Raw genomic sequence first — 141,796 nt, 5'->3', positions numbered from 1 at the left:
AATTACAATAAGATTAGATGAGAACAAGGCTGTTTGGTTGAACATAAGATAAAACTAAGGGATATTCAGTGATGGTTTCTGTCCTCAGCCTCCAACCTGTTTCCACATTTTGTTTCTGCTGTACGTTATTACTTATTCATGCAGATAAGTAATTGCGAGTTAAAAGAAGGTTTGTTTATTATCTCTCCTTGCAACGCTCTTCAGTTAAATACAGACCCACTCACAGCAAGCTTTCTGGTGATTTCGCATGGGCTCAAAGTTGTGTAACATAATTGCCAGCCTATATTTGTTTGGAAATAATGTCTTATCATAAAGAATGGTATTGTAAATGAACCTGAGTCAAACATTTGTGGAATCTGCAGGGCATCCAGAGTGCCCCAGGGGTCTGCAGACGTGGTTTGTAAGCCACGGACTTTGCAGCCACGTCTCACTTAGCGATCCCTCCTCTTGGGGCCAGGGCCCTGCCCCCCAAATCTAGTTCATTCCTTGCTTCCCTCAAAGTTGGGAAGGACCCTAGGGCTATGTAGTCCAAAACCCACCTTGTGCAGGAATTCCTCCATAGCCCTTCAACAGCTAGTCCTCCAGCCTCTGCTTGAATGCCCGAAGTGTTGGAGAACTCACATTATGAGGCTGCCTGGTCCAGTCCGGTCCATCATGGAGCAGCTCTAATTGGTAAACATCTCTCTGAGCCTGTTTCCTTGTCTGTAGAACGGGCATAATATTTATCAAGCCTGACTGCTATGAAAACCAAATAAGATGATACTGAGTTGGCACGTACTCTTTCCTGTGTCTTTCTCTACTTTCAAAGCAGCTTCATTTTAGAGATGCAGACAGCCTCAGGCCCACAGGACAGGTACATGTTATGGACTATGCCGTGTAGGGTGGGCAGGGGTGGGGATGGGGAGTGAGAGCTCCTCTGGGACGTCCCTAAGGGAGGCGTGCCTGGGGAGGGGGTCCACGGGAGTGAAGGGGGTCCGAGCTCCCAAGGAGGTTCACCAAGTCCATGCGCCCCACCCTCTCCCACCCGGGGCTCCACCCCCCATGCTGGCCTCAGAGCCTCATCGGTCTTCCCTCCTGTCACCAGAGCTGGAGCCTTGTCAAGGAGGCTAGGGGATTAAAGCCCAGGGCCAGCCACGCCCCTGCCAAAGAGCTGGCCCTCCATTACCCACCTGCCCAGCTGTCTGTGGCCATCTATCAGCCCTGGCCCGAGTGACCTCTGATCGATGGGCAACATATTATGTACTGGATATTGTCCTGAGCCAGCTGGGAAGAGGGGAAAGGGGCCACGTTCCTGAGGCAGACAGGCCCAGCCACCAGCAAGCCCTGGGGTGGGAGGGAAAGGAGAGGATGGGGCTGGCAGCGCTCTGCAAAGGGTCAGGGGTCCTGGGCCCGGCCCCCATGGGCACGGCAGCTGACACTGGCAGAGGTCTCTGGGCCTCAGCATCCTCTGTAAGAGAATCAGGTGGAGCCAGCAGGGCTTGAGAACTTAGCTCCCGCAGGGCAGCCAGTCCTGAGGATGAATGAAGGGGTGGCAAAGGCAAGACCACCTTCCCTCAGATTACCTCACTAGTGGTGATCAGGAATTTCCAGACTAGTTGGCTTAAAATCCTACTTCTGGGAGAGGCTGAAACTGCAATCAGGTTAGTTATTAAGTCTTGACGGATCTTAGTGTAAGTGACTCCACTTGGGGCCTGTTGTTTCTTTTTAACGTTTGCAACCAAAATATCTGAACTAGGACTTGAGCAGGAAAGGCATCCTGGCAGTGGGCGCAACACGGGTAAAGATACAAAGGCAAGGAAGTTATAGGAAGTGTCCCCAGAATGGGGATGGTGAGTGGTCCACCCAGGCAAGAGCAGAGAAGGGTCTGTGGGGCGCGTGTGCGTACATGTGTGCACAGGTGTGTGCTCACATGTGAGCCTGTGTCCCTAGGGGGTTTGAAGATGTGGAGGGTCAGAATCTGGAGTGGGATAAGAGGCCAGAAGGGTGGACCGTGCCAGACCAGGTGGAACAGCAACATCAGGAAGCACCATGAACAGGTGTCTAGGGTGTCCTAGACAGATCTGGCCCGGTGTGGAGTGGAGAGAGGCTAGAGGCAGCGAGGTGGCATGGGGATCTGGGCTGGAGCAGTGGGAGAGTTGGAACCAGAGCTGACTGCCCTAGGAGGACATCGCCAGGGCAGAAGCATGGCATTGGATGCGGGGGACAGAGAGAAAGTGGGCTGATGTTTCCAATCTGGATGGCCAAGGAACTGAAGGGTTATTGAACTATGAAGAGAAGCTTGTCTTGGTTGGTGGGGTTTGGGGCCTGTGGTTTAAAGGTGAAACTGGACCAGGCAGTTGGAATTACTGATCAGGAGAGAAGCTGGTAGTTCAAACCAACTTAGGAGGCATTGGCTTGGAGGGGCCCACAGGAGAAGACAGGTTCTCCAAGAGAAGATGTCTGTACCCATCAGAGCTAGTTGGCCAACCACTATCCATTCTGTGTCCAGGTACAATTCTAACACCCATCCCAGTATGTGGGATTTTTCTCCATAAACTCAGTACATGCTAATAAAAGTAATATATTTTTGCAAAAGATAAGACAAAACAGAAGAGAGAAGAGTAGCCATGTTTTACATTTTTGCAGATCTCTTTAAATGTCTGGCTTAATAGATGGCAGCTGGGTCCTCGTATCTGCTTCTACGTTCAGTCTCCTGCATATGTTGTTTTGGTTGATGTAGATAAAGAAAATCTGGCCTCCCCCAGATATGGAGTGGAAAAGGAGGAGAATTCTGGTAGCCTTTTCCGTTGTTGTGGGCATTCTTCTCTGATACTACACCAAACCTTGACATGGAATCTGAAAATTTTCAGTTGCTTAATTCTGTTACATTCAAATCCACTGGTCTATCTTGCACTTTGAATGAATCTTTTACCCATGGATGATTTTGTGACATCACGCATTGGTCATTTAGAGACAAAAGTCTTGAAGTATTGGGAGGCTCATAGTAGTAGATAAAAGTTGTCCAAAATCCAAATTTCTGTTTGAAATCTCAAACTTTACCACTGGCAACAAATACTGTCAGTTGTTTCCCTTGAAGTGACAAGTTCCCTTCATTCATTTTCAAGAACACGTATGTCAAATGCCCGAGACTGAAAATCTATAGTTTGTCTACAGTTGTTTTTTTTTTTTAAGTAAAATTGGTGCCCCATGGGGAAAAAAATGGCTGTTTCAGCTTACAATTCAGTCACGTACGTGCTATTCTTTGAGACAATTACTGAACAATAATGCCCCCCTTATCTATGGTTTCACTTTTCTCAGTTTGTTACCCACAGTCAACTGCAGTCCAAAAACTATTAAATGGAAAATTCCAGAAATAAACAATTCGTAAGTTTTAACTTGCTCACCATTTTGAGTAGTGTGATGAAACCTCTCGTCATCACACTCCCTCCAGCCGGGTCCTAAATCATCCCTTTGTCCAGCCTTTCCCACCTGTTCGTCACTCAGTAACCGTCTCAGTTATCAGATCGACCGTCAAGTTATCCTTATCGCAGTCTACAGTCCTTGCATTCAAGTGACCTTTATTTTACTTAATAATGGCCCCAAAACACAGGAGCAGTGACGCTGGCAATTCAGATACACCAAAGAGAAGCCGTAAAGTGCTTCCTTAAAGTGAAAAGGTGAAAGTTCTCAACTGGATCAGAAAAGAAAAAAATCGTATGCTAAGGTTGCTAAGATCTACAGTAAGAACAAATCTTCTTTTTGTTTTAAGTTATTTATTTATTTATTTAGGCTGCTTTGGGTCTTCGTTGCTGCGTGCGGGCTTTCTCTAGTTGCAGCGAGCAGGGGCTACTCCTCGTTACGGTGCGTGGGCTTCTCACTGCGATGGCTTCTCTTGTTGCAGAGCATGGGCTCTGGACGTGTGGGCTTCGGTAGTTGTGGCGCTGGGGTTTAGTTGCTCTGGGGCATGTGGGATCTTCCCGGACCAGGAATTAAACCCGTGTCCCCTGCATTGGCAGGCAGATCCTTAACAACTGTGCCACCAGGGAAGTTCCAGAATGAATCTTCTATTGGTGAAATTGTGATGAAGGAAAAAGAACCTCGTGCTAGTTTTGCTGTCACACCGCAAACTGCAAACGTTATGGCCACAGTGTGTGCTGAGATGGAAAAGACATTACTTTTATATCATAAGATATTTTGAGAGAGACAGAGACCACATTCACGTAACTCTTATTACAGTATATTGTTCTAATTGCTCTATTTTATTATTGTTAATCTGTTACTGTGCCTAATTTATAAATTAAACTTTATCATAGGTATGTATGCACAGGAAAAAACATACTATACACAGGGTTCCGCACTATCCGTGGTTTCAGGCACCCACTGGGAGTCTTGGGACGTATCCCCCACATAGAAGGGGGGGCTACTGTACTTTAGGATGCGGCAGAAATGCTTTCTATGTGCTTCCCATTCTATCACACAGAATATTAAAAAGATGTGTACTCAGGGGCAAAGATTTAATGGCTCATCAAGGACATTCTTAATGAAACTGGCTTTTTCCTTTCCTGCCATGCTTGCTGGTAAAGGATGCCATGACTCCAGGTGCGGTCTGATGCCACCACCTAGATCTGTGCTAAGGCAACAACATTTTTAAGCACTATAGATTTGCACCATCAGTTCCAAATATCAACATGGTGAAAACGGCGAATAACATGTCTTCGTATCACTACGAAAATAGTTTTGACCTCTCAGCCCCCTAAAAGGGTCTTGGGACCACACCTTGAGGACTGAGCCCCGGAAAGTAGAAGCTATGTCACTTTGTCCCTGGGTCCTCGGCACAGCGATGGTGCAGAGTAACTGTCAGCGGTGCTGAGCACTCGCTGGGAACCTGATTCATCACCCTCACAACAGCTTTTGAGGCGGGTACTTTTAGTATCATGCCCATTTCACAGGTGAGGGGACCGAGGCACAGAGCGACCTCTCTGTTCAAAAGAGAATCGTGCCGACCTCCAAAACGAGGCTGGGAAATGATTACGCTCTGCGTTTCTAGTCAGCTCTTCAAATTCTACAAAACTCCATCAGTACCTGGGAACCTCCCAGGCACACCTCGACAGCTAGCGAACCTTCTTGAATCTTCTCATCCCCACACTGCAGTCAGAGAAACAGAGACGCTGAGAGGTCTGGGACTACAGCCCACGTTTGCCAGGGTCCCGGACACCAAAGCTAGCAAAGCGGGGCTCCGGCAGCAGTGCCCAGCCTGGCCCCAGGTGCCCAGTGGCTAAGCAGCCCCAGCCCCTCACCCAGAAATGCATCCCCTCCACAGTCCTCCTCCCCATCCTGGGACCCGGGCCCCGTGGACAGGTCCAGCTCTGGTGGGCTCAGAGGAGTGACCTCCCCTCTCTGGACCACAGTCTCCTCATCTAGACAGTGGGCTGGTGGATGGTGGCCCGGCCTCACTGATTCCACATTTCCCTCTGGCTCCCCACACCCGCTGTGCATGCCGATCGCCTCCGGGAGCCCGCTGACAGAATCAGTTAACACACAGACGCCTCTCCTCTGTTTGCTGAGGCCCCTCGAGGCCCCGTGCTCATTTTCTCCCCCTCCCAGAATCGCAGAAAAGTAAATAACCACCCTGAGATTCTCCACTGGGTAAACAGCCTAGAGTTTGCTCTCCAAATTGCCACCCGCCCCACCCCGGAGGCCGCACCAAGGGCTGACAGGTTTATCTGTAATTCATGGCCCTGGATTCCCCGTCACCACTGCTCCCCCCTCCCCCACCTCGTGTGCTGTCAGGGTGCAGGGGCGGGAGGAATCCAGGCTGGTGGGGAAGGCTTTCCTGAGGGGGTGGGTTTGCCAGCCAGGGCCAGGGGACCCCATGCTAAACCCCCATGGTGTGGTCCCCTGCATCTTGGCCTGTTCTGTGGCGGCGTGCTACCCAGAGTCACCTCCCCAAGGCTGCCCAGGGCCCTCTGGCCTGAGCTGAAACTCTCCTCTCTCTGCCCCAATTTCTTGCCATCCCAGCTTCTTCAGATCTCTGTCCCGTCCTTCCCCTCAAGACCACACCCTCCCCATGGGGTCCTCCTCCCCATCCCACCCTAAGGAGCCCCTATGACACCCGCTTTCCCCACCCTTGGGTCCCTCCAAGGTGTGTCTATCTATCAAGATGCAGCACCGACTGAGGTTATGGGGATCCAGGCCCTGAGGAAGCCCTGCTCTGAAGAGCCCGGCAGACAGACGGGAGGATCACACCGTGACGGAGGAAGGGCTCTATCACGTCGCTGCGTCCCAGGCATCCTCCTTCCCGCTTTTTCAGGTGAGGAAACCGAGGCTGGCAAGGCAAAGGGCTTGCCTGTGGTGGCACAGCTGGCAAGCAGCTGAGCTGGTCTGGACTCCAGGCCTGTTTCCTGACCTTGGGAAGAACACAGCCGCAGAGCAGCCAAACACTTTGGACCTGGATTTCAACCCTCGGGAGTGTCTGTTAACAGCTTTGAGCCTCAGTTGCTTCATCTGTAAAATAGGAGCAAACCATCCCTGCCTCAGAGAGGCGTCTGCCACCTTGCAGGTACTTTACAAAGCAGTAGCTCTAATAACAATAATGATAATATCCCACTGACACTGGTAATAATAATGTTATTATTATTATGATTGCTAAAATTATTGTTGCCAGTCTGATGACAGTCCCCAATTCCAAGAGTGATTTTTTTTTTTTTTTTTTGGCTGTGTTGGGTCTTCGTTTCTGTGCACAGGCTTTCTCTAGTTGCGGCGAGCAGGGGCTACTCTTCGTTGTGGTGCGCGGGCTTCTCATTGTGGTGGCTCCTCTTGTTGCAGAGCACGGGCTCTAGGCACACGGGCTTCAGTTGTTGTGGCACATGGGCTTCAGTAGTTGTGGCTCATGGGCTCTAGAGCGCAGGCTCAGTAGTTGTGGTGCATGGGCCTAGTTGCTCCGCGGCATGTGTGATCTTCCCAGTCCAGGGCACGAACCCGTGTCCCCTGCATCGGCAGGCGGACTCCCAACCACTGCGCCACCAGGGAAGCCCCTCCAAGAGCGATTTTTAAGGGGTAGTTTTGCCAGACAAACAGCCTCTCTGATGGCTCCAGAACGAGAGCCATTAGCCAAGGCTCAGACTCCCCCAACTTAGTTGGGGGAGTGAGGAGGGAGTGGAATCATCACAGCTGGGATCAGAGGGTAAGTCTGAGAGGGCAGAGGACACGGAATCCGACAGCTGCAAGTGAGGCTGGCCTAAGAATATTAAGATTTGGCGAGTGAACATCACCAAACTTTAACAAGAGGACGAGAGTCCAGTCGATAACCTGCTGAGGGACTGGATAAGGAAATCTCAACTCCAAATCCCCAAGGCCCCAGAAAGAGGGCCCTGGAAGCCCAAGAGGGTTGTCTGGGGACAGAGATGGCAGCCTGGAGCCAGCCCACAGGCATAAGCTAGGAGCTGGTCCAGACTGAGATGTCCGTGTTAGGAGCCACCCACATTCGCAAGATTCTGCCTCAGGCGGGAAAGTCCGCTGCCCAGGGTCCAGGCAGGTGTCAGAGGGTTTCCCACGGCGTGGACCAGAGGGGGACCTACGTGTCCTGGAAGGTAACAATGCCCTGTGGCCACCTCAGGTGTGAGGCCCAGTGTTCAGAAACTGTGGCCACTGCATGATGTGAAATATGGGTGAGTGGGAGCTGGTCACAAATCCATGGTATTGGCTGGCTCGGGTCTTCACATGCAGAGAAATACATTTCTATCTTGTTTAAGCCCCTCTTCATTTGGGCCTCTGCCACACGACACGCATTCTCAGTAGTAAATAACAGAACCAACTGCCCCTTTATCACTCCTCTGCCTGGGTGGGAGGGACCAGCCACAGTCTCTACAGCAGAATCTCTTTTTATTATTTTCTGTTCAATCTGGTATTATGATTTACTTTTTAAAATAGGTAATAAATGCACATAGTACAACATTTAAAAGACACAAAATTTGCCATTAAGACTAGGTTTGGGGACTTCCATGGCAGTCCAGTGGTTAAGACTCCACGCTCCCAATGCAGGGGGCCTGGGTTCGATCCCTGGTCAGGGAACAGAGATCTCGTACACTGCAAGGCACCGCCAAAAAAATAAGACTAGGTTTGACTGTAACAGAGACCGTCATTTGACAGTGGCTGAGACAAGGTAGATGTTTATTTCTCTCTCACATGAAAGTCTGGAGTAAGCAAGTGATCCAGGACGGTCCTGCACCCCGGAGAGTTCAGGGACCCAGGCTCCTTCTGGCTCGTTGCTCCACCACCGTGGGCGTGTCCCCTCCTCCATGGTCCACTATGGTGGCCATGATAGCTGTGTCCCAGGCAACAGCAAGGAGGCAGAGAAGACAAGGAAAGGGGCCAAGGACACACCAGCTGTCTTTAAGGAAGGTTTTTAGAACCTGCCTCACGATGCTTCTATTTACACTCCACAGACCAGAACTTAATCACAGAACCATGAAGCTACAAGGAAGACTGGGAAACGTGGTCTTCCCCTCCACAGCCATGTGCTCCCGGGGAGAACAGAGATGGTTGCACATCAGTCATACAGAAGATGTACAGTGAAGAGTCTCTGGTGGAGATTCTCTTGACAGGCATGAGGGAACTTTCTGCAGTGATGTAATGTTCTCTTTCTCGATAAAGGTTGGATTACACAGGTGCATACATTTTTCAAAGCTCAAGGAATGATCTACTTAAGATTTGTGCATTTCACTTTATGTAAGTATTATCTCTAAACATGGCTAACAAACACGAAAAAAGAACTGTAAACAAATACTGAGCTCTAGTTAATGGTGCACAAGCAGAAGTGTAGGGGGTGCAGTATACTGATGTCTGCAACTTACTCTGAAATGCATCAAAAATAAGATGGGTGGGTGAACTGAGAGATGTGGGATAAAGTCAACCTAGTGAGATGTCAACTGCAGAATTCAGGTGGTGGATAGATGGGTGTTCTCTGTCCAACTCTTTCAACCTTTCCGTATGCTTGAAAATTGTTATAATAAAATGTTTGTTAAAAGGTCACCTTGGCCTCCATCCCATCCTCTAGCCACCCAAATCCTCCTAGCAGCTTCTGTGTATCCCACTGACAGTGGTCCAGACAAGTGCAAACGTAACGCATACACAACAGTCTTCGTCTTATCCCAAGACCAGTCTGCTCCCTGTACTGCTTTGCTCCTCGATTGAGAGAAACCCCTTGATCAAAACCCCCCTGGGAGCCACTGCCCCCTGGAGCTGACCCAGGCAATCAAAGGAGGTCCCCTCTAGGGAGCTCCCCTCATCACCTCAACATCCCCATAGCTTCCCTGCTGCCCATCAGCCCCTGACCCACACCCCACCTTCTCAGCGAGTCCCATCAGATCTAATGCTCTCCCTCCGCAAACTGCCACCATCTTCTTAGAATCTTCCTCCACCTCAGGGCCTTATGGAGCCTGGCTGGTTCCTTCCCCGTAACTGCTAAGCCCCTCTCCTGCACCACCCCCCAGCTCCTGCATACTTGAGGATAGATGGGGCCAGGAAGTATCCTCCTGGGCTCTCCTTGGTCCTCTTGGTCCAGATCTTTCTTTAGGTTCTTAACCCATGGGCTTCCTTGCCACCCTTTCTAGTCGGCCCTCCTGGTGACTCCAATGTCCTCCTGGTGGCCCTTTCCAGAGGTGAGGCTCTGACTGGGGCTGCAGGAGGTAGCGTCTTGGTGAGGTATTGAAATGGGAGCAGGGTTCTGGCAGGTGGAGAACGGAACAGTTCCCGCAAGGCCGGGGGTGGGAGACAGCAGGCTCAGTCAGGAAACGGTGGTGTGCCTGGGATGGCCGCAGGGTCAGGAGGAAGCAGCAGAAGGACAGGAGGCCCCAGAGAGAGAGAGGACAGGGCCTTGACGCCGCGTGGGCAGGCAGGCGAGGGCGGTTTTGGGGGGAGGGCGTCCACCCCATCCGAGCCTGAAGAGGACAGAGCCTCCCCAGGCCCTCAGGGAGGTGTGGGATGTGAGGCTGGGAGGGAAAGCCATTTTTAATTTTGAAAGGCATTGCTAAATTCCCCTCCGTGGGGATTGTGGCAGCCTCTGCTCCCTCCCCAGCGAGGTTTGAGAAGCCTGCTTTGTTCCAGAGTTTCTGAACATGGTGCTCAGGCACAGTACCTGGGAACCGACCAGGTATTGGTTTTCCCCCAGCGGGTTTGCAGAGAAGCCTCGTTCAATCCTCTCAATCCTCGGGTCGCCAGGGGCACTGCTCCAAAGCCCCAGTCCCTCTACCTCTCCCTCCCTTCCATCCTCCTCCTGCAGCTTCCCTGCCCATCACCAGGCTCAAAGCTGCAACCTCCGAGCTTCAGCCCAGGCATCACCTCCTCCAGGAAGCCCTACCTGAACCGCCACCAAGGGGTGAGAAGCCCCTTCTCCGTGCACCCACTCTGCGTGGGCTTTGCCCCACCCTAGCCTATCTCTGTGTGTCGCAACTCCTGGCTTAAGGTGGGGCCCCCATTAGCTGTGTCCTCTGTGTGTGGGGGGTGGGGCAGGGGTTGGGAAAGTGGCCTTCCTGCTGCTTGTTGCCTGTCTCTCCTATTAGGCCCTAAGTTCACTGGTAACTATTCAGCCGTCAACATGGATTTGCCCCTGCTCGTGAAAGGGTCTGTCTCTGCGCTTCCTTTAAAAGAGGACACAGCTGTCAGAAGCCCTGGTGTAAAGACTCAAGTGGGACAAGTGGTTGGATTCAGTTTCTAGCTGTCAGATTTGGGAGGGTAGGGCAATCAGGGGCAATTCCAAGAACTCACAACCTACAGATGTGACTGATCTAGAAAGAACAATGGCATGTCACGGCCCCATTACCCTCTCTCAGCATTTTCTTATCATGAGGAGAGATGAAAGACATGAAACACCAAGAAAGATGAGATAGAGGAAAGACCCAGGGAAATCAGAGCTCAGCACCGAGGTACTGGGCTTGTTTGTTACCACAGCATAACTCAACCTATCTTGACAACTGCAGACACGCCCCGGTCAGATAGGAGAACAGCTACTGTCTCACCTTTGTGTAGTCCAGGAGATGCGGGCACAGAGACACAGGGCAGCACATCCAGCCTCTCAGCACTCACCAATCAATCATTCAACACGTATTCATTAAACACATACTATGTCAGACATGTTCCAGGCACTGAGGATACGGTAATGAAGAAGGGTTGAAAGTGCCTACCCTCATGGGGCTTATAGTCTAGTGGGAAAGAGACAGGCAATAAGTAAATAAGCAACAGATGCATATAATGTTTTCACAGCACTTATGAAGAAAAAGCAAAGCCAGAGGATAGAGGCCTGGGGAGTGTGTGCTATTTTAAATGGGGTGGTCGGGGGCTCCTCTCTGAGGAGATGACATTTAAGCAGAGACTAGAAAGAGGTGAAAGGTGAATGATGTGGGTATCTGGGGAAAGAGTGGTCCAGCCAGAAGTGACAGCAAGTGCAAAGGTCCTGAGGTAGGAGTCTGCTTGGCACCTGGTGTGCATCCTGAATCCTGAGTGTGTCCTCGGTCTCCCTCGCTCTCTCGAGCAGCTAGGGAGAAGGACAATGTTGGACGAGGTTCAAAGGGAGTGAATCAGGCAGGCTGCCCTGGGACTTCCTCCCTTTGAGTCCCCCCAACCCACAGCCCTGGACCCCCTCTGCCAGCCCTGCCTGCCATCCCTAATTAATAGGTATCCACATAAGCTGTTTTGTGCCAGGAATCCAGAGCATTGCCTTCTTTGCCTGCCAAGTCCCCTGATTTTTTACTCAACGCCAAACGCCATAATGCCTAACTGCCTCTTATGGGACTCCCCAGCCTGGATCTTGTGGGCCAGGAACCAGACTGCAGCAAGTCCTGTTCCTGAAGAGGGCCTGGAGCTTGGAGCTAAAGGCCCAGTAGAGGGTTACAGGAGGGGAAGCCCCCAAGTGCTCCACTCTGAGGCCAGCTGGCCAAGGGCGATGTTTCCAAGGAGGCCACCAGGGCTAGAGTTGAACCACAAGGCTGTGGAGCCAGGTGGCCTGGGCTTGAATCCCAGCTCTGTCCCCCGCTAGCTGCCCACCATGGGCAGGTTGATTACCCTGTGGGTGCCTCTCACCTAAAAGATGGGGGTGATAATAACAGGGTGAGTGTGAGGTCTAAATGAGATCATATCCGTAAGGTTCTTAGCCCATGACAAGTGCTATAAAAGTGTTTTTTAAGTAAAAAGGAAAGTGCTTAGTGAAGTGTATTTTAAAATCACTCTCTTCCATGTAATTGTATTGAAAATGTTAGGTAGGAAAAGGGTTCACCCCCTTTAAGAATAATCTGGAAGAAACTGCTTCTGTCAGCACAAAGTCAGTGACTAGGAAACAAAGCAAGAGTTGCCAACGGTTTAATTAGTTCCTTTTAGCACTTAAGGCCAAACCCAGAGGCCTGTAGAGGTGGGAGCAGTGACCAGCCTGGGAGGGGTCAGCACACCCTGGTTTAGGGGCACCAGCTGGCAGGGACCCCCCACCCCAGCCTCGGTGAACACGCTGAGTTGAATGGGCAGAGCCGGGGGGCTCAGCCTGTAGGCATCTGACCCTCAACAGCCAAGGAGGCCCAAGGCGAGGGGGACTGTGGGTGCCAGGGCCTGGACGGATGGATGGAACACAACGCAAGTGTATTGAGAGAATGAAAAGTCCAGTAGTAACAAGAGGAACAGAAAGTCAGCAAGCCACTTGCACCAGGCCTCCACTGTCGATTCAAACTTTCTGCCCAGATATCATCTTTCTTTCTCCAGCTCTTTGATGACTAAGGCACACTCTCAGTTTGTCCTTAAAAGGGGGAAAAAAGCACGACTGGAGGGTGCTAGTCACGAGCCTGGTGCTTTCCAGTTCTACATCCACGTTGGTGGCATCGGTCTTCCCTTGAGGGCGGAAACAAACACCAATATGATTTATCAAAAAGCACAGATAAGAAAACTGAGGTTAAGAGTTCTGCGAAATTGCTGATCTCAGAGACCTCCCACAGAGTAGACTTTCCACAAGAGGGTTGTTCAGTGGTCAGGACTGAGGCTGGGGTCCCTGGTGTCCCCTTCCCTCTTAGATCTCTCCACCTGCCCCTCTCCCTCTCCCAGGACCTCGTCCCTGGTGTCTCCCTGAAGAGCTGCAAACGGACAACAAACTCCCTTCAAGCAACAGTAGTCACAGGGATGCAAGTTAATTTCCACCAAGTGCCAGAATGCGGTGGGGTTTGAAAGAGAGAGCAGGATGCCGGGAGAAGTTAAGGAAGACGTTCATAAATAGAGAGCTACACCATGTTCCTGGACTGGATGACTCAATATCGATGGTGTCAATTCTCCCCAGAATGATCCGTAGATTCAGCAAAATTCCAGTCAAAGTTCCAGCAAGATTCTGGTGGAAATTGACAAGCCTATTCTAAAACATACATGAAAATGCAAAATACCTAAAATAGGCAAGAGGATCATGAAGAACAAAGATGAATGACTTAAACTACCTGATTTTAAAACTTTCTATAAAACTACAGCCATTAAGACACTGTGATATTGGTGTAAGGGTAAATAAATAGACCAGTATAAGAGAAAAGAGAGAACCCAAAAATAGACCCACCCATGTACCGTCAATTGATTTACGACAAAGACACCACTGCAATTCAGTGGAGAAAGGATTTTCTTTGTCCCTCCAACCAGCCTGGTCCCATCATGGGTACCAGAGGGAGGGAGGGGGCTGAGAAAGGAGATGATGGGGGAAGGGGACTCACCCAGCTTTTGGTGAGAGGGGCTGGTCCCGTGTGTGTGTGTGTGTGTGTGTGTGTGTGTGTGTGTGTGTGTGTGTGTGTGTGTGTGTACAGCTTCCTGAGGCATCAAAAGCAGTTTTTTTTTTTCCCCAGAGGGACACTGGGCTGTTGCATTGCTGGGCTGAGCCACACAGAATCAAAGGTGCTTGCTAATGAGGAGCCGCTGCCAGTGGGGGTGTGACCTGGGCAGCCCAGGTCCCTCCAGCTGCAGAATCTGCTTCATCCAAAACCCAGGCCAGGCCAATCATTCCCCCCCCCCCCCAGCCCCACCTGTCCACTAAGGATCTCTCTCTGGAGACCAGAGCAAAGGCAAGGGGCTTCAGAGGCAGCCAGAGGGCTTGAGGGCAAAACTAAGGGAGCACAGGGGCGAGAGGATGACAGTCAGAGAGGCCAGAGACCAGAGAGGGCTGGTGAAATAGTGACGAGAGGTGACCTCTCTGCCCACACAGGTGTCCTATTTCACAAAGATTGGAACACAGATGGAAAGCACTAGAGATTTTTGCCCTCCGTGTGCTTCTGGCCAAGGACATCTGGAGAGAGAAGTTGCAGGAGGCCCACGAGCTCCTGGGCTGGGGCTGCTCTGAGAGAACAGAAGGAAAAGGAGAGACAGACCTGCACACAGGGACTTCCCCCTCCATAAAAACTGCGGCATGAGCTTTGAGTAATAAGAGCTTACACTTCTTGGAGACTCACTGTGTACCACCCCTGTTCTAAGTACTGTATACTTGAATCATTTAATCCCCATGACAGCGCTATGAGGTCAGTACAATTACTATCTCCACTTTGCAGATGAGATAACTGAGGCACAGAGATGTTAACTAACATGCCCAAGACCACACAGTAGTTAAGTGGCAGAGACAGGTTTCTGACCCAAGTAGCTAAGCTGACCACGACTGCGGGGATGGGGAGTGGAGGAAGGCGCTGGAAGGATGTTGGGGAGCAGAGGGGGCCCCGGCAGATCCGGGGAGTCGAGTAGGGCGCGGCGGGCTTCCGCGGTCTCCATGGCAACGCGAGGGGTTGCGGGGAAGAGGGGAGACGCAGGGGGAGGAGAGAGGCCTGTGCGCATTGATCTCGCTCCAGACAGATTCAATCCCGAGTGAAAATGGATTTTTTAATGCGTCTATAAGCTGCTTTGAAAACACAAATTGAGTTCAGGAGAGACGAAGGCCGCCATCAGAAAACAATTTGGCGTCTAAGACCCTGGGGGGCAGGGGGCACCCTAGAACGAGGTGCCCATCCCCCAAGCCTGAGCTTAGCCTTGGTGAGGGGGGAGGGAGGAGGTACCCTGGAGCCTTTCCCCCTCCCCAGTCCCCAGGGCAAGGGGATCTAGCCGTGGGGCAGCTCTTTCACAGAAAAGAGCACATTACTGCCCCAGAGGGAAGCCAGTTCTCCTGAAGGGTACAATACTGGAAGTCTTCCTGGACGAGGCCGAATTCTTAGGGGCCTTTGAAAACTCACATTCAGCAAATACTGGGTTCAGGCAAAAATAATGCTCAGTAAGCTTTGGCCCAGCGCTTTACAATTTATAAAAGGCTCCCTCGCTAGCTCTCACTTGAGTCCTCCCGAGGGCTACAGAGAGCGGGTGTGTGAGTTCGTTTTACAGTTAAGGAACTCAGTGCGGAGGAGGTGTGTTGCCAAGATCACTCAGGCAGGGCCCAGGCTAGAATTCCCAATCTCTGTTTTGTGAGACCCACGTCTCTGGGAGGGAAAGGAGCTGCAGGAGCCGGCCTGGGCCAGAGGGCTTGGTAAGCAGGGAGTCAGATTGGCCTGGCTGAGGGCAGGGAGCAGGGCTGGCCTCTCCACCAGCTTTCAAGAGAGGCTGAGGGGGGCTGGAGGAGGCAGGAAGTAGAAGGGAGGGATGGAGGGGTTCGGGTCAGATACACAATTAACTTCTCTTCATTGTCATTCGCTGTGTGTGGAGCCTTCTTTGCATATGCAGATGAATTCATCCTTCCGCAATTATGCAGTAATCAGGAGGAAATTACCTTCTTGCTGTTTACTTTCAGCGTCCTTAATTAATCTGGTTATTAGATGATTAATGAAGCTTATTTGATGAGAAATTCATGCAAAACTGGAGAAAGGGATGTGTGTGTATGAGGTGTGTGTGTGTGTGAAGGGGGTGGGAGATGATGCACTTATCCAGAAATAGAGGCAGTCCCTGGGCTTCCCCTCAGCCTTCTCAGCCTCTTTCCTGCCCTCCACAGTTTCCAGCACACACCCAGACGCACCTCTCCTTTCCCCCAACCCACTGTTCCCAGCTTCCTCTTGCAGCCCATCACCTCCTCCAGGAAGCCTTTGGGGATTGGAAAAGTGGCCCCTAGTGTCCTCCAGAGTCCCTTGAAGGCAGTGGCCACAAACAGGGCTGGAGGTCGAGAGTTAGTTCCCTGGCCGTCTCTGTTGACCCCAGGGCCCACTCCAGGCACCCTAATTCTCACACTGCCTCATGTTCACTGCCCACTCTCCAGCTGTGTCCAGGCAGTGTTCCAAAAGTGGCCCTCTACCCTCTACAGGCAAAAGTAACCTCCCACAGCTTGTGGACCAGGCCTCTGTCCAGAGGTTATCGAGTGTGCCCACCCTGCACACTCACACACACTGACTGGGCTGTGAAACCACCAGACTCAGCTTGAGAGAACACTAAGATCATATTTCTTTTAATAATTTACCAGTAATAGTCTGAGGCCCAAGCTGCTCAGGCTGGCAGTAGTCAGGATTTCTCCTGAGGTACACTTCCCTAGACAATTTCTGGGCCTCCCAAGGACAAGTGTTCATGTCTCCAGTTTTGTCCTGGAGTCATTTGTAATCTGACTTTTTTCTATCCAGCTGCTCTTAGGATCTCTTTGGATTTCTGCAGTTTCACTACAGTGTTTCTAGGTCTGGGTTTCTCTTTATTTACTCTGCTTCAATTCTTCATGCTTCCTTCCCAGGATTTGTCTTTTTTATCATTTTTTATCAAATTTTTATCAAAATTACTAATCAATATCATTAAGTGTTACCTCCCCAAATTCCCTCAATTATCTCCTATGGAATTCCTAGATGACATTTGTTAAATTCCTTATTCTATATCCCATGTCTTTTTTTCCTGTTGTTCGTATTTTTCTCTCTGTGCTGTGTTATGGCTAATGATTTCTTCAAATCTGTTTTCCAGTTAAGTAACTATCTCTTCAACTGTATTTAAGCTCGTGTTTAACCTGTGCATTGGGTTTTACATTTCAACATTATCATTTTCATTTCTGAGTCTATGTGTTCACTTTCATATTTGCCTGGTTTTCCTGGTAGCATCTTTATTTCTCTAAACACTTTATCAAGTTTTTGTTCGTTTGTTTTTATTTTTATAATATTCTGGATCTGATCATTCCAGTATCTTAAGTCTTGAAGGTCTATAATTTGGCCACTTATTGTTTTTACTGACTCACTCATGAGCAGTTGTTTCCTCCTGTGCTTCGTAATTTTGTATTGCAAACTCAAGCTTACACATGGGACTCCTGCACAGCAGGAGTTGAGGGTGTGTCCCTCCCAAGAGAATTTGCTTTTGCTTCAACCAGGTGCCCCAGGGGCTACCAATACACTTGGAGTTAATTTCACTACTTGAAGTTTCCTTGAACACAGGTAATGCATATTTTTACCCTAAACCCCTGTGTGGGCAGGCCTGTGGTTACAAACAAAAAGGCTTTTGTTTCTATCTAGAACACAAGCTGAAATAGACAAAAATTCTAACCATTTCTCTTTGCCACTGGAGACTTTTTTTCTCTATCCTTTCACAAAAGGTGTAGCTTTGAGAGTCCTGGTTTTGTTTTTTGTTTTTTTTGTGTGTGTGTAGAGGTCTCAATTTCAGCTCCCCACCATGAGTGCCCACAACCTGTCTCCTTCTTCTTTGTGGAGCCTTTAACAAGCCTCTAGGCCTTTGTTTCTGGGCCTGGACAATCATGTCCCCCAGAAGACATTGCTGGTTGTCACACTGGAGGAGGGAGTTGCTTTGGTATCTAGTGGGTAGAGGCCAAAGTTGCTGCCAAACAACCTACGATGCACAGGACAGCCCCCCTCAACCAAAAATAATCCGGCCCAAAATGCCAAGAGTGCTACTGTTGAGAAACTCTGATCTAGGTCACGGAAATATACGTGCAAAGGACCTGAGGTCTCCCTGCAGCTTCAGGGCTCCCTAACACTCAGGCTTCCAGCACCCTCTTTATGTTTGACATCCTAAAGATATTCCTTGCATTCATTCATTCTACAAACACAAACAGGCATTTTGAAAAATACTTGTCTATTTTATGGAGCACCTTTGGCTGTTCTGTGGTGGGAGATGGCTCAGGATGTCCACTTGTCACTCCTGCCTGCATCCACCTCTCTAATGTTTGCTGCTCAGGCTCACCTCTCACTGTCTGGTGACCATCTTGTCTATTTCACGCCCTCTGCCTGCATCAGTGCACAGCAGTGCACAGGAAGCCCTGAGAATGTTACTGAAGGTTTGGGAGACAATCAAAAGGGTCCTGAGAGAGTGTGATGTGCCCACCAGCAGCAGTTACTCTTCCACAACCTCCCTCCTCCCCTGAACTCCAGGTCTCTTCAACCCCCTCGCTCACAACCTCAGAGAGAATGTCCTTACCTCCCCCCAGCCCAAGGCCCCAGTAATTCCTGCAGCAAGAATATGCATCCCATCCCACAGAGTCTGTGTCAGGCTTGTCCACTCTGGAATCCAGAGCCTGGCCCGCAAGAGTTGCTCAGTATTGACTTGTAGAATGAATGAATGAGGTGCTGCTTCCGGGCCCAGCAAGGCCATTATAATAAGCAAACGTACATTTCCTGGCTTCTGGGTTATTCAACTTCAAAGTGACACCGTGTTGGGACAGCCACAGTGTACATTTAGGGAAAACATTTCTCTAATGCCTCAAGGGCACAGCCAGCCGGGCTGGAGGAGCTCCTGATTTCCATAACTAAACAGCGCACATAACCTCGAAAACTGCCGCATCTGTGCTCCAATTTGTGGTGACTTTACAGTTTCCTCCAAGAACAAATAGGGCGGACTCTTGCTTGTTTGTAACTACAGGGCCCAGCCTGGGATGAAGACAAAGCAAAGGGAGCCCATTCCAAAGACTTAATTCCCCACCTCCAAAAACTCAAACTGCCGCAACCCCCAACACTCTCCCTGGAAAGAGAAAACAAGGTCTTTGTGGTCAGAACAGTCCCTGGAATTCCAAGGTCATTCACTCCATTCATTCATTCATTCAATAAATATTTGTAGGGTATCTCCGTGTGCACCGGTTCAAGCATTTGAAGGTTAGTAGAAAATAAAGTCCCTGCCCACTCAGCGCTTTTGTTCTCCTGGGAGAGACACAATCAATATACTGTGGGATGCCAGGTGGGTGATAAGATCTATGGCTGGAGTAATGCGGGGGTGGGAATGCCATTGGAGGGGCATCAGAAAATGCGTCTCTGTGAAGACAGCTTCGTTCAGTGAAATTAAGTGTGCCAGAATTGGTGGAGGGGAGGGAAGTTCAGGAAGAGAAAGGGGAAGAAAGGAAGGAAAGGAGGCTGGGAAAACACTAGGGCCCCACCCCATTGAGCCTCATGGGCCTTGGCTAGAGATCTGAGGTTTATTTTCACCGTGGTGGGAAACCTGGAGGGTTTAAAGCAGGGGCATGAAAGAATCCGATTTACATTTTCACAAGGTCCCTCTGGCTGCTGCATAGGACCTGTGTGAGGAAGAAAGAGCTGAAGCAGGGGGCCTAAATAACCCAGGCTAAGTGAAAGACGAGGGGAGGGGGCAGGGCACAACCCTTTAAGAATGACGTAGCCACAGAGCTGCTGTGGATGTGACATAAACTGGTTAGGACTGACTAGGTCCAAGATGCTGGAAGATTCGACTTCCAGTAGACCTTGAGCCTCATTATACGCTCACTGTAGTACATTAGCTAAATGACACACCCACAGGTACCAGGACAGTTCCAAGGCCAACCATAAAAGGCCAAAAAGTGGGCAGTGGCCCAATTCCTGGAAATCCCTGCCCCTTCACCAAAATAGTTAGAATAATCCTCCCACTCAATAGCCTATGCAATTACCCAGCCCATAAAAACTAACCACCCCATATTTGGGGGCCCCTCACCTTCCGAGATGGTCCACACTCTGTCTGCGGAGTGTGTTTCTCCCAGAGCTGCTCTTGGCCTTTTGAGACAGACCACATGCTGTCTATGGAACGTGTATCTCTCTAAATACATCCACTTACCTTTCAGTTTGCCTCTCGCTGAATTTCTTCTGCACTGAGACCTAAAGAACCTGAGCTTCATTAAGTCCTGAGACCAGGTGCGCAATCTTAATGAAAAGACGGGGGGTTCCAGTCCCAGCCAGTGAGTTCAAGTCCCAATCTGAGTATTGGCTGAGTCCCATCTGAACTGTGCAATTTCATAAGGATAGTGGCGGTTTCACCAGATGGGAAGGAGCGGTTGGATTTGGAGTCTCCTCCTAAAGGCAAGCCACCAGGACTCGCTGACACACTGGATGAGGGGTGGGGATTAGGGGTCAAGGTTGATCCTATAGTTTCTGACTATGAGGCTGGTGGGGCCTTTTACTGAGAGGAGAGAAGAGGGAGGAGCAGGTTGAGGGGTAGTGGAAAGTCTGGATCTGCACATGCTAAGGCGGAGGGAGGTGCCTGGTGATGGGGTTCAGAACAGGCCACCCCAAAACATGGCACCTTGAATATTTTAAGCTGAGTGTGTTTAAAAACGGCAGAAGCAGGAAGGTCACCCTGACCTACCTCCCACCTGAAACAGGTCATAAAACCTTCATGTGACAGGTGCTCTCCCCCATGAAAGGAGCTTCCTCATCTCTGAAGACAAAGGGGTGACAAGAAGGAACCCAACAAAGAGGCCCTGCTGAGTTCCCCTAAGTTTATTACACTTACCTCTTACTCTCTAACCTGTCATATTTCTTTTTGTTTTTTTTAAAGCTGAGGCTAAAGTGATTTTTTTTAATTAATTAATTTCTATTTTTGGCTGCGTTGGGTCTTCATCGCTGGGCGTGGGCTTTCTTTAGTTGCGGCGAGCGGGGGGCTACTCTTTGTTTCGGTGCGCGGGCTTCTCTTGTTCCAGAGCACGGGCTCTAGGCGCGCCGGCTTCAGTAGTTGTGGCTCGCGGGCTCTCGAGTGCAGGCTCAGTAGTTGTGGCGGACGGGCTTAGTTGCTCCGTGGCGTGTGGGATCTTCCTGGACCAGGGCTCGAACCGGTGTCCCCTGCATTGGCAGGTGGATTCTTAACCACTGTGCCATGAGGGAAGTCCCTCTAACCTGTCATATTTCTATGCAGCTGGCTTCTCTTCATCAAATATAGCATAAAAACACTCGGTTCTGTTTCTTCAGCTCTTCTTTCCTTATGAAGGCTCCCATGTCATGTAAAGCTTACATTAAATAAATGTGTATGCTTTTCTCCTGGGAATCTGTCTTTGTCCGTTTAATTTTCAGACCCAGCCAGGGGTCCTAAGAGGCTCAAGGAAAACTTTCCCTCCCCTATGCTGGCAGAACTGGGGAATGGGGAAGGAGCCACACAAGTCAAGTTCAGGTGCAAGAACAGAGAGCTGGAGATGCAAGTCTGGGAGTCAAAGCCACAGGACTAGCCCCTAGGGAGAGGGTACAGCTGGAGAAGGAAAGGAGTCTGTGGCCTGAGCCCTGGACACACAAGCATCCAGAGGTCATTAAAAGTGCATGTCACACCCCATCCTGCTTAAAGCTTTCCAGTGGCTTTCTGGCTGCATGGTGCCGGGTCCTGGGTGATCTCCCCTTGGGGTCTTTGACTAAATGCTGCTCTGGTCCCATCTAATAAGACTTTAAAGCAAGACTTGAAAGGATTGAACCATTTCCAAGTAACCACATTCTGGACAAACCTCAAGAATATTTGTATGTACACAAAAATAACCAGCCCCCTAGGAGGTAACATTTACAGTATCTGGAATCCAGTAAGAAATTACCAGGTATACAAAGACAGAGGAAAATGCAGGCCGTAATGAGAAAAGAAATCAATTGAAACCAACGCAGAAATGACACGATGACAGAATTAGTAGACAAGGATATTCAAAAAGTTATTATAACTGTATTCCATGTGTTCTGGAAGTAGAGGAAAAATTGAACATTTAACTAGAGATATGAAAAATATAAAAAAAAAGACCCAATCAAGGGGACTTCCCTGGTGGTCCAGTGGTTAAGAATCCACCTTCCAATGCAGGGGACACAGGTTCGATCCCTGGTCAGGGAACTAAGATCCCACATGCTGCAGGGCAACTAAGCCTGCATGCTGCAACTAGTGAGCTGGCGCACTGCAACTAGAGAGAAGCCAGTGCACTGCAACAAAGAGTCCGTGCGCTGCAGGGAGAGATCCTGCATGCTACAACGAAGATCCCGTGTGCTGCAACTAAGACCCGAGGCAGTCACATTAATTAATTAATTAATTAATTAAAAGACCCAATCAAGTTTCTAGAGTAAAAGAAAGCTACAACGCTGAGATTAAAAATGTACTGGACACAAACAACAGCAGATTGGATACTGCAGAGGAAAACGTCAGTGGACTTGAAGACACAGCAATAGAAACTATACAATGGAGAGTGTGGTCAAGACGGCAGAGTAGGAAGACCCTGACCTCACCTCCTCCCACAGGCACATCAAAATTACAACTATTTACAGAGCGACTGTCTATGAGAACAACCTGAAGACCAGCAGAAAGGATTTTCCACAATTAACGATGGAAAGAGAGAACCACAATGAGACGGTAGGAGGGTTGGAGACATGGTATAGTCAAGACGCCCACACTCGGGTAGGTGACACATAAACAGGAGTGTAATTACAACTGCACAGGTTGTCCGCAAGGAGTGAGGGGGCGGAGCCCCACACTGGGCTCCTCAGTCTGGCGGTTCTGCATCCGGAAGACGAGCCTCCAGAATGTCTGGCTTTGAAGGCCAGCGGGGCTTGCCTACAGGAGAGGTGGAGGGCTGTAAGAAATAGAGACTCTGCTCTTGAAGGTCACACGCAAAATCTCACCTGCTCCGAGTCCCAGCACAGAGGGACTGTCAGACCCACTTGCTGATCTTGGAGAGCCTCCTGGAGAGGCAGGAGGCAACTGGGACTCTCCCTGGGGACACGGAGGCTGACGGCAGGCATTTGGGAGGGTTGTTCTACCACAAGGACACTAGTGGGGGCACGTACCATTTTGGGGTCCTCCATCTCTCCTGTTAGTGCCTGGGGCTTGCCCGCCAACCAGCAGGCCAAGGACCCCCTGGGCCAAGCAGGCAGCCACACCAGACCCGGCCCCACACACCAATGGGCTGGCCCCAGCCCTAGGACCTGGCCCCACCCCCCAGCAGGGGACAGCCAACCAGGCCAGGGATCGGCCCTGCCACCAGTGCACCCACAGTAGCCAGCCCTGCAACAGAGGGGCCCGTGCAGCCCACATGGGGGGCACCCTAGACTATATAGCTCTGGTGACCGGATGGGAGCATGCTGGTGGGCTCCATTGGACATCTCCTGCCTAAGGCCACTTTCCCAAGATTAGGAGATGTAACCAACCTACCTAATACCTAATACATAAAATAAACACAGAGAATTAGGCAAAATGAGGAGACAGAGGAATATGTTACAAATGAAGAAACAAGACAAAATCTTAGAGGAATTAAGCTAAGTGGAGATAAGCAATCTACTCAATAAAGAGTTCAAGGTGCTCTCACCTTCTGAGATGGCCACGTCTGTGGAGTGTGTTTCTCCCAGGGCTATTCGCACATTTTGAGATGAACCACATTCTGTCTATGGAATGTGTATCTCTAACTAAATCCACTTTTTACCTACCAAAAAAAAAAAACAGAGTTCAAGGTAATGATCATGAAGATGTTTAAAGAACTCAGGAGAAGAATGGATGAATCCGGGGGAAACTTAACAAAGAGTTGAAAAATATAAAGAAGAACCAAACAGAGGTGAAGAATACAATAACGGAAATAAAAAATATATTAGAAGGAATCAACAGTAGATTAGATGATACAGAGGAATGGGTCCGTGAACTGAAAGACGGAGAGGCGGAAATCACCCAAGCTGAACAAGAAAAAAATTATTTTTAATGAGGATAGTTTACGAGACCTCTGGGACAATATCAAGCATACTAACATTTGAATTATAGGGGTCCCAGAAGGAGAAGAGAGAGAGAAAGGGGCAGAGAATGTATTTGAAGAAATAAGAGCTGAAAACATCCAGGTCCAGGGATCACAGAGAGTCACAAACTAGATTAGCCTTCAGAAGTCCACACCAAGACACATGGTCATTAAAATGGCAAAAATTAAAGAATAAGAGAGAAAAGCAGCGAGAGAAAAGGGAACCTTCGTGCGCTATTGGCGAGTATGTAAATCGGTGCAGCACTGGGAAAACGGTATGGAGGTTCCTCAAAAAATTAAAAATAGAACTACCATTCAATCTAGTAATTCCACTTCTGGGCATTTTTCCAAAGAAAACAAAAACTTTAATTCAAAAATAGAGGGGCTTCCCTGGTGGTGCAGTGGTTAAGAATCCGCCTGCCAATGCAGGGGACACCGGTTCGAGCCCTGGTCCGGGAAGATTCCACATGCGGCCAATCAACTAACCCCATACGCCACAGCTGCTGAGCCTGCGCTCTGGAGCCCGCGAGCCACAAGTACTGAAGCCCGCACATGTAGAGCCCGTGCTCCGCAACAGGAGAAGCCACTGCAATGAGAAACCTGCACACCAGAACGCAGAGTAGCCCCCACTCGCTGCAACTAGAGAAAGGCCATGCACAGCAATGAAGACCCAATGCAGCCAAAAATAATAAAATAAATAAATTTTTAAAAACCCAAAAATATATATGCACCTCTATATCACTGCAGCATTATTTACTAAAGTCAAGACATGGAAGCAACCTAAGTGCCTATCCATAGATGAATGGATAAAGAAGACGTGGTACATATACAGTGGAATATTACTTAGTCATATAAAGGAATGAAATCTTGCCATTTGAGACAACGTGGATGGACCTAGAGCACATTAAACTGAAATAGATAAGTCAGACAGAGAAAGACAAATACTGTATGATTTCACTTGTATGTGGAATCTAAAAAACAAAACAAACAAATGCACAGAACAAAACAGAAACACACTCATAGATACAAAGAACAAACTGGTGGTTGCCAGAGGGGAGAGGAGTTGGGGGATGAGTGAAATAGGTGAGGAAGGTTAAGAGGAACAAACGTCCAGTTATAAAATAACTAAGCCACAGGGATATAATGTGCCGCATGTGGAGTATAGTCAATAATATTGTAATAACTTTGTATGGTAACAGATGGTAGCTAGACATATCATGGTGGTCATTCTGTAATGTATAAAAATATCGAATCACTATGTTGTATGCCTGAAACTAATATAATATTGTAAATAAATTTTACTTAAATAATTTTTAAGTTAAAAAATAGAAACTATACAAAATGAAACACAACGAGAAAAAAGATTGAAGAAAAAAAAAGAACAGAGCATCCCTGAGTTATTGGAACAAGGTCTAATATACATGTGATAGAAGTCCCCCAAGGAGAGAAGATAGAGGGAGGACAGAAACAGTTCTGAAGTAACAATGACCAAATTTTTTCCAAATATAACAAAGACTATTAACCTACAGATCCAAGAAGCTCAGCAAAATGCAAGTACAAGAAACGTGAAGAAAACTACACCAAGGCACGTCACAATCAAACTGCTTAAAACCAGTGATAAAGAGAAAAACGTAAAAACAGCCAGAGGAAAGTGACATTATACACAAAGGGACAAAGATAAGGATGATGGCACATTTCTCCTTGGAAACAAACTGGAAGACAGGGAGCAACATCTTTAAAGAACCGAGATAAAGGCTAGAAGCTGGGAGAGGCACTGTGAGACTGTGCCCACCACCCAGGGGCAAGAGGTGGTGGGAGCGTGAGGTGCAGAGGTGGCAGTGGGCATGGAGGAGAGGACAGAGAAGATGGTGGGGACTTAGCCATGGGAAGGGGAGGTCTAGGGGAAGGTTCAGGTTTCTGGTTTTCATGGCTGTTGATCACCAAAATGGGAAGCAAGGAAGCGGGCCACATTTAGGGGAAGACAGTTCCACCGTCGGCCATTCACAGAGAAAGAGCCCTGGAGAATTGTAGCTAGCGGGGTGCTCAGAAGGAGGTTTGGAAGCTGGAAGAGAGATAAATTTGGCATTTATTTGATGATCTATTAGCCAGGATAGGAAAAACTGTAACTTAGAAACCAATCCTGAAATCTCAGCATCCTAGCAAAAAAAGAGATTTATTTCCTGTGCGTACAAAGTTCATCATGGGTTGGCAGAAGCTCTCCTCCAATCGGTGATTCAGGGAGCCAGGTGACCTCCATCTTACGTGCCACCATCTCAACACGTGACTTCCAAGGTTGCCGCAGCAAGAGAAGAAAAGCCTGGAGGAAGTACACCTGTGCACTTCTGGAAGTGATGGACATTGTCGCTGCCCACAGCTCATTGGCCAGAACTGGTCACATGGCCTCAACCCAGCTGCAAGGGAGGCTGGGACATGTAGGGGGAGGACATGGAATATTGGGAAAGTACTGAGGTGGAAGAAGAAAAGAGCAAATGGACACTGGCATGGAGCCCCAGAGGGAGCCCTAGCATTTGAGGAGTGGTTGGAAGAAAAGAAGCCCCAAACCACAGAGGAGGGTGGGTGGGTGGGCAGAGAAGGAGAGGAGGGCACATTGTCCTGGAGGGTAAGGCAGCCAGGGCTCCAGGGTGGGCTCGTGTCCCCTCCCGACCTCCTGTGTTTTCACGATGCTTTTGTAATCATCTTCAGTAGCTATTTATCTCCATTTCGCAGATGCAGAAACTAAAGTTGGGAGAGCTGTGTGACTTTGGCGCCCAAGTAACAGAGACCAAAGCCTGGGTTCTAGCCCCAGACCCGCCAGTGGCTCTGTGTCCCCTCCCCCACCTATGCACAGCCAGGACCAGGCACAGCTGTCCACCTCCCTGGTCAGCGTGCACAGGTGGCTCCTGCCCTCCAAGCTTGGCCCCCTGCTTTCCCAAGTACAAGCTCAGAAAGGACAGTGTTTACCGGGAAGATGGTTTGCGGGGCTCCCTGAAAAGCACTGCTCCCCTAACTTCCTAGGTTGACCAGGATGGTGGTGGGGAGGGTCATTCTGGGGCCTCTCACATCTTGACAAACCCCTGGACTCTCTGGGCTCAATTTCCTCCTCGGCTACTGTACATGTGAGGGGGTAGAGTGCACGGTCATTGGGGTCCTGCCCAGCTTAGACATCTAGTTCTATACCTACTTCGCGAGCGAGTCCATCTCCCACACTGTGGTGGAGGGCAGGGCTGGCAGGCCCACCCTAGACTGGTCCCCAGCTCCCCAACAACCCCCATCATTTCTCCATCCTCTTCCACTGCCCACAACGTTAATAAAGGCTCTTCCTCCAATCACAGACAGACCACCAGGGCTGGGGAAGCCAAACGAAGGGCCTGATTTGCAGGCCTTAGTGTGTGCACAGTTGCCGTAGCAACTGACCCCAAAAGACTCTTCTTTGCAGTTGCCTCACCTTTCTGTACCGCTGGAACACTGGCTGCTTACCCAGCCTCTGACGGCTCAGAGCACAATACCTCATTTAATGGATGAAGAAACTGGGGCCCAGAAAGGGAAAGCAAGTTGCCCAATGGCACACGTTGAGTTAGCCGCCGAGCCTTACTTAGAATCCAGGTCTCCTGATTCCAACTCCAGGCTGCCTGTCATCCTGGGGTGGGGGTGAGGGGGCAGATGGGGGCCAGTTCCCTATCCAGCGACCAGAGTGGTACAACCATGCTCCCCTCAGGCCTCTGGGGAAAACCTTGGGAAGCTACAAGGAAGAAATGAACCATTGGACTTTGGGCAGGAACTCAGTGATAGAGCTGAGTGCTGGGGGATGGGGGTGGGGCGGTGGAGGTGGGGATACAGCTGAATAGGTTCCTCTGGGTCTCCAGTCCCACCCCGTCCCCCCAATCCATTCATTCAACTAATATTCATTATATGCCTGCTGTGTGCCAGGGACTGGTCTAGATTCAGCTGTGATCAAATTGACATTTGTGATTTATGATCAAACCGACAAAAAATCCCTGCCCTGGTGGGGCTGACCTTCTGGTGGGAGGATGAAGATAAGAAACAAACCACATGAACGTAAGATGATGTCTGGGGTGAAGCGGTCTCCAGAAAATGGTGGAGGGAAAGCTTGCTACTTGAGTTAAGGTGATCTGGGAAGTTCTTTCAAAATCAAGTCTTTCCTAGTGGGAAGCAGCTGCATAGCACAGGGAGATCAGCTCGGGGCTTTGTGACCACCTGGAGGGGTGGGATAGGGAAGGTGGGAGGGAGGGAGACGCAACAGGGAAGAGATATGGGAACATATGTATATGTATAACTGATTCACTTTGTTATAGAGCAGAAACTAACACACCATTGTAGGGCAATTGTACTCCAATAAAGATGTAAAAATATATATATATGCTAAAATAGTAGCAAATGAAAAAAAAAAAAAAACAACTTACCTGTCGTCCCCACCACCACCACCCCGTTCCACGCCTTCAGAGCAGCTGGTGTCTTGAAACCTGATGCCTATATGTTTGCCAACCACTGCCGTGTTTTAGGAGAACATGCCTCGACCCAGAAGCCTGAGGCTTTAGCGGTAGAATTTGAGGTAGCATAGATGGCAGGTGGGAAGATGTTTGGGGGCAGTGTCCTCCCTGAAACGACATGGGCAGCTGCCCTGTTTGTTCCCAGCACGGCCTACAGGCTCCAAGAGGATCGCCCACCACCAGTCACCGGCACCAAAATAATGACTGAAATGCAGTTCCTGGTGCATAAAGAGCTCAGAGTTAGAGAGAACACCAAGTCACAAGTGCTCCTGAGAGCAGATACCAGGTGCCAGCTCCGGTTAGCAGACACCTGGTGAAGGGATTTTATTTATTTATTAAGGAAATTTTCAAACATCTGTAGCAGGAGAGTAGTGTCAAGAATTCTCAGATGCCCAAGCGCAGCTCAAGAATCATCAACTCAGGGCTACTCTGGTTTCAACTCCACACCCTTTCTGCCCACTGGAATCCTCTGGTTTTCTGGAATACTGGGGCTGGTTTTATAAGGAAAGAACTGGAAGAACAGGAAGCTCGTCTCCCCCAAACCTAACCTGGAAGAGGAAGACTCCAGAAGTACAAGCAAGGGCAGCCAACAAGGGGGGAGTTTTGGGCAGGAAGTACCTGGGGCAGCCCCTGAGGTTAGGGAGGTCCCAGGGGTACATGCTCCCAGAATGGGGCTCCTGGTCCTGCTGATGGAGCAGAGGATCCTGGCTGGGGTAGCCAAGCCCCGTTTCCTGCCCCAACTCAATCTCTCTTTGTTTTCTTTCCCTCCTCTTTTTGGCATTTTCCCCTCTAATTATGGGCTTTATAAAAAAAAAAAAAGGCAAATTACGGTGACATGCTTTAATTATCTGCCGAGCAATGGCGGGCTGAATTACACAGGCAGGGCCTTGGAGGTTAACCTAAAAATAAAGCAAGACGCCTCATTAGATGCTAACTGCTGCTTTTGCCAACTGAAGTGAGATTTTGGCACCGTGTACCACTTGGTGCTGGGGTGTCTGCAGGGAAGTCGAAGCCCTGGGAAGCTCAGAGTGCCAGGGCCAAGGCCCGTGGGGCAGTGGGGCAGGGCAGGGCAGGCACAGGGGTAGAGAGGGGCTCTCGTGCCAGGGAGAGCCCCTCAGTCTCCCCTCAGTGTTCAGGGGCTGGATGGAAACCCCAGGCTTGGGGGGAGGGAGCAGCATCAAAAAAAGTGAGAGCATCAAAAAATGGGGTCCATGGTCTGACCTCCGGCCAGGGAGGGGCACAGCCTCCTAAAAGCGCTGCCTCCTCCTGCGGACTCCCAAGGACCCCTCCCTGGGCCTGGAGGCTGAAGCGGTGCAGGGGACCTGGCGTGGTGCTAACAGGCCACTCCCTGGCCACCTTGCCTCTGCCTCTAGGGCCCAAGAAGACAGGATGGGAGAAACTGACCATAGGACACTGGAACTCAGAACCAGCCCACCTGAGCTGGAAGGTATCCAAGCTTGGATACTGCTTCCGAAGCTGAGTCCCCAGGACCCTGGGAGTTCCACAGAGGTGTCCCGTGTGCCCAGCAGCCTGGGAGCTCAGTGAGCTCCTGCTCGGGGCAGCTAGCAGCCTGGTCTTGGTTTTGAGCCTCAAAAGGCCTTGAGTGGCCTTCTTCTCTACTGGCTGCAGAAACCCCCAGCTCTGGTACCACACCTGGCTCATCCACCACTGCATACCCGGGGCCTGGCTCACAGTACGTACTTGATATCTGTTGAATGAATAAGGAAAGGGGTCTTATCAGATTTGTCTAGATTTTTCCAGGACTCTCTTGGTTTTAGCACTGAAAGTCCTGCATCCCAGGAACTCCCCAGACCCCAGGAACCCTAGGCCTGAACTCCACCCTCCCCCTGCCCTCCCACAAACATATTGCAATCTCACACATTGGCCTTTTAACACGCAGTTAGCCTTAGGCAGTGGTTCTCAAGCTTGGTTTTGCACAGAAGTGATCTGCAGGGCCTATAAAATGGACTTAAGGACCCACCCCCAGAGCTTCCAGTTCAGCCCACCTGGGGTGGGGGCGGGGAGGAAGCCCATAATTTAATTTTCTAACAAGTTCCCGGGGATGCTGATGCTGATTTAAGGTTCTGTTGTGGGAATGTTCATTCACCTGGCCCACTAGACTGCCCCCGTTCTCCCGGGGAGCTGGTAAAGCACACTTGTGCCCACCCACCCACAGGGCCTCAGATCCAGTCCTTCTGGGGAGGGCCCAGCATCTGCATAGTCTAAAAGTTCTGGTGGGGGTAAAAATCTCACTAGCCTAATCCTTTCATCCTGCCCCGAGGAGAGCAGCCATGGGGTCTGGGCCTCTCACTTGGAGAATGAGGCCCCAGGGGAGGGGTAAGAGCAGAGCCTGTGGAGACCGCATCACCTCTCTTGCAGAGCAAAGGTTTCTGGGGGCCGCCGGCTTGGTCCAGGGAGCCAGGGACACTGCAAAGCCCCCATCTCATTGAAATAGAAAATCCTGAAGATACAAATATCTGTCCACCTTTCCCAGGTGTCCCATGAGCCTGGTGAATTAAGAATATGGGATGGGGCTTCCCTGGTGGCGCAGTGGTTGAGAGTCCACCTGCCGATGCAGGGGACACGGGTTCGTGCCCCAGTCCGGGAGGATCCCACAGGCCGCGGAGCGGCTGGGCCTGTGAGCCATGGCCGCTAAGCCTGCGCGTCCGGAGCCTGTGCTCCGCAACGGGAGAGGCCACAAGAGCGAGAGGTCTGCGTACCACAAAAAAAAAAAAAAAAAAAAAAAGAATATGGGATGGAGAGCAAAGAGGGGCAGCCAACTAGCCCGGGAAGGTCTTCCCCACCGTGTGCATCCGGGCAGGCCCCACCTGGGCCCACCTGTGGAATCCCAGCCCTGGCCTCACGGGCCTGGATGTCTTCCGTCCCACACTGCTGCTGCAGGCCTGACTTCCACAAGTCCTGCTGGGGACTTGTCCCTCCTCTCCAGCTCTGGACCACGGAGCCTGCACGCCTCTCCTCTGTACCAGACCCAGTGGCTCAGCATTCACACCCCACCCGAGCCCTCCCCACTTAACCCACTCATTCCCATAATTATGTTTCTTTGGGACCATCAGCATTTCTGGGCTGTTTGGCTCCCTGAGGGCTGTCTCCCCCATCCAACTGGTGGCCTCCTGAGGGCAGGGCCCGGATGCGCCCCCTCCCACCTGCCCCTTCTCAGAGCCCCAGGCAGGCTGGACTAGGCCAAGTCTCAGGGACGCCCGAGGGGCCTAAGCCCCACCGAGAGCCCACCCTGGCCTGACCCTCAGCCTCCTCCTCCCCCTAGGAGGCCTTGAAGGGAGGGGAGCAGAGGGGGCAGCACCGCCTTGGAAGGAAGGTGATTCTCCCTGGAACCTAGAAGGGGGCTCCACAGATGTGGAGGACATGGGAAAGTCCTGGGCTGAGCGTCAAACCCTTGAGTTCCAGGCCAGACCCTCAGTCTAGACTTGGGCCCCAGTATGGCGATCACTGTAGAGGGACATGGACCAGAGAGGGAACAAGGTGCCCAGGCCGGGGGTGCTGTCAGAGGCCCCACTCCACTTCTACATCCAGCTTCTCCCCACCCCACCCCCACATATACTGCCCTGGAAGCTTCTGGAGGACGCTCTTGGACTGACACCCTAGTTTTGCCTGATTACCCTGGGGCACTGGGTAGAGTCTATGCCAGGTGGCAGTCTCAGGGACCATTCTTCGAAAGCAAGATGATCAGCGTGACACCGCCTTCCCTGCCCCTTCCCTTACACACATATTTACTGAGCATACAGTAGGCGCTGCACAAAAACGCAGTGTGTGTCACATAGACCCTCGGGAAGAACGGACTCCCAAGTGCAGCCCCCCCCCCAGGAGTAGATGGGCTGACAGAGGGGCACTAACACGTGGCGTGACTGAATGCCCCAACCTCACCTCTCACACACGCCCACACCTAGTCCCCTCCTGCCCCACCGGGTCCCTCCAAGCCCCGCCCCCCTGTCAGTTAGCGGAGGAGGTGGAAGGGGGTACAGGCCTGGGGGTGCAGCAGGAAGGGGCGGCACAGGCAGCCCGGGCTCTAGCTGCTGCCTGTGGTCTCATTGTGTTACTGGCTCTATAATTTACCCCTGGCAGGGCCCAGCCCCTGAGCGGCTCTCGCTCCCTATCTCCCAATCTGCCACGGAAGCCAGCTGCTGTGAACGCGCTCTCACACTTGCCCAGGACAGGCATCCTCACGACATGGGTGTGATGTGGACTCACATCCACGTGCGCCTGAACAGACAGACGGTCCCACAAGACAAACAAGCTTGAATATGGAGGTGCAGGAGCACACACACACACAGATAAAACAGACACGCGAAGGGCTGGGGGAAGACACACACACACACACACCTGTGCCGTGCACCTGGCCCACCTGGCCACGTACCACACACTCATCACCAAGACAGTCACACATCATCCCAGCACCTGTGACCTGAAGACAGGACAGGCAGGAGGGGAGGGCTGTGGATGCTGGCAGCCCTGGAAGGCGATTTCTCAAGAGGTGAGTTTCCTGGCTGGAAGGGGAGGAGCGGCTCAGGTTATGGGATGGGGGGGTGGGGCTCAGGCATGAGGGATGTGAGCCAGAGGAGAGGCAGGGCAGAAATGGTACCCTCCTTAGGGGCTGCAGGACAGAGGACAGGGACAGAACATCCCCCTTACTTAGGGGAGTACCAGGGGCTGATTTCTGGAACCCCCCACAGTGTCCTGGCCCCTCCCTGCCCAAGGACTCTCCAAGACCCCACCCGATGCCAGCCCAGGGAGCAGCCTCCACTGCCCCCAAGCCCTACGTCCCTATCAGCCATTTCCTCCTTCCCGCTAACTCCAGGCTCTCCAGCTTTAGGCTGAGCCGGGGGTCGCACCGCAGGACCCTCAGTGGATGTGGAGCCAGGGTGCAAAACCATGTGTTTACTTTTATTAGAAATGTTCTTGGTATAAAAACAATCATGCGCTACACATTGTCATCAATAACCATCACCAAACACCCAGGCACTGAACTCCGTGTCATCGGCAGGAGGGGCAGGCGGGCAGGACACGTGGCAGACGGGCGGGGGTAGGTGGGCAAGCTGCGGGCCATAGGGACACACACAGAGGCCACCAGGAGGACGCAGCACTTTGCAAGACACTCGAGATTTGTTTTAGTTTTGGCTTTTTTGTGTTTTGATTTTTTTTTTTCCTTTTTTCTCTTTTGTGACATGTGAGATTTGGTGAATTAGGAAAAGATGGCAGGGAGAGAGAACAAAGGTTGGATGTAAATGAAGGTGAGGAGGGGGCTGAGGACAGGAAACAAAAATGCACAAGAGGAGAGACCCGGGTGGAGCACAAGAGAAAAGACAGGAGAAAGCTGGAGACGGCAGAGAAAAGGCAGAGACAGAAAGAAAGAAGATACAGAAAAAGCAGACAGACACAGAGAGAACAGGTGATACAAAGAGAGAAGAGAAAATAAAGACAGGGATGGAGACAGACTGAGAAGGTCACCAATAGGATGGAGAGAGACGAGGGAGAGAGAAAACCAGCGCGGCAGGGGGCCTCCTGTGGTTTGGGGCTGGGAGGGGCTTTGGTCCAGGACACAGGGTCTTGGGGTGGCCTGAAGCTTCCCCGGCCCCTCATCCTCCTCCTGTCACCAGCCCGGCTTGCCCAGGCAGCCCAACAGTGACCGCTGGGGGCTGTGCTATCTTCAGCACCAAGCCACGTCCATGGGTGCCCACGGGCAGTTAGGACATCAGCTGGGCCCCCCTGCAGCGGTGGGGGGCCCTGGCCCGATGCACCATCCACAAGGGTCTGTTCTGCTCCTCCTGTGCAGCTCCGGTGGCCTAGCTAGATTGCATGGTTGGTGTAGGCGACGTAGGTCTGTTTGGTGGCCAGCGCTGGAAGGAGAGAGACGGGGGGAGAAGGAGTCAGGAACTGTCTTCTTCCAACGCCCCTTCCACAGGGGTGTGGCCCTGCCCACGCATCAAGTTCGGACCCCTGAACTGTGTGCATCCCCATGGCCCGCAGCTTGCCCACCTACCCATCGCCAGACCGGAGCAGGGTCCCACCCCGCCCCTCCCATCGCTTCCCCCAGACTCATCCCACCCACACCCACACCTGGGCTGCTGGCCGGGAGGGCCCTTCCCTCTAGGAGCACTGCCTCCCGACCCCAACCCTCTGTGAGTGTCACACCCCACAGAGTCCCTGACTCCACCACACTTTAAAAGAATCGTTTTTATTTGTGATATACGGTCTTCAAGTATAATCAAGGGGGAGTTTTTCAGAAGTTCAACACACACTCTGGAAGAGCACGTGTGAAGAATATACGTAGATGGCAGCCTAGCGGAAGTGAGTGGAAAATAGGGACAGAGGAGATAAATAATGGAAGCAGAGAGGGGTCTTGCGAGGCTAGAAACTGAGGCGTATGACTGATTCGGCCCTCTCCCCATGCCCAAGGGAAACGGAAGTCCTCCAGGGCCCCTCAGGCCTCCGTGCAGCCACGTTTCCCATTTCTGGGTGTCCTGACTCGCCTCAGTCTTGAGCCTCTCTTATCTGCACCCAACACCCTGGCCCCTGCTCATCCCCACTGGGACCAGGGTTGCCTCTCTGGGTGTCTCCCTTCCCCACCACAGCCAGGTGACAACGTCAGCTCCCCTGGGCAGCACGAGTGCCCCCACCTCCACCCCGCCGGGGTTCACGCCTCACGGCAGCCTTGCAAGGAGGCCAGATAAGCAGCACCCCCATTTAACAATTGAGGAGCTGAGGCCAGAGGGGTGAGGAGTCCAGCCAGGTCCTGGTTTTTGTCCTGTCCTGCCAGGGTTCAGGGTCTCCCTCTGTGGCCTGGGGGCAGCTCAGTGAGAGTAACTGAGGCTAGTCTGCTGGTGCTGAGAGAGAAGACTAGACGGGGGAAAGCCCTGGTGCCCTTGGCCATAAAACTGCCTTGACTCCATCAGGATCCTGACAGCTCAGAAAAGAGGGTACATCTGCCAGGTGCAGCCAGGGGTGTCTGCCTGGAGAAGGTGACACGGAGGGGAGCAGTGTGGTGGGCTGCACGCTGAACACCCCCAACCCCCTTTCCCCATTTTTCACTGCCAAGTTAAGGACCGCATTTCCCAGACTCCCTTGCAGCCCCACGTGCCCCTGTGTGACTACATTCCTGTTAGTGACAAGTGTCAAGGGCTGTGTGCAGCTCCCATGTCATCTGATTAAAATAGACTGTTTCCCCTGTACTTCCTCTCTTTTCCCTTCCAGGGCCAGAACAGACATATGAGGTCAACCAGCCTCGGCCACGATGATGAGGACAACCCTCTCGGAGCTGATGAAATGACAAAATGGAAGGAACCCGGGTCCCTGCACCTGCCCATCCCCCATGCACTACGCTATCAGAAAGAAACAAACATCTGTCTGATTTGAGCCACTCTGTCCTGGGGCCTCTTTGTCACACCAGTGTAACTAGAAGCCCACTCATACAGGTAGGACTGCTGTGTCACCCTCTCAGAGGGTCCCCCGATTGTGGGAAGAAGCAAAGTTGCCGGGGTGGGGTGAGCAGAGGGGACACCATGGGACCAGTGCGGAGGCATGAGGGTCAGAGTGCAGCTCAGCTAAAGGAAGAACTCTCTCCTGGCCTGAGCTGAGAGTGGAGTGGGTCGCTCTGTGCGGTAGGTGAGCTGAAATGTTCCCTGTCAGCAGAAATATTCAAGCGGAAGATGAACAGTCACTGGGCAGGGAAGTTTCACATTTTAGGTGCCATCTGGACAGGTGCTACTGGAAGGAAATGGTGCCCACGACACACAAGACAACATTAAGGACACAGCACAGTGCCTTACAGTTTGTGAAGAATGCCCACCTTCATTTCTAAAATGGCCCAGGTGCCTCCAGGATGCTGGAGGACCAAGAGGGGAGAAGGAGCACAGACCGGGCACCATTAAGGAGGGGCCTGGGCTGGGGGGCACCAGGGGAAGAGAGCTGAGCGACAGGAGGCTGGGACCTGGGGGTGGCAGAAGGTGCTGAAAAGGAGGCGGAAGGTGGGAGACCAGGGCCTCAGCCTCCCTCTGTGACTTCAAGCAGCTCCTCCCCTGCCCTGCGAGGCTGTGGTCTCCCTGCCAGTAGCAGGAGGGGAGTAGTCCTTTGTGCCTAGACTTCTTTTCCTGTGGGGCTTTGGCCACCCCCACCTCTCCACCCCACTCTCTCCTGCACCACCAGCAAAAGAGCCGGCAGCTGGCTCTGAATCACGGGCCCGCAGGCCAGGCTGGTGAGAATCAATTCCCCAGGGCTCCATCACCCCTTGGGTGAACTGATAATTATTGAGTTTCTAAACCTGTAAACCTGTCAGCAGCTCCTGGCTCAGAGGTGAAGGAAAACCTCAGCAGCAGCAGCGGCAAAATCTCCACTGACTGCAGGGAAACGGGAGCCTGAGGGTGGCCGTAGCGGCACAGAGCGGTAGGGACGAGAGAAAGTGGCGGGGAGGTGAGGGACAGCTGGGCCCCTCTTCTCCCTGAAACGCCAGAGCTGCCTCCTCTAAAAAACCCAAGCTGTAGGTTTCAGAACCTAGAAGCACACTGGGCCCTCAGCTATAAGCGAGGAGCCCCAGAGTCCTTCAGCAGAGCCTCAGTCTGACCGTCTGGAAAATGGGAGCAATGATTCTGCCCGGGGCCCCCAGGAGCTGTGAGGCTCAGAAGGAAGAGTTCTGGCCAAGAGTCAGGGCACTTGAGGTCCAGCCCTGCCCTCACTGGCGTAGGGGATCTCAGCACCTGCCACGCGGCCTTTCTAACAAATTGAACCTCTCGGAGCCTCAGCTCGCTCATGTAAGATGGGGTGATCGTAAACCCTTAGCTGCTCTCAGCCGCGGCATGGCTAGAAATACTCTCTAAGCCCTGCAGAATGGTAGGCGAAGGGGCAGGGCTGAATAACCAGTGATGAGGACAGGATGGGGAGAGCGACACCCCAGGGGCAGCCTCAGCATGCGGGGAGGGGGGAGGGTGTCGGCAGAGGGCCCCAATCCATCCCTCACCGACGACAGGCCCTGGCTGCTGGCTTTCAGTCCCCACCGCCTCAGATAACAATTAGCTGGGCAGCGGCAGGCACGAGCTGTCAGCCCCCATTTGTCGGCCCCATGTTTCCTTGCCTAATCTGCCTGCAATCGCGTCCCTGAATTATTTATTCTGTTGTTTGTTTAAAGATACGTGGCCTGCCAGGGACAGAGTGAAAAATGTTCCTGCTCCACGGGAGTGACACCTCCCTGCACCTCCCGCTCACACCCCCTCCATCTGGCTGTTCCCAGAATTAATCACCCAGCTCCTGCCCAGCGCATCCACGGCCCCTGTTGTCACCGAGCTGAGACGGTGGGGGCAAGGGGCACTGGCCTCTGGTCCTCAGTGCAGGGGGCCATGGGGAGGGGCAGCTCTCACCCTTGCCTCACAGGAAGCAGGTGCTGGGAAGGCTGGGTCTCCCCTCGCCTGCACACCCCTCCTTGTCCCCTGTCCCCAGGTGACCAGTGTGAGCAGAGGCAGAGGCAACAGTGTCAGTGAGGCGACAACAGCACTCTCTGTGACAGCCCTGTCCCTGTGGTACCCTCTGGCCTGTCACAGCACCATGAGGGCCACCCTCTGGGGTCAGGGTGGTATCTCCTGTTAGATACCCATGGTCTCCAGAGGGCTGATGTCCCACTCAGTCTCATGAGCCCTGGAGCAGAGTAGGGCCTGGAGGGATGGGACCCAGCAAGGGCCAGTCTCCGTGGGAAGGAGGAAATCTAAGTCAGGAGCTTGGGGCAGGGAGTGGCGAGGGGTCCGTGCCTAGGACAGAAGGGCCTGGTCAGGGGCGGCAGTGGGGGTTTCTGCACATCTGCGTGGACGAGAAAGGCCAGAGATGGGGAGGCCCACAAAGACACTGTCCCTTCCCGTCGCAAGTAGAGGGCCCACCTGGCATCTGAAGGGAGCCCCAGGCTGTAGGTACAGGGAAGCTGGTGCTCTGGGAGGAAGAGCAGGACTGGAGAGAACCAGATGTCATCTGGTGGAGGGTGTGGCCAACAGAGTCATCAGGGGTGTCCATCAAAGGGGGGGTGGTGGTGCTGGAAGCCAGGTACACTGCTCAGCACAGAGAGAGAGGGAGGCCATATGAAGTCAGGGTCAAGGGAAAGACACTGGGTGGGGCCAGCCAGTCACCACCTTGCTATGTGACTTCAGGAGAGTCACTCACCCTCTCTGGGCCTCAGCTGGGGATCCAGCCCAATCTGGGCCTCACAGGACTGCTGTGAAGATCACTCACAGGGGAGGGAGCTCTGGGAAGTGAAAAATCCTGCTTGGATGTGGGAAGCTACTTTCCTCCTTTGCACGGCTGATATTCCTTCTACATGTGGGAATGATGTTGAGAATGGAAGATGCTTCACCCAGAGCCCCAGCGCGGGGAGCCTGTAAGAGGGGCTGTCCCAGTCCAAACACACCTGCGAGGGGAGGTCTCCTGTTTCTCCTGATCTCTTGGTGGGTGACAAAGGGGCTCCTCTCTGGAGCCTATGTTCACCAATGTCCCTCCTGCTGCCACCAACAATGTCCACTTCTGGCCTTTCCCCCAGTACTAGAGGGAGAAAGCAGAGTGCTAACCCCAGGTGCCACCAGGATCTGAAACTCTCCTGGGGAGAGGGGCTCTTCTCCTCCTCCCCCACCAACGGAAACCCCCCAAGACTATCAGAGAGCGGGGAGGCAGCAGGAGCTGCCATGTTAACCATTTGGACACTTACAGGGTGTCCAGGGAGGGAGTCAGGTGTGCAGTGGGGCAGGGTGACCATAGCAACCCCTCAACCCTGTCCACCTGGGAGCAACCAGAGGCCCATGGAGGCTGGAGGCCTCGGTCTCTGCTCAGAGGCAGCGGGGATACCACCTGCTGCTGTGTGGCCTGGGTGAGTCCCTCATCTTTCTGAGCCTCCCTTTCCTCACCTGTAGCAGCAAAAAATTAAAAATCACTGCTTTCAAGGTTGCTGTGAAAATGAAAACTGGTTCCTGGCAGGTGTGGCCCACAGTTGGGGTTCAAGAAATGGTCACCACCGTTACTGGTCTCCCAAGGCCTAACCTGCCCCTCACATGCCCTGCCCCTCTCTCCTCTCTGTCCCTTCTCGTCACACTGTGGGCTGGCTCCAGGGGGCACAGGCAGGTAAGCAAAGATGGTGGCCCTGCTCCCTCCTGTACACATCCCTCCACCACTGAGGGACCAAGTCCTGCACAGGCTTTGGGTCTGCCCCTCAGATGCTAAGGGTCCCACATCCTCCCCCAACCCTCTCAAAGCACAACCCTCTACAGCTGAGGTCTCCTTGGACACCCCCCTGAGAACCACAGCTCTGCGGGCCCTCCTCCCGGCCCCAGCCCTTACTTACCCATCCCAGGGCCCGTATCCTGAGTCCCCATCTCTCAGGGCCCTGCCAGGGGGCGGCTGGGCAAAGCCAGCCGAGGGGTTTCAACTGCTCTGGCACCAGGGCCACAGCTCCCAGGTTACCAAAGGGCCCCAGAGCAGTGGCCCTCCAGACGATCCCTTCCCCAGGGAGATTGAAAGGGCACAGGCCCAGATGCGGACTCCAGGGCAGAGAAATCCCGAAGTCTCAGGTCACTGTGCCTGAACCGAGGGCCCCCCCACCCCCCCCCCCGCCACCCCTCGCCTCTCCCTAGGTAGGCAGGGATCCCTGGAGAGGCTAGAGCCAGCAGGGGGTGTGTGGAGCGGGACCTGGAGAGACCCCACTACCCAGACAGAGTGGGGCAGAGGGGGCCAAGCTAGAGCCTCAAGCCTCGCCTCTGGGTGGGGACGGCTCACCCGCGGCCTCAGGGCTCTCCCAGTGCCCTCATTGGTCCAGACTTGGGGGGGGGCTGACCTTCTCCAGGAAGGGGACGGGGCCTGGGCGGGCTCAGGGGGAGAGGAGCGGGGCCAGGCACTCACCTGGAGCTTCCAGGTTCTCGCAGAGCTCGGACTTGGCCTCGCCGTTGGGCCGGAAGCTGCCCTTCTGCGTGAACTTGTTGGACATGGTGGCGGCGGTGACGACGGCTTTGAGGCTGCGCTTGCGCTTGGGCACGTTCTGCTCCGGGTGGAAGAGGATGATGTAGACCTTGGGCATGTAGAGCATCCCCAGGGACACCGAGGCGCTCAGACTCACCGAGACCGTCAGCGTCGTCGTCTGGATGTACAGCTGGGGGCGGGCCGGGGGCGGTGTCAGGGCGGGCTCCGCCCCGGCCTCTCGGGGGGGCCCTGTCTGAAGCCCACGCCCTAGACAGACACAGTTGGGTACAAACCCGGGGACCGCCCTGTGTCCCGCTGGCAGAAGGGAGTTGTGGTATAGAGCTGGGACTTTAGACCAGAACCCCTGGATTCAGCCGGGCTCACCACTGTCACTGTGTGGTCTGGGACAAGTCACATCCTTGGGCCTCAGTTTCCTCGGGTATAATATGGGCATGATAATTCTAGCCCTTTCCTCATAGGGCTGTTGTGAGTTTGAAATGACTTAATAAATGGCAAAAACATGTAAAATAATATTTGGCACATGGCCAGTGCACAGAAGTGTTCACCACTGTTATGTGCTATTGGGTAGAGGCCCCTGGGGAGGGGCCCTCAGGGGACAGCTGACCCTCCTTGGGGGAAGCGCCCCCTGCACAGGGCGAGGAGTGAGATAAACATGGGCCGGTGCCTTGTAGTAACTCCCAGTGGCCGTGGCACAGCCCCTTGGCCAGGCCCCCCATTCAGTGACTGCCCCCCCACATGCCACCCTGTGCAGAGCAGGCCGCTGGCACAGGAGCTGTGGCCTGACCGTGATCCACTGACGGCAGCCCAGTCAAAGCTCATTTCACGCTCACTCACCAGCACTAACGTTGACAGATGTTTAGCAAAATGAAAGTCCATTAATCTGGGTGTCGGGTAATCCATTCTTCAATAGTGGGGCCTTCCAGGCAGGGCCCGACAATTCCCACCACCCTCGCCTGGGATGCCCTCCCCACCTCCTCCCTCCCTCTGGGTCCTCCAGGCCTCAGCTGCCCCTCTGGCCCCCTCAGCCAGGGTGGGGCCAGGGGAAGCCCAGGCTGTGGCCCCCAGGTCTGGGTATGGGAAAGCAGGAAATGCTCTGCCCCCAGATCTGCCGTTTCCGGGCCTGGGCCCCTCCCCTGGGGCCTGGCTAATGTACCACTCCTCCAGGAAGCTCTCCCTGACTCTCAGCTCTAGCCAATCCCCCATGATAGCCTTCACTCCCTGCACCCAGCCCAGAAGTGGGGGACCGAGGTCTGGACTTGCCTCCTGAGGTCACAGGAGCCCTGAGCTCATCTGGAAGTCTCCCGAAAGGAGGGGCCAGGTCCTCCCATTCTCACATTCCTCCCCATCTCTCGCCCCTCTCATAAATACCTCATGACCTGGATCTGAAGGCCTTCATCCCAGCCACCCTTCCCCGGGTCTCCTTTGGGAGAGGGGCTGGAGAAGCTCTAGGGTCTGAGAGGAGAGAGGTGTGTGACACTGAGGAAGTCTCATCCCCTCTCCGGCCCTCAGTTTTCTCAACAGCGCAATGGGATAATAGCACCTACCTCACCCAAACCATGAGGCTACCCAAGTGCAGACTGTGAGGCCACATGAAACTTACAGGGCACCAGAGCAGGGTGTGGGGGAAGGAGGCTGGGCGTGTAGAGAGGCTGTTTCACTTGCCACCATTCAGAAAATGTCACAGGCCTGGGGAAATGAGAGCTTGTTTCCTAGTGAGCACACACCCCTCTGTCCTCACACGCAACCCACACTCTCACCAACAGGCACAGTGCTGCCGCCCGGCATGTGGACCGCGAGGGGTCATGACAAGCCAGTAGGAGGGTGCTGGCCACCTCTCCCACCCCCTGGATGGCACAGCGGGCCAGGGAGGAAGGAGTGAAGGGGGACAGTCTCCAGGATATCATAACAGGCCCTTGGAGAAGACAGTGGAAATCTGGGCTAAGCAAGGACGGGCTTGTTATCTGGGTCTTCACTATGGACTGGGGGTCCCGTGGGGACAAATGTGTCTCCCTCATTAGACTGGGGGTTTCCTGAGGGCAGGGGTGTCTCTCCTTTTGCACTGGGGGTTCTTGAGTATAAGGGTGTATTTCCAGGGCAGATATCCATCTTAGGTCTTTTGCCCCCAACTTGTTGATGGGAAGGAGGTATGGTTGGGCCAATATGGGGATGGTGGGACAGGGGTCAAGTACCCTCTCTGGGCAGAGCGAGGCCTGCAGTGGACACAGCCCTATATGGGGGTCAGGGGGCTGGGTTCCAGATTTCACTCTGCCCTGACTCACTGAGGGATGCTGAACCCCCTCCACCAATATAGGCAGAGTCCGCTCCGTGGGCACGCACGCTCGGTTTAACACCTTGCGGCCGCCAGCTTGAATCCTGAATAATTTTTGAACAAGGGGCCTTCGTTTTCATTTGGCTCCTGACCCTGAAAACCATGGAGCCAGCCCCGAGCACAGGCCTCGGGGCTCTGTTCTAATCTGTTTTTCAGCCTAGGAGCCTTTCTGCACACAAAATACAAGGAGGGGTGTAAAGAGATCAAACTTGGACAAAGCTGCCCCCCCCAGCGGGGGCCCCTCCCCGCCAGCATGGGCCCTGGGGGCTCCTCTAGCCATGCCCAGGCTGGGGGCGGCTGGCCCTGTGCACAGAAGTGGGGCTGCGCACCCCCAGCTCCTCTCCTTGCCCCAGGGTCTGGAGTTCTCACCCCACCACTGGCTCCAGCATTGTTCTGGGCCCCCTGGGGTGAAGGTGCATGTCATCACCAGGAGGTGGTAGTGTGTTAACCCTGTCAGAGAAGCAGCGGTCCTCTGAAACCTCTAGCCTACGGGGATGGGGCCCAGGCGCAGATGCAGGTCTCGCACGGATGCAGAGTAAGAGGCGGCTTCCAGGATGTGATTTCACCTTCTCTCCCAACCACCCATCCTCCAGCCTGAACTGCCACCCTGCCTGCTCCCCTCTTGGACTTTGGTCAGGCCCTTGCTACACTCCGTCCTCTGCAAGGAATCCTGCCTTAGCCTCACGAGTCACTGCTCCCCAGAGTGAAGCAGGTTGTCAGAGCTGGGCTTGATGGAAGAGGACAGAGGTCACCTGGGGTGGGGCAAAAGGCAAAGAAAGGAGCTGCTGTGGAGGTGGACAATGAAGTTCCTGTTTTGTGCTCGGTCTGGTGGGGGGCACGGAGGAGTCCGCCTGCTTCGTGTTTCTGCCCAGGCTGACCCTGGTGGGTCCTGAGATCCTCAGTCTAACAAACCAGACAAATGACCTTCCCCACAACCCGGCCGGCCTCTGAGGCCACGGCCCGCCCCAGCCTGGCTGAGCAGTTACCCCAACCGGCGGAGAGACGATGCCCCAGTCAGCGCAGGGTAACGGCACGCGGCTACGCAGGTGAGCCCTGGAAATCCGGGCCAACGTGGGAGATCCGGTCACCTGCTCGCCAGAGCAACACGGACAGCTTCGCTCGGCGCCACCTGCAGCCTGAGGGACAGGCGGGGTTGCAAGTACGCGTGCGCACACACCAGGGCACGCATAGATCCTCACAAATCCACACTTATGTACCCATGCGCCTCTGCATTCACACACACACACCTGAACTCACAGCCGCACACTCCCACCTGACTCAGATACACCTGGGCTCTCACACACACACACCCCTTCATGCACCTGGGTACACACACGTGTGCACACACACAGAGGCACTCAACACACCCGCACACATACTTGAACACACACATACACCTGTGCGCACACACACCTACACTCAAACATCTGCACATACACTGCTGAGCACGCACACTTAATCTGCACACCCAAACACATCCTAGCAGCCATGACCCCTCAGGGCACACCTGTCCATCCCCACTCAATCTGCACACACACACACACACACACACACTGTCCATCCACTGCTCAATGTGCACAGAAAGGCACACACACATCCTCTACACACACACTTCTGTACCCATAACACAACCCCCCATAGTAGCCCCACTCCACCTACACACACACACACACACACACACACACACACACACACTAGCACCCAGGACCCGGCAGTCACTGGGGCTGTTTGTAGCTCAGACATGACACAGCACAGATAGAGCCCCAGGGTTGCCTGAGCCTCTAAGAAGCCTGGTGGTCTGAACTGGAGGGACTTCAGAGCTCCCCTCCCCACCCTCGCCTCATTCAGAAGCCCAGAGAAGGAGGGGGCGTATCCCATGTTGATGCCACCAGGGGCAGAGCTGGGTCTCAGGACCATACGCTGGTGTGGGCCAGCCTGCTTTGCGACCCTGGGCAGGTCCCTCGCCCTCTCTGGGCCTCAGAGGAGATCATCTCAGAGGCTCCTTTTCATAATCTGTACTGAGAGGAGCCTCCTAAAAAGGGAGAAATCAGAGGCAGGTGGGGTGGCCTGGAGAGATGGGGGGAGGGTGCCGAGAGGGGGGCTGGGCCCCAGCGCCTGGCGGTGGGAGGGTCTGGTACCAGGATGACAGGGACCGTACTGGGAGCAGCGTGCTGGCAGGCAGCCAGGGGAAGTTATGGGAAGGCAGAGCAAGGGCCTGAACCACCATGCTGTCGGCCACCTGGCTGTGCACCTTTACACCCTGAGGAGGCGAGGGAAGGGGCCTCCTGGGATTGTTGAGGGTAATGTCTCAAGCTGCCAGCTTCCTGGGGCGTGGGCGGCCTCCCCTGATGGCTCCATGGGCCCCCTGGGCACTGCGGGGCGTGCGGGCCTCTGCCTGCACCTGCCCTCAACGGGGAAGCCCTCTCGCTGGCCTGCTGGGGGTGGAGACCCAGCCCACTGTCCGAGCTGTTCCTCAGTGGCAGTGGCTTTGGCTCAAGTGTGCAGGGTGGCCTGGAGCCAGGTCTGGTCTCAGACCTCGGGGCGCTCACTGCCAGCCTCAAGGACTGCTTCTCAGAACCCCCAGCCTGCTGGGTCACCACTGGAAGACAGGCCACAGGCCTCTCTGCACCAGACCCAAGGGATTTGGGGTGGAGGGCGCAGCTCCTGCACTTGAGGAGCTGCTGGAGAAGGGGTGGGCACCTACCAAGGAAGGCCCAGGGGGAGAGGCGCCCCAGAGCTGCAGGGAGTGGTGTGGGCTTGGGAGGGGGTCCTGAGTTAGACAGAGTAGGTTCAAGTAGTCCAGCCGTGCGACCTACTGGCTGTGTGACCTTAGACAAGTCACTTCACCTCTCTGTGCCTCCCCGTGCTCATCTGTAAGCAGGGATGGTGAATCCACCCGAGCCCACTGTTGTGGTGTCTGCTGACCACAGGTGAAGTGCCTAACCCAAGACAAGCAGCCCTCGTGGGTGCTTTGACGGCCGCCTCACTGAGGCCAGGCATCTCTATTGGAGCTCACACCCAGGCTCACTCTAAGTGCTGCCCACAGGATGGCGACTCCCCCAGGTACAGATCTAAGCCAGCCCTCGTCCCTGAACCCCAGACCCACATAGTCAACCGCTGACTCAACAGCTGCCCTTGGACGTCTCACGGGCATCCCAAACTCAGCACCTCCAGAGGACTTCCGGATCTCCGCCCCCTATAGGCTCCGCTGCCGTCTCTACCCCGCCCCGCACCCCCCCACCCCAGTGCAGACACTCTTTCCTTCCCATCGCTCACACCAACGACTGTGGAGTCATCCTGACTCCCCCCTGCGCCTCTCATCCCACATGCACTCCATCGGAAACCCAGCCAGCGCCACCCCCTGACACAGCAGGAATCCCCCGCACCTCACTACTCCTGCTGCCAGCAGCTCCCTTCGGGATCATTACAACCACCTCCAGCAGGGCTCCACCCAGCAGCCAGAGGGATCCTTTTAAACCTATGTCCCAACGCATCCCTCCCTGCTCAGAACCCCGCAGCGGCTCGCTTCTCACTCCCGGTAAAAGCCACCAACCTTCTCACAGCCTCTGGGTCCTACACCATGTGCTCTGTCTGCCCCTTGACCTCGTCCCCTCCACCCTCCTCCCCAGCCCCAGCCTCCTTACGGTGGGTAAACGGCTTTTACACCCCTCATGTTGTGTGATTGTTACAACACCTGTAAGGCCTGCAGAGGAAGGGTCATAGCCCCAATCTGTTGATGAAGAAACTGAAGCAGAGAGGCCAGCTGGCTTGCCCAGGATCCCACAGTCAGACACAGAGCTGGGGTCCTCGGTCCCTCTGATTCTCCCTATCTCTGGCCTCTGACTTCAGTGACTCCCAATCCTTCAAGATAAAACCCCCCAGCACCCAGGCAGCACTGGGGCAGTGATGTGGGCAGAGTCCACAGGGCCCTTGGGGTGTATCTAGACCCTCAGGCCAGGCTGGCAGGATGGCCTGACAGAGCCAGCAAGAGGCAGCTCATCGGCAGCTCCAGCCAGTGGAGGGTGGACCCTCAGCTGATGCTGCCAGGTATCCCCACCTGGCCTTTGGGGTGGCTTGGGGCCAGGGAGAGAGGGAGCGAGTGCCCAATGCATCACCCACCTCGGGGACCCATGGGGATCCTGCAAGGGCAGAGAAGAGGGTGGAGAGAGGAGGAAGAAAGGAGGAGTGGACAGAAAGGAAGATGGGCTGAGTAGGGAGAGAGGTAAGGGAGCGTATAGAAAAGAATGGGGAATTCCCTGGCGGTCCAGTGGTTAGGACTCCATGCTCTCACTGCCGAGGGCCCGGGGTTTGATCCCTGGTTAGGGAACTAAGATCCCACAAGACACGTGGCACAGCCAAAAACAAGAATGAAAGCGGGGGCAACATCCCAGGCTGGCAGAGAGGAGAGAGGAAGGTGGGAAGGAGATGGGGAGGGGGAAAAGGTGGGGCGGGAGAGGCAGGGATGGAGAGATAGGGAAAGAGAGAGGAGAGGGAGAGAGGAGAGGCGGAGGGTAGAGAGAGGGTGGGAAGCAGCGGGAAGGAGAGAGATGAGGCAGCGGAAGGTGGTGGGGGGCGGAGAGAAACGGGAGAGGAGGCAGGAGAAGAGAAAGGGAGAGAGAGAGGAGAGAAACCCAGAACCTGGAGAGAAACCTGAGACGGAGAGAAGACAGAATGAGGCAGGAATGAAGGCACTTCCAGAGCAAGGTGAGAGGCCAACTAGCCCCAGGAGGCTGCCCCCTGCTTGCCGCCCTCACCCACCCCCAGCCCCTGCCACTCACCTTGTCAGCCGACTGCGAGGTACCAAAGAAGATGGGGATAAAGGCGAGCCAGACGATGCAGGTGGTGTACATGGTGAAGCCGATGGGCTTGGCCTCATTGAAGGTCTCGGGCACTCCGCGCGTCTTGATGGCGTACACGGTGCACGTGACCATGAGCAGCATGCTGTAGCCCAGCAGGCAGATGAGCGACAGGTCCGAGATGTCACACTTGAGCACGCCCCTGGCGAAGCGGGGGTCGAGCGTCCGCTGGTCCTGGAAGTCCACCACCGAATGGGAGGGGTCCACTACAAACCACACGCAGATGCCCAGCAGCTGCAGGGAGATGAGGCTGAAGGTTATGGCCAGCTGCGAGGCGGGGCTGATGAAGCGCGGGGCGCTGACCGACCGCTTGCCCTGCTCGAAGATGCGGTAGATGCGGTTGGTCTTGGTGAGCAGGGCCGCATAGCTGATGCTCATGCCGAGCCCCAGGAAGATCCGGCGCAGAGAGCAGGTACCCAGGTCGGGCTCGGCGATCATGAGGAAGGTGGTGGCGTAGCACAGGAAGATGCCCGCCAGCAGCACGTAACTCAGCTCGCGGCCCGAGGCCTTGACGATGGGCGTGTCGTTGTAGCGCACGAAGGTGACCACCACGAAGAGCGTGGCCGCGATGCCCACCACAGCCAGGAAGAGGGGCAGCACGGCCCAGGGTGAGCCCCACTCAAGCTTGATGATGGGGATGGGCTGGCAGCCCGTGCGGTTCTCTGTGGGCCGCATGTCGTAGGGACATGTCTTGCAGGTGTAGCGGTCCACCTGGTACTGGTACCCCGTGCAGGGCTCGCAGTGCCAGCAGCAGGGCATGCCCTTCACCGTCTTCTTCCGCTCACCCGGCTGACAGGGCAGGCTGCAGATGGAGCGGGGCAGCTGCTGCCCGCTCCCTGGCCAGTGCATCCGCTCTATCTGGCAACAACAGTGCAGAGGAGAGGGCCTCAGGACATGCTGCCAAGTGCCCTGGACCGCCCCACTGGTGGCACCAATCTGAATCACTTAGTTAGTGATTTTAGTTAGATGGGTAAAATCCAGCTGCCCAGGCCCTGCCAGGATCAGCTGAATCCAACAGCTGCACTTAAATGAGCTCCCCGGGGCAGGATCCAGACCCAGCTGACCACGGGGGATCCTGCTCGAATACAAAGCTCCCAAGGGTCGTATGGAGAAACGCCCAGAGACCGGCAGTGACAACCTAGGGTCACACGGCAGAGTGGAGAGGACCCAGCAGTCCCGACTCCCAGCCCCATGAGGCCTTGCTATGCAAAGTGGTCCCCAGACCGGCCACATCAGCATCACCCAGGAGCTTGTTAGAAATGGAAATTTTTGGTCCACCCCAGACCCCCTGACACAGAATCTGAGTTTCAACAAGACCCCGCAGGTGACTCCTGTGCACCCTCAAGAAGAAACGTGCTATGGCTCAGCCCACCGGGCCTCCTCCAGGCGGCACAGGGACTTGGGTTCAGAAGAGAACAACGAATAAAGATTCAATCACAGGACCACTAATGTGTGCCCACAGGTTAGCGTTTCTTTGCATCTTGCTCTAAATGAGTGCTAGTCACTGTTACATGTCTCTGAAGACACAACTGCTGCAAGCTAAGAGGCGATAGAAGCTGGAACGCCCTACTGAATGCGTCACAAAGTTCTGGAAAGTAAGCGAGAGCCCCATAGAGCTCCAGGCACTGGGCAAAGGGAACCTGACTACACTTGGAAGCCGTATTCAAAGCATCAGTTCTAAATAAGTGGTTCTGGGCTCCCCTGGTGGTGCAGTGGTTGGGAGTCCACCCACCGACGCAGGGGACACGGGTTCGTGCCCCGGTCTGGGAGGATCCCACATGCCGCGGAGCGGCTGGGCCCGTGAGCCATGGCCGCTGAGCCTGCGCATCCGGAGCCTGTGCTCCGCAATGGGAGAGGCCACAACAGTGAGAGGCCCGCGTACCGCAAAAAAAAAAAAAAAAGTGGCTCTTAGGAGAGTTCATGCTTAGAGAACAGCAGGCTGTGCTCTTTGCCTTAAGACGTCGTCCTCCTCTGTCCAGACACAGCCCTCCCCTTCCTCACCTCTCTCCCCCCCGAACCCCCCCAAAACTTTGAGCCCCTGAACTCCAGCGTGACTTCATCTATCCAGAGTTCTTGCCCTGCGAAGGGGCAGCAGGCAAGAAGACCCCAGGCCAAGGGAAAGGGCAGGGGCAGGAAGGGCAGCAGAAGCCCAGCCACACTGTTCTTCTGTTTCAGGGTTGGGGGGCTCAGGGCCCTCTGAGGTCTAGGGTGGGGCATGGAAGGAAGCCCCAAGTTGGCAGCAGCAAACCCCGGGGGGCAGGGCTAGTCGGCGGCTGCCTCCCCTTGGCCTCCCCTCCCTGGGTTGGGGTGGCCTCTCCCTGCCGCTTAGCCCCCCGGGACCCCTCGCTGCCCTCCCGCCAGGTGCTTACTCTGAGGTGCAGGTGGTCAGTCCAGGAGCCGATGACCTTGTACTCGGCAGAGCCGTTGCGTAGCTGGTACTGGTAGATGTCATAGCGCCCAGGTGCGTCTCCGTTCTCATTGAAGGTCACAGGGTTCCCCGCGATGCCTGCGGGGGCCCGTGGGGGTCACACGCTCAGCTTCTTTGCTGAGCCTTCACCCAGAGTCAGGAAGGATCGTGAGCCCAGGGCAGAGACACCTCTGTATGGAACCCCTTGGAAGCATCTGAAGAGACCCCCGCATACTCCCACCCCATGGAGCCCCAGGACCCCTTCCCCAGGGTTGGGTGGTGCCCCCACCTGAGAAATTGACGCTGCGAATGTACTTGAGCAACTGGGTGCCGTCCACAGGGTCCATGCGCGGGCAGAGCCCCACGCGGCCCGGACACAGGTCACGGTGCATGGCGTGCAGCGCGTGGCCCATGGCGTACACGGCGTCGATCACAAACTGCACCTTCCCCTCCTGCTCGTACGCCGAGTCCTGCCCAATGCGCTCACGGCCTGCAACGAAATATTCAGAGTGGGGGCGCCCATGAGGCCCACCATCCTCACAGGTGGATGGTGGGAACCACAGCAGACCTAGGTGTGCCCTGGGGCCCAGAGAGCCCACCTGGGCACACCTAGGTCTCCGGGCCCCTGGCCCAGTGCTCACTCCATCACCCCAGGAGATGGTCTTGTGGAGGGCCCGGGGAATGGTCCTGAGGTCTGCTGCCCTCACTACTGTACCGCTGGACCCTGTGCCCTGAGGCCCCAGAACAGCCAAGGCAGGCTCCCTTGTCCCCATCACCCTTGGAGGGCAGTGAGCCTGCGGGTCTCCCTGCGGCCGTGGTGCTTGCCTGCCCTCCCCCAGCCTGGCCTGGACCAAACACGGGAGCAGGTGGCCCTCACACAGGCAGGAGCTGTGACTGTCCATGAGGGCAGTGGTGCCCTACAGCAGCTCACCCATGGGTAGCCCCAGCACAGGGTATGGGTGGGGAAACTGAGGCCCAGAGAGGGTGAGAGACCTGCCACAGGTCCCTCAAGATTCAGGACACCAGATGCCCTCAGTGACTTCCAGATGCCCCAGACACCAGAAGGCACCATCATCCCCATCCACTCCTCCCCCATGTCAGTGACATCCCCCCATTAGCCACAGTGAGTGAGCTTTGCAAAATGGGGAACCCACCCCACTCACCCCCTTCTCACTGCAAACAGCAGTGGCTCCCTAGGGCACTGTGACCTCCCATCCTCACCCCCTGGGCTCTGGCCACACCCAACCCCTCTGCTCTGGGCCCTGTGCAAACTCTTTGGCTGCCGGAGGTCTCGATGTCCTCTTGGTAAAAAGATCATCATCCTGCCTCACAGAAGTGCTGTGAGGCTTGAATGAGATGAGATAACAGAAAACACGTGGCACAGAGTAGCTGACTAAGCCACATTGTTATTATGTTTAAGTGGTCAGAATAGAGGGTTTCTAAGGTGGGCTACAGAGGTCCCGGGGCCAGAGCAGGCCAGGAAGGCTTTCTGGAGGAGGAGGAGCTCCTGGCCTGGGCCCTGGGTAATAATGATGATGAAGAATAAGGACTGCTAACTTCTTTTTTTTTTTTTTAACTTGCTCTTGTTTACTTTTTTTTTAACTTTAAATTTATTTTTGGCTGCATTGGGTCTTCGTGGCTACACATGGGCTTTCTCTAGTTGTGGCAAGCAGAGGCTACTCTTCATTGCGGTGCACAGGCTTCTCACTGTGGTGGCTTCGCTTGCTGCAGAGCACGGGCTCTAGGCACGTGGGCTTTGGTAGTTGCAGCACGTGGGCTCAGTAGTTGCAGCATGCGGGCTAGAGCGCGTGGGCTTCAATAGTTGCAGCGTGTGGGCTCAGCAGTTGTGGCGCATGGGCTCTAGGGTACATGGGCTTCAGTAGTTGTGGTACGTGGGCTCAGTAGTTGTGGCTCACAGGCTCAGTAGTTGTGGCACACGGGCTTAGTTGCTCCGCAGCATGTGGGATCTTCCCAGACCAGGGATCGAACACATGTCCCCTGCATTGGCAGGTGGATTCTTTTTTTTTTTTTTTTGCGGTACGCGGGCCTCTCACTATTGTGGCCTCTCCCGTTGCAGAGCACAGGCTCCGGATGCGCAGGCTTAGCAGCCATGGCTCACGGGCCTAGCCGCTCCGCGGCATGTGGGATCTTCCCGGACCGGGGCACGAACCCGTGTCCCCTGCATCGGCAGGCGGACTCTCAACCACTGCGCCACCAGGGAAGCCCCAAGGACTGCTAACTTCTATGGAGCATCCACTCTGTGTCGGGCACTCTTCTAAGCTCTTTATGTATATATTAAGTCATTGAATACTCAGAACAGTGCTATGAGGTGAGTAATTATCCCCATTATAGAGATGGAAAAACTGAGGCACAGAAAAGCTCACTGGCATTCCAGGACCACAAAGAGCTGGATTTGACCAGGTGCTCCAGCTCCCAGCCTGTGTACCACACTACACCTGAGAGACTGTAAGAGCCTGACTGCAGGGGGACGGCAGGAAAGTGGGGGGCGGGATGGGGCAGGGGCTCTGAGGTGAGGACACAGGGGCCGGAGGATGGCAGAGGAGATGAAGGGAGAGTGCTAGGGAACCCCAGCTTCCCCTCCCACAGCCCCTGCATACAGCATGGCCTGCAGCCTCCTCCCTCAAGGCCAGGACAATGAAATTTACCCTCATACACACACACACACACACACACACACACACACACACACACACACACACACACACACACACACACACACACCCATGCCTCCCTGCTAGAGGGCCAGTGCTGCACCTTACAGAAGTAATTCCCCAGCGGCCAGCGGGGTGAATGGCTGCACCTGTGTCCCACCCCATGGGCCATGGGCCTGGGTGTCCCATGTCTGTCATGTGGGGGGTCAGGTTGAGGCCCCAGGGATCCACAGATCACCCCCTAGATTCCTCTATTTTCAGCCAATGTATGGTCACTGTGCCCTGCCGCCCAGGGCTCCCACGGAGCTGATGGCTCATCTCATATCCTTGTCTTGGCCACCAAGACTCTGTGACCAAGGTCAGAAACTGACTCCAGTACCCCAACCTCAGGGTCAGAGATCAAAGGTCCCCAGTACACAGACTGGACAGTTTAGGGGCAGATGCCCAGTTGGCTCTGGGGGCACTGCTGGGTCCAGAGAGAGCCCACAGCTTTTACGGCGTGGCCTTGGGGCTGGAGACAGGGTAGTCTTCAAGGGGGCTCACCTAGCTCTCCCAGGGGTCAGCTAAGCCCCTGGCTACCCACTACACTTCATTCACACAAGACTGTCTGGGCTGAAACCCCAGCTCTACCCTGTACTCTAGCTGTGACCTTGGACCTGCCACCTCATCTATCGGGCTTCAGTTTCCTCATCTGCAAAATGAGGATAATGATGGTACTTACCTCATAGGTCGGGATAGGGTCCCTATGAGGATAAATGGGTTTATATTCACAACGGGTCATAAAGAGGGGCCTGGTACTTGCCAGGTGCTGCAGAAGTTTGTTAAACACAAGGGTACAAAGAGTTCTAAGCCCTGCCTGCCTCGGAGCTCCTGGGACAGCAGAGCTTTGCTAACAGGCAAAGCTCTCTCTAGGCCACGGCACAAACAGAGATGGATGGACAGGAGAGGCAAGTTCTCCAGCCTCAGCAGCCTGCTCTCTTACTCAAGGCTACTGATCCCAGCTTCTGAGAGCCAGGAGAGAAGCACAAGGGACAATCCTGTCCCCGAAGGGTGACAGAGGGGCCTGGGGCAGGGTTGCATGGAAGGCCCCAGCCCCAGACCCCACCATCACCCCCAGCCCCCAGGTCCTGCCCTCTGTATCCCGCTGCTCCATGCTCCCAAAGCTCCCATCATGCCCTCATTTCATCAGGATGAGAGACTGAATTATTAACCAGGATGGAGGGGGAGGCTGCAGCCACTGCAGAGAAGCAGCAGCTCTATCCCAAGGCCAAGGACACACAAGGCTAAGGGACACTGGCTGAGCTGCCCTCAGCCCCCTCCTCTCCCTATCTTCCCAGGGGTCCCTCCTCAGTGGTCCAGCTGAAGCATCCATCCCTGGGCCACTCAGGTCCAGGACCACGTGCTCTTACTGGGGTCACGAAGCCACCTGCACCGGCACTGGAATACAGATGACCCCACAGGAGGTCCTCACCAGGGGAGCCCACCTCTGCCTGGGGAGGCTCCCGTGGGAAGGGCTTTGGGGTCCTGTGGGCTGTGGGCTGTCAGCGGCCCTTGAACACTGCGCCTTTGGGATCTCCACCCCAGAGTTGTCATGGTGCCAGCCATGGACTTCTAGAGACTTCCCAACACACTTTCACGTCCTTGACTTTTGTCTCAAGTCTGCCCCCAATTACAAATGAGATAACAGGGCAGTGAGGTGCCCTGCAAAAGGCCTTAATTTGAAAGGGAGCGGCGGGCCTTGAGTGTGACCCCCTACACACACACACACACACACACACACACACACACACCTCAAACTCCAAGGGCCCTTCCCCTGAGCCCCACAGGAAGCAACAATGACAGAGCCTAAGTGCGCTCCCTTTGGGGGAGGGGGAAGGGATCACAAACACAAGTCAAACAAGGTCCAGACATGCTGTGCTGAACGTCGGAAGCTGTGTCCACAACCAGTGCAGCTCTCTGCACACCCTCGACTCTTCAGCAAATAACCCTGCAGCATGGCTGGTGCTTCCTCTTCCCCGAGCCTCTGGGACGTAGGCCAGACTGGCCCCCGTCACAGAGGAGGTAACAGATTTGCAGGTGGTCGAGTAAGGTACCCAGAGTCTTGAGGGAATCCTGGCTCCCAGCTGGTGTTCCTGCCCACCTGGGGATTGGCCTGGCTGGTGAGTGGCTGGGATTTGAACCTGGATCTCTCTGGCTCCCAAAGAATTTCCACCACCCTGAACTGTCTGCCTCCTTCTCCCTCCATCCAGCCCCGACCTGCCTTCCCCCTTCTCTGGGGCTCAGGCCTCGCCCCAGTTGTCTGGCCAGGCCTAACCAGGAGCTAAGGATCCCTGTCTCCAGGGCTGGAGGAGGCAGATGGCCATGGAGGGAAGCGAGGGGTCAGAGGATCCCCTTTCATGGGTGGTTGGGACCCCCAGGCCCAGACAGGGGAACCACAGTTCTGGCAGGAAACAAAACACACATTTCTGAGAGCTCCTAGAGGAGATAAATTCCAGACACATGGCAACAATGACAGCAGCAACAGTTTGAAGATGTCCTAATTGTGTCCCAAGGCACAGTGAGCCGGAGATGTGTTTGGCTTAGCCACGGATGACAGCCAGCCCCGGAACCATCCGGGAGAGGACTTTCTCCATCAACCACCACCCCCCCCCCCCCCCCCGCAGCTGTGGTTACTACGGTGACTGCAGCCTTTGTCTGCAGGTTGTAAATTGTAATTGAAATGAGTTTTCAAGGTTGAAATAATCAGAGTTCCTCCCTGTCTCCCTGCTCACCTCTCCACAACTACTCACCCCACCCAGCCACAATCTTCCTGAGTTCCAGGCTCATGTGTACACACACACACACTCCCTCACATAAAGGTATACAAAATCAGCCACATATACACCCCCGTATTTTCACATCTACACATATAAAGTAGCAACACACAAACCTGCATGCATTTATATACATCCCTATACACGCATCTACGTTCAAACATGTAGAAACATAAGTGTCCATATAAACACATACTCTATATATTGGGTTGACCAAAAGTTCGTTTGGGCTTTTTTTAAGATTTTTTTTTTTTTTTTTTTTTTTGCTGTGGACCATTTTTAAAGTCTTTATTGAATTTGTTACAATACTGCTTCTGTTTTTATGTTTTGGTTTTTTGGTGCGAGGCATGTGGGGTCTTAGCTCCCCGACCAGGGATCGAACCTACACCTCCTGCACTGGAAGGCGAAGTCTTAACCACTGGCCCCTCAGGGAAGTCCCTCGTTTGGGTTTTTGTAACAGCTTACGAAAACCCGAACAAACTTTTTGGCCAACCCAATACACAGCTACACAAGGAGCACGACACTCCTACAAGCACGTGGTCATTCAGATTCACTGTCGCGGAGAAGCCCCACGAGCAGGTCCTGACAAGGATATGAGTGCAAGTGTTTCATCTGGGAGGTGATGGCTGGAAGCACAGATTGGGGGTGAGGAAGCGAGGCAGAGACGGGAAGGGATGGGAAGACACTAACGCCAGGTGTGAGGCTCAACCCCGTGGGGGGCTCTAGAAAACTGTGTGGCCTATGCCTCAGGGCTGCCCCATCTGAGGGGATAAGTAGCCCCACTCCCACCAGTCTCAGGCCGCAGACTCCCCCCGGGGACATTAACTCCATTGGCAAAGCAGGGCTGGGGAGCGCCGAGGGGACCTGGGGCAACACACGCACAGGTTCAAGTCCACACGTGTAATCGGCGTAGGTGTGTGGACATACCACACACATCTACACACATATAAACTTGCACCTACATACAAATGCACAAACATACACACCGGTTTTCATCCCTTGTGCAAACTTCCAGGGAGCAGGATAAGAGGGTCCTAGGATGCCCCACCCCCAGGGAGAGCTGTAGTGTGTGGTTCTGCGCTGGACCAGCCATATGACCCTGGTCAAGTAAAATTTACGTCCCCCAGATGTAAATCCAGGGTAATAACACTTACCTTGAGGGGCCACTGAGAGGATTCAAGGAGGTGCAGACGTAAAACACGCAGCATCATGCCTTATACGTAGTGCTCTCTAAGCCTCCGTTTTCCTCTCCTCCCTAACACTTCCCCGCGGAAAACTCCCCACCCCTGGAGGCCTCCACCCCAGCCCTGGGCCGCCCCTCCAACCTGTCTGCAGCCCGGCACGTGCTGGGTCTTCCCAGACCCCCAAAAGATGAGCGTGGGGTGCCCACCCCATGCACAGGGGCCCAGGTCAGCACCCACTGACACTCAGATGGGGGAGGAAGCTGCCACCTGGGTTCCTGGCCAGTCCCCCTCTTTCCTGACTCTGCCTGTGGTTGAGCCATTCTCCTCGTCACCTCCCTGGAACACGCAGGTCTTTCTGAGGGTCCCCGAGTCCTACTCCGGAGGCCAGGCTCCACCACCCCGGCATCCCCAGAAGTCACAGAGCAGGCTCTCCCTCCTTTCCGGGTAGGGCACCTCTAAACAACTCAGCCTGGTGCCCCCACCCCTAGATCTGTTCCACCAAACTCCGTCACAGCTCTCCGCCAACTCCCGTCCTGGGGAACCCTGAGCCAGCCCCAGTGTCTTGGGGGGTTAGGGGTGGGGGCCCGTAATGGTCACCCCCTCGGGGGCGGGGAGGGGAAGAGTCTTGCCCAGCAGCGGGGGCAGGGGGTGGTGGCTCCTGACTCCTCCAGGTGCTCTCTTTCTGGCTCTCAGTGGTGGTACAGCCCAGGGCTCCCCGAACTTGAGCCAGCCTCAGGCCCCTTTTGAAGGAAAACAATTCTGTCCCAGGATAATCCTAGGATGAATGTGGGCCCAGGATGAAAATACTGACATCAGAGGCTGAAGCCCCGGCAGTGACAGCTACTTCCAACTGCAAATTATCACAGGAGCAGAGAAGTTGTCTTTGCAATCTGTAAAGACCGCTTTCAGAAGGCCGTCAAATGAAAATGCCAAGTTCAAGAATCGTCATGGAGCTCCTAGGTCGCTGAGAGTCTGACCTCAAGAACGTATCCCCAGATGTCCACAGACCCTAGTTCAAGAAACAGGACGTGGACGTCCGGCCAGATGGGAGCAGCTCGACACCCCACCCCCCATTCAGCCTCTCACTGGCCTGCCGAGTTGCTTAGCATCTCTGAGCTTCGATCCCCTTTTCTGTAATGAGGTCGGCTCCCGGGACCATTAGAGAAGAGTGATACTTGCAGCAGAAGCCACACTTGGCACCTGCACAGGCCAGCTCCCAGGGAAGGCCATTCTCTACTCCTCACTGGTTCTGCCCAGCCCAGGGGCCTGGGCTTAGCTCTCCCAGACAGGGTCAGACTGGGGCCAGGGGTGAAGGGGAGGCAGCTCGCGGGGCCGAAGTCACAGCCAACCCCCCACGTGGATGCCCCTTCTCCCCCATCACCCAGCCATGCTCCTTTTCCTTCCAGGAGCATCTAGTTTTTCCTCTACTGGATCTTTGCTGTCAACATAGAAATACGTTTTAATTTCTTCCATTTAAACAGAAACCCTTTCTTGACCCCACTTTTCCCCCAGCTAGCATCCCTCTCTCCCTGTTTACAACAAAACTTCTCAGAAGGGTTGTCCTTACTCATTGTCATCAATTTCTCTCCTCCATTTTTCTCCTGACCAACCCCAGTCTGGGTTTTGCACCCACCTCTCCCAGGAATCTCCGCGTGGCTAAGCCTGACACTCCACCCCCGCCCCATCTCAGTGGACCACCAAGAACCTCAGAGTCATCCTTGATTTTCTGCCATCTTTCTCTCACCTCAAATCCTTTAGCAAACTCTTGAGGCCACACTGCAAAACTGATAAAGAATCAGACTCCTTCTTACCATCTCCATGGCCACCACCTGCTCCAAGTTCCCATCACCTCCCACTTGGACTACAGCCCCGGCCCCTAACTGACCTCCAGCTCTGCCCTCACCCCCATCTCTGCTCCAGGAGGCAGCCAGAGTGAGCCCATTATAACATAAATCTGATCACGTCAATCCTTTCTCAAACCCTGCCATGGCCTTGTCTCATTTGGCATTAAAAGACTAAATCCTTACAAATTGCCGACAAGGCCCACAGACCCGTGCCACCCCGCCCCACCTCTCGGACCCCATCTCCTACCTGTTGATCTCTCTGCTCCAACCACATGGGTCTCCTCACTGCTCCCCAGACCTGCCAGGCCTGAGCCTACCTCAGGGCCTTTGCACATGCTGTGCCCTCTGCCCGGCATGCTCTTTCCCAGTCACCTTCCCAGTGAGGACTTCTGACCTCCTGATTTAAAGGTGCAACATCCCTAGTCTCCCAGAACTCTCCAGGAGGCCTCCTGGATCTGTCCTCTCTGGTCTCATGATTAAGCTCTCTGGAGGCCCTCAGCTCTGACTACTGGGACCACACCATCGTGTACCACCTTGTCTCCAAGGCCATATCATCTCCCACCTGCAGGGGGAGCCCCTCAGGGCAGGTCTGTCCCCTTCACAGAGCCCAGCACAGGGCTGGGGACACAGTCAGCCTCTGAGTAAATGCCAGCTGAACAAGTAAGAAACAGCACTGCGGGGAAGGGCTCAGGACCCCTGTGGCCACCAGGTGGCTGACGGCTTGGGCAAATGTGAGTTCCTCTAATGAGCGGCACAACCTGGCGCGTACTAGGTAATCCCAAATGTGGGTCTTCCTTCCTTTCCCCAGGTTCCTTTAGGAATGTGGAGGTGAAAAGAGCCACGAAGCCAGGCTGGAATAGCCAGAGGGCCCTGGGGCTGGGACATCAGCTGGCCTGAGGCAGGACATCCCTGGAGCCAGATGGCCAGAGTTCAAATCCCAGCTCTGCCATTTTCTACCTGTATGACCTTGGGAAAGTCTTTAACTTCTCTGTGCCTCGGTTTTTTCATCTGTAAAATGGGTTGCTGTGAAAAGCAAATGCAAAACACTAAAACAGAGCTTGACATGTAATAAATGCTATATAAATATCAGCTGTTGTTATTGTTATTGCTGCTGGCACAGGCTGGGTGACCAGCATCTCCCCACACATCCCCAGCTGCCATGCGGCCACCCTCCCTCTCAGTACTCCCGGCCCCTGGGAGCAGCAGGCAGTAAATCTCTCCTATCTCCTCGTAAACCAGGCCTTCCTCCACTCAGCCATCACCTGGCTGGCAGTCCTGTCAAAAAGACGGATGCCACATCTACCTTGTTTTCAGCTTTAATTCCCAAGCCCTGCTCTGCGGGCTCCTGGGGAGGGGGCCAGGAGAGGAGGTGGGAGGCGGGCGCTGCCCTCCCGCAGGCCTTGACAGCTGCAGAGACGCCCTGCTCCGTGACCCCTATCTCGCTCAGGTGTGGAGCAGCCCGCAGGCCACCTTCTAGTGCTTCCGGCAGATCCCCTCCACGCCTTCTCTGGGAAACCATGAGAAAGGCAGCTCTGCTAGTGACAGGGCTCTGGGGAATGGAAGTGGGTAGTATGATCCCCATTTTACAGTGAGAAAACTGAGGCCTCAAGAAGTGACCTGCCCCAGGTTGCACGGCTAGGAAGTGGCAGCACTAGGACTCACACCCAGTTCAGGGGGACTCGCACAGTTGTGTATTTGAGAAAGAATGGGTGCCCACGAGCACTTGCCGCTTTGAGACACACCAGCCCAGTCTCCAACTGCCAGTATCTGCCACTCTTCTGAGACTCTCTGGCCACAGAAGCCCTCTTTGCCAGCCATTTGGCATGTGGAGGCACTGAGGAATTAACACCCTCTGGGAACAGCCAGCAATGATTGACGGGAGTTGGTGTACACACACCCCAGCTCCCTCACACCTCCAGCGGGATGACTGCCAGGCGTGCTCCTTTCTGTCTCCAGAGCCCCCGGGGGAGTAAAGTTCCAGCTGCTCACAGTGGTAACCTGCTTGGTAACACACGCTTTATGTCTGCCTTCCCTCCCCTGCCAATGTTTCCTGGGATTCTCTCCCAAAGAAACGACTGGCTCTCAATTCCTTGTCTTGAGGAGAATTCAACTTTTTTTTCATGCAGGCCGCGCTGCACGGCTTGTGGGATCCTAGCTCCCCAACCAGGGATCGAACCCGAGCTCTTGGCAGTGAAAGTGTGGAGTCCTAACCACCAGACCACCAGGGAATTCCTGAGGGGAATTCAACTTAACACAGCCTTGAAGGATGGATGGGATCTTCCCAAGTGTAAGACCCCCGCATGAGAAGGTCCTTCCCACCCTCTGAGAAGGTCATCAGGCCCGTCTGTTGCCCTGAGGAGGGAAGGCATGGACTTTGGCAGAGCAAAGGGCAGGGGAACACAGGAGTGGCACTCGCTCATGCTGAGATCGTGGGCAGGGCCTGAGGGACTGAGACAGGCAGAGGCTGGCTATTGAAACTGTTAGCAATGAGGGGACCAGAGTGTGGGCCCACCCGGTGTGGATACCAGGCAGCCTGGAAGAAGTGAGCGTGGAGCTTGGCTCGGGAGACAGAGTGAGGCAGGTGGAGAATACAGGGCTAGCTGAGGGCAAGCGAGACGGTGGCTGGGGGCGCGGGAGGAAAGGAAGTGGGAGAGGCAGGTGGGGCACCAGCTGGAGAGCCAGGCTGCCTGGGTACGAAGCCAGCCCTGCCAGTTCTCTAGCACTGCGATGTTCACCAACCACCTCAGCGTCCCCTTCTGTAAAATGGAGGCAACGCTTATGACAGCCTACACCACCCACCCTCAGGATGCTGTCCTCCCCGTCGGGGATCCTACAACGGACAGAATCCTTAGAGCAGACTTGAGCTGTTAAATTACCCAGTCGCAGGTAAATCCCACCTCTCCCCCTCCCTCTCTATCAACGACAACCACCATTCTGTCACCGCTGATCGTACACATCCTTTTTCAGCTTCTTCATACTCTTCAAACACATCACCAATCCTTCCAACAGCCCACTGAGATGGGTGGTGACTTCCCTGCCCTCTCTGAGACTCAGAGAGGTTAAATAACATGTCCACGGTCACACAGCAGGGAGGAGGCAGAGTCGGACCCAGACCCTGACCCGTTGACAGGTGCCCGGTCCAGAGCCCGTACTCCATGGGTGTCACCCCAGCCCTCCTGGCCTAAGGGACAAGCTCAGCTCAAACCTGGATGGGGCCATGAGAAGCCAGAGCTGCCTCCCCCTCACCCAGGGTGGGTCTGAGGTCCCACAAACATTCCCAGCAGCTCCCCTACCCCTCACCTCACCCAGAGATGGACGGGCTCACTGTGCCTGATGTGAGGCCGCCCAAGGACCCTTACCAGCCTCTGCTGGGGCTTCAGATGCAGCAAGAAACATCCAGGTCAGCTGGAATATGCTGTCCTTCCACCCCTCCCTGTGGTGCTTTGCTCACGCCTTCCCCACTGCCTGGGGAGCACGCCGTCGCCCCTTCCATCACCCACCTCTCCTTCTGAGGCAGTGCTTTCCATACCTGGCTGCACATTAAACCACAGGGGCACCTTTTAAAACTCCTGATGGGGCTTCCCCGGTGGCGCAGTGGTTGAGAGTCCGCCTGCCGATGCAGGGGACACGGGTTCGTGCCCTGGTCTGGGAGGATCCCACATGCCGCGGAGCGGCTGGGCCCGCCCGTCCGGAGCCTGTGCTCCACAACGGGAGAGGCCACAACAGTGAGAGGCCCGCGTGCCACCAAAAAAAAAAAAAAAAAAATCCTGATGCCCAGGTGGTACCCAGGGCCAATTACATCAGAATGTCTGGGGCTGGGAGCCAGGGATTGGTCGGCATTTGAAAAGATCCCCAGGTGATTCGATGTGAGGTTCCCAGCCCTAGATACACAAAAAACCCACTGGGAGAGCTTGAAAAACAACCCACCCCTGAGGTTCTGCTTAGTGGGTCTGGGGGGGGGGGCCCTAGTAGAGCTCTAAAAGTTCCAGGTGATTCTGATGCACAGCCAGGCTTGAGCCCCACCCTCTTACAGTTCACCAAGTGCCTCCAATCAGCTTTCTCACCTGCATCCCCAGACACCCTCTGGGCTGGCCCACCACCAATCCCATTTCTCAGATGAGAAAGCTAAGGTCCTGACAGGGTACAGCTGGCCTCAGGTTCCCAGTGAGAGTCTACACTCTCCTGAATCCTGATCAAGCCCTCCTTCCCCACCTGCTCTGACAGCCCACACACCTCCCTGAGGGCACCTAGAGAGGGCCCGTCCCCCCTCCCCCCACCAGTTCACCAGCAGCCGGGGAGTCCTGAAGAGGACTGGGAGTCTGGAAAGAGCTTACAAGGACTGACCAAGGCCTTCTCCCTGCCTGCGCCTCCCAGACCAAGAGGAGACTCCAGAAAGCCCCTCTCCCTTGATGAGCCAGACACAGGGGCCGAGACGCCCCCTTATCCATGTTGCCCCCACTTTCAGTCCCACCCATCCCCATCTCCAAGCCAGGTCTCGTGACCTATAATCAGGGTGAAGATACAATCTTCTATCCCCACTTGGGGACTTTTGAGAATAAAAGGGGATGCTCTCAATAATTATGCCAGGAAGAGAGAAGTAAACAGGATGCTCCTACCCATGAGGGCCCAGCCTCCCATGCCCAGGCATGTTGGTACTTCTTACACCTTTGTTGTGATTACTGCCTCATAAGGACCTTTGTTGTGCAGCCTTGGGCAAGTTGCTTGACCTCTCTGACTCTCCATAGCCTCCATAATAAGGGGGTCATAAGAGCCCCTAGAGTTGCTTTGAGGGTGAAATGAGATGACGTTGTTAAAATATCTGGAACATAGTAAATGCATAGTAAAGAGTGGTGTTTATGGTTATTAGCTCACGCAAGAACGTCGCCCCTATGTAAGACAGACATGCACATATATACCTTCTCTTTTAGACACTCACGTACATACACAGTCACATACAGTCACACACACAAGGGTGTACACACACTGCTGCCTACACCCACAGGAGTTTGCCTTCGTCCCCAGGGGACACCCACAGTCTTAAGTAGCCACGATTGCCCTGGCCACCAGAGGTCAGCATGCTCCTCACCGGCCCACCCACCTCACCATGCTCCCTCCTCCCCTGGCCCTAGTGGACCCATTCCCCCACCCCCAACTGCCAGTGATTCCATGCAGCATGTCCCTGCGGCTGATCCAGCGGCCCTTGCTCATCTGGCCCTCTGCCCAAGCTGCACCCATCAGTCCAGAAGACGATAAGAGGGAGTTCATCATCCTTGCATGGCCACCACTCACGGTTGAGGGGTACGCAGAGCCCTCCCAATGTCCCTGACGCCAGGTCCTGCTGCAGAGCTACCCAGACAAAGAGAGCACAAGGACCCACGTCCACCTGTATCAAAGGTGAACGCGCCAAGACGGCTACCACAGGGGTCTGAGGGCCTAGAACTCAGACCTGGGCCCATATCCTGCGCCACCACCTTTCATCTGCGGGAACTCAGGTCCCTTTACTTACCTGCTCTGAGCCTCTGTTTTCCATTCTGTAAAACAGACCCATCGTCCCATCCTCCCGTGGCTCATTCCCTGTCCTTTTCAGGACTCTGCTGAAGCGTTACCTTGCAGGGAGGCCATCCTCTTTCTTATCTATTTTGTTTCTACTGCACTTTTTCCTTCTGACATAGTCTATAGTTTACTTACATATCTCGTTTATTGTCTGTCTCCCCATTAAAATAAAAACTCCAAGAGCTTTTCGGCTCTTTCATTCACTGCTATAACCATGGTGCTTAGAAAAGGGCCAGGGAGTGGGAGTCAAACTGGTGTCTGTTGAGTGACTGTGGGAACCTGGAGGGGTTAGAGATGGTTTCTGTAAAGTGCTCAGACCGGTGAGCGTTAGGATTCACAGGGCAGCTGGGGTCAGTCAGGTCTGTGGGCTTGCCATAGGGGCGTCCAGATGAAGCCCAAGGTGAGCAGCCAGACGGCACCTCTGCCCAGACCCAGGAGCCCCTTCCCCTACTCAGCAGCGTCCTACGGCTGATGGTCTGAGAGATCACCGAGGTTTCAGCTACCCTAAGCCCACCCACCGACAAGGCCCTGGTGTCAGACCTTGAGTCAGTCCTGGCCCCGCCCCTTCTGCCCCCCCACCTTAGGGCCCCGCCCCTTCTGGCCCCCAACTCCACCCCCAGGCAGCACCGCCTGGGCCCCTGGACACTGCTACCCCTGCAGCAGTGTCCCGCAGCCACCGCTCACCCCACTTGACACTCTCAGCCTTCTCCCCCATAGCCCCACCCACTCAGGGCCCACCCTGGCCCCGCCCCCTGAGGCTCAGTCCCACGCCCCCCCCCCATGCGCGTGCTCACTGGTGCACTTCTTGACATGGCTGCCTTTCTTGAGCGCGTGGCGGCTCAACTTGCAATGGAAGTTGTCCTCCCAGAACTCAGCAAACCAGATGTTGCGCCGGTTGTTGTCCAGCGTGCGGCTGGAGAAGTAGCGGTCGAAGCCTGACAGGGAACCAGGATGTCAGGACCTCACGCCTCCCTTCCCCACCCGCCCCCTCCCCTTCCCTCTTCCCACAGCTTTCATGTGGCCCAGGCAGAGGGAGGCGGAAGGGAAGAAGAGCACATCCTCTGATCCAGGGCCCAGCCGGAAAAAACAAAATGTGGACCATTTCATTTTCTTCACAATGAAAAGAGCTGTATTAAATTCCAGGGAGAGCCTGTGTAATCTTACAACTGCTTCCTTTATGGACGAAGTACAGGATGAGGGTGTTTCTGCTGCTTCTTAACCACCAAAGTGGTAATATGGGGCCTCTTTGAGAAGGAGTCACTTGGGGGCCCAGAGATTAGAGCAGAGAGGCTGGTGGGGGGCAGGCACTCAATCCTGGGAGTACCTGAGCATTCTAGTTCTGAAGAGGAGACCGGACCAGAGAGTGTAGGGAATGACCCAGGTCACACAGATAAGATGGGGGGCTGGATCTTCCTCCTTCAAGTCCAGAACTTCCCCATCACTGACAGAGGCAGCCTCCTTCTCCAAATGCTCCTAAGGGCTTACCCACTCTGCTCTAAGCCTAGAAAACCCCATCCCAGGGTAGGCAGGCTGGTGAGTGAATATCGCCTTCTCTCTCCTACCAGTGCCCCCTCTCTATATATCGTGATCATTCCGTGTCATGGGCACAGCTGTCTGACTGTCGGAGCTGTCAGGGAGGTGCTGGCACTGGTGGGGGACTGGCCTTAGAGCAGAGTTTCTCAACCTTGACCCACTGACACTAGGCCCGATCATTCTTTGCTGGGGTGGGGGGCTGGAGCGGCAGGGGGCTGTCCTGTACATTTCAGGATATTGAGCAACATCCCCGGCCTCTACCCACTAGATGCTGGAAGCATCACTCCCTAATCGTGACAACCGAAAATGTCTCCAAACATTGCCAAACGGCCCTTGGGGGTCAAAATCACCCCCAGGTGAGAACCACTGCTCTAAAGGCTCCTCTAATGTCCCAGAGAAAAAAGGGGGACTTCCCTGGTGGCGCAGTGGTTGAGAGTCCGCCTGCCGATGCAGGGGACATGGGTTCGTGCCCCGGTCCGGGAAGATCCCACGTGCCGCAGAGCGGCTGGGCCCGTGAGCCATGGCCGCTGAGCCTGCGCGTGTGGAGCCTGTGCTCCGCAAGGGGAGAGGCCACAACAGTGAGAGGCCCGCGTACCACAAAAAAAAAAAAAAAGAAAGAAAAAAGGGATTTCTCTGGCAAGTCCAGGGTTCAGATCCCAGTTCTGCCACTTAGTAGCAAGTATGTGTCACTTACTGCCACTACATGTCACTAAATCTCTCTGGTCCTTAAATGTATTCACCCACTAAATGTGGATAAAAGTTTCTTTTGAGGTTGCAGGGAAGACTGAATGAGATGTCCGTAAGGGGCCTGGTGTCTGCAGGTATCAAGAGCCGCAGTTATTGTTATTTCGTGTTTATCATGGCTTGAGGCTGAGAGGGGAGGTGTGGAAACTTCTGCGGCCTATGCTCCCTCTGCCTCAGGGTGAGTAGAGGACACGGCGGTGTGACCCACATCCCTCCCCTGCTCAGGCCTTGGTCTCTTGGAAAGTTTGGTGGAAGCAGATGTCTGCAGGCCTTTCCACCTCCATCAGTGCTGGATTCTATTGACCAGAGCAAGAGCAGGGGAGAAGGCCCTGGGAGCCTGCCTCCCCCATGGGGAGGACAGTGAGGTCCCTGCCAAACTGAGCCATGAATAGGAACTTCACGCCTCACGCACAGCAAGGTTCTGGCCAGAGCAATCTGTTCCTGCCCAGGGTGACTGGGTTCTGCCCCAAGAGGAAGGGATGCCGGGCAGGGCAGGCGCAACGCCTGCCCCCACACCCAGGGCCCGCCAGACCCAGGCGGGCTCTGCAGGGAGGCCCTGCCCCCTGGCATGGCACGCTCTTCTTGTAGCTTGCTGGCAGTGCCCGGCCCGTTCTGGCAGAGGATGCACTCCAGGCAGGGCAGGGATCTCACCTCTTCTATCCCAGATGGGAGAAGGGATTAGAGTATATAGGGATGAAGGAGAGTCCTTGATAAATGAGCCTCCTATACTTGCCACCATCTCCCACACCCACAAATATCTGAGACGGGAGGAAGAAAGGTCCTGAATCTGGATTTGAATCCTGCTGGGTTAAGTGTGGCCAGAAAGGCTTCCTATCCCAGAACCCGAGCACAAAGAAGCTGTGAGCCAAGGAAGAGGAAAGACAGGATGGAGGGAGACAAGGAGCGGGAGAGGAAGGGCATGGGGCGCCGATCGGGGTGACACTGACAGCGGTGGTGGATGGTGCCGGCTGAGGGCGGCGGGCGTGCCGTCCGGGCTGCCGGGCCTACCTCGCACGGACATCCTCTTGGGGAGGATAGTGACGGCACCCTCGGCCACCTCCTCCAGGTGCAGCACAGGGGCGATCTTGGAGCCCCAGCTGTCCGAGCCCATCCAGAAGAAGTGGCCGGTCTGGTTGGCCTTCCGGGCCGCCTCCAGCACACGCCTGTGGGAACACGCACCAGCCCAGCCCAACCCAGCCGTGTCTGCCCGCGCGGCTGCCGCCACCCTGGCCACACCTGCCCTTGGCTGACCCCCTTCCCCGAGGCCCACACCTGTCCCCCTCCCAGCCTGTGCCTGGATCCCCCATCCTGAGCCACATGAGCCCAGGGCCCATAGCCGCCCCAGCAACCGTGTCATACCCGCAGGCTCACAGTTCCCTGCTGCCCTGGCCCACGCCTGCCTGTAGGCCCACGCCTGCCTGTAGGCCCACGGCTTCCCCTCTCACCGATACGGCAGCCCTAGCCCCTGTCTGTTTCCCAGACCCACTCCTGTCCCCGGGGGTTACCTCAGTCCCTGCAAAGACCACAGCTGTTTCCCTCAGTTTGGACCTGTCTGACTCAGGTCCCCAGAACCACATCTGCCCAGGCTCTGTCCTCTCAGGTACATGCCACGCTGGTCCTAAGCCCAGACCCACATCCCTTGGCCCTTTCTCACATTTATATCCACTGTCTCTCTCACACACACCCCCCACTACACCCTTCCCCCTCTGCATGCCACTTCCTTCTGTGCCAAAAGTTCAGGTGCTCCAAAGAGCTGCTCCCCACACCCTCCTGGGTGGATGAAAGGGTGAGGGCAGCCAGGGCCTCACCCCTCCGCAGGCCCACAGTGACAGTGGTCCTAGTCAAGTCAGGGGCCCTGGAGCCCAGCACAGGGCCCAGCCCACAGGAGGCTTTCAGTCAGTGCTTAACAGATGCTTGAACTAAGTGGCCCCTCAGAGACATCTAGGAGGAGGAAAATAGGAGGGACTGGGCAGAATTCTCGCAACGCACCTCCTTCCACGGGGAGAGACTGGAGCAAGCAACTTGCTCAAGATCACACAGCGAGAGGCCAGGATACTAGAAACTGTCCAGGCCCTTCCCATGGACAAGCCAGGACAGACTCCAGGGCTTGGGGTGGCCGCTGCGCCTGTGCAGGAGGTGGCCAGCTGGGGCAGGACCGCCTGGGGCTGCCAGGGAGAGACATGTTTCCCAGCCCCGGGGCCCACACCTGCCCTCCTCCATCGTCTCCTGATGGACATTTCCAGACCCCAAAGTTACCGCAGCCCAGGCAGGTGAGGGTGAGGCTATTAATACCTATTAATACCCGCCTGCATCCGGCCGGCCAGACACGACCAGAGCTGCCAAGACTCCATCTCTGTAAGGTCACCTGGGTTTATTTTTACTTCTGTTTGCTTCTGAAATGCCTGTGGATTTCCAGAAATGCGCCCCCCTCCATCACACCCCCCACCCCCCGCAGCTGCTCAGGGAGTCAGTCTCAGGCCCTTCCCTCTCTCTCCCAGGGGCCTCTTCTCTGGGACACGTGGCACCTTCATCCTCCCCTCCCCGCGTGTGGGTCCATCAGAGCCGCAAGGGAGGCCTGGAGTGGGGTGCGTCCCGGGGCGTAGTGGGACCCAAGTTAGTGCTGGGCTCTGGGGTGGGAGTGGGGGCACGGGGGCAGTGACTGGTGATTGCAGGGAGGGAAAGAGCTCAGAAGGAGCCCCTCCTGCCCCCGTTGCCAGCGGACCTGTGGCAATAGGAATTTAGGGGACCTGAAAGCTTTGAGGGGGTCAGGAGCAGCCTCTGTTTTCAGCTTGGAGGTGCCAGATGGATCCTGAGGACTCCCACGCCCTGGTCCTTCGAGGCCTGAGAAACACCTATTAGAGCTGGTCCTTGTGGCTTTCGAGGCTTTAATGACCTTCCCGAACTCCCCCCTCCACCCCTCCAGGGACCCGACAATGTCTCCTGGGGGGATATCTGTTTTGCTGAAACTCAGGAGTCCAGGATGGGGTCTTCACAAGTGGGAAAGAGTGCTGGAAAGAATGCGACCCAGAGAAGATGCTGGTTAGCAACGGGGAGGGGGATGCACGGGGGGCGGACCGGGCAGGCTGGGCTAGGCAGGTGGGCAGGTCGACCGGAGGGCACAGCGGGCTCTGACAGCTCAGGCCAACTATCTGAGGGAGGAGGCCTGGGGAGAACCACATCTCCTCTGCCAGTCAGACTCTGAGCAGGGGCTGTGTCTCCCACTGAGACTAGGGAATCAAGGAGGCCGGCCCCTCTTGGCCCTAACATACAGTCTCGGAGGGGTAGTAGTGAGAGAAAAGGCAGGAAGAAGGGAAGTGGGTTAGGAGGGGTGCTCAGGGGTCATCTTCTAAGGGCACCTGAGTTTCTGACCTGCGACTCAGGACCCAGGGACAGATGTGCAGAGAGGTGGGGTGGTCCAGGGTTTCTGCACTGCATGGTTCTGGCACCCGGAGTCCACCCGCCCCCAATCTGCAGATGTGGAGACTGAGGACCAGGGAGGGGACAATACTGCCCACAGTGAGTGTGTACCCAAATCAGGACTAAAACCTCAGCCCAGGCCTCCTCCCGCTACTCTGAGCTCACCGAAGGAAGGAGGGAGGGGCTGAGAGGTGGCCAACCTTACCAGCCTCTGCTCTAAGCCCCTTATGCACGTTCCTGCGTTCAATACTCAAGCAACACCATCAAGCAAGCATAATTAGCTTCTCTCTTTTTTTTTTTTTAAAGCAGAATAGAAGCCCTGAGAGGTTGAGAAACTTGCCTGAGGTCACACAGCTAGTAGGAAGGAGAGCAGGCGAGGAACCTAGGTGCGCTCACCCCAAGCCCATGGCCTTAGCCCCTCTGTAAAAGTACCTGCTTACCACCCCCAGCTGGTAGAATGGGTGCAGGAAACAGCGAGGGGAAGGGGAGCCCATTAGCAGTAGCCTGTGCCCCAGCCAGAAGGGTCTCCCCACCACCACTCACTGGCCCACCCCATCTCTCTGGACCCCAGGGTGGGTCAGGCTTGCCTAGGAAGGTCTCCAGCAGGGATCCCCAGCTCCCAAGCCCCGCCCCAAGCCCCACCTGCCCTCACCTGATATCATCCTCATTGGCAAAGATGATGACTGCCCTGGCGTTCGAGGTCTCCAGGAGGCGCCGGATGATCTTGTCGAACTCCCCAGGCTTGGGTTCCCGTGGTATCTTGACCGACTGGGCAATGCACACACCCCCTGCAAGAAGGGCACCAGTCAGCCTGGGGCGGACAGAGTCTCTCCCCCAACCCACACTCCTGGGGGCTGCTCACGGCCCTGTAGCCTGACTCTTAGCTCCCAGGTCCCCATCTCTGGGCACGGGCTGTGCAGTCAGAATAGCCACAGTGGGAATTTCGGCTCCACAACTCACAAGCTTGGTGACCCTGGACATGTCACTTAGGTTCTCTGTGCCTCAGTTTTCATAAATAAAATAGGTTGTTAGCAAGAGGCAATGCAGCATTGTGCTTAAAGCTAGACTGCCTGGGTTCAAATCTCAGCTCTGCTACTTACCGCTGTGTGATCTCGGGCTGGTTACTGAACCTCTCTGTGCCTCAAATACATCATCTATAAAGTGAAGATAATGATACTACCTATTTCATAGAGTTGTTATAAAGCTAAGTGTGTTCACGCATATAAATACAATAATATCTGGCACATAGTAAGTGCTCAGTAAACATTGGTTCTTTTCAATGTAACCACCTCATAAGGTTTTTTGGCGGAGTAAATCTGAGAACGAGAGCAAATTGCCCACCCTGGGCCATTAGTGCCTCTGGCACCCACATCCACACACACCAACCAGGGCTCTTGTCCCCGGGCCCCATGCTCATCAACAGGCCCCTTGGTAAGAGCAGTGCGCATGGCTGCTGACTCGTGCCCACACATCCTGGGCAGCAATGCTGCAAAACCAGCTACAGTCCTCATCCAGGTCTTCCCAGGTTCCCTTCCACGAACCCACAGGCCACTCAGTGTGTAAGTCTCTCCAGCTCCCACCCTGGCCTGGCAGGGTGCCTTGATACTCGAGGCCCCGCCCATCTTATTTGTGATCAGATTCCTAGCAGGGAGCTCAGGAGAGCCCCGGAAGGTCATTCTAACCGGAGTGCTTGGGGTGGAAGGACTGGAAGAGCTCTGATTGGGGTCAGAAGGTCTTTAGGGGCCCTCCTGTCACTCCTTCTTCTCTGGGCCACCACCTACCTGGCTGGGTCCTGGGGGAGGGGACCCAGGACCTACCTGCCTCTCAAGCTCATGCCTCTGCGAGAAGTCCAGCCCCCAAGTCTGCAGGAGCCAGGATGCAGTCAACACACACCCCGGAATTCACAGCCAGGCCCTGTGGCTTACAGAACCCCTGGGAGCACTTTCCACTTCACCCAGCCAGTCCCCAGCCTCAGACGTGTCTCTCCAGTGCTGGCGGGGGGACAGGTATCATGTGTTTATTTCAATCTCCCCTCATCTCCTACTACAAAAGCACTGTGGACCACTGTTTCTATCAACTGCATTTGACAGGTGAGGAAACCGAGGCTCAGAAAAGAGAAGTGGTTTACCCAAAGCCAGACAATTCCCTGCCCTACTGAGGTACAGAATGGGGGGCCTCCAGGGAGTAAGACCCCCCCAGGACCCCAGGTGGCAGAGGCAGGGCTCAGCTGATGGAAAAACATGAGGGATTTCTCTTGATGAAAGCAGATTCTTTATCTGAGACCATTACCTTCCTCTGGGTCCCACTCAGGGGTCTCAGCCCAGCTCCACCTCACACAGGAGCCCTTTAGGGCCCAGCCAAACTATCCACCTTGGCTGGGCACCTGGCTGTCACCCCTGGGCACCCCCGAGCCTTTGAATGGCTTCTCAGTCCAGGCCTTCTGCGCACACTCCACGCACCTCTGCATGGAGGACTGGCTGCAAGGGGCTCCCAGCACAGGGAGAGGTAACACACCCACCTGCCCCCCGGGGAAAGGTGCCAGCACCCAGCTCCACCCAAGGAGGGCCCTCTACTCCTGAGCGTAGGTGGCAACCAGGGAAGGCTGCCCAAGGGCGGTGACCCTGAGCTGAGTCTTAGCAGGAGGAGGCGCAAGCAGCCGGGGCGTGGGGCATTCTGGGAGAACAACGTACTCACACTAGAATGGGGGCTGCTCTGTGCCAGGCACCTGCAAGGCCTGGAGCCACACGACACAGACACATTCTCACATTGCCAGGAAAGTAGACCCCCTGGTTCTCTGCACCAGGCAAGGCAACCATGGCCCCTGCCCCCTGCCCTGACCAGCACCCACTTCTCTTACTTTCTGCCACTTCCGTGCAGACCAAGCTCCTCAAGACCTCCTAAGACACCCAAGGAAGCCCCAAGCACAGGAGAAAAGCAGGTCTACCAGGGGCTCGTGGGGGAGGGAGAGAAGGAGAGAAGGAGGGAGGGTCTGGGGGCAGGACGGGGCCCCTCCGGTCCCGGCTCACAGAGAGAGCCCGGGGAGCCAGTCTGCTGCCCACAGCACTGGCTCTGCCCTAACAGCGGCCGGGCAGACACTCAGCTCCCAGGTAAACCCTCCATATGGTTCCTTTCCAGTTAGAAGTTGGGCCAATTGCTACATTCCGCCCCCCCATCTGGGGAGACAGATGGACAAGAGGAGGAGGCTGGTTGAGGGGTTAGGATGTGCCACCTGGCTCCAGGAGGGAGGAGGGGGCCAAGTGGCAGAGGGGAGGCAGGCATAGAATAGGAGTTAATTGCTCTCAAGGAGGGAGAAACTTTTAGATTAAGTCATATTTCTGGGCAATGCTCCCCTAAGAAGTTCCATAGGATGACCCCACCTGACACGCCAGGGTATAGCTTGCAGGCTTCGTTTTGCTGGTGAAAGAAGAATGAGGTGACCACAGCTCGTCAGCTCAAATGTGAGCGAGTCGCAAGGTACTCGAGATGAGAGCTGGTCTGAGCGGGATGCGCTATTCTTACAACCACAAGGGTGGGGGGACTGGAGGGGAGTTTGGGGGTTTATGCAGAGCTCAGTACCAGTGAACGTTTATAAAGTGCCTGATGCCTTTGAATATTATTCGGCATATTTTGCATGGATTCACTCATCTGAGGTCCGTATCATCAGCACAGCTCCAATTTAGAGATGAGGACGCAGAAGTGCAGAGAGGTTAAGTGGCTTCCCCAAGGTCACACAGTCAGGCACAGAGTGGGGTTTGAATGCAGGCTCCCGAGACCACCCCTTCGCCCAGTCCAATGTGTCACGACCGGTCACGTGGAGTCAGAGACCAACCGGCACCCGTAAATATGGCTGGGCACAGGGCTTACCCTGGGCTAAGTACCACTGGTGTCACTGGCCCCACAGTGAGAAACCAAGTGTCTCCACGGCCCTCCTGACCCCATGCCACAGCCAGAGAGGACTGGAGTGGCCCAAGAGAGACCGCATTTACCAAGCACCCACGGCATGTCTGGCACTCAGTGAATCCTCACACAACCTGGGGCAGGGGCTAACAGCCTCATCTTACAGATGTGGAAACTGAGGCTCGGACGTGCTAAGTAGCCTGACGGAGGTCACATGGCCGGTCAGTGGGCCTGTAATCCAGGTCTGTGTCCAGAGCCTCCCTCCGGCAGGGAAAGGGAAGGCCCCAGTCGCTGGGTCTCTGTTAACCCCCATCTCCTGCAGCCCCTCCCCCCCCCCGGGAAGATCTCAAGTCTCATGCTAAGCCCGCCAGCCCTCCCGTGTCCAGCCCCCGCCTCTGCAGCACCATGACTAGCACTCCCCTGGGACGCCCTCTTCAAACCTCTCCACCAGGGCGGGGGCACTTCTCTGCACCCCTCCTCCTTTACCACACGGACTCTCTCTTTGGATAAAAAAAAAAATCCATGAGTCCATACTGAAAGCAAATAGAATCCAATTAAACCCAAGCAGCGAGGAACGAGCCCATGCCCTATCTCTGCACAGAAGCTGGAACACTCCACCTGTCCCAGGCTCCAGGAACAGGATGATAAGAAGAGGGGCATGAAGGAGTCTGGCGTTCTCCGTGGCTCCCCTAGGCCTTCCTGGGTCACTCGTGGCAAGCCCCTCACCCCACACACAGCCCCAGCCCCCTGTCCAGCACCAGTTGCCGCCACATGCCAGCTGCGAGCTCCGCCACCCGCCCAGCCGGTGCCTCCGTGCAGGGCCGGGGGCAGGAAGCCGCAAGCACTTGCCAGGAGCCTCTGAGTGCCTGGGGGCAGTGGGGACCTGGGAGAGCTCCTGGCCCAAGTGCTCTGGGAACAAGGAGACTGAGGGCAGACTGCACCAGGGGGTCTAGAATCCTACAGGCCAGTGTGTCCCCCTCCACATCCTTCCCAGAGAAAGTCACACACGGGTGCAAGGGAACGTGCCCAAAGACGGTCACTGTGGCGCTGTTCGAAACAGCAAAAAAATGGAAACCACTTAAATATTTTACAGCAGAAGAATGGCTAATCCGTGGTGTGTTTGCACAATGGAATATTACGTAGCTAAGATTCATAAAACAGCTCTCATGTATCAGCACGACAAAACCCTGAAAACATAAAGTTGGCTGATAAAGCCAAGTGCAGCACAATCTGTCCCATTTATGTAGAAATTAAAAGCCACATATAAGATTTATTCTATAGGGACACACACATATATACGAGCAAAAGCTGCATGAAGGCAGATTTGTTCTATTGTATGCACCGCGATCTCCCAGTGCCTGGCACACATTAGGTGCTCCATAAATGCTTGTTGAATGACTAAACGGGGACAAGAAGGGAACTCATCCCCTTCAGAGTCGTGGGTAGAGGGTACCTCAAGGGAGGCAGGGATAGAACAAGACTGAGGGCTCCGTGAAAGGGCTTCCAGGCAATCCCCATTTTATTTCTTGAAAAAAAAATCAGAAGCAAATACAAGATGTAAAGATGTAAATGCTTGGTAAATGTGAACCCCAGAACCCAGGCCAGACCAAATTTTCAGACACGAGTGACAGTGAAGGCATTCAGTCCCTGTGTGCGCTGCCCTGAGCCTCTTTGTGCATCTGTGACACGGGGTCACTCGGCCACTCCCGGCTCGGTGGAATCCACAGGACACTGGAGGGGAAGCACATGGGGAGCCCACCTGGGGCTGCCCTCCTCCTCCGGCCATCTGGCTCTCGAAATCCTACCTTCCCCCCCGAGGACAGGCTCTTTCCTGGCCAGCCCTCCCTGGCACTGGAACCCTGCGCCTCCCCCAGGCTCCAGGCACCTGCCCTGACTTGAACGTGACATGGAGACTCCACTAGTGAAACTTGATATGGGTTTCCTCTTGCATTTTGTGGTCTCTGCGCCCTTTCCATTTGTAGTCTGGTGACCTTTCCCGGTGTTCTCTGGGTCCAGCCAATATATCTGGGTCAGTGTCTGCCTCCAGCTGCACTCCCCAAGGGCAGGGCCGGCTCTGCGTGTTTGTTTGTTCATTCGTTCATTCATTCATTCAAGAAGTGTCCTGCTCAGTTCCTGGCACATTTGGTCCTTAAGAAACAATAGCAAGTAGGGACTGCCCCAGTGGCACCGTGGTTAAGAATCCGCCTGCCAATGCAGGGGACACGGGTTTGAGCCCTGGTCCAGGAAGATCCCACGTGCCGCGGAGCAACTAAGCCTGTGCGCCACAACTACTGAGCCTGCGCTCTAGAGCCCACGAGCCACAACTACTGAGCCTGCGTGCCACGTGCCACAGCTACTGAAGCCCGCGCACCTAGAGCTCGTGCTCCGCAACAAGAGAAGCCACTGCAATGAGAAGCCCGCGCACTGCAATGAAGAGGAGCCTCCGCTCACCACAACTAGAGAAAGCCTGCGCGCAGCAACAAAGACCCAACGCAGCCAAAAAATAAGTTAATTAAAAAAAATAATAAAGAGGGCTTCCCTGGTGGCGCAGTGGTTAAGAATCCGCCTGCCAATGCAGGGGACACGGGTTCGAGCCCTGCTCCGGGAAGATCCCACATGCCGCGGAGCAACTAAGCCTGTGGGCCACATCTACTGAGCCTGCGCTCTAGAGCCCGTAAGCCACAACGACTGAGCCCACGAGCCACAACTACTGAAGCCCACACGCCTAGAGCCCGTGTTGCGCAACAAGAGAAGCCACCACAATGAGAAGCCCGCGCACCTCAACGAAGAGAAGCCCCCACTCGCCGCAACTAGAGAAAGCCCGCGCGCAGCAACAAAGACCCAACAGAGCCGAAAATAAATAAATAAATAGATAGATAGATAAATAAAATTTAAAAGAAAAGAAAAACAATAGCAAGTAAAACCCCTTCCTTGGGAGCTCAGTCTAGTTGGGAAGCAAGACAGGAAGAGAGAGCGACCAGTCCCAGGAGGGGCTCAGGAGACAGCATTGCTGGCCACACTGGTGGTGGGGAAGGCCCCCTGGGTGCCAGGCCCACCGCATGCTTCCCCAGACACCAGCCATCCAACAACGCACCCTGTCCTGTGTGCTACCGCTGCTTTTCCTTCACTGAGTCAACAAGTGTTCACTGAGCACCGTTTAGATGCTGGGATGCAGCCATGAGGAGGACAGAGCCCCTCCTCCCATACAGCTCTCATTGCAGGGCAGAGGAGGAAACAAGTGAGTGAAGTGATGGAGGGAGGCTGGGGGCTGCATCCTAGGGGGCAGGGAGGCCGGGCCACGCAGTGGCAGCAGCACATGTGGACTCTACTCAGACTTTTTTCTAGGAGCTACTGCCTGGCCTGAGAGCCAGGAATTGAAGACACTTTGGACTTGTAACTTCCACCTGCAGGTGAGAGATCGCTGCTGAAATGCCCTCATTTTTCTACCTTTCGCTGTGTGGGACTGTCCACACTTGGCTCCCTCCATCAGCACAGATGACCCAGGGAGCTTATTTGAGGGCAGGGCTATGGAGACCTGCAGGCACTAAGGACTCAGCGGGGGGGGGGTGTCGGGGGGGGGGCAGGGGAGCAGCGGGGGGGTGGTCATCAGCCCAGTTTCCCGCCTGAGGTGTCTCCCTAATGTCCTGGTGGACTCGGGTTACACCAAGTAGGATCACTGCACCTGTGCTCAGCTTCCTTCTTCTCTTGGCACCTCCCTATCCCCCACGGGACGGCTCTCTCCACTCCACCCATCTAAATAAGTCCTCCCCACTCGCTCCAAGCAGCCCCCAGACCCCCTGCCTTCACGACACGCCAACCTGTGGGCTGAACCTAACCCGGTGGCCCAGAGCAGGCAAAAAGGAAAAGCCTCCTCCTGGAGCAGCCCGCTTCCACCCAAGCTCACCCCAGGTAGGGGGCAATCGGGGACCTGGGCTCCCCTGTGCCTTCCCAGAGCCCTCAGCCACATCCTCCAGGCTTGGGAATCCTCTTGTTCCCCCATCCTTCATTCTCTCACTCACCAAGAGACCTACCCTCGCCAGGAAGCAGCTAAGCAGCCAGCCCGCAGGCAGTGGGCAGCAAGGTGACCCAGACAGGGCACTGTGTCCACAGCTCCAAAGCCCTCTTGCTCTAACACCCAGAGCCCTGGGACCACATTCTGCAACCCAGGCTGTTCCCTCGCCCCAAGCAGCAGCCCGGGCTCTGGGCTCCAGACCAGGGGGGAGAAAATCCTCCCCCAGAGCGTCGAGCAATTTCCCTGCAGACAAACAGTGCAGGAGACCAGCAAGACTGGGCTCTTCTCCCCTTTCTCTCTCTCCCTTTTCTTTTTCTTTCTTTCTTTCTCTTTTTTTTTTTTTTTTTTTTGTCTTTTTAAATTTAAAATGGGAGAAAAGCAATGAAAGACAAATCCTAGGAAATCAAGTGGAAAAATCTACATTATGGCAAAATGTGAAGGCAGCAAACTGCTACATGGAGAGAAAGTGGGGACTGTTAACAGCCCAAGGGAGTCCCCCAGCTCCGCTACGTTCCTGCCAGAGAGGGAGCTGGGGGGAAGGCATGAAGGAGGCTGGGAGTTACCCTGGACTGTATGGCCTCACACACACACACACACACACACACACACACACACACACACACACTCACACACAGAGGTCTTTCTCCCTGGTCCTCCCTTCTTTCCCTCCCACTCCAAACCATCTCTCAGGAAAGGGAGTTACTCAGAGGGCTCAGTGACTAACATGGTGTTACTTTTGTTTTCAACCAGGAAGGAAGTCCTTGTCTAAGTAAATGGAGCCACATGGCAGATTCCAGGCAGTAGAGCTGTGGCTAAAAGGGTGCCTGAGGTCAGGAAGGCACCCAGGCCCTGAGCGAATGCCCCCTAACCTGTGGCTGTCCGGGGTGAGCGGGGCTGGGGGGCACAGCGAGGGGTGGACCCGCACTCTGGCTGGCTCTGGCTCCATAGAGGGCTTGAGGGCTCTCCGGGAGGCAGCTCAAGCCTGGTTCACGGCCACCATCCCCCTGTCTGCTCCACTCCCGGCCCGACTCTCCACCCTCCACTGTCCACTCCATCCTCTTTCTAAAGCACAAATCCCTCTGACACATGGCTCCCTGCCTGCAGCCCTTGGTGGTTCCCCACCCGTGTGTGTGTGTGTGTGTGTGTGTGTGTGTGTGTGTGTGTGACATTCAAGGCCACATCTCCTCCTCAGGTCTGGTCCCTACAAAAATCCACCATCCGACCACATCTGCCGCCCCAACAGGCCTTAGCAGAGGCTGTTCCCTCGGCCAGCCTTTCCCTTGCTGGGCCCCAGTTTCTCCTCCGCGTCTGTCTCTCCACCCCAGCCCTCATTGGGCCCAGCACACGTGCTGTGCCTGCTCGGGTCGGGCAGTGACCCACGCTTGCCGGTTGAATGAGTCACTGAGTGCCCGACTGACAGGGATGGGAGGGCTGGCGGGGCAGAAGCCGCTGGCACGGGCAGAGGGGCAGAGGCTCTGTAGGAATCTGAGGTAGCCACCTGCTCAAACCTTCCCACTTCCTTTGGGAGCCTCCCTGACCCCCAAAGCCCACTATGACCTCCCCTCTGAGCCACCACCTGGTCACACGGAGTGCCCGAATGTCTGCATGCACAGGCTCTGGGCACCCACTTTGTGCCGGGCTCTGGGCTGCAAAGGTTATCCATGCACAGCGCATGCAGGACACACTGGTGAGCTCCAAGTACACATGGTGCTGGGCGTCATGCACACCAGGACCTCTCTCTCAGTCCTGCCTTCTGTTGGGAACTTACTTCTCCGCCTAGAGGCAAATTCCTTGCTACCAGCGCTCAAGAAATGCACATGCAAAAGAACAAGTGGAGAAGTATAAGATAGCCATGCAAACTGGCCGGGCCCCAAGGGCCCAGAGCCGAAGACAGCTGGGCCAGTAGAGAAGGGCATGAGCGCAAGGCGACTCCAGCCCTGTGGGCACGGTGGGCCCACTGTGAGAGATCTGGCTGGAGCCAGGAAGACCCAGGTACCAAGGGACAATGAGGGGGAAACAGTCACTCCGGTTTCCCACCTGCAGGTGTCTCCCTGATATACCCCATCAAAGGTTTGTGCAAAGCGTGGATACTGCACCTGCTGGCTTTCCCCTCCCCTCCAGTCTGAGACAGAGGGGAAGATGCCTGCTCCACTGCTTCCTGGCTGTGTGACTTTGGACAAGTTACTTAGCCTCTCTGAGCATCAGGCTTCCCATCAGTAAAATGGGAAAAAAGCCCGGTGGGGCTGGAGTGAGGGTCAAATGCGATGGTGTTTGTGAAGGCCTGGGTTGGCCTCCTGGAGCCAAAGCCACTGGGGAGCAAGTCCTAGTGGGGGTGGGGGCTGCTGAGGTAGGGGGGCAGGGACCTCATCACCCAGCTTGGGTCAGGACCCAGGGCTGGTGAGAGATGCTCTGGGGACCAGAGACACCAGCTAAAACTGAGAGATGTCCACAGGGACAGAGTGCTGGGAAGAACCTGGGGCCTTAGCCTAGAGGCCCAGGGTCTATCCAAGGCAGGACACACATCCTTTCTTTCCTGAACACACTCAGCTCATCTCCCCACCCCTGCATCACTCCCAGCCCCGCCCCACCACACACACATGGTGACACACACCCTCACACAATCACATACCACACATCACTACAACCTCACACAATCTCACAGCCACACAGGCTCACACACTAACCACACCGCCCCACACAGCCACACTCACCACGCCCAACCTCCCAAAGTCACACCCTCCACACAGCCACACAGCCGCAGACCCAGGCACACAAGTCAGCTGTCCACATCTCCACCAGCCAGCCCGGCCACACGTTAGTACCATCAACACCTCTCCTTTGCTGCTGGTGCAGGGGAGCCCGGCTGGGGGGTGCTAACGGGCATGGGGTCGTGACTGGGTGGAGGGGTACAACTATTTACCGAGGAGCCTCAGTGCCCCCATCAGGGCAAAGTCCTCAACTTTCCTCTGAAACCAGGCCGTCCACTCACACCCTCCTGCCCCCATAGAGAATCGGGCTGGACCTCCAGGTACGGGGGGCACAGGCATCAGAGAGCTGGCCTGCTGTGACACAGGAGGCCGAGGCTGGGCACAGATGGGGCCCTCATCCCACCTCAATCCCTTACTTGATAAGAGCCAAGTCACCCAACCTCTCTGCACCTCCACATCTGCATCTGTAAAATGGGAGGGCATTCTCGCCACTCCCCAGACGTGGCAGGGGTGTTGTGAGGATTAAAGGGATCACCTGGCCCCTGGGGGGATATTTTGGGGAGGGGGGGAGGCAGGCTGTGGGGGACCAGCCAGGGCAGCTGTGGGGCTCAGAGCCCCTGAGCTGAGTGCTGCTGTCCCCTCGCTGGGAGGCCGTTAAGCAGCACAAGCTGCTAAGAGCTGCATTATTCATGGTGCTCAGCTCTGAGCAGAGGGAAATTTGCTGAGTGATCGACCTAATATCTTAACACAAACCCATTTAGGTAAAACACCTTTGAAGCAAGAAAAGCAGAAAAAAGGAGAGAGAGAGAGAGAGAAGGAAGCAGAGGTGGTGGAGGCCAGGTGGTGGCAGGAGGGGACTGAGCGGGGAGGGGCCCTGAGACTGATTTCTGGCCGGCCTCCACCCCAAGGGCCCCCGGGAGACCCCTTCCCCCCAGGCCCACCTCCCCCCACTCTCAGTGGCCATGCCCGGCATTCTTCTACTGAGGGAATCCCGCCCATTCCTCAGATTTTGTTCAGAGAGCGAAAGGAGTCTGCCCAAGGCTCACACAGCAAGTCAGGCCAGCCAGCAGCCAGAAACAGGACTGCTGAGTGTTAGCTGAGTCCTCTGCTGAAAAACCCCTTTCAGAACAAGACAGCCCAGCTCCAGTGACACACCTAGGGGCTGAGATCACATAGCGGCTTTTCAGCCCCTTCCTCAGCCTCACTCCACACTCTACAGCAAGACCACTTTCTCCAACGCGACTCAAATTTTCCCACCCTGGAGCTTTTGCTGGTCCCTCTGCCAGAAATACCCCTCCTGCTTCCCCACCTGCCCAACCCCACCTCGGGGCTCAGTTTCTGCACCTCGTCCCCCACAAAACATCCCAGAGTGGGGACTCATCACTGCCCAGCCCGGCTCTCACCTCACCCCTCCCCACTGGCACCCGCCATCCTCTGCCTAGGCTGTCGGTTTGTGACTCTCATGCTTCAGGGCATGAAGGCTGGAGCCAGGTTGCCTGAGTTCAGATCCTGGCTCTGCCACTTCTTAGCTGTGTGACTCTGGACAAGTTACTCACCTCTCTGGGCCTTGTCTCCTCATAAGAAAGCATGAAGAATAAGTGAGTTAATCCATGTAACAGTGCCTGGCATATAAGTACTCAATAAGTGTTTGCTGTTATAACACTGTTGTCCTTTTCCTCCATTAGCCCATAAGCCCCTTCAAGGGGCTTTCCTTCTTGACTGTATCTTTCTCTTTCCTAACTCCCTGGTTTCCATCAGAGTCTCAGGCATACAGGAGGTGCTCAATCAATGTTGGTTGAACTGAGCCTAATTTCTGGCAATGTTGTCTGTCTGGCCTCTTCACCCCAGATCCCTTGGGAAGAGAAGACAGCGCTGCGCTGGTGGTAGAGACCTCCGTGTGGGGTAGGGGCATGGAGAAGATGACCTCTGGCCAGCTCCAGCCCAGAACAGGAAGCGAGGCTCAGTTGGGCAGGGAGGGGCCAGGGCTCGGGGTCGGCAGCCGGGCCTGCGGTTTGGCCAGAAAGAAACAGGCAGCTGCGGCTGGGATGAAATATTTAGGAGCCCACATCCCCAGGAAGTGGAAACTGACAAGCAAAATGAAATGTTGAGATGTAATTACCCAGGCAGGCCAAGCATGTCTCCCTACTGGCGGCGGGCTCAGGCCCCCCCAACGTGCCACAAGCAGGCACTGGGTAATGAAGTCCTCCTGGACCCTCTCCCACACCAGCCGTCCTCTTCAGGCCAGGGCGGGGGGAGGGACGGTGAGCAGCCGGGCTCTGGCTCCTCCAGGCCGACCCTTTTGATGGCAGAACAGCAGGAAATGCAAGAAATGGGGGTCTGGGCCCAGCCCTGGCTCTGGATGTACCTGGGGTGAGGCCTCAGTTTCCTCAGCCAGAAAATGGGGCCGCTGATGCCCCCGGCCAGGAACGAGGATGAGACGGTGGGCATGAGTGTGCTCCACAAACTGGCTGTGGTGGAGGAGGGCAGTGAGGACAGCGCAGACACCAGCCCAACCCTGTGGACCGTCGGGGGCTTTCTTGAGGTGCTGGGCTGCCTGGGACTCGGGTTAGTTAAGAGTTGGTAGACAAAGGTCAGGGGCAGAGGCCCAGATGTGGCCCTGAGCTGGAGAAGCACTCACCCCACCCCCCAAAACCTGCCCCAGGCTTTCCCGACGCTGTTGGGGAAAAGCTTGCGGCCCCACAGCCTGGGGCCTACTTGGCCAGATCTGGGAGTGGAGAGACAGGGACCAGGGAGGGCTGGAAAGGGGACTCCGGGCCTGGATCCTGGGAGCAACCCTGAGTGGGCCTCGGGAGGGCAGCCGGGGAGGGCAGGTGGGAGAAGGGTGCTCAGCTGACCTTGCCCTTCCTGTGGAGGCCAGAGCTGGGGCAGGGGATGCTACCATCTGCTAGCTTTTCTCAACAGGCATTTGGGGTCGGACATGTTTCATAGTGAGAGACTGTCCCATGTTGTAATACAAGGGACATCTTGGGAATCTAGACACTAAGTAACAGGAGGGACTCGGGTCATTGTGATATTTATGTTGACATTTAAATGCTCTCCAGGCACTCCGGCCCCGGTGGGACTGCCCAGAGTTAAGAGGTCTTTTTTTTTTTTTTGCGTTACGCAGGCCTCTCACTGTTGTGGCCTCTCCCATTGCGGAGCACAGGCTCCGGACGCGCAGGCTCAGCGGCCATGGCTCACAGGCCTAGCCGCTCCGTGGCATCTTCCCGGACCGGGGCACGAACCCATGTCCCCTGCATTGGCAGGCGGACTCTCAACCACTGCGCCACCAGGGAAGCCCAAGAGGTCTTTTAATTAATCTAAAGCAGAGCTCTGGCCCCTCTCCAGGCTGGCTCCATGCCCCGGGGGCGGGTCCAGCCTCACCTGGCAGCAGCCAGCTGACCCCTCAGGCCCGAATCCCCTGTGCCCCCCGACTCCTGTCGGCACTGCCTGACCAGACCAGAGCCCCACACCTGCATGCACACCTCAGCCTGCCCAGCCTGGCCACCCCACCTCTCCACCAAAACTGATCCCACCCCAGCACACCCCTCCCTCCCACCTTCGCTGGCTCTCACCTCCCTCAGGGCTCAGGGCAAAATCCAAATCCCTCAGCCCAGTCCTCAGGCCCTGCGGCCTCAGCTCCCATCACTCCCCACCTCCAAGAGCACCTGCAGTTCCGAACACTAGACTGTTCCCTCTGCCTTTATGACCAGTTCCCCTTCCCAGATTCCTTCAAGTCAGCTTCTGTCAGTTCTCGAAGATTCATCTCAGGCCCCCTCCTCCAGGAAGCCTTCGTAGTTGTCCCCAGGCTCCCTCTCCCCTGGGTGCCAGTAACGATCGCAATGTCTCAACCACTGCACTTAGCCCAGGGAAGGGAAATTACTGGACTAGATGCCGCTGAGCTCCAGGGAGATGGCCACTGCTGGGCCCACTGCCGGGCACAGAACATCCATTGATTCAGCAACAATTTAAGCTCTTCCTGGTGCCAGATGCTGCCCTCAACAATACGGGGATAGCCACGGATCGGACAGACAAGAATCCTGCCCTCTGGGAGCCGACTTCCCTCTATGAAGTAGACTATAGATGCTGAGGAATGAATGAATGAATGAATGAACAAATGAATGAATGGACTAATTAATTAAGAGCTGGCCTATTGTCCAGAAGGCCTCTTACCCCCGTCTCCAGCTCCCGTCCCTCCACCCTCGTCTTCCTGTCTCCCCGACTCGGTCCCCTGCCCCATCCTCTCCCTCTCCCCCACACACACGTTACTCCACGGCCCCTCATATTCAGGCAGCACTCTTCAGTCGAATAATGTTTGCACATGTTCTCTCATTAGTTCCTCCCAATCAGCCCACGTCTTAGGTGCTATGACCATCATACAGATAAGGAAACCGAGTCCCAGAGCCTAGTCCCAGCTGCCTCCACCTTCCCTTTCTCCAGCCCATCTGCTCCCACTCCTCTGCCTTTCTCTCTCTCTCTCCCAGCTCTGGGGTATCTGGCACGCTTCCACCTCTCTCCGAGCCTGTTTCCCCATCTTAAAATGGGGCAGGCAGAGAGGTTCTGAGAGATGGTAAACAGAGCCCGTGCTTCCCCTCCACTGCTCTGCAGCCCCTACTGTGTCCACCCCAACCCCGCTTCATTTCCTCTCCCCTTCCTCCCTCCTCTCTCCTCTTGCTTGTCACTTTGTCCCCTGCTTCCTCCCCCATCCCAAGGCCTCCCTCGGGCCCCAATACATCTGCAAGATGGTCGTTAGCTTTCCTTCTGGCTCGTTAAAAATAAGAATTTGCATAGAATATCCATATGATCATTCTGTCTACAGCAAAATGGGGCACAGATATAACCCGCCACATGAGTCAGGGAGAACAAGGAGGACGGTCACAAAGGGACTGGGAACAACCAACCAGGAAGAGGCCAAGTGCTCACCCTTGGGGTCTGAGGCCTCAGAGGCAGCCCCTCACCCCTCCAGCCCTTTCTTGGCCTTTCTGATGGTTAATTCACCCATTTTTGTCATTCTTACAATACCCAGCACAGTAGGGACTACAATTACCCCATTTTACAGTTGGAGAAACTGAGAGCCAAAGGACAGACACACAGCAAGTCCGTGGAAGCCCTGAGGGTCAGCACTGTCTTCCATGGGCCGACCTACCCTGCTCAGTGTCAGGAATGCTGCCCCCTCCTCACTCTCAGAAGGAGGGCATCATGAATAACCACATTCAGTCACTCAGCTCCCCTACCCAGAGCACCCTGCTGCTCCTCTGAGACAGGCCCACAGTTCTTCAAGGCTCTCTTCCCATCACCCCCTCCTCAAGGAAGCTCCCCTTCCCCCAGTTCCCATCCTAGCACCCCACTCCATACAACACAATTTAGCCAGATGCAGAGATTTTTGGATACAACTGCTTCCAAACCTCTCATCCCAGCTATATAATTGCATTCAAACCTGCCTCATCCCAAAATGGATTCGCAGCAGTGCCCAGAAATAAACATATTTGGCTAAAAGAGAAATGGATAACAAAATCGAGGGGAAGGGACCAGCACTTTACAGATGAGGCTCCGGTCAGCACCGAGGGACTGGCCATTTGTTTGTTGGGGACCTGAGCCAACCAGGGCTTCCCCCGTGTCTGGTGTTGGCGCTGTCCGTGGTGCTGAAGCCAGGACCGCCTGGGCGACGCCCCTGCCCTCTGCCCACACGCAACCCGGGAGCAAGTCCTGTGGGCTCGAGCTTCAAAATATACCCCAGATCTGTCTCTTCTCACCACTCCCAGCCCCTTGGTCCCAGTCATCATCCCTTCTACCCTGGAGGACAGAAGTAGCCTCCTCACTGGCCTTCCTGCCTCAGGCCCACAGTCTCTGCCCCACACAGTGGCCAGAGGGATCCTAGTAAACCCAAGTCCATTCACGTCCCTCTTCTGCTCACAACACTCCCATGGCTCCCATCTCACTCAAAGCAAAAGCCAAAGTCCTCACAGTGGCTCAGAAGGTTCCCTGTGATAGGCTCCTCCCCTTCTACGTCTCTCCCCGTCATTCACTCTGCTCCTTCTTCTTGGCTATAGTCCCCAAATGCCAGGCAGGCTGCTACCTCAGGGCCTTTGCACTTGCCGATTCTCCTGCCTGGGGCACTCTCTCCACAGATCTCTGCATGGCTCACTCCCTCACTGTATTTAGGGCTCTGCCCGAATGTCACCTCTGCAGAAAAGCCTTCCTTGACCACCTGTGTTATAGTCTCCCCTACCTGCACCTTCTGTACACTTATGCTGCTTTGTTCTTCTTCATAGAAATGCCCATCAGTTCCTATCGGAAATTCTGTTATACGGTGATGTATTTACTTGTTTACTATAAGCTGCCTCTATCTCTCTCCCCAAACATGAGCTCACAAGGTCAGGAATCTTCATCTGTTTAGTTCGCTGCTGTATCCCCCATGTCCTGGTTCAATGTCTGGTACATAACAGGTGCTCAGTAAATATCTATAGAGCAAATAAATTAATTACTGTATAGAAGTGAGGGGTGAAAGGGCTGGAGAAATGCCCCCACTGCCCTCCTTACCAGCCACATCCCCGCAGAGCACGCTCTGTGATGTGGAGGCCTGGACTCTCTCCTTCTGAGTCCCTAAAAACCCCAGGAGCACGAGGGAAGCCATCACTGAAAAGGTGACCATCAGGGGATGCATTCCTCCTGATCTCCAGGCCCCGTGACACCCACTTTTAGACAGAGCCCCTCACAGGCTCATCCAAGGCCACACGTGACTTGGTGACTCCTGTCACACAAACGTTGTCCATCACAGGAGCCACTCCCCTTCCTCCTTCCCTGGCCCTGAGAGAACCTCTGGCCTCTGTGTGCAGCGGTGTGGGGGGGGGGAGGGGGAAGGGGAGGTCCTCCAAGGTCCAGCCATCTGACTGACCCACCAACGTTTCCCTGGAGAAGCCAGGTGAAAGGCATCAGACAGCTCATTGAAAGGAGGGCTCCGCCCACCTTCCTTCCCTCCAGCTGAGCTCCGGGAGTCACACAGACCAGAATGCAAATCCCAGCTCTGCATCCGACAAGCTGTGAGGGACTGCACCAGCCCTTGGGCAGCCGGAGCCACGGTCACCTCCTCTGTAAAACAGGGACAATTCTCAGGGCGGCTGTGTAGCAGCTGGGGCCAGGGTCTGGTAGCTTCGATGAGGATGGGTAATGAAATGTTCCCTAGAAAATTGTATATTAAAACAAAAGGAGGTCCAGGGGTCTTCACACAGACCAGGCCGGGCTGCCTGAGGGGCTGGTGCAGGAGGCAGAGCCTGGGGCTCAAAGGCTCTGGGAAGAGGGCTGGGTGGGTGACACAGGATAATAAGGCAAAAATGGCTGCAGGCATCCCTCCGTGTGTCCACGACATGCATGAGCCCATTGAAAAAGGCGCACAGCCCCTTCCTGGTCTTACGATGAAGAACTGGAGGCTTGGGGAGGGGCAGTGACTTGCCTAAGGTCACAGAGGAGTAGGGGATGAGTCTGAAACCAGAACCCACCCAGGACACTCAGCAGCCCCATACTGGCCTGAAGTAGGAGCCTCAGGGTAGGGCGGGAAGGAAGCCACAGTGCAGGGAAAGGGGAGATGGGGCTTGCTTCGGTGACACCTCCAAGAAGCTCAGAGTTGGGGGCTGGGGGTGCTGGAACCCTGCCTCAGATAGGAAAACAGGCTCAAAGCCAGTAGTCAACAAACAGGTGAAGAGGGCTTCCTGGGGGTCAAGGCCCAGACCGGAGCTGGGGGTGGTGGGGGGCAGGGAAAGGTCAATGGCCTTTGCCACCTGCTCTTTAACAAAGGGGAAGAAATCGGAAGGGATTCCTAAATGTGGGAGCCTCGGAGGATAGATCCCAACATGCTCCAGTGCAGAGGCTCAAGGAAGGGGAGGAAAAATAAACAAGGGCAGGAAAATGAACTTGAAGACAATGGGGTTCAGACCAGGTTTAGAGATGTGTTTGTCAAAAGGCTCAAAGGTAAAAAATAAATAAATAGACCAAAGAGGCCAAAGGAGCTGAGGAAACAGATGCTGCAGATGTGGCTACTCTGTGGGCTCAGGTCTGGGCTCAAGAACATAGACACAGCAGAAGCCAGAGGCCCACCCCATGGTACCCGGACCTCCATGTGGTGAGGACAGAAAAGCCAAGAGAGATGGGTGAGAGATGCAAAGACCCACATCACGGGGGACCTCAGAGGTCCCCTGACCCATCACCTTCACATTGGTGATGAAGCTGAGGCTCAGAGAGGGAAAGTGACCAGCCCAGTGTTACACAGCCACCCAGAGACAGAGCCAGGACTAGAACTGGGTCCCGATCCTCACTTCCCACTCTGATGAATAATGATGAAACTTACACCTCCAGAAGCTTAGTGCTTAGTGCAGGGCCCAGACTGTGCTAGTTAGTGCTTTACATGTATTAACTCATTTAATGCTCATGGCAACCTAGAAGGGAAGTGCTTCTTTTTTTTTTTTTTTTTCCTGCAGCACTGCACAGCTTGCGGGATCTTAGTTCCCTGACCAGGGATCGAACCCGGGCCGCCTGCAATGGAAGCACGGAGTCCTAACCCCTGGACTGCCAGGGAAGTCCAGGGAAGTGCTATAAATATTCCCATTTCATGAGGTGGAAACTGAAGCCCAGCGCCCCCAAGTGACTGCTCAAGATTGCACAGTTCATGGTGGCCAAGCCAGCATCTGGGCTCTTAAGCCCTCCACTCTACTGCATCATCCAGGGAGGACAGGATTCACAAAGGGGCTGCAACCAGCAAAGGAAAACTTTTTTAGACCTGGAAGAAATCTTCAAACATGTTCCACAAAAAAGCCTGGTGAAAGAAAATGTTGCTTCCTGTCCAAGAGGGAAGGGATGCAAACTCAGAGCAAAAAGGGCTCAGCGTCCATTCTGTCTCCTTCCTCCTGTCAATCCCGTCAAGCTTAGAGGCGAACTCGGATGGGAGCATGTCCCCATTGTGATAGGCCAGGGCGAACACATCAGAGATGAGTCAGAGAGAGAGGAAAAGTGGCCTGATGACACCCAACCCACGGGACTCACGAAATCAAGAGGTGCCAGCACCGCACTGAAGGCCGGGGGGGCGGAGCAATTAGAGCGGCACCGCACTGAAGGCCGGGGGGGCGGAGCAATTAGAGCGGACAGGCAAAGTCCCCACGGCAGGCCAGACAGCGCAGGGTTCACCTTCAAAGTGGGACAGAGACTGGGTAATCACTGAGCAGCCACGCTGATGCCAGCACCTTGCCAATCTCGCAGAGCATCCCGGAGACCCAGCTGGCACGTGGTGGGCCTCACAGCTTGGCAGGGGATGCCCATACCAAGTCCACTGAATTTCCACCCACAGAGCAGTGACGGGCAGCAGAGCAAGGGAGAGGAAGATGCAATTTGTCTCAAGTTGAGGGCAGCCTGGGTGATAAGCTAGAATGGTGGGGACTGGCTCCGGGGTGGGGTCCACTGCCCTCCCACATTCTTGGAAAATGCATTGGTCAGTGGGCAGGGCTGAAGGTCCCTGGGCTGTGAGGCCCAGAGGTCTCCCCTCAAGAAGATGCTACAAGCCACCCTGCTCTCTTATACACCAACCCAAAGCCAGTGGCAGGATGCCTCCCTGTTTCCAGCGCCCTGCCCCATCGGCTAATCTCAACCACATTTCACCTGACTGAGGGTGAGAAGGTCGCATGCTCCAGGCTCTGTCCCCATACAGTTGGACCCACTCATCCCTGAACCAAAAGACCAAGCCTGAAGTGACCCCATGATGAGGCTTTGCTTACGAGAAGGATGCCTGGAGTCAGGGGCCTCGGGCTAGGAGGACCCAGCCTGCCAGATGTCAGAGCTGGACCCTGCAGATGAGCTGATGTGCCCACTCCTGTCACAGATGAGAGACGGGGGCCCCAGAAGGGCAATGACGTGCCCAAGGGCACAGGGCTGGTCATCTGTTCATCCTACAGACATCTATTGAGGCCCCACTGTGGGCGAGGGACGGCGAAGGACACAGAGCCAAGGGGGTCCTTCCTTCCACGGCCTCAAGGGGCCCAGTCAAGTGGAAGAGGAAGAGGGGGAATTCAACAAGCACTGGGACAGGTATGATTGGGGTTCCCAGGAGGCCAGCCTAGGGGAAAATCATATGCCTCCCTGGGTAAGCAAGTCTGCAGGGAGGAGGGGCCTTGGCACTGAGCCGTGATGGGCAGAGAAGACTCCCCAGGGCCCTATGTAACTTGGACATGGCAGGTGGACACAACAACCCCAAGTGCCAAAAAACTGTTAAACGCAGGGTTGACCTGAAAGAAACAGCTCCGCTCCATCTCACATGGGTCCCCATCCCACGGCTACTAGGACCAGGCCAGGCCCCTCACTGGGGTCCCATCTGCCTGCTCACTCCTTCCTCCAGGCTGTGCTCACGCTGTTTCCCCACCTGGCACACCCCTTCCTTCCTCTCCACTTGTCCAAGTGTCCCTCCTCCAAGCCCTGCTGGACTGCCCATCTTGATGCACTGGGCCTCTTGCAACCCTGGAGTTTATCTCTTCACCTCAACACATGCGTCATCACATCCCTTCATTCAATTATTAAGGCAAATTCTCCTGGGCACCTCCTGCAGGAGGGCAGGGTGCCAGGTCTGGGTGGGCACTGCTCTTCCCACGCCCGCTGAGAGCTGGCAGAGCCCACTGCCTCTCTCCTCTCCTCGCGCAGGGGCTGGGTACCCAGTGGATGTGAAATAAATCCATGAAGTCCAGGCCAGTGGGAGACTCGAGCGGGGTCTGGAAGGCTGAGCCTCTTCCTGTTCCTGCCCTCTGGGGCAGGCAGCACCTAGAACAAAGCATCCCGAGGCAGGCGCTGCGGTGGAAAGGATATCTGTCCTCGATGAGTCAGGATGGGGTTGGGGGCAGCCAGGAGCTCAGAGGGGAGGGCAGGGTCCCAGGGCAGCCTAACCCCAGAAGCCCGTGCTCTGTCAGCCTCAGTCTGCCCTTCTATAGACTGGGAGAGCAACCTTTCAGGCCTAGGATGGGAAGAAGGCCTAAAGAAGTGAGTAGGCGGCTGGATTTCATGATCACCCATCCCACAAACATTTACTGAGCAACTACTGTGTGCCAGGGACTGTGCTAGAGGCTGGAGAGGTACCAGAGAACAAAACAGGCAAAAAATCTCTGCTGTCATGAACCATAAACAAATAAAAATGTACTTGTCAATGCTATAAAGAAAAACAGAGCAGGGAGCATGGAATGGAGTGTAGTGGACTGGGGACTCAGTGGTCAGAGAGGCCCCTCTGAAGAGGGGACCCCTGGGAAGGCAGCTGAATGCACTGAGAATGCAGCCACATGGACAACCAGGGACAGAGCTTTCTGGGCAGAGGGAGAAGCCAGTGCAAAGGCCCTGAGGTGGGCTTGTGCCTGGAGTGTTAGAGGAGCCGTGAGGAGGCTGGTGTGACTGGAGAAGAGCCTGAGAGGGGAGTGGAAGGAGACAAGGTCCGGGAGGGCAGGCAGCAGAAAGGGGAGCTGCTGGATCCTGGGGGTGCCCTGGGGCAAACCTCTCTCCTCTCTAGTCTCCCAGAAGGATGAGCAGTGCCATCCCCTCCGGGTGGCACGGCTCTTTCCAGCTGGCCAGCTCCTCCCCACTCCCCTTGGAGCCTCTGTTTACAGCTGGAGAAGTTGAGTCTAGAGATGTCACAGAGCCAGAGGGATGAGATGCCCCAGCCTTGGGCCTCCAGCTGCCAGCCCTGCCATTCCGCCGCGCGGACGGGCCCATCTAAATGCAAGTCTGACGCTCAGCCCTGGGAGTTGGACCTGGAGGTCAGACCAGCAACAGCTTGACTCACCAGCATCTCCGGAATACCAATGGGGGATGCGGGGACACAGCAGGGAGATGAGACTTTAAATTTTCCACCGTGCGAGGGACAGGACATCCTTCAAGGAGCAGGCCTGAGGCTCCCACGTCCCTTCCCGCCACACCCAGAAAGGCCCTCCCATTCTCACCCTAGGAGTACAGGCCTAGATGTGCCCAGGGTGCTGGAATCACTCATTAGAGAACCAAACTCCCAAGGTGGCCCCGTGGAGATGCCCCTGCCCAGAGCTGACCTGTGTGTCCTTCCTATGACGTGCACCAGAGATCAGGAGGCCACGCTGGATGCAAATCCCACTCCTGCTACCTTCCAGCTGTGTGGCCTCAGGGGAGTTACTTAACCTCTCTGAGCCTCAGTATTGCCATCTGTATAATGGAGTTGTCTTGAAAGACAAATGAGTTAACATGTATGAAGCACATAAAATGGGGTCTGGTCCACAGGAGGGCTCCATAAATGTTACCTACTAATATTATCCATTGTCCTGTCACCCACACAGGAGCCCTGGGCTCTGACACTCAACATTTCCTTGTGATCTTAGGCCCCTTGACTTCCCTGAGCCTTGGTTGTCCTCATCTGTGAAATGGAGCACTAGTGCAGGTAAACTGAGGCTCACACAAGGCCCCACTGATACGGAAAGGCTGTGGGGGTATACAAGTTCATACTCCAGACCCCAACCCCCAAGAGCGCCCAGGACAGTGGTGGGAGGCACCGAGGGCGGGGCCCCACCTGTGCCACCCCCTCTAGCCTTCATCTCCCTCCAAGGGTGACTCACTCACATTAGCTCCAGAGCCCAGGCAGGGCCTGCTCTACGTACCTCATCCCAGGCCTGGTTGTGTCCCTAGCCTTTCCCCTGGGCAGCCTCTGCCTGGCAGGGAGAGGGGGAGCCCTGCAGCCAGAAGGAGCGCACACCACACAGATGGGGGATGCGCCCGACACCTCACAAAAACACACACACGCCCACGACTTGCTGCAGACACCAGGGCAAGCAGGCTGGCCAGGGCTCCTGCGATTTTGTCCCTCATCCTGTCCTTGGACACTGCCTGTGGCCCCACGCAGGGCCCAGCACCACCCCCTCGGGCCTTCCATCACTCCCCGGGCCTCCCCAAGAGCGGCTGGCACCAGGGAGGGCTGGGGCCCAGGCAGCCACACCCCTAATCATAACCCTCCCATGTGCGTTCCTGAGCGCCGACCTCCATGGGCCGGGAGCACGTTTCATTCTGATAACAACCAGTTTCTTCCCCACTTCGCAGATGAGGAAACCAAAACCGAGAGAGGCTGAGTGACTTTCCCAGAATCACGTGGCCAGCAAGTGGCTGAGTCGGAGCCCAGGTCTGTCTGTCGAGGCCTGTTCCTTAACATGCACTGCCGTCTCTGTGATATAAGCTGGGGGAGACGGATAGCGTGGGGGAAAGGGCCTAGGGCTGACAGCCTGGCTCCAAGTCCTGCTCCAACACCTCAGTGTGTGAGCCTGGGCCAGCCACTTCACCCCTCTGAGCCTCAGTTTCCTCATCTGTAACAGGGGGACCAAACACTGTCATCAGGATTCAAGAAAGTGCAGCGAGGCTGCCTGGCACAGTGCAGGGTTCAGTCAAGGGCCACAGGCTGGCTCAGGGCGCAATCCACATGACCAAGGGACTGGGGTGGGAGGGCACTGCTGATGGGGACTGGAAAGTGCAGCGCCAGAGCTTTCTCTAAGCCCTGTGCCAACGGCCCAATAGTGCAATAGTGCTGGGTGCTACCCAGGAGCTCCCCACCCAGAGGATGGAGCTGGGCTCCAATCCCAGCTCCTCTACGTTCTGGCTGTGTAGCCTTGGGAAAGTGACCTACCCTCTCTGGCCTCAGTTTCCTCATCTGTAAAAAGGCCATCGGCTTCCCTGGTGGCGCAGTGGTTGAGAGTCCACCTGCCGATGCAGGGGACACGGGTTCGTGCCCCGGTTCGGGAGGATCCCACATGCCGCAGAGCGACTGGGCCCGTGAGCCATGGCCGCTGAGCCTGCGCGTCCGGAGCCTGTGCTCCGCAACGGGAGAGGCCCGTTGCTCCGCAACAGTGAGAGCCCCGCGTACAGCAAAAAAAAAAAAAAAAAGGCCATAATTATGCTCCCTGAAGGACCCACCAGAGCCCAGCACACACAGGCACCCAGGACTTGCTGGCTGAGCTCTCACCAGGGCTCTGATGTACACCCTCAGCCTGGCGAGCGCACCCTCCCGTCCTCCCCGCTCCCCGGCACTCCTCTGAGCAACGCGAAGATGATTTATACTTCAGAGGACGAATCAATACGATATATAGCCAAAGACATCTTTAATCTTTCACAGGAATTAGGCAAAAGGTACAGCGGCCCCTTTCTACTGGCCGCTCAATTCTGATTTCAATTTGGGCAGCTGGAGCGTGGCTTTCTCTCTCCTTTTCTTTTCATTTGCCTAAAGATGGTTCTCCAAATCAAATTTCATTTAGCAGGCGGGGCAGGGAGACCCAGCTGCCCAGCCAGGGCCCCAGGGCTGCACACCCTGCCAGGGGGTCTGCGGATGAGGGAGGTCCGGCCAGGTGGGAGGCCAGACCCTCAGCAATGGGAAGGAATGCAGGCGGCAGGGGCACAGCTGTGCCCCTGTGCTGGGCCCGGGCAGAGCACCTAGTTCTCTTATTTTTCTAGGGGTCCTTTTAAAAATCTTGAGTAGACTTTCTATTCTCTAACTACTCAATGCCTGATTAGATGCTTGCAGAAAATTCAAACAGTAGCCTTAGCTTCAGCCAAAATGCAATGCCCTGACCTCACCCCAATCCCATGCCTCTCCCACGCTTAACACATCAGCATGTGTCCCTCCAGGCCAAGTGTGTGTGTGTGTGTGCGCGCGCGCGCGTGCGTGCGCACACGTGACTGTCATACCCCCATCCCTTGCACAGGACTGGTCCACATGGGTCTCAGTTACTGCAGTGGGAAATGGGCAGAAGACAGAGTGACAAAGCAGTTAAGACCTCTAATCCTGGAGCCAGCGCGCCTGGATTCAAATCCCTTCTCCGCCTCTAACTTGCTCTGTGACCTGGTGCCAATTATTTGGTGTCTCTGAGCCTCAGCTTCCTTCCCTGGACAATGGGGGTACCTGCTTCATCTGGTGGGGCAGATTACCCAGAACACCCGGTATAAACAGGGGCTCGGCATGTGCCAGCGGCAGAGGGAAGGCTATGTTGAGTACAGGGGGCGGCTTCCAGGTCCCTACGGCAGGGACCAAACACAATTGAACGCTAAGATTCTGGACCTCTGTCCCTACCCCCATCCAGCACTTTTGTCCCCAAATCCAACAGAGGTTGCACCTGAATCAGAAAGGCAGTGGGCTTGTTTGGGGAAGGACTCAAGCCGTCAGGGAGGAGAGGAGCCTGGAGAGCAGGATGGGTGGAGCCAGTGCAGAGAGGTACCCAAGTCTGAGCAAAGAAAGAAAGGATTTGTGGGCAGTCGGCGGCGGGGGGGGGGGGGGCTGGAGTCTGACACTGCCCAGCCTGCCTGCAGGTGGGAATGGGGTCTGTCCACCCCCTGCTTCCTTCCGTGGGGGCCTAGCTGCTGGAGCCGCAGCCATCAGTCAGCACTACCCCATTTCCACCACCCCGCCGCCCTCGCCGCCAGGTTACAAGCACCCGAGCTGCTTCGGCTGTACAATTAAAGGGGCTTGTCTGAGATTTATAGCAGGATTATGCCTGCAGGGTGTTACCAACGCCAGCCTCTGGACACTCTGCGGTCCTTAGGAAAAGCAATTAGAGTTCCGGGGTTCTCCGGGTATAAATATAGAGACGCCATCCCCCAAGGTCGAGGGCGCCACAGTGAGCTATTTAGAGACGGGGCCTTGGGAGAGGCCAGGAGAGGAGGCAGAGGGGCCCTGTCTGCGGGGAGGAGGGTCCGCCAGGAGCGGAAGGGCCTCCCTGCTTCCCTCCATGCCCCACGCAGCACGGGAGCCGTCCCTTGGCCCCCACAGCTCTGAATCAGCTTGGCAGGGCTCACCAGCCCAGGTGGGGCCCCCGACCCAGGGGCCTGTCTGCTGCCCTGCACGCCCACACACACAGTCCCACACAGGCTGTCCTGCCTCAGTGTGACCATCGGAAAGGACCGGCCAGAGGCCCAGGTCTGGGCCTGCCGTGGAGGCAACCCCTGCCTGCTTAGCCTCTCCTTGCTTGCTGGTAACTAGAAGTTTATCACTCTGGGGACGGCAATTCAGGAACGCAGTGAGCTCGGCGGGGCAAGGGGGCCTGTGGTAAGCGCGGAGGATCCGAGGAGAGCACGTCACTTTCCCACCCTTCCCCCAATCCCACCCACAGGGCACCCACCTCCCTGAGGCCGGCACAGCCCCACCGCAGCCCCTGCCCCTAACCACACGGCCCAAGTTTAAGGATTCTGAATTCCCAGTCCCTCAGACAAATCCTTGCTCCAAGAAGCTGCTGGTCGGCCTCTGGCTCCTGGGTCCCTGAGACCCCACTGAACAAGCCCACCTCCATCCCCACCTCCTTCTCCTCCTCTCTGCCTGAGAACAGGGTCTGTTCCATCAGCTCCCATGCTGGGGATACTGACAGTCCCTCCGTCTGCCCAGCCATGTCCGCAAAAGTCACTCACATCCACCCCCAGCCCCCAGCAGTCCCCCAGCCACCCGCCCACAAGGCCACAGGCTCAGAGGAGAGACTCAGGCCCATGAGGGGGTGGCCCGGGGCAGGAGAGCCCAAGGCAGAACCCAGGGAGCGGCTCCCGAGCAGCGCTCGGCCACCACGCTGTGACGTCCCCCCGTCCCCAAGCACGACCCTGAGGGCGGGCGCCGGACTCACCGTCCTCACGGGACTTCTGGACGAAGGCCTCCACGCCACTCTCGCCATAGCTGCCCTCCGAGGCTAGCGTGGACACGTAGTTCCACTTGAGGGCACGGACGATGTCCACCATGGCCTGGGCCTGGTACGTGTCCGAGGGCACCACGCGGGAGAAGAAGTCGTAGCGGCTGTTGTCACTCAGGTCGGGGGCTGTGGAGGCGTAGCTGATCTGGGGGATCTGGGGGCGAGAGGGGCCACTGATGGGGGCGGCTGGCATCTCACCCTGCCCGGCCAGCACCAGCCCCTACACCCCAACCTGCCTCCCATCCCATGGCCTTGGGACGACCACCCCCAGCCCTTCCCATGGGCACTGCCCCCTCTCGTCCTGGGGGAGACCCCTTGACATGGGCTGAATAGGTCCCAGCCGCACTTGACAGAGGAGGAAACTGAGGCCCAGAGAGGGTGGGCAAATGGTTGGTCAGCCCCGCCCCGGGCTCTACCCAGGGTCCCAATCCTTCCCACCCCCTCTCAGCTCCCTGCTCCCGTCTCTCCCCGGGCCTCTCCCTTTTCCCAGCAGGAGCGAGGCTGGCATCAGGGTGAGAAGTGAGAGGCATGTCAGCATCAAGCCCTCCTCTAGAAAGTCTCCCAGCCCACCTCACCTGGGTCTTGTGGCCGGTGGTCCCTCAGTAACACACACGTACACACCCCAGAGTCCTAGGGGATAACGCACATGCCTGTACACACATACACGCACGTGCTAACACACACACACACACCACGGGATCCTCTGGGTGCCTCAATTTACATAAAGAGCTGGAACATCCTAGTTGGAGAGAATCCCCAGATGGTTGGCCCAGGGATGGAGTGGGAATGGGGATGGGGTGGGGATGAGGGTGGTGAGAGGGGCCTGAGGGTTTATCTGGTCCACTCCCTGCCCCCAGGCAGCCTTTCTTGTCACCACCCAGCAGACCCCATCCCCACAGCTCTCTCTGGGCCCAGGCTCCTTCCTCCTGCCCAGCTCAGTGGGGACAGAGCCCAGGTTCCAATTTCCACAGCCCTCGCCCCACCCCACAGACTGAATCCCAGAAGGCCAGAGAGACTAGGGCCTCCGAGAAACCCTCTCTCCGCAGCCTGGGACACAGGGCCCACCCGGTGCCACGGCCTCTCAACGGCAGACTCCGGGCCTCCTGGCCCCAGCCCGGCTCCCCCAGTCACAGGGCACCTTCCTGCCCTCACACCTCCCACCTGGCCCCCCAGGCAAAGGTGGGACACGGAGCTCTCAAGGTGCCATTCCTCCTGTGGTTGACATCCAACACCCCCAAGGGACGTGAAAGGGGTCGTGTGGACCCTCCTGAGCCTCCCCCACCTCCCCCCGCCCACATCCCAGTTGCCCTCCTCACAGGGCTCTCGTCTGCCCCGGCTCCCCAGGACCGGCCAGTGGCCCGTGCTCTCCACCCCCTGCTTTAGTCCACACCAACATGTACCCTTCCTGTGTCCCCTTTACCCTGCCCTCTGTCGTCCACGGTGACAGGGTGAAGGGCTGGGCATACTGATCTGGGCTGATGTCAAATCGAAGGTTGATTCCCCCTAAGGAATAATTAAGATTCAATCCTGGCAGAAAAAAATTAATGGCCAGAATTTTAGTCCACATGGCAACTGAGGGTGGGAAAATGTTCCGGAGCCAGAGGACACCGGGAGCCCCCTGCACATGGGTTTGCCCACCTGGCCTCTGCCTACGGTGTGCCTATCCCCAGGGACAGTGCGGGGGTCCACCTTCCACTGGGGTATATACTCAACCTGCTCTGAAACTAAACAGGGGCAAAGCTGCCTCCCGGAAGACAGCCAGGGGCTAGAGGTGGGGCTGGGCAGGACCCCCCACCTTAGACTCTCTGTATGTTTTCCACGTAGAACTACGCAAATACAGCACGTGATTAGAAAGCAGACCTCACTGGAACGTCCCAGAGCACATGCGTCCCTGCGCCTGCCTGAGTCAGCAGTGTCTGAACACTAGCCCAGTCCTCTCGGCCCTGGAGGGCACTTAGCATAAAAGCAGCGGCCCCTACAATGCGGACTCTGGTTGGACATTTGGTGATTCATTCAAAAAGTATCGTTATTTTTAAGGTCTGATGAGGGTATTATAGCTGCGGTTGGCTGGCTGGTTTTTGAGTCCCTAGCTCTTAGAGCGCGGTTTCCCCACCTCAGCGCTGTTAACGCTTGTGGAGGGGAGTGGGGTGTGATTCTCTGTTGGCGGGCTGTCCTGTGCCTTGTAGGATGTTTAGCCGCACCCTTGTCCCCTACCCACTAGATGCCAGTAGCACACCCCTCCCCCAGTTGTGACAACCAAAAATGTCTCTAGACATTGCCAACTGTCCCCCGGGAGACAAAACTGTCCCCAGTTGAGACCCACCGTTTCAGAGATATGTACTCAAATATTTAGGCATGAAGTGATATGATGAGGTCTGGGATTTGCTTCAAAAGAATCGCTGTGGGAACGTGTGGAAGAAGAAATAACACTGGCCGAGCGCTGACAACTGTTGACCGGTGTGGACGCGAAGGTACACTGCCCTGTTTGTTGCACTTTTGTGCGTGTCTGAAATGCCTACATTTAAAATTTTTGACAGTAAAACAACAGAACAAAATAAATGTCACCCTTGGGGTCAACCCTCTGAGGAGAAGCGCCCTGAATCTGGAGCCGGCAGCGCAGATGCAGGGCCACCACAGCAGGTCCCTGAGAGAAGACGGCCGTGTTTGTTTGCCAGCTCACCTCTGCCGGCCCTAATCACACACCCAGAAATCCACTCGCCTCCTGATTAGAAGCAGCTTCTCTCCTACTTCTGATGTGTTCTCCCAACACAGGGCCATAGGGCCGGAGTCAAAAGTGCCCGCTCAGAGGAGGGGCAGCAGGTCCAGGGAGGTCTTGGGGCTGGGGGCAGAGCGGCAGAGCAGCCCACACGAGGCAACTGCTCACCCCTCGGTCCTCCTTCCGAGCCACCTCCCCCCTCCCCTCCCATCCGGGCACTCGGCCTGGGCAGGGACAGCGAATGGACAGGTGGCTGTCCAGGTGCCGGGACTCAGAGCCTCCCCCAGTGAGCTCAGCCTGCGTCAGCCGGCTTCAGACCCAGGCGCCACCCCTGCCCCCTGCACACCCTCATTCCCATAGAGGGTGGGAGGGCCAAGCATGGGGTTCCTGCAGGTGTGTGTGTGTGTCAGCCTGCAGGAGTGCTCAGGGCCTCTGATTTCTGAAGCCCAGGAGGGGCCCCTGCACTGCCCCCAACCATTCCTGAGATCCTGAAACAGGGACCTTGCCCTGCGATGATAAGGGTTGCAGAGGAGTAGAGCCAGCTTCCTGAACAGGGTCCAGGAGATAAGCCAGCATCCTCGTAAACATCGCCTCTGCCAGCTCCTCCTACCCTGCCCCCTGCAGGCTCCCTCCTCAGCTCCAGGCCCTCCTGAGGTGCCCAGGAGGATGGCCTGAAGCAGTGATTTGGGAGTTAAACTGCTCAGATTCAAATCCCAGGTCTGCCGTGCACCGGCTGGGAAACCTGGGGCAGGTTACTTCACCTCTCTGGGCCTCAGTTTCCTCCTCTGCAAAATGGGAATAATTCCAATCCCTTTCTCATAAGGTTGTGAGGGTCACGTGTGGGAACTCACAGGAGGTGCTAGGGGCAGCGCCTGGCGGGCAGTCAGCACTCAAGGGTTAGCTCTGATGTGGGCTATTATCTCTCCCCCTGCACTTCCTCCTGGCAGCTCTCTCTCTGTTTTTACCCTCTAGCACTGTCCCTGGTGCCTCCCCCTCCCACCCCCAGCTCTCTCTCTGTAGTCACAGTTACTGCTTAGTGAGGACATCTCCTGGGGCTGGCAGGTCCCCCCAAGCTCCCCTCCCTCCTGTCCCCACCCCAGCCTGGAGTGGAGGGGCAGAGGCAAGGACCGCCCTGGGGACCCCATGGGCAGGGGGATCGTGACAACCTGGCCCCAGGGGGGCTCTGGTATCTCCGCAGCTCTCACTGTCCCCGCAGCCCAGCCGAGAGGGAGGGAGGCACTGGATTAACATTCTCTTCAGAAAACATTCCTCTCCTTCACAACAGCCGTGCCCACCCTGTCCCCCCGCCAGCTCCTCCCTCTCTGCCTCCCTCTTGCTGTCGCCCAACACTTAGAGCAGCAACTGTGTGCTGGGCGCTGTTCCAGGTGCTGGGGAGGCTACACCTTCCTATTGCGCCCTCATGGGACAAGAGTCAGCAAGAAGTCAGACTCCAGCAGCCCTGACCAACGACGGCTGTCCTACTCTGGGGCCATCTGTTCGCCTGTTTCTCTTTCCTCTCTGCCCGCCTTCCTCTGCCCACAAAGCCCAAGACCTCATCTCCCCACATCCAAATCTTCCTGGTGCATCAAGGCCCAGCTCAAGTGCCACCTCCTCCAAGCAGCCCCCCAGGAGCCTTCATCCTCCAGAGAGCCTGCTCGGACCTCCCTCAGCACCAAGTGGGCTGCCCCAGGGGCACCGAGCACATCCTCCCTGTCCTCCCACGTGTTAGGTATTTGGCCAACTTATCAATTCAACAAGCGTTCTGAGGCGCCCCGCGTTGTGCTGGGCAAGGCCACTGGGGAGACACCGAGGGGAACTGGGCTCATCCCACCCCCAAACCCAACACTCACTGCATCTGGGGGACGCCCTGGGGAGGAGGCAGGTGGGATGCCCATGAGTGGCACACAGTGTGTCTGCAGCTGGCACCCCGCAGAGCCTCATGCTTACAAAAGTACGAAAAGGGTGAGTGACTGAAGGGGGAAATACATGAATAAACACTCTCTCTCCCTCCCTCCCTCCCTCTCTCTCTCTCTCTCTCTCTCTCTCTGGCTTCTGGAGTGACGAGGAGGTCCCTGCCACACGGGAAAGACAAAAGCTGCTTCCGGGCTTGAGCAACAATGAAGATGAATGTCAAGCACATGTGTGTTTGTGTGACACGCGCACGTGCGAGCACATGCTGGAGCATATGCCCTGAGCACACAGCACACTCGTTGATTTATTCCTCTTACCAATAGTCACCGAGCGCCAACGACCTGCCAGGCACAGCTCTGAGAGCAGGGGTAGGCGGTGGACACTGCCCCGTGGGGCACCCCATGTCGACAGGGGCAGGCGATGCAAAGGCGATGCAGGGCTGGTAGATGGGGATGGGGCCCAGGAGAAAAAAGAAATCAGGGAAGTTCAGGGGACTGTTAGGGAGAAGGCCTAGGGAAGCCCCTCTGGCAGGGTGACATTTGAGTCAAGACCCCAAGGAGGTGAAGGAGGCAGCCCGTAGGTGTTTGAAGGAGGGCTTTTTAGGCAGAGGGAACACGTGGATGTACATGTATGCACGTGTGTGTAAGCATGTACATGCATGTGTATCTGTGTGTTCCAACCTGAATCTGTTCTGAACCTGCCCCAGGCCTGGCCAGCAGCCCCAAACACCCCCCGGGGCACAGAGACACTGGCTGGGATGCAGGTGGTGCCCCAAGTGCCAACAGCTCAGGCTCTGGGTCACTGGCTCCCCAACCAGCAGAATCTGAGGACCCCCTGAGAGTGGCCGGTCCCCATCCCACCCCAACCAGAGGAGTGTCGGGGGATAAGCAAGGTGCCCGACATCTCAGAGTGCCCCAAGGGCCCAGTCCCCACGGCCTCTGGAGGCCAGGGCTCTGTAAGGACAGGGTTTTGTTCACAGCAGTCAGGGGTGAACCCCCCACCCTGACCTGTGCAAGGCCTGGGGAACCCCGAGTCAAGCAGCTGGATGTCCGGGGCCATCACCACGGACACCTAGGGCCACCTGACAGGAATCCCAACCCTCTTCCTGTGAGCGTGAGTGTTTAAAAGCCCCTCCTCCTCCCTCCTCTTCCCTAACCCTCGCCTCAGCACTCTCTGGAGCCAACCTGCCCAGGGCTGTGCCACCCAGCTTTGCCATCCAGCTGTGCCACCTTAGGCAAGCAGGCAGCCTCTCTGGGCCTCAGTTTCCACCCCTATAAAGCAGTCACAGAAATAACAGAGAGGACTGCATTAGTGAGAACACACACAGGGCTGAAAACTGTGCCCATGGGCTTCCCTGGTGGCACAGTGGTTGAGAGTCCGCCTGCCGATGCAGGGGACACGGGTTCGTGCCCCGGTCCGGGAGGATCCCACATGCCGCGGAGCGGCTGGGCCCGTGAGCCATGGCCGCTGGGCCTGCGCGTCCGGAGCCTGTGCTCCGCAGTGGGAGAGGCTACAGCAGTGAGAGGCCGCGTACCGCAAAAAAAACAAAACAAACAAATAAAAAAAACTGTGCCCAGCACATGGGGGCCCTCAGCAAATACCAGATATTATTAGAGACGGAGGCAAGACTGGGACCGTAGTGCCCATTTTTCAGATGAGGAAACTGAGGCTCGGACAGGTGAAAGTGCCCTCTGAGTATCAGGGCCAGGAGAAATCAGAAACGAGGCACAGACCCGGCTCCCCTGCCTCCCTGTTCACCGTCCCCGAGTCCTGGCCTCAGACCCTGCACACCCTCCCAGCCGACTCTGCTCTTTCTGTTCCACCCACAAGCCAGGCCGGGCAGCCACAGATTGAGGCCGGATCCTGAAGCCCGCTCTGGCCACCAGCCCGACCCAGGCCGGGACCCAGGCAGACCCCAGGACCCCCACCTGCCTGGCACAGCCCCTCTCACTCGGGGAGCAGAGGACCCTGCATGGGGCAGGTCAGACCCCGGGGTGGCTGCCTGCTCCTTGCCCTTCTGATCCTGGCTGCATGAGGCCTCGACTGCCCAGCTCTCAGCATCGGCTGTTTTCTCTGCAGATAAAAGGCAGCCAGCCAGGTTTTAGGTACATGAAAGCTGCTCGGGCAGGAATGTATGGTTCAGAGAGCCGGTGAGAGGGCAGAAGCCCAGCTTCCAAAGGCCTGGGGCGCCGTCGTCTCCCACCCGACCCCTCTCACGCCCTCTGCTGCAGAGACGGTGCCCGGGAGGAGCAGAGGTGCTGCCAGCCCACCTCTCTCCCTCCCCGGGACCTCGGGGACAGAAGGGCGTCTCACTGAGAGCCAGGCACACAGTAGGCGCCCCCCATACCCTTGTGGATCAGCGACCACCTCCTCTCAGCCAGGCGCTAAAGACACGGATTTAAATAACCCATCTTCCAGGCTTCCCTGGTGGCACAGTGGCTAAGAATCCGCCTGTCAACACAGAGGACACAGGTTTGAGCCCTGGTGCAGGAAGATCCCACATGCCGCGGAGCAACTAAGTCCGTGCGCCACAACTACTGAAGCCTGAGTGGCTAGAGCACGTGCTCTGCAACAAGAGAAGCCATCGCAATGAGAAGCCTGTGCACCGCAGAGAAGAGTAGCACCCCGCTCACCGTAACTAGAGGAAGCCCGCGCGCAGCAACAAAGACCCAACGCAGCCAAAAATAAGTAAATAAATTTATTTTTTAAAAATAAATAAATAACCCACCTTCAGAGAACCAGCCTGCTGGGGGGGTGGGGGGAGGAGGTCCTTGGAGTGAAATGCCTCCAGGCTGAAGTGCCAGGTTGGGGGCAACAGGGATTCACTGCAGGGAGAGTCAGACTGTGGGTCCTGAGGAGAGAGCAGAGGCTGGCAGGGTGGGTCGAGGGTGTAGACAGATTGAAGAGGAGAAACGGGGCGGTGCAGAGAGGGGGGTCGGGGGAGTTCAAGGCAGCTGGGAAGGGAAATCAGGTGAAGGAATTGGGGTACGGCAGAGGGGGGTGCAGTGGGGGGACCCAGCACGCAAACCTGCTCTCAGTCCTGACACAGCCCGACTCTTGAGAGGGACCCCAGGGTTCAAGAGCAGAGAAGCAGGCTTCCAAAGCCTGGAAAGTGGGGGATGCCCTGGGCAGGGGCTGGGCTGGCGTCTGGGTGGTCTGTGGTCAGCGTGGTCTGTGGAAGGGCTGGGATGGGCCCCAGATGGAAGGACGGTCTGCCAGCTGCCCTGGGCCTCATCCCAGCCACACGATGGGGTCTTTCCCCTCAACAACCACCTTCCCCCCAACCCACTGGGCCATTTGGGGGCCACCGGCCACTTTCCCACAGACCCTGTGGGAATTCAGGCCAGGCCGGCCCGGGGTGACTCACTTCAGGATGCCATCATCAATCAGATCCCATTACCCTGCGGACACAGCCCAGCCGCCAGCTCCAGACCCCGAGCACCGGGTCACTGGGGGCCGGGCCATGTGTCCCGGCCTGGCCTGGGCCTGCCGACCTCTGCCCCAGCACAGTCCATCAGCCTGCCCAGCCCACCCTGGGTGCCCTGACTAGGACTTCTGCCCCTCTTGCTGCCCAGGGCACTCGGCCTCCCCAGCTCTGCCCCTCCCCAGGCTCAGAGGTGGGGTGTCCTCCTCTGCCCGAGTCACACAGGCCCCTCAGGCCAGCAGTCTTTCCCCTCCTTGACCGAGAAATGGACATCAGTCTCCAAGGCTGCAAGTACTGTCTTAAAAGACAGTGCAGGGCTTCCCTGGTGGCGCAGTGGTTGAGAGTCCGCCTGCCGATGCAGGGGACACGGGTTCGTGCCCCGGTCCGGGAAGGTCCCACATGCCGCGGAGCGGCTGGGCCCGTGAGCCATGGCCGCTGAGCCTGTGCGTCCGAAGCCTGTGCTCCGCAGCGGGAGAGGCCACAGCAGTGAGAGGCCCGCGTACCACAAAAAAAAAAAAAAAAAAAAAGACAGTGCAATCTGCCCACAAAGCCACGTGGTCGCTTCGCCTGGGCCGCCCTGTGGCCACCAGCCTCCCCTCCCCCCACAGGCTCCCAGCCCACCCACACCCCTCAGAAACTCTGTTGATTCCATCATGAATTCACTCACTCAGTGCTTCCCTGAGCACCTACTAAGCACCTCGCACAATCTTTGGCACTGGGGCAAACACACAGAGACCAATCCCTGCTTTCATGGAGCTGACACTCCAGCAGGGGAGATGACACTAAATGAGCCCGCACGTGACTAACGTGGGTGCTGGTCCTTAGAGACACTTCCAGCTCCCTGACTTCCTGGCACCTGGCAAAATCCAACCACCTGCCCCTCATGCTTGGCCGGGGCCACCTGCCATGTTCTGGCCACCGAGCTGGGAGCAGGAAATGCTACCATTTCGAGGCCAGAGCATCTCATGGCCATTGTGAGACCCTACAGGGTACATGTTCCCCCTGCTACCGTGAACAGCAATGTTCCAGGCCAGCCTGGTCCCTGAGGAGGTGGGCAGAGCACTCAGACAAATCATGTGGACATGTAACATAGCAAGTATTCAGTTTACGTATTTTAAGCCACAGAGATGCGGGGGCTGTTTGTTCTTGCAGCACCTCCTCCTGATGCTGACAGACACAGGGGGCGTAAGCTCTCACTCCAGGAGAGCAAGGAATGGGTCTTATTTACCTCCACTTCAAGAGCCTGGATGTGTCTGGTTCACACCCATCACAGGCTGGCTTGGGCTGAACTGAATTAAATTCACACACACACACACACACACACACACACACACACACACACACAGATGTAATCACTGTCATCCTGAGAATGAGCATTTATTGAGTGCTTACTGTGTGCCAAGAACTGTGCAAAGTGGTTTTATATGACTAACACCTTTAAACTTACAATAACTGTATATGAAGTGGGCCCTCTTATTTGCCCCATTTTCCCAAAACTTAGGTACAGAGACGTTAAGTAACTTGTGCAAGGGCACGCAGCTAGTGATTGAGCTATGATTTGAACCCAGAGGGATGAGCTCCAGAGCCCATTTTACTGTCAGGTAAAACCTCAGCCTCCTCCCTTCACAAGTGGGCCTACACATACACGTACACGTACACACACACACACACAAACATACACAGAATCTGAGGGTGGCGGCAGTAGCCTCCAGTGACGAGGAGGGCCGCCCGCATCGACCGTGGCCGCAGCGGGGAGAGCCAGCCCCACTACCCCTCTGTGCTCAGCCACCACCTCCACTCCTGGCTACCACACTATGGGCTGAAGTGGTCCATCTGTCCCCGTCACAGAGGATCGGGCAGGGGTGGGGGCCAGGGGCCCCAGAGGCTTGTGTAAATGGCTCTGCTTTGAGCAACAGCTAATTTCTGAACATAATTATTAATTTCATGCTTATCATATGCAAACCTCTGTCTCCCAGACGAGATGAAATTGATTTAATTAGAAATTCCATCATCAAGCCTTTTGGATCCAAGCTTTTAATTAGGGTCACCAACCCCACCCATGGCTGCCAGAGAGTGGGTTCATGGCCCCTGACTCCCCCCAAGGGCCCAGGCACAGCCAGCATGTGTAGGTCCCTCCACTGCCACCAGGGCCCCACTGCCCAGGTCAGGGCCCCTCACCAGGACCCTCACCTACCTCCCACCCACAGCACGGCCCCACAGTCACAAGGGGCATCTTTTTCCTGCTGGCATCGTAATGGGGAGATAGTATGGGAAGAGTTCGTATCATCTTGCAGCTGGAAGGACTGAAATGTTTAAGGTGGCAGAAGACAGGAGAGATAACAGGTCTCCCCTCTTCCTGAGAAACTCACACACCAGCCTTCTTCTGGGAGCCCTGCTGGGTGCTAATAAAATGCCCTTTACTGCTCAGCTTAGGGTCATCTGTCAAAATGATCAACAACACTTGGCATTTTAACAAAGCATTTTCAACACATTACCTCTGACTTCATCTCCAGCTACCATCCTGGCCTCACTCACGTGGCTCCAGCCACACTGACCTCCTCGCTGTTCCCTTGAACATGCCAGGCACACTCTGCCTCAGGGCCTTTGCACTGGCTGTTCCCGCTGCCTGACTGCTCTTCCCCCAGGTCTCCCCAGAGACCCATGTGGCTCGCTCTCTCACATCCTTCCCTTCAAGACTACTCAGACATCACCTTCTCAGACCACCCTATTTAATACCAATCCAGCGTCCCTCTCCTGCACCCCATCTCCACCTCCCTTGCTTTGATTCTCCCAATAACAATGATCACTTTCTAACATGCTCTAGATTTACTTGCTTATTTCATTTATTATCCGCCTCCCCCTAAAACATCGGCTCCATGAATCCAGGGGCCTTTTTTTATGCCCCACTGTGTCCTCGGATGCCTGGCACAGAACTTGGCTCAATAAACGCAGAGACCACTTCATTCCCTCCACACAGCCAGCCTGAGGACAAGCTCAGCAGGGCCCTGAGCACCTTAGACAGGTGAGGAAACCGAGGCTCAGAGACTTGGGGCCTTGCCAAGGCGACAGAGACGACCGAGTTCTGATTCTCACATGGTCTGACACTTCACCTGGGTAAGTGGAGGGCATTGCTCTGCGGAAGGGGGCCGCTCCACAGCAGCGCCCTGCTCACGGAAGATGCTCTGAGGTATCCCTCCTTCCACCCCAGGGCTCAGCTCATGCACCTCCTGGGGCCCTACCCCCCTGATTTCACAGTGATATCCTAGAAGGCACTCGTTGGGGGGCCATCCCCCACCCACCTATGTCTCCCCCTCCCGGGAAACCACCCACTCTCTTATCAGGAAAGCAAGAGGACACTTGGATTAATTTCCAGGCCTGCTCTGAATTATGTTTTCCAGGAGAGAACCAGACAGATGTAGGCAACACGCCTTTGAACAAATATTTCCCCAGAAAGTGCTTTATTCAGTACCTTGTCTCACCCTTTTAAACATTATATGTTTTCTTAGGAGCCCAGGAAAAAAGGGGGGCGGGCGCCGATACGGCACGGAGCCTGGAAGAGAATAGAGGGCGCAGAGTGGAGGGCTGACAAAGGAGCGGGTTCTGGTGCAGGCTCGGGGGAATTACCGCAGATAAGAGCGGGCGGGGGAGCAGGCGGCATAAGGGCGAGAGGAAACAAGATCCTCAAATCAGCACTTGTCCTATTTCATAAGCAAAATTTAGATCAATAAATTACACTCACTTCTGCAGGTTTTACATGCTGACTCCGTAACCTTGTCAAGAGTGACATGTGGGGGGAGGCCAAGGGACGGAGGAGCCCAGAGTCTGGGGAGGAAGGGTGGGGGCCAGGGGAGCCCCATGGGGCTGCAGTGCCTGCACCCCCTTCTCCTTGAAGGGCCCAAAGCCCAGGTTTCCGGAGGTGAGAAGCAGGCCACCACACCCTCTGCCCACTGCCTCGCTGCAAGACTGCAGGCAAGTCACTGCCCCTGTGAGCCTCAGTCTCCTCATCTGCCCAGTGGGCACAGTGGGGAGAACCGGCCTCTGTCAACAGACATGAAAGGTTGGAAAGAGACACGAACATCCAAGCTGCCAGGAGCCATTACTCTGTGTCTGATACACACCAGGTGGGGCAGCTACTGATACAGACTCTCCTGTTGATTCTCACCACAGCCTGAGGGAGTGCGAAGGTTTCCTTCGCCCCGATTGACACGAGAGGCTGCAGCTCAGAGCTGAGGCCCGTGCCTGGGGTCACCTAGCGTTGGGGCCGGGAGCCACACCCAGGCCCACCTAATGGCCAAGCTGGGCGTTCTCCATGCCATGAGGCTGCCTGTGGGCCAGGGAGCCGGGCAGCACCGGGCACCAGGCCACACCCAAGTGTCCAAGGGGCAGGGGCTCGGGACCAGCCCAGGGGGCTGCCGTACCCCAGGGCGTCGAGGTGAGGGTGCGGCTGAGCAGGGACCGGGCACTCAGAACCGGCCGGGCCGGGGCTGGGCATCCTGAGAGCCGGGTGGGGCAGCAGTAGGCAGGAGGCTGCGCAGGTATTAGCGGAATCCAAGCAGGTCCAGGAGCTACCATTTCAGAAGCTCCTACACCACGCCCAGCACTCCACAGGGATTCTCTCATTTAATCTGCACACAATAACCCCACGAAGTGAATGCTATTATTACCTTCATTTTGCAGATAAGACAACTGAGGCCCAAGAAAATATGGAAACAAAATCACGCAGCAAGTGGCAAGGCAGGATTTGAACCCAGGTCTCTCTGACTCCGGCACCTGGGCGCTCTCACCCCTACGCCCCGCCTGGCACATACTCCGTTTACGTTGCCAGCCTCCTGCCCTGTGCCCACACCATCCCTGCCCCTGGGAAGCAGCCAGGATGGGGAGCCAAGAGTCCTTGCTCCTGGCCTTTCCTCACTACATCTCTTGGACACACACTTCCCGTGTCTGAGCCTCAGTTTCCACATCTGTTCAATGGAGATTTAATGAGCCCTGGACTCACAAGGTAAGGACAGAGGACGGGGCCTCCACGATGTGGGGGTGACATCCAGAAGCCTCTTCCACAGAACCCGCTGAGCCCACCCCCAAGCTGTGGGCGTCAGGGGCGGGGCCGGGACGACCTCAGTGAACGGGGTGCCCCTGGAGCATCTGTAATGGCACTGTCCTGCTGGCCAGCGATGGGGGCGTGGCCAGGCGGGGAGAGATGAACCACGGCGTCTGCCCAGTGTTCTCCCAAGTCAGGTCAATGTGCCGCACTGCGTGGAATATATGGCTCTGTATTAATATAATATGATATAATGGGATGTACAAACATTATCGAACACACAAGTCGATAAAAGTCACATCACCATCACTCCAGGTAATTTATATCACAGCTCAGCCACAGCCAGGCTGGCAGGGAGGAGGCCCCACTGGAGCGAGGGAGCCTGAGCCCTGGGCTGGACAGGGGAATGGGTAGGCCAAGTGCAGCAATTTAGCCAAGACCACAGGGCAGGCTGACAACGAGCCACCTGCAGAGCTCATCTCTCCCCTGCCCACCCCGCTCTGACCCAGCACTGCCTCCCGGGGCCCTGGGATGGAGCCAGCTCTGAGAACCCAGCCTGCAGGGGGCACCGCCAACCTCCAGGGGCTTCTCTGATTCCTGGCTGCGCCCACCGTTGTCCTCAGGCACTGGCAGCCCCTGGCTCTGACCCATCTCTCACCAGCACCCTCAAGAAGGGGGTCCCATGCAGGTGTACCTGGGGTGCTGTTCTAACCCAGGGTTCCCTCTTGGGGGACGTTTGCTGTGGAAGCCCCATCTCCATCTGCAAAACAAGGGTTTCTGGGCCCTGGCAAGGGTGGAGGTGATACGGGCCTCCCATGCCATCATGCATTCATTTAAAATATATTTACAGGATTTCTCTGGTGGTGCAGTGGTTAAGAATCTGCTTGCCAATGCAGAGGACATGGGTTCAATCCCTGTCTGGGAAGATCCCACATGGAGCAACTAAGCCCGCGCGCCTAGAGCCCGTGCTCCACAACAAGAGAAGCCACCGCAATGAGAAGCCCACACACCGCAATGAAGCCCCCACTCACCACAACTAGAGAAAGCCCGTGCGCAGCAACGAAGACCCAGTGCAGCCAAAAATAAACAAATAAATTTATTAAACAAAAATAAAATATATTTACTGAGCATTCATTCTGTGCCCAGCACCATGGTAGGCACCGGGGAGACCACAGTGTGCAAAGGCAGACAAACCGCTGTTCCCGTGGAGCTGAGTCCTGTGGGAGAGACGGTCTCTAACCAGATACGCACACCAACACATACATAACCACAGCCTCTGAGATGGGCTGGGGAGAGGTCGGGGGGTGCGGGGGCACCTGTGAGAGCCTGGAATAAGGGCCTGAATCTGGTCAGGGCACCCAAGGAGGGCTCCCTGAGGAGGGGCAGTGAGCTGACACCTGAAGGATGGGTAGGCAATACCCAGGTAAAGAGGGAAGAACAACCCAGATGGAAGGTGAGACAGGTGCAAAGGCCCTGTGGCTGGTTCAAGGAAAGGCGAAAACACAGAGAGGATGGGAGAATATAGCATGAGCCATGGTTGTATTGGAAACAGATCCGGGGCAAGATGGAAACCACCAAGAGCATTGGGAAGGCTACTGCACTAGTCCAGTTAAGAGGTGAGGGTGGCCTGGCCCAGGGGTGTGTGTGGAGATAGAAGTATGACCCCCCCCCCAAAAGCCCTCCAGCTCCAAGTGTCTCCCTCCATGACAAAACTCTCAGTGAGCCCTCGCCTGAACTCTGAGCGCACCCGAGACCAAAAGAAGAGTCTCAAGCCAGGAGCCAGGCAAACAAGTTCTCCGGGGTCAGCTGCCCGCTTCTCCTCTGGGCCAAGCCCATTCCTTCAAGATAACTGGGCTCCTGGGGATTCTCCAGCTGCCCCAGTGACATAGCACGTTGAAGAGGGGCCAGGGACTCAGCCCAGAGCGGGGGGGAAGCTACCGCGCCTCTCACCCCCATTGCCGGCACCTTCTGCCGCTCTGAGAGCTGGCCAGGGTGGAAAGAGCCTGAGTTCTAGTCTGTCACTAACTCATCGTGTGACCTCAAACTAGACCCTCTTCCATCCTGTGCCCCAGGTTTCTCATCTAATAATCATAAAATAACAATCACAGTAATAACTGACATTTACTGAATGTTTACTATGTGCCAGGCTCTGTTCTCAGCACTCATTTATTGCGTCCTCACCAGACACCTGTCATCAAGGTACCAGCATTCTGCCTACTTTACAGGTGAGGAAACCGAGGCCCAGAGAAGTTGAATTACTTTCCCAAAGACATGCATCTGAACTCTCGCCGCTGGGCTCCACCTGCCATCAGCCTCTGCCACCTCCCCGTGGAAGTAAGGATTGACCTGAATCGCCTCTGAGACACCCCAGCTCTGTTGTGCTGCCTCTGTGCCTCTCAGCCCAGAAATTCGGCCTCCAGCCTGGAAGGGCCCAGCTCCTCCCAAAGGATGGCAGGTATGATTTGGGGGAGAACCTCTCCCCAGACCCTTCTGCTTCCTTTCATCTACTGCAGAAACCTGCAGATGTCTGATTCCGTTCAGCGACCACAGTCCACCTGACCACAGTGTGCCTGGTACCGTGATGGGATGGGGACAGCACGGTCCAGTCCAGTACTGAGGACCTGCTCTACGCTGTTCCCCCAGAAGCCCAGGTGGGATGAGTCCTGGGCACCCAACGAGGTGACAGCTCATGAAGGCGGTGGCCCTGGAACTTCCCTTCTTACTTCTCCTCCATCTGGAGGGCACCTCCCAGGAAAGCTGCCCGTCATGCTCATCTCAGGTCTGCTCTGGGGTCTGACCTGTGACTGGGCCTTCTAACCTCACTAATTTAATTCTGACAACACCCCTTCCAGGTGGACATTGCTCTCTGCACTTTATGGGCAAGGACCTGGAGACAGGAAAGAAGTCGTTGGCCCTCAATCCCTCAGCTACTGATGGAAACCCAGGCCCACCAATGCCAGGGCAGGAATCCTTCCATCCTGCTGCCTGGCCTCCCTCCAAGCCCACAGCGAGAGCCACCAGCACATCTGGGGCCTGTCCAGACAATGAGCGGACAGGCAGGACATGCCCAGTTTCCAGCAACTGGTGATCTGAGCTGACACTCCTCTCTAAGAGGAAAGCCCGGAGCGGATCTTGGCCCCTCCCACCTGGTCCCCCCAACTCAGGCCCCTGCCCCAGAATCTCCATAAAGCCAGAGAGTTGACAAAGGTCTGCCCATGAGCCCGGGCCTCAGCAGGTCCCACTGGGAGCAGCCGCTGGGAGCAGAGCCCGGAGAGGGGTCCCGTCTCCCAGCACAGCCAGGCCCAGCAGACAGCGGGTACCCGCAGGTACAATTCAGAAGGGCCCAAAGCCTCCCAGCATCTCCCCAACACCTGCTGCCTGGCTGACTTCAGCTCTTACCAACCCTCCCCCCACTCACTTCCCTCTGGCCACACTGGCCTCCTTAAACAGCCCCTGAGCCCCAAGCATGGTCCAGCCTCACAGCCTTTGCACGTGCCGTGCCCTCTGCCCGGCTGGTTTTTCCCCCGCAGAGCCACAGAGTACACCCTTTCACTCATTCACATCTCTGATCAAACATCACCTTCTCAGAGAGGCTGTCACTGAACAGCTCATCTCAAGCAGCCCCACACCCCTCCCTGTCCCCTGACCCGTGGCCCTTCTCACTCGACTTGATATAACACATCTCTCCCGGAGGAAGTGTCTGGAGTGAGCTGTGCCTCACAGGACTGGCAGCCTCAACAGCCTGTGAGTCACAGGGGCTGAGGCGTCCCGCACCCACTGCCCAGCCTCAGGAGTTAGGAGTCAAGCTGGTCTCCCCCGCCAGCCCAGGCTTCAGGGCCATCTATCCTGTCTGGCAGCTCTCCTTCACCCGCCCCTTCCTCCAGCTCAGGCCTGGAGATGAAGACAGCAAGAAGGTCCTTTAGGGCGGGCTGGGGGAGTGGAGGGTCAGGAGGCCACAGGGAACAGCCTCTCTCCAGGGGACCCCTGTGTCCCCCAAGCAACGCGGAGCCAAGCAGAGACAGGTCTCCCCATGGTCACCCTCGGGGCAGCCAAGGCCTGCCCAGGTGGACACTCCAGGTAATCCAATCTCATGCTCTAGAGCATCAGCTGATGGGGGCAGGGGCCAGGGAGGAGGAAACACGCACACACGGACACAGACGTGGACACACCTGGCAGCCCTGCCAGGAGCCAGCAGATTCAGTCCACCAAAACCAAAGGACCTGCTCGCGTGCATGTGCCGAGGGTGTCACGCACACACGCACACACACACACACACACACACACACACACACAGTGCTCGCCCCTGCCCACTCCACATACACCCAGGTACACAGACATGAGAGCATACATTACACACACAGAATTACATGAGTAATTACACCCAGATACACCTAGAGACACATGGTACGCCCTGAGCCAGGCATGCCCACTAGGTCTACCTGAGCGTACCTGAGACACCCACCCCCGTATTCAGGAGCACAAGCTCACACAAGCACGCCCTGAGTCCCACACACACATCCTGGACACACAGCACAAGTGCTGACAGTGGCTCCTGGTGCTAAGTATACCTGAATGTGTGTGTGTGTGCCCGTGCACACACACACACTCCTGTGTAATCAGGATGGGCAGGGGCAGCATCTACTGTGCATTTTGGGGAGCACAAAAGAATGTTCATAACACCCCCTGAACTGTCACCGCCCTGCCCAGCTGCCCATCAAGCAGCTGGAACTCCCAACTGCCCACAGCGAGCAGGAAAGTGCTGACCACTCTCCCCCATTACCACCCGTCAAGGGGCGGTTTTTCTGCAGGTTGATCCAACCAATAGGAGATCCAGCCTGGCAGGGGCAGAGCTCAAGGTGGGCGAGGGCTGATGAGCCTAGACAGGGCCAGTGGGGGTTGAGGAGGACCGAAGGTACTGGGCACCAGGGGGAGGGGCAGCCCAGAGACTATGAGCCCGCCTGCCATGCTCGTCCGCCTGTCCCGCTCCCTTGGATACCATGAGTTGGGGAGAGGGCTGGAGTTGGCAGGCCTGTCCCTCACTCCAGGCCCCAGCCCACCCAGGTAACTGGCACTGCTGGAGGGAGAGCGCCCTGGCTGGCTAGCACCTCTCACCGTTCCCTGGGTGCCCAGCACTTCCATGAGGCTGCAGGGACGTGAAGATCCCCAACAAGAAATGGGGGCCTTGCCCAGAGACCCCGAGACAGGGGAGGCCTCATCACTTGCCCCAAGTCGTACCTAAATAACTGTAGTGGAAAAGGGGGGCAGGATCGCTCCTGTGAACCAAGCCCCGCTCCAGCCCAGGGAGGAGAGAGCAGTGTCGGTAATTTATTTTAATAATCCTGCTGAACTGGGAGAAAATTAACAAATGAGAAACCAGCTCGAAATTAATCAAAGTTCCCTGTCCATCCCCCCCACCTTCCATCTCAATGAAGGTTATTTATCCAACGAGCAATAAAACACAGAATTAAATTAAACAGGCCCTTTCTTTGAGTCCTCTCCCCTAGCCCCAGGGAGGCAGTGTCTCCCGCTCACAGCTCTATAAGCAGCTCCTGGAGGGCCTCAGCAGATCCACGGCTGCCGACAGCAATCAGAGGGGTTCCCCCAGAAGGAGCCCCACATTGAACGCACTCCCAGTCTGGGTCTCACCGCCAGCTCTCTGCCAAACATATGAGCGGCAGATAACTCAACCACCCTCCCGAGGAGGGACGGAGGGAGGTTCCTGCGGTTGGGCCTGAGCTGATTGGAGGCTGGGGAGTCCCCAGGTTCTCTGTGGGGGAGAGAAAGGCTTGGTATGGAAGGCGGGGAGCGTGAGCAACTCCCCAGATGAGGACACTCTGGGGCCCACAGCAGGTTCCAGCTGGAAACACCCTCCTGGCCCCAACCTCTTGGTGGGAAGGGGCCAGAGGGGGCACAGGGTACAGCGAAGCCGAAGAAGGACCTCCTGTGAGGACAGGACTCATCCCAGGGCTCAGACATCAGGGGGTCACTGCAGCACCCTCAGGGCAAGGGTGCACCCCACACCCACCACTTCCTTGGGCAGTCTGTCCGGCATGTGCTTCCCTAAATATCTCTTCCCTGCAGCTTTTGAATCCAGGCATATTTCAGCCAGGACCGCCACCTGCAGCCACAGGTTCCTAAATAACTACTCTCAGGGCCCCCTTCAACCATTCCCTTCTGTCTGCCCTCTAGCTGTGAAATCTGTAATAATAATGGCCTTCCCTCTACAGCTTTCACAGACATTCTCCCATTTAAACCTCACATCAACTCAGTGAGGGAGACATTTGCCACGATGCTCACCTCATGGTGACTGAGGCCCAGAGAGGGCCCTGAACAGGGCACATCCAGCAGTGGCTGAGGGTCCCAGCCGCAGCGCGTCAGGGATTGGGGACCAGGAGCGTGGAGCAGGGGGGCGGGATGAACAGGGCTCTGCAGAACTGCCAGGCTTCCTGGAAGCCTCCTCAGGGGCTTTCTGCGGAGGAGGGCTGGAGGCTGACTGCCCCCTGGGAGGAGGGGAGAGGGAGGGAGGGTTATTACACATGAACTCCTCCATGCCTGCCTCTGACACGGCTACACCTGCAGCCCACGCAGGGCAGCCAGAGGGCCTCTGACACCATAAATCTGATCCCATCACTTTCTGCTTAAAACCCTCCACAGGCAACTCATGCATCTGGAGTGAACAGCCACGCTCTGTCCTGGGACCCAGAGCTCCTGCTGACCCAGCCCTGCCGCCTCTCCTCCTCCTCTCTGAACAGCCTCCTTGTTCTTCACATGCACCAAGCATGTTCCCTGCTTCGGGGCCTTGGCACTGGCTGTGCCCCTCACCCACAATACCACCCAGGCACCTGGTTCCCTTCCTCACTTGCCTGGGCCTATATTCAAATGCCCCTTCCCTGACCACCTGGTTTAAAAGAGCTCTTCACCTCCTCCATCACTCTCGAAACCCCGGCCCTCTGCAATTTTCCTCCACAGCACCTGTCACCTCTTGAATTACTGCTTGCTTACTGTCTTTCTCCCCCTTTAGAAGGTCAGCTCCATGTAGGCAAGGATTGCGTGTGTTTTTGTTCCCTGCTCTATTCCTAACCTAGCCTAACATACGACTCACTAGTTATCTGATTGCTGAATGAATTAATGAATGAATGACACTATGCTTAAGGTCATCATTCGGGCCACCATAACCTCCGGTCTGAACTGTTCCATCAGTCTCCTAACCATTCTCTCAGCCTCAGGCCTCGGCCTGCAACCAAACCTCCACTCCACACCCAAAGGAATATTTTAACCCCCAGATCGGACCAAGGCACCATCCTGCAGCATCAAGCCCACACACTTGGCCTCAGCCCCTAATCCATCCCAACTCCCTCCCCACTGACCCTCTCCCATGCCAGGAGCCCTGCTTCATCCATGCCAGACATACCTGAAATTCCAACCATACCTGTCCTTTCCACTGGAGCACTGTCATGGTTCCCTCTCTGCCTGCAGGACACCTCCTCCAGGCAGCCACCCCATGTATGCCCTGTCAGAACCGACCTCTCCCTACTCTGAGCCCCCACACACCCTCGCCTGTACCTCCACCACAGCCCTCCCACACCCCCAACCTGAGCTGTGACAAATCATATGCATGTCATACCTCCGCATCCAGGAAGGACCCAGATTTATTCACTGGCAATCTCTCCCATCCCCACCACCTGCTCCGGTATCTTGCACAAACTTGGAGCTCCATACGTATTTGCTGAATCCAATGGAACCAGTTCAAACACAGCCCAGAGAGAGTGCCCATGAAGAGGGGCCTTTCCTCCAGGTTGCTGCCATTTCAGGCTGCTCTGAGGACAAATGGACCTTTAAGTGCCACTTAATTGCAGCACACAGGAGCAGCTGGCCCCGCATTCCACTCACCTCTCCTTGGGGGTTGCCTGGGAGGAAACGGATTCGCGGCGGTTGAGAGGTGACCAGGGCTCTGTTAAAATGGCAACGCACCGCCTCTGGTCCATCCACCAGCCCATAATAGCAGTGCTGGCCCACCCAGCAGCTTGCATGTTGAGCACACGTGTGGCCACCCCCATGGGTGAGAACAGCAGGCACAACACAGCCACCAATGAATTATTTATTCCGTACATTGTTAGCACAGCAGAGAGAGTAACCGTGTCTCCAGGCTTCAATTAAAATATCAAGGCGCCTGCACCGTCTGCCCGGCCACATGCCCAGCTCCCACCGACACTGGCAGGATAGCACCTCCTGGGGAGCTATAGCGCCCCCAAGGCCGGCTCTACTGCCCCCTCCTCTGCTTCCCAACAGTCAAGTCCTGTTTCAGCACCATGGACAGTAGCCTCCAGGCTCCTCTAGGGATCTGCCCCTGAGACACCCCAGCACACTTTTCAGGGCTCTAAAAGACCATTTAGTAAATCGATGACCTGAAAGAGCCTTTCCAGCTCCCCAAAGCGGCCCTGGGACAAGCCTTGGTGGGTTCTTAGCCTAACTCCCATTCTCCATCCACTCCCAGCACACCCCTACAATCCTACAGCACATGGCTGGAAGGCAGGAGCTCAAGGCCCTCACCTCAGCTCCTCCCCAGGCTCCTTGACAACTCTAGGCAGATCACCCCGCCTCCCTGGGCTCCAATTTTTTCACTCGGAAAATGCAAATGACGGTGGCCAGGCTGTGACCTCAGGGATTGTCACAACCAATGGAAAGGGATTTTGACAAGGGACTTTGACAAAGCCAGAAGAGGGCTTTAATTTCATACGGGTGGGTTTCTTCAGCCTTCCCACCCCATCCCAACCTGGAAAACCCTGATTCTAGGGCACAGGCTCAGGATGAAGAAAAAGCTGACAGATCCTTCAGGAGCTGGCTGGGTCACAAGCTAACTAGGTCACCCACGAGATTTAATTCAACAACCCCCGGACTAGAATATGAGGCCGAGTGAAATCAAAGTGGGCGAGCTGAAAAAGAGCAAGAAATTCCAAACACATGCCGCTGAGAACTGTGGAATGAGCAGAGGCTTCAGGGATAGGCAGTGCTGCAGGCCTCCACTGCTTTCTGGACAAGCCTCAGTTTCCTCACCTGTAGAACAGGGCCAGTGCGACGGACTTCCTAGCCAGTGACTTACATTAGATAACCTATGTGAAACTCCTGATACAGGGCCAGGCACATAAATTCAACTATTCATTTTATGAAGCACCTGTCAGGTTCCAGGCCCTGGAGATAGAGCAGACAAGAAAAGGGACACAACCGTGCCCTGAAGAGCTGACATCCAAGTGACCAATGCTGTTATCCATCAGGGTGTCAGGAGAGGTGGCATTCAAGATGGGCCTTTGAAGCACAGGTGGAATTTCCAAAGCAAAAAACAATGTGGCGGGAATATAATCCCTTTAGAGAAATGTTTGGCAGCTTCTCCTAAATCTAATCATTCATGCAGCCAACGAGCCAGCAATCGTATCTACTCATATTTATATGTATAATATAAATGAGCACTAATGTCCACTAAAAGACATGTACGCAAATGTTCAGAAGAGCTTTATTCCTAATAGCCAAACACTGAACTCAGCCCAGATGTCCAGCAGCAGCAGGATGGGTAAATGAATGCTGAACTACACAAACAATGACACAGTGGAATAGTGCAGAGCAATGAAAAAGAGCAAATCATCAAAATACCCAACCACATGGGGGAATCTCACAGGTAATGTGAGTGAAAGAAGCCACGCACAAAAGACTGACTGTATGACTCTGGTTGTGTGAAGCTCAAAACCAGACAAAACTAATCTATGGGGGCTTCCCTGGTGGCACAGTGGTTGAGAGTCCGCCTGCCAATGCAGGGGACGCGGGTTCGTGTCCCGGTCCGGGAAGATCCCACATGCCGCAGAGCAGCTGGGCCTGTGAGCCATGGCCGCTGAGCCTGCGCGTCTGGAGCCTGTGCTCCGCAATGGGGGAGGCCACAACAGTGAGAGGCCCGCGTACTGAAAAAAAAAACAAAAAACAAAAAACTAATCTATACTTTTAGAAATCAGGCTACCAACTAGCCTTGGGGACGGAGGGATGTGGACTGGGAGGGGCTCAAGAGAATGTTCTAGGGAACTGAAAATGTTCTATATCTTAATTTATAAAAGCTCATCAAGTAATGCCCTCGAAATTTGTGTACTTTACCATGTATAAGTTATACTTCAATTATTTTTTATGTAAAGAAAAGGCAGAGAGAGCATTCTTCAGGGGCTGAGGGGACATCAGAAGCAGAGGTTAGCAGATTGGACACTGCAAGGGGTGTGGTCAGGGAATGACCCTGGGGAACTGGACTGGAGCTGGCAGGGGCTGGAGGGAGAGCTGGAGTTGAGGTGCACGAGATGGGTACCAAGGCAAGGCCACCCTGGGAGCCCTGGGGCTCCTGCCTCCTTCTCCCAGACCCCTCCTGCCATGCATCCCTCCTGCCCACAGCAAATGGTGCAAGTGAGGTCATCTCCCCTCCCTGCTGGACTGGCCCCCTGTCCACACCCTCCCTCAGCCACCATGCTGGATTGCAATCCTGGAGCTGAATTTCCTGGGCTTTGGGGGCTTTCCTCCTGAGGAGGAATCAAGTGAAGCCACAGTCCCCCGGCCTCAGGCCGGCAGAGTCCAGCTGGGCACCTCTCCCCACTCCCGTGCTCTATGCTCATAGCATCATGGAGGACACATGGTTCTGCCTCCTACGCTGCACCTGCCACATCCACCTTTCCACCCACCCCCAAAGGGAGCACCTGAACACCTGTCACTCCCAGGATAACCGCTCCAATTAGGTAGGGCCCTGCCACCTCCTGCTTCCCAGCACCCAGCACCCCAGCCTTCACTGCCACGACTCCTTGTGGAGGGAGAGCCCCCTGGACGTGCACAGACACGGCCGAGGAAGCGGCTCAGAAACCTCACACCCCACCAGCCACCAGTGAGACATGACACGAGCCCACTCGCTCCTCTGGGCAGCTCCTGAGCTGAGGCCCAGGGGCCAGCCCGGCCCTACCTCCCACGATCCACTACACGAGGCTGCACGGGGGCCAAGTCAGAATCAGCCACAGGACCTCCTCTGGGGCCACGGCCCCGGCCACGGGGCGCCACCGAGTCCAGCCATCACCCCTTGCTGGCAAGAGTACAAGAAATTATAAACACGCTTGCCCTTTTCCCCAGCACGTGTCTGCAGGAATTCACCCTACAGAGACCTGCGGAGTGGCCAATCACAAAGTTACCCATCGCAGCTCTTTGTTAAAGCACGAGATCAGGAACCACCAAGTGTCCGTCCTGAGGAGACAGGAAGCAGGCAGTCCTGGGGACCACACAAAGCCCTTTTGTGCCGACAGAGGTGAACCCCAAGAGCACTGCAAGCTCACCCAGCAGGGGCTGCGGATGTGTGAAAATGGAGGGGGAGAACACATGTGTGCAGCCCCCCCCACGTGCTGGTGAATGTTGCCTGGAGTGTGTGACACGGCAGCCACGCCCAGGCCGAGAGCTCTCTGGAAGGCACGCAGGGAGCGGTGGCTGCCTCCAGGCTGTACTCCAGGGGCTGGGGTACGTCCTCTGGCTCCTTTGAACACCCAGGGGAAGGTCTGAGGCACTCACACAGTAATGCTGTCACTGAAAAGGAGGCCGTGCCTACGGTGCTCCAGGTCCCCCAGCGGCCAGACAAAAGGCTCATTCCGGAGAGAGAAGCATCTTTAAAGGAGACCCTGTCAAGTCCCCAAACACACACACCCTCTCTCCCCCACCACCAACTGAAATGCTTGAGAGAGGGGTCAGGACTCAAGGCCGGGAGAGCCCAGCACAGGTGGTGGGGGAGCCCCAGTCTGATGTTGGGAGGCGAGAGGAGGGGTTCCTGGTCCAGGCTGAGCGGCCAGGCCCAGGTGGGAATGGGGGCAGGGCAGGCAGGTGAGGGGGCTACTCTCCTCTTACTGAGTTTGTTGTACTTTCCTAATTGATTTTGTCACCGGGATACTTAGGACCATCTTAGAAACCACTTAAGCAATTTAAAATAATCAAAGTACTTAGAAGGCACTTAACGTTTCCTCACACTTCAGGCTTCCCATAAACCCCTTCCAGCTTCGACCCAAGGCCATCCTGCTGTCTAGAGCGACCCCTGTGGGGAAGGCGGCCGCCTGGTCAGGCCCAGCTCCTGCAGCCCCAGGCAGGTGGGAGAGCCAGGCCCCCACAAGCACACCAGGCTCCCTCTCTCTCTCACTCCCCCGCCCCCGCCTCTCTCTCTCTCATCACCTCGCCCCAGCCCAGGCCCCCTGAACAGGTGGCAAGTGGAAAGGTCAATTGGAATATAAAGCAGAATTTTCCTTTTCATTTCCAACATGTCTTGGTCATAAAAATGCTAGTTTAGTAATTCAGGGGAAACCGAAAAGTACACAGTTCAAACCGGGCTTGGCAGGGGGAAGTAAAGTGGGCTTAGCCCTGGGGCCTGTGAGCCCCACCCATGCGGCAGGCACAGCTCCCTCATCCAACTCCTGGTCCCAAGGATGGCAGGCTCCCTGATTTGTCTTTCTGTCTGTATCCAGGCCGGGCACCAAGAGAGGTCCAACCCAGTCCTGCCCTCAATGTGCATATGAACTCTGGGGAGACCCAAGAATGCCACACGAGAAACCCCATGTACCCCAGGATTTCAGACCTTGGAGGGTCAGGAAGGTCTTGGATGTTGAGTCAGGGCTTGGGGGAGGAGCCCGAGTCTGCCCGTCAGGCATCAAGGAGGACATTCCAGGAGGAGGGCATGGCCCAGGCAAAGGCGGGGAGGCCCACGATCAGGGGAGGCCACGGGTGGTCAGCCTGAACCTGAGGAGTAAGCTCGTCGCTCCTTCTGCAGGAAAGGCTCCAGGTAAAGGACAGGGGTCAGAGCCCACCTAATCCAACGCCCTCGGCTCATAGAGAGGGCAGCCAACCCACCCAAGGTCACACAGTGAGTCAGCAGCAGAGCCAGGCCCAGAGCGCAGGTCCCTAAGCTATGGGAGACTTCTGGTAAGGGGACCCTCAGCCTTCCCCAAGGGGGGAGCCGGAGATCACCCTACCATCCCCCACACCTAACTGGGAGGGTCGGGAGGACCCCAGGACCATCACACAGGGGGACTCGGGTACACTCACCAGAGTCATTCCTATGCCCAAAGCCAGCAACCTGCCCCTCCGCCCCACAGAGCCCCCCACCCTTCATGGCCCAGACCACATGCCTCCTCGAAGGCCCCTTGGATACTCTGTCAGCAAGAGATGAGGACAAATATTATTGACCCTACTGTGCGCCCAGCCTGCCACCTGCTTCCCATTCTTATTCTGCATCCACACCCTGAAAGGTGCATGTGATTCTGCCCATTTTATAGATGAGATGGTGAGGTCCAGAGAGGCCCAGTGACCTGGGGCCAGGATCTGAGTGACCTACTGTGTGGCTGCCCCCCCATGGCCAGGCACTCAGCCAATATCGAGTCCCATGCCAGGCACTGCCCTGAGCTCTTTCTGTGTAATCCTCATGTAATCCTCACAAGGCCCTATGAGGTGGGGGCTACAAGGGTCCCCAGTTTTACAGACAAGGAAACTGAGGCACAGAGAGGGGCCTCCCAGGTAATAATGGCAGAGCAGGGGTATGAGCCAGGCCATCTGGCCCAGGGCCCACGCTTCGACCACTGAAAGCTACTGCCCCTTAGGGTCCCCGTCTGCCTCCCTCCTGTATCCAGCTCTGTTCATCCTCAGGTCAGGGAGCGGGGAGCAGGGAAATGAAGGGGGAGGAGTTAGAAGAGGTACAGAGGGCTTGGGAGGGGGAGGCCAGAGGCCAGCACGGGGAGAGCCAGGAGAAAGAACTAGCCTCTCACATGGGCTCTACCCTTACATCTCCTCCCCATCACCTCTGTGGCTTCACAAGGACTGGTCAAGAACCACCTACCTATGTTACAGGTGAGGAAACTGAAGGCCTGAGAGGCCCAGTGACTTGCCCAAGGTCACCAGAATCCTGGTAACCCTCCTCCCCCAATACCCTTTGCAGCTAGAAGGAGCAGCTGTGGGTTTTGGAGCCCCCTTGGTCCTCCTCCCCCTGGCCCCAGGGCTGTCTGGGTCCTCCCTCTTGAGTTCCTGGGTCAAGTCAGCAACCAAGCACAGTCCTGCCCCAGGGCCTTTGCACTTGCTGTTCCCTCTACCTGGAAAACTCTTCCTCCAGATATTCGTAGGGCGACCTCCTTCACTCGACTCAAGTTTATGCACAAATGTCCCCCTTCAAAAAGTCCACCTCCAACCATCCTGTCTAAGTTGGCACCCCCACCCACCATGGCTTTCTAGCCACCTCCTTGCTTTGTCCTACAAGGAAGTGCTCTCCCGTGACAATTATACGTTTATGTGTTTTACCTGTTCACTGCCTGCCTTCCCTTCAAACGTGGAAGCCTACAAGGGCCAGGCCTCCATCTGCTTTGTTGCCTGCTTTGTAAGGTTGCTTAGCGTGGCGGCTCTCCACCTGGGGTTGCACGTGAGTATCACCCGGGGAGCCCAGGCCCCATCTCACATCAATCAAATCCAAAATCCTGGGGTGGGGCTCGGATACCCAGGAATTTTAAACTCCCCAGCTGATTCCAATGTGTAGCCAGTTGGAGGCCACAGCTCTAGCAGGGCGAGGCCCGGAGGAGATGTTCAAGACACACTTGGTGAGTGAACGAATGAATGGATTCTTACAGATGGGCCAACCAAGGTCCAGGTGGGGGACAGCGAGCCAGAAACCAGCAGTCATGACCTTGAGCTTCCCCAGGCTCAGCCCCACCTCGGCCCCTCCACAATGTCACACACCTTGCCCAGGGGCCCTGTCAGCCCTACCCAGGCTCCAGGAGCCCACCAGGCCTCCCTCCAGGGCATCTCCAGGAAGTCTACCCAGAGGCCCCCCAAAGGCCTCCACTCTCTCCTTTTCATTCCTAGTAATGAGCCTGTTTGCCAGTCCAGTGATCAGAGCTGAAACCCTGTTGCTTCCACTCCCAAATTTCCCATGTTCAGAGAGGTCCTGCAACCCGAAGGTACACATCAGAGGAAGTGGGCTTGAGAGGGCTGCGGGGTGGGCGGGGGCACTCGCTGGGGAAGCCAGAGGGGACAGGAATACCGGGACACCAAGGAGGACTCAGAGCATCCACCCAGCGGCCAGCTGAGCCTCCCAGCAGGTGTGCAAATACAGACCCAGCCCCAAGGCTCCTCACCACTGGAGGCCCAGGAAGCCAATGCTCCCCAGGTGACTATGATGAGCTGCCAGGCTTGAGAACCACCAGGCGATGCAACCTGTACCCCAGTGCCCCACCCACAGGGAAGGACTTGCCGGAAGCACAGACAGAATTGGCAACTCAGTGGTCAGGGCTGTTCCCCTCCCCTCACCTCCCTCCCCACTCTGTTTAGATGCTGGTCTGACCCTGGGTCTTGAGGCCCCCTCCCCAGACTCCCACCACGAAGGGACACCTAGGGTTTGGGGGAAAGAGAAATGCTGTAAAAGCAGAGGGAGGGCTGCGTGGTCCTCACCTCAGGAGAACGGGCCCTGACAGTCACCCTCAGCAAGACCACTTCCTACACCTCCTCCGCTCCTCCCCGACCCCCTCTCACACCTTAATGTCTATCCAACCTGTTCTCGTAACACCGGCAACCCCTAAGCACCGCTAAAGGCTTTGCGTACTTTATCGCTGCTGCCTAATGAGTATCATCACACTCCTTCTTACAGATACAGAAACTGAGACTCAGAAAGGCCACACAGTGAGTATTGGGCCAGATCTCACCCAAGACTATCTGATGACCAAGAGAGAGGAGAGCAGAGGGATAAAAAGGGTAGATTCAGGGTCAAACAGCCTGGGTTCATATGCCAGCTCCACCACTTACTAGCTGTGTGACCTTGAGGAATTTGCTTAGCCTCTCTGAGCCTCAGTTCTCCGTCTGTAAAATGGGGATAACCACTGTACACCTACCCCTGGGGGTTGCTGTGAGGACTGGGGCAGACCCTGACACAGGACACATGCCATGTAAATGCTGCGATTATTCTACCCCAACGACCTCTTCAGGAGGGTCCCTCATTCACCCCCGAACATGCACTGAGTGAGCCTTCTTGGGACAAATCTCTAACAACAGCCAATAGTGGGACATGGGGATACCCTTTAACGGGGAACAAAGCATTAAGCGAAAAGAATTCCGTAAGTCGGCAAGGGGCTGGAGGTATTTGGGAGGAGGAAACAGGTGGCCCAGGGGTCACCAAAGTGGTGGGCACTGGTGGCCAGTGGCTGGACCCCATGGTAAAGTGAGCTTACCTACACTTATCCCCACAGCCAGGAGCTCATGCAGGCTCTGCAGACGGGGGCCCCCCTGCTGTCATTGCAGAGTTTGGGGAGACATGGGGGCTGCAAATGGCTCACTCTCTGTGAGTCCCTTCAGCCATGATTTCCTGAGGGCCCCCCATGGACCTGGCATCTGTTGGGATCCTACAGGCGCAACTTAGAGGCCAGCAGGGGTCAGCTGATGGTCTCTGTCTCATCTACTTAATTCCAAGGGCATAGCTCAAGAGCAGTGCTAGACAATATGTAAATGAACAGGCATGGCTGCGCTCCCATAAAACTTTACAGACACTGAAATTTGAATTTCATATAATTTTCCTGTGTCATGACATACTGCTTTTAATTTTTTTTCAACCATTTAAAACACGGAGACCATTCTCAGCTCATGGGCCGTACAAAAACAGGCAGCAGCCCAGAGGGGAAGCCAAGAGAAACATGAAAACAAACAAAGAAATACGGACATGACTACAAACTGTGGTGAGGGTCATGAAGGGGAAGATGGGAAAATAATATAGAATAACTGGGGGATGGAGGGTGGTTCTCTGAAGAGCGTCCACTTAAACTTTAGGTTGAATGAGAAGGATGCAGCCTCAAGGAGTAGGAGGAGAACATTCCAATAGAGACGGGACAGCAGGTGCAAAGGCCCTGTGGTGGGCAAACAGCACAGTGTCTTCAAGGAACATAAAGAAAACAGTAGGACTGGTATGGAGTGCACCCAGGAGAGGCAAAACGATGTGGTCAGAGCACCAGGTAGCACAGGGCCTGTCAGACTGGCAAGCATTTTGGAAGTTTGCGTTTTAATCTAAGAGCAATGCAAAGTCAAGAACAAGTTTAAGCAGGGTGGGGAGCAGGTTGGATTTGGCTTTTAGCAAGGTCGCTCTGTTAGCTGAGCAAAGGCTGGGCTGTGGAAAGGCCTGTCTGGAAGCAGGGAGAGGAGAGAGGTTTCTGCCGGATCCGGGTGAGAGCGCACAAGGTGGGGGTTGAGGAGACTCCAGCACGAGGACGTGTCCTAAAGGAGAGCCTGCAGGATCTGCAGATGGTAGAAAGGCAGAGGTCAAAAATGCCACCACGTCTCTTGGCCTGGGCGCTGCAAGCACAGAGCTGTCTTCAAGGACAGGCAGGCTGTGTGAGAGTGGGTGGACCCTCTTGAAAGTTCCTCCTGGTTGTGCAGTGAAAACACTTTCAAGCAGAACATGGGGTATCAGCTGAGCCACAGAGGTTCCCCAGGAGCCCTGGGCCTGGCACTGAGGGGCAGACAAGCCAAGCACCTGGCAGGCAGCTTTCTCTAAAAGGCACCACAGACCCTTACCAGCACTCACAGCCCCGCGAGGGACAAGCCCTCACAGGCCAGGCTGACGTGGCACAGAGAGCCAATGTCGCCCACCAGTGTCCCTGGCCCGGCCTCTCCTAGGAAGCTGGGCACCTGCCCTCCACCTGCTGGCTGGCATCCCCTCTCCCACCTGCCCCTTCCTGCCCTCTCTCCACTCCACCCCAGTCTTAGTGCTCAAACCCCACTGTGGTGACGGCCAGAAAACCCTCATTACCTGCAAGTTAAGTTGGCCACTCAGTCTCCACACCACAGGGAGACACCTGAGGCCCAGCAGATGGTCGGTCCTCTCCAGGATCAGCCTCAAAGGTCACCATCTGTCCCTGCCCACCCGGCCCAGCCTCTTCCACATCAACGGAGCCTCTCATGCTGACTTAAGGCCCAGCTACAAGCTGTGCAATGACATTTTCTGCAGGCTGACTGTGTGCCAGGCACCAGGCTAGGCCTTTTCTGGACATTAACCCTTAATTCCCACACCAGGCCTAGGAGACCACTGTCATCCCCTTTTTACAAAGGAGGAAACCGACGCACAAACAGGCTAAACGATTTGCCAAGGTGGCGAAAGCTGTCTGGCTCCAGTCTCCAGATGCTTACCCACCATGCTAGGCCACATTCCCATCTTCAAGCCTCAGTTTTTGTTGTTGTTGTTGTTTTTTCTCCACTGCAAAATTAATGAGGGACTCAATGCAATGATTTCTGGATCCTTCTGAGCTCTTACAGGTCAAGGATTGGAAAACTGTTTCCTTCCAGGGCACTTACTATGTTCTTTTTCCCCCCAACAATAACTGCTCTCAGGAAAAGATATTACTGACTCGTTCATACTATGGTGGAAGTGACTGGTATGGTGAGTAGATATGGTGGATATCGTGAGGTAACTCTGGTGGCACAGCGATTCAAACTCAGATCTGACTGGCTTCAGAACCTGGGCTGTCCCCACGACACGGCATTGTAGAGGTCACATCCTCTGCGTTAGGCTCTCCTCTGAAAAGTATTCTTTAGCTCCATCAATATTCCCTTGACTAGGAGAATGGAGCCAAAATGAAGATGAAGGAGTGGGTGGGAACAGGGGAGTAAAGGATATGAGCTGTCAGACCCACAACTTCCCGAAGTCAGGGCTTCTGATCCCTAATGACGGCCTGGGTTTGAGGCCCCACTTCCAACCCAGTTGCTTTGGGCAGGCAGTCTGGAAGGAGTCAGTTCTGGGAGCTGGGACCTGACTCCCAGCCCTGGCCCGTCCCTTAATCAGGGCTCAGTTTCCACAACTGTATGACAGGAAGTTGGCCCCTCCCAGCTCTGGCAGGTGTGAGTTTTGCTCATACCCTGGCCTTGACAGAACCCCATCAGCATTCTCCAGGCAGGAAATTACCCCACGTGCCCCCAAACCCAGAGCTCCTCTCTAAGCTTTGCACAGGAAATCCACCTCACGGAGGAAAGAGAGCTGTAATCACAGCCTCTGGGGGAAGTTCCCAGCAGACCCCACTAATAGCCTTGGCAGGGAGCGGGGCTGGGGCGCAGCAATGCCCTTTGAAACAGACACCTGACACCGCAGCTCCCCTGGCCCCCAAGATGCCCCTCCCTCATCCTTCCCTGCCTGAAGCTCTGCACCTGACCTCCCTCCTCAAAGTTCAACCTTTTTGTCTCTGTAAATGGCTTTTCAGTTTCTGGCCCAGCCTCTCATTTCTACCAGTTTAATTATTGAGGAGCCCTCTTGTCGCCAGCCTGGAACATTAACGCTCTTAAAAGGGACCCAGGGACTTCGGACCATAGCCAGCTGTCTCCTTCTGCCTCTCTCCCCATCTCCCCCACCGCCCGTCCCCTTTCCTTTCCCAACAGGCCCCTTCCGTCCCCCTTCCTTCTCCCCTCCCTAGGCCTCTACCTCCCAGTCCCATCTTGCTCTCGGGGCAGGACAAAACCCAGGCCACGCCACATTCATATGTGACCAGATGGGCAGCTGAAGAGCCCTCGGCTGGTGAGGCCCTTTGGCCCCAGACCCCCTCACCCCACCAGCGACCTTCCCCATCCTGGGAGAGGTCAGCACAGCAGTCACAGCCCACTGCTGTGTGGGGCTTCCAAGAACCCGCTTCAAGGCCTCATGCTGACAGCGACCTTTCTTAGAGCCTTGGCCATGTGTCTGGTGACACCTCTCAGCTCCTTTGATCTTTTCCACCTCCCTATAAAGTGCGTACTGGTTCCCCTCTAGGACATGGTGGGGAAGGACCCTTACCAATGTCATAGCCCCAAGGGCCCAATCACGTTGTTTTATCATCTTTATAAAACACTTTTTAAAAGACACAGACTCACCAAGGTGTTTAATACAAAGCTCAGAAAAGGACACTGCAGCAGCCCCACCTGTAGTCTGGTCTTCTCAAAGGCTGGGGGGCTGTGCCCCACTCAGTCAGGATGACCCAGGTCGCCTCACCTCCCAAGCCCAGGGAAGGCAGGCTGAATTGGTGACACAGCTCACCGAAGCCATCACTAGGCCCTGGGACCACAGAGCCTTGCTCCCCCTCCCCTCTGGGTCTCTACTCCTCACTGCAGAATTGGGCAGGTGGAGGGACTGGACCAGTTTCCCATTCCCCAACCATCCCACCAACGAATGTCCACAAGCAACACTGCTCCCCAGCGGTTGTTCAAATTGCCCGCTACAAAGGCAAAGTCTCCTTCAAGTCTCCGGCTTCGGCGTGATTTTGCATCCTTCAGAATGCATCCATTTGTTTTTAAATTAAAATAATGTTTTCATCTGGATCATCAAGCAAAACCAACACTACAGGAAGAAGGCCCCAAGGCAAGGACTGCAGAGCACACGTGGCCCAGACCAGCCTATGGCAAAGTTCCAACCCCGCCCCTGCTGTGACAGGACAACTCAACCACCTTTCTTTCCCACCTACCCTCACAGCCAACACAGAGACATTCGCACCGTTCATCCCCACTTCTACCCCGGCCCCCAGAAATGCCCCCCAAGTACTGATGCATCATGGGATTGGGCAAACGTGTTCCAGAAAGGGTCCAGGAGAGACGGCTCCAGCCTCAGCGCTTCCCATCCTGCATGAGGCCAAACAGCCTCTCTCTGTCCACTCCCTAACTCTGGAGCCTTTGAGGAGGCAAGGGGCCAATTCCAGAGGCCAAGAATCTAACACCAGAGTGAAGAAGGGACCCAGAGGCTCCATTTGTGCCACCTTCCTCCTCCCTCACCCTCTTCTCTCTCCCTCTCTCTCTGTCTTTCTGTCTCTCTCTGTATCTCTCTCTCTGTCTCTCTCTCTCTCTCACATACACACACACACACACACACACACACACACACACACACACACACGCACACACAGCAAACGAGGAGGCTCCCAGAGAGAAGCAGGCACATAATTATTGGTAAAATGCTTGTAATGTTTTTCTCTCTACCCAGTAGCTTTCAGTAGTTTTAGCAGCTTAGCGAAGCACTTGGCTCCAATTGAATTGCAAATCAGCAGCTCCTGCCCCAGGAAGAGAGGAAGGGAGGCGGCAAGGAGGGGGCAGGGAGGGATTCCAGAAGGAAGGGGAGAAAGGTGTGCAAGGAAGAGGGGCAGAAGGAAGGTAATGAGCCAGGGAGGCTAAGCTCAGGGCCAAGGGCACCAGAAACAGGGACTGCCCGCTCCTCCAGGCCTTTTCCCGTCCTCATCTCCGTTCACTGCGGTAACCAACACCTCATCCAAAAAATCAGGACACATCTTCTAACTATAATCCTGAGGTGGAGCGGAAGGGCCATGCGGGGCTTTCTCAGCTACCCGGGAGAAAAACAGATCTTTCTTGGCAATTGCAATTATTGAAAAACAATGTCAAAACAAAAGTCTTGCTTTTTCTCCCTGGCAATCTCCAACATTCCCATTCCCATTCTATGTTTATCTTTTAATCTGTCTACCTTTCTATCTACCTAAATTTCTATTCGTCCATCTGTCTGGGTTTTTTATATTTCTGTCTGCCCATCTCCTCCTCCCTTCTGTTGTTCGCCAGTACTTCCTTTCCCCTCCCGGTTCAGAATTCCCCGCAGAGGAGCAGAGTCGATCAAGGAGCTGCCTGCAGCAGGTGCTGTTTCAGCACCATGGTCAGCACCACGGAGCTGGGTCCCTCCTCACCACAGGTCAGCCCCAAATTCTCAGAGATTGCTCGGGGAGCTGGGAAACACACTCTCTCCCTCGGATTCAGGAGGAGAAGAAGAGAAAGGAGCTGGGCAGGCACTAACCTTGAAGAGACGAAGGATGTTGGCCACCATGATGGAGACCGAACTCCCTGAAGCACCGATGACACCCACCACGCGCTCAGGTTTAGTGATGATGGGCGGGCCGCCGCTGCCACAGCGGACCTCCGTGCCATCCTTCTCAATGAGCGCCTGCACAAAGGTCAGCGACTGCTCCAGGGCATGGGTGTCCCTGGAGCAGGTGTCCAGTATGCGGGCGCCCAACGTGATGTTGGGCAGCAGGTCCGGGTCATTGTTAATGCGATCTAGAGCAAAGAGCATGGCCTCCAGGCGGTGGATGCCCTTTTCCTTCTTGAGTTCTCCGCAGGCCTTGCCCTCTGAGCCCCGGCCGTGCACCGGGAACAGGCCTCCCAGAGTGATGTCACCATCTATGCGGATGGAATTCATTTGAGGGTGGCCTTTGGGCTTCCCCAGGGAGGAAGGCACCCAGGGCCCAGACAGGCTGAGGAGCAGGCAAAGGAGCAGCCGGGCCCACCACCAGCCCCAGCCCCTCTTCCCAGGCATCTCGGAAATCCCTAGAGACCCATGAATGGCAGGCCTCCCTCCTAGCCGTGTGGGCCCCTGGCCCACAGCCTGGGGGAGCAGGGGCAGAGCAGCCCCCACAAGTCTCTCCAGTGCAGCTTCAGCAGCAGGGCGGCTGATGGCAGCCAACAGGCTGAACCATGCTGGTGTTCCTCGCCCCGCAGGCAACGCTCAGTTACGGGCACAGGCCATGCTCCCAGACGGCAGGGAGTGCCTGGGGTGCAGCAAAGCTCTGGGCTTGGTCCCCACGTCCTGCAGGCCTGTTCTTGGTGGGTGACTGTGAAAGGAGGAGAGTGCTCCTAGCTTGGCAGGTCTTGGCATCAAGGGGAAAACAGCTCCAATGCTCTCCTCTTACCAACCTTAAAGAGAGAGAGAGAGAGAGAGAGAGAGAGAGAATCAAGGAGAAGCCCAAAGAAGACATTAGCAATTCGGATCTCTCATCAGGAGCCTGAGAGCAGGAGATGCTGGAGGTTATAGCCAAAGACTCCACAAATCTCCTGAGCTTGGTTTCCTCCCAGCTGCTGCTCAACTTTGGTCCAAATGGGAGAATTTGAGGCAGAAATTGGGTGGTGTCTGAAGATTTCTTAAGGCCTGTGCCCACTACCATCAGACCCGAGGCCTCAGAGAGCTCTCTCCCCAGGCAACAGCCTGGGAGGCTTGGGCAGAGGAGAGGCCCCTCTCAACACTCACCCACAGGAAGGAGCAGGCAGAAACCGGTCCCACAGGGCACAGCTCATTTCAGAGACGAGGAAACCAAGGCCCAGAGCAGGAGAGCACCTGACCCGAGTCACACAGCGGGCAAGCAGCAGAACGCTGCCTGGAACCCAGCTTTCTGGCTCCCAGCTCTGGAACCAGACACACTTGGGCTCCTTGAGGACTCAGAGACAAGGAAAGCCAACGAGGCCCAGGAGAAGAAGTCTGGCTGAGAGCTGCTCAGCCTGAAGGCCAGGGAGAAGCTGGGGCTGCCGGGGCTTTGGGGTTCTCCTGCTGAACTGGGGAGGGCTAGGTGGACCCTCCCATTTCCACCCCAGCTGCTCTGCCCCGGCCGGCGGGTGGTGGGGGAGGGGGGCGGGCGGTCAACCCAACTGAGGCTCATTTTCTCTTGCTGGGCCTCCCTCCCCTCCCCTCCCCTCCCCTCCCCCTCTCTAAGGGTCTTTCTCTCTTAGTTTCCTTTGCTCCTTCTCTCTTCCCCACTTCCTCCCTCTGCGAGTGGGGCTTGGGTTCTGGCCTGAGCTAGTGCACGTTATGATGACGTTATGATGGTCGTTATTATTGTTGTTGTGATTAAATATTTATCTGCAAGGGTGGAGGAGGGAGTACCAGCTCTTCCTCATTCTCATGGCTAATTTGGGCTAATTTCCCCAGGACTTCCTTGTGTGGGCCCAGCCTTCCCTTACCACCAGCAACCTCCCTGCCCTCGACTCAGGAGGCCCCAGGGAGAAAGGCGGAAAGCTGAGCCAGGGCTTGGCTAGGGGGCGACCCCAAGGCCCCCTTCCCCATGGGTTTGTCAAATGAAGACGAGCAGCCACTCACCCGTTCTGTGCCTCAGTTTCCCTAGCCATTTGGAAGAAGAGCTTGTGTTTGGGTTGGGAGGTGCCCCTGGAAATATGGTCCCTCTATCAAGACCAAGTGGTGGTCTCAGAACCACCCATCCCCCACCCCACAGAGGCCCTGACTGCTCCAGGTCTGCACAAGGGGTAGAGGAGGAGAGGGGGCACACCCCAGGATCCAACCTCAGCTCCCGGGTTTCTTCTAAACCCTCACCTCACATCTTACCCCCGCATCAGAATGCTCCCTCCTCCGTTTAGCTCCTCAGAGGCCAAGAGTATGGCTCTTAATTCTCCTCAGCCCCCTCTGCAGGTGAACCAGTAGCCCAGAGGGACCACATAACTCTGCCGAAGTCAAACAGCAAGTCAAGGCGGGTGAGGACTCAAAGCCAGCCCCAGTCACACTGAGAGAGCCTGGGGAAGCTGGAGGGAAGCCAGGACTCAGTGACCTAGGGCTGGTGTAGTGCTTTGGGGAAGGCTTAAGAGCTGTTAAAATACAAGAGCGGGGCAGCTACACCTGTGTGGACCCCTCATCAGCACTCACCCCTTTGTGTGAGTGAGTTACCAGATCTCTCTCCCAGGGGGCCGTGGGGAGTGAGGGGATGGGGGATACTAGCTGCTGAGGCCAGTTCTAGGGGATTCAGAAGAGAAACAGCAGAAGCCTCAGACCACCCTGCAGTCCTGCTGCTGCCCTGCTGGAGGCCACACCTGTCCCCTAGGGAGTCCTCAGTTTCAACATCTGTAAAATGGATGGGCTGGAATAAGACCCAGTCTGGAGGCCATCCTGTCCCTGTGGGAGCATTTCAGTTGTCACAATGATGAGAGTCACCTACTAGCTTGCATCCAGGCAGGGTCAGAGATGGCATGGGCAAGACAGCCCGCACAATGAAACACTGTCTTGTCCAAACGCCAATTCTGCCCCATGGAGAAATAACAGCGAAGGACAACATAGCGCTGTGTGCCAGCCACCACGCAGGTGCTTCTCAGGTGACACTCACATCCCTATGAGTCAGGTGGGATTTTTATCCCCATCACACAGATGACGAAGCTGAGGCACCAAACGTCAAACAGTGACACAGCCCAGGGACACGGAGCTTGGGCAGGCCGCCCGGGCCCTGACCACCCCACCACGCTGGCCCCGAGGGTCTCTCAGGCCCTGCCCAGTTCCCACATCCTAGGAAGTCAGGCTTGGTTTTCTTGAATTTCAAATGGAGGGATTTCTGGCATCAGGACAAGGTGGTGAGCCGAGGCTGCAACAGGGCAGACTCAGGCTGGGAAACCAATGCACAGCAGCTTCTGACAGTCAGGCCCTGCAAAGGCTTCCAGATCCTTCGTGAGGGCTCAACACTGGCTTCTCTTGAAGCCTGAGCACCTCTGGGCTGATCAGTGCCCGCACACAGACACACACACACCATAGGCAGGGCAAGGACAGAGGCCACACAGGGGAAGGAGGCCTCAGTGAGGAGAAAGGCAAATACTTGCAAGATGAGAATCACGACCGCAAGGCCCCGGGCCCTGCCCCAAGCTGCTCAGACACCAGCAAGGCCTCTCTCCATTGGACTGGGTCCCAGCCTGCCTGCAGCGAGTCCCCCCCAGCCCTCAGACCTACCAGGCCTGCCTTTTCCGAGCTTCTCCAAGAGCTGGGCAAACCACCGCCTCTTTCAACCTCCCCTCCTTCCTTTGATCAGCATAACAGGCACCAGGGAAAAGTAAAAATACCTGGGAGTGAAAGGAGCCAGGAGAGCAGAGGCTGGGGGTGGGGCGGACAGGGGGAGCCCGGCTGATCCTCCCTCCCCCACGGGGCACCTCCACCTGCAGGGGAGGGGGGAGCTGGGGGGGTGCTGGGAGCCCTCAGACCACTCCCCCAGGTCCAAAACAGCCAGGAAAGCTCAAACTGGGACAGTTGGGGGGGGTCCCGCCCGAGGTGAAATCACCACGATGGCCACCCACCCCCAGATGGGTCTCCTCTCCCGTCCTCAGTCTCCCTTTCCCACCTCCCTCCTCAGCCCCTTACTCACTTCCCTCTGCTGTCCCTGCTAGATCCTTTCTCCAGGGAGAACCCCTTACTCACTTCCCCCTGCTGTCCCTGCTAGATCCTTTCTCCAGGGAGGACAGAACTAGGCAGGAAGGGATGAGGAGCACAGGGTAGAGCAATAGTTCACTGGCCAATGGCATTTTCCAGAACATTCTCCTCAGTGAAAGGGGATGGGGGAGGGGAGGCTGGGGGGAGAGCTGTAGTTCACCCCTCCCTTAGCCCAGCCAGCCCCACCACCTGAGGGTCTCTCAGACGCCCGAGGAACTGGCCAAACCTACCTCAGTGACCCCTTCCAAGTCTTAACAAGCAGGATTCCAGGCTTTTCTCCTGCCTGACCTCAACCCTTCCCTCTCCAGCCAGGGCCTGGGCCATAAAGAACCACAAACCACAAAACAACAACCAGAAGAGAGCTACTGTGACTTAATAAGCTCCAATTTAGTTTTCACTGAGCTGCTTTTTCTTCTCCAAAAGCTAAAGAAATAGAATTCTCCCAAACACGAAATAAAGGGCAGAGTCGGAGGGAGGGACCCTGCACTTTGCTTCCAGGGGTGGGGGCCACAACCAGAGCGGCTCAGTCCCCCCTCCAGCCCTCCGAGGGGACGCTCAGCCTCCTGACTCCTCTGCAGGCCAGCAGGCCAGCCCCTAGGGCTGAGCGGGTGGAACGAGGAAAGCCAGGTCCAGAAAGGACTCCCCGCCTGCCCGGGGTCCCCAGCACACCCTCCTCACATTCCTGAGCCAGGCCTCCGGACCTATGGTGGCCCTTCCCCTCTGCCTGCCCCAGTTTCCTCCAGCACCTACTTCAGCTCTCTTCACCTTGACCTCTGCTGGGCCCAGCCCAGCCCAGGTGCTGGGAGAACTCAGGGACTGTGAATGGAGGAGTGGAGTGGGGTTTGAACCCTCTGAGCTGTTCAGACGCCTCATCGCCCACATCTCACATTTCCACGGAAGGAGGGGCTGGCAGCTCCACTCCCCAAAGGGGACAGTGAGGGAGAACCTGAGGCCTCTTCCCTCCTTTCCTACACCACCCTCACCCCCTTGGGACTGCAGGTCACCTCTAAGGCCCCCCTCTCTCCTGACCCCGGGGACTTGCGCTGGCTGGGCAGAAGTGAGGTTTGCTAGACAGTCTCCTTTCAAATGGACAAAGCCTAACCCAGGAAGCAGGTCATCAGAAGCCCGCTCCACCCCAGCTGCACCAGCAACAAACCTCCACCTGTATGATTTGGGTCCCTAAGGAAAGGGGGTAACCAATTATCTCCCTCAAACCCCAGCAGCACAGCCCTCTCCCCACCTGGACCACAACCTGAGGGGATCACGTCATCCTCATCTTGATATCTCTGCATCCCAGCTTGCACGGTGCCTGGCATCCCCCACTGGGGTCTGTGGAAGTGACAATGATCCCTGGGGTCTTTCCACCCTTCTCTCCCAGGTAATCTAGTTCTAGAATAATAGGAAGAGTAGCCCTGCTCCAGGCACTGACCCAGCCCGAGCCATGTTCTAAGAGCAAGAAGGAGGGAAGAGTGGGGGTCTGGACCCCATGCCCCCTTCCCTTCAATTCCCTGAGCTGTTCCAGCTCCCTGGCCTGATCAGGAACCTCTCAAGTTCAGAAACCCCAGACCTCACTTCAAAACCCATCCTCTCCCTGTTCCAAAACAAGGACCTGGTTCAGAAGTGACTGGCTCTGTGCTGGGCATGCGGTGGGTACTGAGAAATGCGTGTGGAAGGAACGAAGGAAGGGATGGAGGACATAATTCCTGAGCTTCATGCCAACGGAAACTAAGAAGGGGGAAACAAACCAGTTGCCCATGCTTCCCTGACCCTTGGATTCCCTCCAGCCTCCTCCCTGTGAGGCTTACCCTTCAAGTGAGCAACTGAGATACTTCTTCTTCCAGGAAGCCTGCCCTGATGATTCTAGTTCCTGTTACCTCCTTCCTCCACAGTCAGTGCCATAAGGCCTCTCTCTGTGTGTTGTTATTGGGCACTGATAAGCCTCGGAGCACGTTAAGGGCCTGGGTGCACAGCACCGCCCTCATCTCGGTGTCCCAGTGCCCAGCCCAAGGCTCAGAATGCAGGAAATTCTCAGTCAGCAACCAGACAAAGCCAGGTCCCTGCCCAGAGCCAGCACAGCACCACCCTCACCAGTGTGGAGCCCAGGGCAGGGAGTGGGGGTCTGCAGCAGCATTCCAGGTTCCCGGAGTGGGGCTCAGACCTTGCCCTGAATTCTTACAACCCTCTTGTGTGGGCAGGCATGGAATATAATCCATGACCATTCAGTTATTCAATGTGCCATCCGAATACGTGCTGAGCTCCTGCCGTGTGCCAGACTCCGTTCTGAGCACTGGGGAAACGCTGGAAGTGAAAACAGACACAAACACCTGCCCTGGGAAGCCAACATCCCAGTGGGGGAGTGGCGCAGGAGAGACAATAAATACATCTACACACAGATGGGTGGCACTTCAGGGGATCAAGGGGCTATGAAGACACACAAGGCAGGTAAGGAGAAAGGGAATGACCCAGAGGAGCTTTTTCAGAAAAAGACAGTCAGGGAAGGCTTCTCAGAGGAGGTGGCATTAGAGCAGAGATTAAAAACAGTAAAGGCACGAGCCATGTGTCTGGGAGAAAAACATCCCAGGTAGAGAGAACGGCAAGTGCAGAGGCCCTGGGGTGGGCATATGATTAGCATTCATTGTTCAAGGAACAGCAAGGAGGTCAGCATGACTGGAGGGCAGTGGGAAGGGAGAGAGGCAGGAGAGGAGGTCAGAGCGGGCTCCAAGCATAAGATCAAGCAGGACCTTGTGGGCCATGGTGTGGATGGAGAAAGGAGGGCCCACTGTGAGCACAGCAGACAGGGACTCGGGACTAGAGAAACCAGAGGCTCAAAGGCAGCCACCTGCTAAGGCCACAGCAGCTCCCATCAGTTGCAAGGCAAAGAAAGCACATCTCATTGGCACTGGGTCCCACCAATTCAGCTCAGAAAATGCCCAGCCTTGACCTTCCCCTTCTCCCAGAGCCAGGGGGCCAGCCACCAAGCTCACGCTTGCTCAAGGTCTCCTCCAACCAGCAGCCCCCATGCAGACCCCCAGGCCTCTCCTTCTGGCCCCAACTCACCCCACCCCCACTTGCCAGGACCATCCAGTTTTCCAGCACAACATCCAAGCGGGCAAGTGCCTTTGTTTGCAGCTGTTGCTAATGTGGGCTTCCTGCTAATGCTGTTTCTTCCTCTCTCCTCCTTCTTCCTGTCCCCCCCACTGAACCCCGGCACTGCCCTGGAAACCTGGGGCCCACTGGCTTAGGGAGTCCATGTCCAAACCCTACTGCCTTGCACAGCCACGAACAGAACCACAGCTGTGGGGGAGACTTCCCACCCTAAGGCACCCTGAGGCCAGGCACAAAGAAGGGGCCGTGACATCTGAGAAGCGATCACCGGCCAAAAACTTAAGAATCCAGGTCAAGTCCCCAATCTTTATTTCTATATTCAAATCTAAAAATAACCCTGTAGCGATGAAGTGTTACTAGAAGTCACAGCCCAGCCAGAACACGGGTCCAGAGACTAGTCTGTCCCCCTGAGGGACAGAGGGATGGCTGCGAGGGTTGAGTGTGGGGGACCCAGGGAGGACTCAAACCTCCTGGTCCCGATGCAGGTGGCCCAGCCTGGGACCGCCAGGCAGCTGAGCTCCCCAGGGCGTCATCACAGCCCCTGGGCGGCCAGGGCTTTCTCCAGGAGAAGAGGGAGGCTTCGGGAGACACTACAGCTTGCTCATCAGCATGGCTCGAGCCGAAATGGCACGGCTGTCATTATGGGCTGGCATTTCCCAATTACTGCAGATAATATCTACCTTAATTGAATGGGGTCCAGATAATGGCATTATGCACCGCATTCCCCAATTTATTTAATATACGTGTGTACACATATATTTATGCCTCACTGCTGCCACGAGATTGCTAAACGGTGAGGTTAATTATAAAACATTTCGACGGGAGTCATCAGCTTTCATTTAAGGGTGATTTTTGCTATCTTTGTGGTGCTCATTTTTCCAAGGAGCCAAGAGAAACTTGGACAGGCGGCTAGAGACTCTCTCTGCCCTGTGGGCTGGGGGGCTGGGGGGCAGGGCTGCAGGGCAGGCTTCATCTTTCCTGAGCGAGTTCCCATTATAAGCCTCCCTTTCAGGAGCAAAGCTCAGGCAGGGAAAGAGAGGTTGGGGGAGCAGAAGGGGGGGCGGTACTGAGGCAGAAGCCCCCAGAGCTTGACTCCAGGACTGGCGGGGAGCAGAAGCCCGCTGGGAAGGCAAAGCTACATGCCTGGGGTTGGGCTGAGAGGCAGCAGGGAGACAGTGGAAGAGAAGCAGAGCAGAGGACAGAGGGAGGCCAGAAGCTGCACAGCCAGGAAAGAAACAGAGCTCCCAGGAGCCAGAGAAAAGGCAGCCTGCACTCCGGCAAGGGCCAAAGGCAGTGAGATCTTGAGATTAATTTTTGATACTCCCCTGCTAACTAGGGCAGAGTGGACACGGAAACAAGCCCTCCCTGCTCTTTCCAGGAACCGGCACCAGGCTGGGGGGGGCGGGTGGGGAGGACCAGAAAGCTGGTGCCCTCCACTCGGGCCTGCTGCCCACCAGGGGAAGCCCCTCAGCCTCCTCCCTCAGGTTGGCCTGAGCAGCCAGCAGCTCTGCCAGCCCCAGTGAGCAGGGCCAGAGCCCAGATGCCAGCTCCCCCGCACCTTCTCCAGGTGGCAAAGGCGGCCTCACTCTGCAGAAGTGAGATAACATCCCATCCAGCAGCTGGCGGGCCCAGCTACCCAGGCTGCCAGTGGGGCCTGCCCATTGGAAAATGGGGTGCTAGACTGAGCAGAGGAGGACAGCAGGGGTGGGCAGATGTCTTGGGGTCAGTGGTAATTAGGGGCTGCCGGCCCCACACTTGTCTAGGGGAGAGGATGTATCTAGTGGCTGTAATTATGAAGCTCAGAAGCCCATGGTCCTGGGGCCATCGTTTCCTGCCAGCTGTCCCCCTGCAGTGGAACAGGTTCGGGTGTGGCCAAGCATCCTGGAAGCTGGGCAGGGGACCCCTCAGGAAGCAGGTGGGGGCTGCAGAGCCCCTCTGGTCTGGGCCCGCCCCCGACCCGTCTGGCCAGCACACTGCTCGTCCACAGGCTTGCTCGCTGACTCTCTCACCTACCTCAGCTGCCTGCCTGCCGCTGTGCAAGGCGCTCCCTCCTGGAGATGTCAAGCCTCCAACAGAATGAAGCCACACAGAGGAAAGTTGGGGGAGGAGAGAGGAGGGAGGTGGGAGGAGCGGCCTGTGCTGGACCACTGAAGCCAAAAAGGCAGCTAAACTCCTGGCCTGCTCCCTCCTCCCCTTCTGCCAGCTCAGGACCTATTTTATGGGATGTGCTGCATGCCCCGCCCCCAACATCCCATACATCTCTCTCCTGAAAATCCACCACCGGTAGAGCATTCCTTTGGGTTAAGCATTGCCTTCTTCGTCTCTGAATCTCTCTTCACAGCAAATGCCCCTGGGATGGGTAGCCCTAGAAGCGAGCAAGACCTCAGGAGGGAAGAGCTTTTTGATGTTTTTGTCCCTGACAGGTGTGAAGATGTTGACATTTAAGGGAAAGTTGAGGGCTAGAATGACGAAAGTTGGGGGGAGATGAAGACAGTGGTCACCAACTTCACAAGTGGACAGGCATGCCCATCCGGGGCTAAGCAGAGGCTCAGAGGCACCATCCCCAAAGGTTCCCCACCCCATCCCCAGGACAGAACACTAGGGGCTGGGAAGGCCCTCCGGGAAGTGGTCCTCTTGGGGATCAGGGAGAGGGGCA

At 55.8% G+C, this 141,796-nt stretch overlaps 1 protein-coding gene across 4 annotated transcripts; it reads right to left on the bottom strand.

Annotated features, from left to right (window-relative positions):
* Window positions 1-33,264: 33,264 nt before the first annotated feature.
* On the bottom strand, window positions 33,265-132,387 carry GRM4 (glutamate metabotropic receptor 4). 4 transcript variants are annotated; one of them, XM_060021326.1, is made up of 12 exons: window positions 131,869-132,387; window positions 96,912-97,128; window positions 70,328-70,463; window positions 67,267-67,421; window positions 64,776-64,916; window positions 50,205-50,405; window positions 49,878-50,014; window positions 47,431-48,366; window positions 40,460-40,492; window positions 40,246-40,381; window positions 38,247-38,411; window positions 33,265-34,226 (listed from the first exon to the last, which is right to left on the bottom strand). In XM_060021326.1, the coding sequence occupies exons 1-12, from the start codon at window positions 132,385-132,387 to the stop codon at window positions 34,177-34,179; spliced, it is 2,826 nt and encodes a 941-aa protein (XP_059877309.1). In that variant the 3' UTR covers window positions 33,265-34,176. The 4 variants fall into 4 exon arrangements, with proteins under 4 accessions (XP_059877309.1, XP_059877307.1, XP_059877311.1 ...); XM_060021324.1 differs by having other exon boundaries at window positions 40,246-40,492; XM_060021328.1 differs by lacking the exon at window positions 131,869-132,387 and adding an exon at window positions 117,954-117,976 and having other exon boundaries at window positions 40,246-40,492.
* Between the last annotated feature and the right edge of the window lie 9,409 nt (window positions 132,388-141,796).

This window comes from Delphinus delphis, chromosome 10 (genome assembly GCF_949987515.2).
Source record: "Delphinus delphis chromosome 10, mDelDel1.2, whole genome shotgun sequence".
NCBI lineage: Eukaryota > Metazoa > Chordata > Mammalia > Artiodactyla > Delphinidae > Delphinus > Delphinus delphis.
Note: the sequence above shows the minus strand (reverse complement) of the source record. Positions and strands in the feature narration are given on the sequence as shown.

Excerpts from the sequence above, each read along its gene's own strand:
- GRM4 (XM_060021324.1), bottom strand. The coding sequence starts at position 132,387 with ATGCCTGGGAAGAGGGGCTGGGGCTGGTGGTGGGCCCGGCTGCTCCTT. Across the intron at positions 67,422-70,327 it reads GCCAATGAGGATGATATCAG|GCGTGTGCTGGAGGCGGCCC; the intron begins GTGAGGGCAGGT and ends GTGTTCCCACAG. Across the intron at positions 40,493-47,430 it reads CCTCGCAGTCGGCTGACAAG|CTGTACATCCAGACGACGAC; the intron begins GTGAGTGGCAGG and ends GCCCGCCCCCAG.